Consider the following 106248-nt stretch of genomic DNA (forward strand, 5'->3'; position numbering starts at 1 on the left):
AGCATTTCATAAGCATTACAATGAACAAATCTATTCACCGGATCCAAATATTTATTAAGTGATTACAATCAGAAACAAAATTGAAATTAAGATCATTTACGAAAGAATATACCAATACACAAAGAAAGGAAGATTTGAGGAGACATAACTTAATATTGAAACTGTATCAGATACTTAAAGGTGATACATATTCAGTGTATCAGACAAGGGGAATTAAATTTCTAAAAATTGTAGGCTTAAAATTGCAACCAGGAAAATTTCAGCATGTGGATTATAAATATGAAAACTTGGTTTTGGAGATATCTTGACTTCTATTTACTGATCAAATTATATGTAATTAAGCCTGAATATAATTTGCATTTTATTTCTTGGTTTCTATCCTAGTCTGAAGGAAAATCCTATTTGCGCACAGATTTTAAAGCTATCATTGTGGCAATGTTGGACAAAAATCTGTGTTCAAAATAGCCAACAAAGATTTGTGCTCAATTTGGGATCTAGAGTGTGCGCAATCCAGTTGCTCCCTATTATTCTGATTGATGAAATCTAGAATTTGATTTTTTATTGATTTCCCATACTCAACGTTTGATAAAATACTCAAAGGAATACTCCACTTTCTTTGGGAGTCACCCTTACGCCTCCATTGCACTATATCCCATTGTACACTAACTGAATCTAAAATTAATAGACATTCTCTTTTATCTGACTTTGATCCGACGTTTTGCTCTTGAGTTATGGCTATTTTTACATTTTTCGACAAATTTTTGGGTGATCAAGGTGCCGAAAGGAGGCATTTTTACACGCAGCTTGGTTCATATCTTTCGTTTTCTTTCGGTGTCAGAAATCACCGCCCGAGGTTTGTTATAATAATTAAGTTATATTCTGTGCATATAGGCCTCCATTTTGTGTATTAAATTCACCCAATTTATTTAGTAACGTAAATAGCTAAACCGTGAAAACGTCTTTATTAGAGAAACATTATTATTTATTCTAATAAACTTTTGTCCAACAAAATGAAGCTAAATATATAGTAATAAATGAATGTAGTTATATTTTAGAAATACAGTAGGCACTGATTATTCGAACACTGCTCTAAAAACACCCAGGAACAATCAAATTTGTAAATAAAGAGCTTAAAATAAACTTGAATTCTTTAAACTGCGCTATATCTATTAGGCTTAACTTCTGAAACTTTTTTTTTGCCAATAAATGAGTAGCAGCACAAAAAAACTCCTACATTATCTTATCAAACAGACTTGCATGCTAATTGCTTTACTGGTTTTATACATAATTTGAAAAGTGATTGTACTCTTTACCTGTTCTTCCTCAATAACAACTGTAGGGCTATGTATGAATGCATAATACAAAACTAGTACACAGAAGAATTTTTTATTTAAATATTTGTAATATGATATTTCGTAGGACGTCTTTCATAAGGGCGAACTATACCCTTCGTAGGTTCTTTACCAACAGTCACTATAAGAATTTACTATACGGTACTGAAATGGTATGCTACAGAACAACTAAAGCCACTAATATATAGTGATATTTCGCAGGGGGCTCTGTGCGCAGGGCGCACTGTATCCTTCAAATGAGTCTTAATCAACAGTAAAAGTATGTATTCATTGTACAGAACTATGCCATACAGAAGAATAAATAAAACCTTTTATACTTGATGTGGTTTCGCAAGGGCGCCTCACATAAAGGGGACAGTGTACCCTTCACAGTTTCTTTACCAACAGTAGAAGTATGTATTCATTGTACAGAACTGTGCCATACAGAAGAATAAATAAAACCGTTTATCTTTGATGTGGTTTCGCAAGGGCGCCTTATATAAAGGGCGCAGTGTACTTACCACGGTTCTTTATCAATAGTAAAAGTATGTATTCATTGTATAGAACTGTGCCATACAGAAGAATAAATAAAACCGTTTATATTTGATGTGGTTTCGCAAGGGCGCCTTACATAAAGGGCGCAATGTACTTATCACAGGTTCTTTACCAATAACAACTGTAAGAATTTATTATACAAAAAAACTCCTACCTTTATTTATAATGTGATGGTTCGGAGGGCGCACCGGGACATGTCCCGGTGTCCCGGTGGGCAAGCACGGGCCTGCACGTACCATATAGTACTAGACGCATGTGTCGCTTGTAGCATACGCGAAAGTAATTCAATTGAAAAATATTTCATGTGCAGACGTTACTTATTTGTCAGTTACAAATTTTACTTGAAAGAAGTTTAATTTATAATCATATAGGTCTAATATGAAAAAAGCAACGAAATGCACAATGTAATGTAAAATGAGTCAAACGTAATAAATACGTCATTTTTGGTATGGCAAATAGCTGCCCCCCCCCGAAAATGTATCTGCCCCTCCTTTGGCCCCCTAAGAACTTAAAGCTGGCTTCGTCACTGTATAGATTCGACATTAATATCGGACATTTTCGATCATTTACATGTATCTTCTCCTCACCAACACCAACTTTCATTTCCCGGCGGGAGCTCATGTGGTTCGGATTCCACGTTAATCAGTAGGTCCACGTCTCATATAGCCTCGCTGCTGAACGGGACGTAAAACTCAAAATCAATCAATCAATCAACCAATTTTCATGGCTGGGTTTGGATGTAAACAGGATTGGGAGTGTCACTGTTCAACTCAGCGACCCCAGAAGCTACGGATTCGACACTAATAATGGCCATTTACATATATATCCCCTCCTCCCTTTCCCTCAGTTACAGGGCTGAATTTGGATGGTAATGATCATTTTGATTTTAACGTCCTTTTTCAGCAGCGAGGCTATATGAGACGGGAGCTACCGATTAACGGGGAATCCGAACCACATGAGTTCCCGCGCCTTCCACGCCAGAGGCACGCACGCTAACCGCTTAGCCACGAATGAGCTCAGGGCGGAATTTGGATTTAAAGAGCATAGGAGGTGTCACTGTTCTTCTCAGCGACCCAGAAAACTATAGATTCGACATTAACATCAGTCATTTTCAATCATTTTGAATATCTCGCCTGCTCCCCTCCCCTAAGTTGCACCGTCAAAGTGATATGATAAAAGTCATCAAAGGTCTGAACCTCATCTATGTTGAAAACTAGATCCAGATCGGGCGGGAGTTCAAGATTTATTAAGTCAAAAAAACAGTCACTTTCATTTTCACTTTTTATTATGTCTCCCCTCCTCCTTCCCAATGCCAATCAAAGTGAAATTATGAGAATCATCCCAGGCCTGCAGCTCATCCATGTTGAATGTTTGATCGAGATCGGTCAGATGGTTAAAGATTGATTAAGTTTTATTTATTTTTATATACCTCCCTCTCTCCTCCCCTTGTCCTAAGTTCTATTGTAAAAATGAAATGATAAAAAAACTTCCAGGCCGGAACCTAATCTATATTGAAAAATTAATTGAAATTGTTTGGGTGGTTCGAAAGTTATTAAGTTTTATTTATTTTTTATCTCCCTCTCCCCTTTCCTAAGTTTTACTGTCAGAGTAAATAAATAAAATCACTCTCAGGCCCGAATCTAATCTGAAAATTAGAACGAAATCGGTTGGGTAGTTCAAGAGATTAAGTGTAACAAACATAGTGTCTTCCAATTTTATATTATAGACTAGCCTTTGGCTGGATGGGGGCTTCATCCCCAGGCCCTGGTATTTGCTGGGCCTACGGCCTTGCATCTTTTATGTACCCAGCTTTTCCATAAAAAATGAATTTCGTGCATTTGTTCTTAATATTTCCTAAATTTGGCCTGTTGTCGGATTTACCTCCAAACCCCCACGTTTGTTCGACCTACGGCCTCGCACTTCTTAAACCCACAATTCTACTACACTTCAAGTTTTTTTTTTTTTTTTTTTTTTTGCCTATTTGGACTACCTTTTAATATACGATTTTGTATCCCAGAAAACGTCCTTTTAAGTAAGATGGGAATTTCTACATCCCCTGTTTAAACCCCTTAGAAACTAAAAATATTCACTTCAGGTAATTTTCCTGAAGGTTAGTCTCGGCAGGCTACAATCATACCCAATTTCATCATATAATGCTGTCGGAAGTGCCTCAACATGTTCGGGTGAAGTAGATGGTGCATGCAAAAATAACATAGGAGAGATTTTTCAGTTCCTCGTAAGACCACTCTAAATTTGGTAAATTTTATATTTGCTGATATAGTTCGGCAACGCTAACAAAAACGTACATACATACGAATTTCAATTTTTTATTCCAATTCCAAGTACCTACAATAGGAGATTATAGGTCCAAAATATTCCATTTAAATAACATGGAGAATTTCTTTATGCCCCTTTTAGAACACGTAAGGATTAAAAATATTTACTTTTGGCAATTTTTCTGTGGATTAGTCTTGATAAGCTACAATCATGTTAAATTTAATCATTGTAGCCCTCAGGACGTGCCCAATAATTTTGAGGTGTAAAAGATGTCCCATGTAAATAACACAGGGAAGAATTTTAATTACCCATAAAATTCCATTAAAGTTAGAATTTTTTATTTAGTTATTTTGTTAAATAATCCTATAGAAAACATATAAGCATACCGAATTTCAAGTTGTTATTGCAATTCGAAGTAACTAAAATATGAGATTATAAATCCAAATACAAAGGTCCATTTAAATAACATGGAGAATTTCTTCTTCTTCTATTTAGACCCGCTAAAAATTAAAAAAAAAATAATAAACTTTTGGCAATTTTCCTGTTGGTTAGTTTCGAAAAGCTACAATCAAGCCAAATTTCAGCTTTCCTTATTAACCGGAAGTAGCTGTTATTTTGTCAGTGAGTCAGTTCTAGTTATACATATTGATTATACAGTTTGTATTATTAATATTTTACCACTTTAGTAGCGAATAGTGTTCAAAATAGAACAAAAGAAAACCAGTTACCAGTCAAGTTTAGTTCAAGATCAAGAATTTATTTCTATAAGCTGTTTAGGTAAGACTTCTCCTTATACGAAGTGCAAATTTTCATTTTGCCTTCAACATTAGTTTCGGTTCCAACAACTGATAAAATAGCTACGGTTCCTTCAAACTCAAAGAGACAAGAGGATTTTCAGAACACTGAATCTCTTTATGCCGTGCAACAAATCGCATATTCCCTTCAGTTCACTGCGGTCTGGCTGTTGTCTCTTTCAATTTCTAAGCTCGCTCTTCACTTAGAGGAAAAGATTAAACAGCAATTGCATTTTCATCAATTTTATTTGCTGTTAGATGAATTCGTAATTTATAGTCGAAATACTTGGTCTTCCATTCAAGAATGGGGTTACGATGGCTCAGTAGTAGAATGCTTATCTCTTGTGCATTGGTTCCTTTGTTCGATCCCTGGCCAAGTATTTTGTGGTGGACAACATCGTCACTGTGGGTTTTCTTTGGATACTCCCGTTTCCTCCAACTGTCATTCCACCAATTCTTCCATAATCACTTCTCTTAATCATCGTCTCCCTTGGACTAAAGAGTGTAATCGTGGGGCGTGAAACTGCAATGTTTCATTTCAATTTTCCATTCAAGAAATCTCGCCAAGCTATACGACTTCAGATATACAGGAAAGCGAGTGGAGACTTTCGAACTAGTCGGTATTTTAAATATATATGCAGTCTATGCAGTCTAAAATGATGTAATCGTGGGGCGTGAAACTGCAATGCTTCATTTCATCTTAATTTTCCATTCAAGAAATCTCGCCAAGCTATACGACTTCAGATATACAGGAAAGCGAGTGAAGACTTTCGAACTAGTCGGTATTTTAAATATATATGCAGTCTATGCAGTCTAAAATGATGTAATCGTGGGGCGTGAAACTGCAATGCTTCATTTCATCTTAATTTTCCATTCAAGAAATCTCGCCAAGCTATACGACTTCAGATATACAGGAAAGCGAGTGGAGACTTTCGAACTAGTCGGTATTTTAAATATATATGCAGTCTATGCAGTCTAAAATGATGTAATCGTGGGGCGTGAAACTGCAATGCTTCATTTCATCTTAATTTTCCATTCAAGAAATCTCGCCAAGCTATACGACTTCAGATATACAGGAAAGCGAGTGGAGACTTTCGAACTAGTCGGTATTTTAAATATATATGCAGTCTATGCAGTCTAAAATGATGTAATCGTGGGGCGTGAAACTGCAATGCTTCATTTCATCTTAATTTTCCATTCAAGAAATCTCGCCAAGCTATACGACTTCAGATATACAGGAAAGCGAGTGAAGACTTTCGAACTAGTCGGTATTTTAAATATATATGCAGTCTATGCAGTCTAAAATGATGTAATCGTGGGGCGTGAAACTGCAATGCTTCATTTCATCTTAATTTTCCATTCAAGAAATCTCGCCAAGCTATACGACTTCAGATATACAGGAAAGCGAGTGGAGACTTTCGAACTAGTCGGTATTTTAAATATATATGCAGTCTATGCAGTCTAAAATGATGTAATCGTGGGGCGTGAAACTGCAATGCTTCATTTCATCTTAATTTTCCATTCAAGAAATCTCGCCAAGCTATACGACTTCAGATATACAGGAAAGCGAGTGAAGACTTTCGAACTAGTCGGTATTTTAAATATATATGCAGTCTATGCAGTCTAAAATGATGTAATCGTGGGGCGTGAAACTGCAATGCTTCATTTCATCTTAATTTTCCATTCAAGAAATCTCGCCAAGCTATACGACTTCAGATATACAGGAAAGCGAGTGGAGACTTTCGAACTAGTCGGTATTTTAAATATATATGCAGTCTATGCAGTCTAAAATGATGTAATCGTGGGGCGTGAAACTGCAATGCTTCATTTCATCTTAATTTTCCATTCAAGAAATCTCGCCAAGCTATACGACTTCAGATATACAGGAAAGCGAGTGGAGACTTTCGAACTAGTCGGTATTTTAAATATATATGCAGTCTATGCAGTCTAAAATGATGTAATCGTGGGGCGTGAAACTGCAATGCTTCATTTCATCTTAATTTTCCATTCAAGAAATCTCGCCAAGCTATACGACTTCAGATATACAGGAAAGCGAGTGAAGACTTTCGAACTAGTCGGTATTTTAAATATATATGCAGTCTATGCAGTCTAAAATGATGTAATCGTGGGGCGTGAAACTGCAATGCTTCATTTCATCTTAATTTTCCATTCAAGAAATCTCGCCAAGCTATACGACTTCAGATATACAGGAAAGCGAGTGGAGACTTTCGAACTAGTCGGTATTTTAAATATATATGCAGTCTATGCAGTCTAAAATGATGTAATCGTGGGGCGTGAAACTGCAATGCTTCATTTCATCTTAATTTTCCATTCAAGAAATCTCGCCATGCTATACGACTTCAGATATACAGGAAAGCGAGTGGAGACTTTCGAACTAGTCGGTATTTTAAATATATATGCAGTCTATGCAGTCTAAAATGATGTAATCGTGGGGCGTGAAACTGCAATGCTTCATTTCATCTTAATTTTCCATTCAAGAAATCTCGCCAAGCTATACGACTTCAGATATACAGGAAAGCGAGTGGAGACTTTCGAACTAGTCGGTATTTTAAATATACATGCAGTCTATGCAGTCTAAAATGATGTAATCGTGGGGCGTGAAACTGCAATGCTTCATTTCATCTTAATTTTCCATTCAAGAAATCTCGCCAAGCTATACGACTTCAGATATACAGGAAAGCGAGTGGAGACTTTCGAACTAGTCGGTATTTTAAATATATATGCAGTCTAAAATGATGTAATCGTGGGGCGTGAAACTGCAATGCTTCATTTCATCTTAATTTTCCATTCAAGAAATCTCGCCAAGCTATACGACTTCAGATATACAGGAAAGCGAGTGGAGACTTTCGAACTAGTCTGTATTTTAAATATATATGCAGTCTATGCAGTCTAAAATGATGTAATCGTGGGGCGTGAAACTGCAATGCTTCATTTCATCTTAATTTTCCATTCAAGAAATCTCGCCAAGCTATACGACTTCAGATATACAGGAAAGCGAGTGGAGACTTTCGAACTAGTCGGTATTTTAAATATATATGCAGTCTATGCAGTCTAAAATGATGTAATCGTGGGGCGTGAAAGTGCAATGCTTCATTTCATCTTAATTGTCCATTCAAGAAATCTCGCCAAGCTATACGACTTCAGATATACAGGAAAGCGAGTGGAGACTTTCGAACTAGTCGGTATTGAAAGAAAAACGTTGTCCGTTGCCATAGAAACCGCCGTTTCCAGGGCAACAGATCTTGTCACGGTTAGCCAATTGTAAGAAAACGGTAAAAATAAAAAAAAGTAGTAAACGAAGAAGAGCAATGTAGAGGAGTCGCTAAAATTAATTCTCTTTAACGAGGGCGATTACGGAAACAACACCTACTAATTGAAATCATGATTATTTTCCAATAAAGTAAATTTCAATAAACCTTCTTGTTATTGTTCGTCCCTCAATGCATACTCATCTCATTGTTAATTATCCCATATCGGACTCCCGAAGAAAACTCATCTAAACAACTTATTGACCGCGCCAATAGCGACTACTCTCAGTCAGGACTCCGTTTTCTTTCATTCAAAAATAGAAAAGAAAGAGAAGAAAGTAGAAGGGTAAAAGAAGGAGGTAGGAAAAGGGAAGGAAAAGAAAGAAAAAGAAACAAATAGAGTATTTTATTAAGAAACAGATTACTGGATAATTCCGGAAAAGATAGTAAGAAGTCGGGAAAGTCGTTGAAAGATGAATCATTCTAAGTGTTATTAACGACTACTCAATTTTGGAATGTTTCCGAATAGACACATGTTCCCTCATACCACCCAGACCTAGCTCCAGGCACTACGTTCGTGGGGTTGCCCAGATCTAGACCAGGAAACGAGAAAATCGAAATCATTTTTTTTAAATGTTATTCCAACCCGTAATTGATAACCATCCAGCATCTGACCTCTGTTCTCTAGGATCGACCACACATATGAATTAGCCAAGAAAGAAAAAAAAATCAAACTTATAAACTCAATATAAATTTATGTATCGTATCAATAAGAGTTTCAACTTCCTGGAAGAAAGATGTCGTATTTAGGCTCATCCTACTATTTTCGTTTCACTCCTAGAGCCGATTTAAACCGTTAGTAGCGGTCCTTCATGACCTAGGTTATTTACCTTAACACATATATTAAAACATGACACATATATTATAGATGTTAATATAACAAATGATATCACTAAAATTACTTAAATTAAATCTATCATGCATTCACACGCTCACTCACTCAGGACAGTGTATATATTTTTAAAGGAAACCAACTAACTACAGGGAAACAAATAGTTTATTACATTCATAGTGAAAAAAAAATAATTATAGAAAAATATTAAAAGCACAAGTTCTTGGTTATATATCAATAGAATACATAGGGTTATACTTTAGTAAGTCTTTATACATTTGATCATATTGACAAATGGAAAGAAAAAAAAATAATTACATGTATCATATCTTAGGCATGCTAAAGCAAAATTATGATTTGCGACATACGCAAAGGAGACACTTATTTCACTTAAAAAAAAATATGGACAAAGAGGAAAGAAAAGAAAAAACTTTTAGGTGTACTAGAACTTATGAGTCTCTACCTCACATTGAGAAATAAAATATTAATAATTCTGAGCGTTCAAATCACAAATCACGCACTACTCGTAGTGTCCAAAAACATTTCCCTTCATTTAACTTAGTTTGTGTATATATATATATATATATATTTGTTTATAAAACCATTCATCAACTATATTTAGTTTGTAACTAGCAGTTTATATCTGCACTCGCACACTGCGACGTTTATACCCATCTAGGGATTTTGAAAAATCACTTTCCGCCAGAGGATGTTTCTCCTCTTAGTCAGTCCATTTCCAAACTTATTAATTGGATAATTTCAAGTTATTTGTTCAACACTGGGACACGTCATGAGACCTTTCCTTTATCCAGGGTCACTTTCGTATATATGTATACATGGTTCGGATTTAAAACGATCTTCCACAGGTGTACGGAGTATGATGGTTTAAATTGAGGATAAAAAAAAAACACTGGTCAAGTCACAGGATACATATGCAGGTGAGAAGGATTAAAGATACACTTTCCACAATGGTTTTAGGTTGGTAGTTCAGGGATAATATTCATTATGATGTGGGTTACGTTTAGACCTGCCGTTACTTCTCAATACATGCCATTAAATAATTACATAGGTTATCATTTACATCTATTTAGAAGAAAAGAAAAATTACTTGAGTGCACGGCGGTATTCTTGACAAAATCTATATTCTTATATTCGTCGGAAAACTTACTGGTAAACTATAGCAACCAATACACGTTTGGGGGGACAGACACGAGCGCTCTTACATATATCCATATAATACATTTAATATCACACTTTTACTTTAAAATCATATTCACATACTAAGTACATGTACATTTCGACGTATTCATTTATCTCTCTCTATATATATTTATATTTAATAATCGCCCACACATTTTAAGTAATAACCCCAACAATAATTTTAGAAAAGGTTGCAAACATTGTACAAGAAAACAAATGACTTCCGACATTACATATAGAAAAGAATTGAATTTTTTATCTGATACCGCGCGTCTATAAGTTTTAACTTTCATATATTCAATTAGTGCTTAAATAATTTTAAAAAAAACTTTGTGAGGCAGGCACGTAACACAGAACATTCCTAAAGATATAACTAGATAACCTAAAATACAATTTCTGGGCCCAGGTTAACTACAAGATAAACGAAAACCAAAACAGAAAGGAAAGTGACCAATGGATTAAAAAAAACTTAAAGGGACGACGGTGAAAGAACGTAATTGAAGTGTCGTCAAATATGAAGTCGTTATTCATTTTGGCAATAGGTCAAAATGTGATGGAGGACCCAATCACTATCTACTTTATCCATGAATCGTGTCTTGCAACGTCTCAGCTGGTAATTTCAGATCAGAGTTGTACGTTAAATAAATCGTAAGCGACAAGTTCAAAATCGGGGGGGGGGGGAAGGTTGAAATTAAAAAAAAACTCTAGAGAAGTAGAAGAAGTATAGGTAAAAAGAGAGGAGACAGAACACTACAACTACGAAAGATAAGGGGTCGAATTTACGTATACAACATACTATAACCAAATATTCTCTTTTATGCCAAAAAGGGTTCGGCTTACCAAATAAATAGCCGATAAAAGATGTCTGCGAAGATGAGACAAGTCCGTGTCCCCGATGGGATTTTCGGAAAGACAAAGGCTTTAGGGAAATCCCACCACTCACCGTATCCGGTCAACACCCTTGCAGATCCCGGAATCCTCCGGAAGGTTAGAGACGGCGCTAATTTAGAATTTCAAAAAAAAAATCATCCAACCTCTCGGAAAGTAAAAGAATCCAGAATAGTAATGAAACTAGAGTAATAGCTAAGATATCCCTAATTAGTGATTTGCCAAAATAAAAAAAAAATTAAATAAACTGAATTTTGGATCGGTGATTTCTATTGCCAAACTTCACCGATAGCTCCCCTTCGCAGAATGCGCTAAATTCTAAGGCATCGATTAATTTCCATCACTATCTAGTTTAAAAAACTAAGAAAAGAAAACGAAAATATTCAAGGGGGGAGGGGTCGATGCCCGGGTACGGTAAAATAAATTTTTAATAACTAATTATTTTGATTCTGTAACCCTGTCAGAGCTGTCGCCTTCATGAATACTGTAAGCTAGCCCGAGTAGGTAACGTGAAGAAAAAAAAATCTCGGAGCAGGATATTCTATTTTAAAACCGACCAGAAAATATAACTCACTACAGCCCCGTTCTACAGCTACTATTGTCTTTTGCATAATTGATTATTAAATATGTCTAGTCAGCGATTATATGATGCTACCCATGCTATCAGATGGTATTACTATGGTTGATCATTACTATAACACATCAAACTACAAAGTATTACCATAGTCCGACTATATATCGCCCTCCGGTCCGCGTGATATTCCGGTGCAGGGGTCAGAACCTGAGATGCTTGTAGCTATACGTATCTATTCAATATATATATATATATATATATATATATATATATATATATATATATATATATATATATATATATATATATATTCTATTATATAAAAGAGAACGCACAAAATCCTTTGTTAGCTCATCACGCTAATACGGCTGAACCAATTTCTTTCATTTTTGGGGGTTATTAGGATTTGGACCCTAGATGGTTTTTATCATATCACTTTAATTTTTAATTACCAGTGTCTTGAGATAATTGACCATTCAGGTGTCCACAAATCCTTTGTTATTAGTTCATCATAGGTAAAAATAAACGTATTTATATGCAACCCGCATGACCGTGTCACTCGGCGGGTTAACATAAATGACAGGCGATATACAGCGGAAAATAGCTTGAATCTTCTGTTTAAAATTTTTTAATTGATTTGCTTATTTTTACAGACACTTTTACAATATGCCAGCACCGGGATGACCGCAGCGAAGCGGGGCGGGTTAACATAAATGACAGGCGATATAATGTTAAGATTTACTGCAATCTTCTATGGTTTTCATCATATCACTTGAAAGCGAAAAAGTAAAAATTATCTAAGTAACAAAGTTTATTGCGTTCCGGGGTGACCGCAGTGAAGCGGGGTGAACGCTGCTAGTATATATATATATATATACTAGCAGCGTTCACCCCGCTTCGCTGCGGTCACCCCGGAACGCAATAAACTTTGTTACTTAGATAATTTTTACTTTTTCGCTTTCAAGTGATATGATAAAAACCATAGAAGATTGCAGTAAATGTTAACATTATATCGCCTGTCATTTATGTTAACCCGCCCCGCTTCGCTGCGGTCACCCCCGAACGCAATAAACTTTGTTACTTAGATAATTTTTACTTTTTCGCTTTCAAGTGATATGATAAAAACCATTATAACGCCTGTCATTTATGTTAACCCGCCGAGTGACACGGTCATGCGGGTTGCATATACATACGTTTATTTTTATACCTATGATGAACTAACAAAGGATTTGTACGTAATGGACACCTGAATGGTCAATTATCTCAAGACACTGGTAATTGAAAATTAAAGTGATATGATAAAAACCATCTAGGGTCCAAATCCTAATAACCCCCCAAAAATAAAAGAAATTGGTTCAGCCGTATTAGCGTGATGAGCGGACAAAGGATTTGTACGTTCTCTTTTTTATATATATATATATATATATATATATATATATATATATATATATATATATATCAACACGTGGCGAAGTATTCACTGGGCTACTATATATATAACTATATGGGTGTCCTATCTTCTATATTCATCTACTACAATATTCATATACTTCATATTCATATTCATATTAATATTCATATAATATTCATATCATCATCTTTTTTCATTTACTACGACGCTATATTCTACAAACACCCTGTTTCCTCTATCTACGCCCAGCCTATATACACATTTCATCATAATACTTTAAAATCTATAGTCACTACAAACATTTCCCATTCCGATCACTGCACAACAACCTCACTCGAACTCAAGACTCTTTCACCACACACACAATACTATGTAATACCTGGTAGCTTTATTAAGAAAGAAAAAAAATCATACGTATGTTCACTGAAAATAGATTTATCTTCGATAATATTTAATGTTTATGAAATTCTGTCAACAATGAAATTGTTCTGCAGCCACAAAGAAAGAAATGAACATTTAATATAATTTCAAAGCGAAGAACTAGCATCATATCGCCCGACTTCTGTTAAGAAATTACGTATTGTTTATTTACTTAAATATTTCGATTTCTAGACTAAGCAGAATGTTGTAATTTTCAGAATATATTAATTTTGGGTCACTTAACCTAACTGTACATCCATATGGGCTGGGAATTATACCTTCTAGGTTTTATTTCGAAAAGAAAGGTCAATTCCATGGAAACTAAATCACTAAGAGCATCGACATAAGAATGACGGTTAGTACTGACTTTTGACACTAGGGCTAGCGACGATATGATCAACCCTTGAACCACTGAATGTGACCTTGTACACGGAATTATTGTACTATATTACGTTCACTTTCAAATATTGTTTATAAGTTCATTTAATGACGGAATAATAAAAAAAATTATCGCATAGTAAATACTACACTGTCCATATTTAATTATCTCACACACTCTTTCATCACTTAACTACCACAATTACTACTACTAGAAAATGTTTACTACATTACGAACACATACATGCCTCATCCATACTACACACTACATTAATACATGTTATACTAATAAATATACACAGACAACATTCAGATTTTACCATTTTAAATCGGCTTTATGAAAGGTAACGAAAGGAAAAGGAAAGAAAGGAACAGGGCCAACTGGCCCTTGTATTCACTAAATCACATTCTTAACTCAACCTGTTTAATCAATGCCCCCGAGGGGACATATCAAAGTGTTGACTAACAATAGGACCCCTGCCCTGAAGGGGCAGGAACCCGGAACAAACTACATGTTCAATTCATCCCGCTGGAAGCCGTACCCCCAATTTGGGAGTAGACAGGAGCCCTTTGAAACTTTACACGTGCATTATGATTACTATCCTAACTACAAAGAAATTAAATACCGCCATGTTACTAATAAATAAATACAAAAAGAAATCACATCCACTACATACACGAACACAAACGGCAGTGGGGCAGGCCTTACGTAACTCGAAAAGGAATAAATGTAAGGATAAAAATATTTTAAGGGAGAAACACTACTCTTCCGAAACTGTTTATAGATCCCTAAGAACAACTCGCAAACTGATGCACTTCGCAGAACCTGTCCATCACTATCTATATCTGCACAACATGGCGTCACCGAGTTATGCTTCCTATTTTAGTTCTTCAGTCCGGTTTTTTACTATGAAAATCTAGCAAATTATGGCTCCTTAGCTTCCTGGATGGTAGTTATTCAACTTTTATATTAATTTTACCTTTTACTGCAGCTTTTCTAGCTCCCTTTTACCTTTCTGAGCTGGAAGATCTAGGTTTGATGTCTTCAACACAATTTCAGGCATGGAATGGGAATAATCGCGCTCTAATATCATAGCGTGGGTGAATCCTCCAATCAAAACAAAGCATTTTTGGCGGTGGGGCTTTGAAACGAATAAAATTTGGTAAAATCTGGATTAAACTAGATTTCAGAAGGACCTAGGTATCTAAAAGAGAGGTGAAGGGTGGTCCTGAAAATTCTGTCGAAATTTAGATTGGTTATTTGATCTGAAAAGTTCCGTCCAATGGTGGAACTATATTTTCAGATAGCACTGACACCGTAAGAATTGTAATAATCCATTTACATATCCATATACAAGACTTATAACTAATTTAATGTATAAATAAAGATATTGATTCCCAAAACTATAATTCCTAATAAATTTTTTACAGTTTTCCATGTTAATTTGAAATAGAATAACAAACAATATTACGAATTATATGAACAGCCAGAAATTTTTTGTTACACGTAAAGTACAGTCGGTGCAAAAAATTTCGGGCACCCTCCTATTAAAAACATCATCACATTAGACTGTAATGGCATATTACAGTATTTTAAATATATATGCAGTCTATGCAGTCTAAAATGATGTAATCGTGGGGCGTGAAACTGCAATGCTTCATTTCATCTTAATTTTCCATTCAAGAAATTTCGCCAAGCTATACGACTTCAGCTATACAGGAAAGCGAGTGGAGACTTTCGAACTAGTCTGTATTTTAAATATATATACAGTCTATGCAGTTTAAAACGATGTATGCAGTCTAAAAATTATAAACTATGAGTGGCGGACTATGAGTGGATACGCACGGGACAAGACGAGCTAGAGAAAATGTCCCGTCTTCATACAAGACAAAAATAGTTCTAGGTAAATTACGTAATACTTATTTTATGGGAAATTTGCAACATTCTGATCAGGCACGTTACATGAATTTATTTGATAAGGGTCCAAAGCTTTTGGAGGAATCAAATTCATTATGAGGAAAAATTATTAAAATTTGTAAACTCACCCGTAAAGCAAACTAAATTTATAGAAAAGTTAGAATTTTGGAATGATCAGAACATCATGATTCCATTCACTGTTTAAGTCCCAGATTGTGATCAATACTTAGCGTCCCACAACTTGTTACGAAAGAACTGACCTACGAAAACTATAACGACGATGAATTCGACTAACGAGGCAATATTTTGCTGCCATTTTGGCCTGTTTGAATTTGAGATCATCTTCTTTCCTCTCTTTTATTTTATTGTAAAATTTTGTCTCTTAATTACTTTTTTAAGACTGACTATTTTGAATTGGAAATGTTTTTGAATCTTTCTATACTCCCTTATGGAGTCTACTCAGAGTTTTTTAAGATTCGTAAATTGTGGCCAGAGTTGGTTAAATTTAGGTATGTTTTAATTTATTTTATTTTATTATGAAATATGCATGTTTACAGAATTTAGATGTTTGGTCTTTCAATATATAGCACAACAGAAAATTAGTTTCTGTGGAGTTCGGTTTAACAAAATTCCGTTATACATGCACATTTTCCGGCCGTCCGGGAGATAAAAGTCTCAAGAACGAATTGATCAATAATCACCAAATTTGGTCAAACTTTAGAAGGTAAAAGTTAGGAAAGAAGTTTATTTTTCGAGCCGAAACTCAAGCCGGTAGCAGTACAAACTATTCTTCTCCGTTTTTCATATTGACCATTATAGGGTGAAAATGGTAACAGGTAAAGAGAAGCAGTTCCCTGCAAACGATTAAAAGTCTCAGAAGTTTATACCATGTCCATTGTAATATCTCTATTAAAACCGGAAGTAAAAAACAAAATACTTTCGGTTTTATCTTTGATAGTTATATAGTGAAAATAGTAATACATACCGACAAGACGTTTTCTGTAATTGATTAAGCGGTGCAGGAGCATATTCCACCTCCGCTGTATTCTCTCTATTAAAGAGAAGTGAGAGAAAATCATCCACCTTTAATTTTAACGGTGATTGCTATAGAGTAGAAAACGGTAATAGATAGAGAAAACCAGTTTTCTGTAATCAAATAAGCATCCAAAAGTATATTTCACTTCTATTTTTAAGTATCCACAAAAATCGGAAGTGGTAGAATCGCACAACGATTTCCGGTTTTAATATTCATCTTCATAGAGAAACGTTCTAAGAATAGGTTCTGTCTTCTCTCTGAAACTACTATTCAAACAGTAAGTTGTAATCGTCAACCTCTTTAGGTATAAAGTTAATCGTTATAGAGTTTAAACGGTAATGGATAGAGAGAAGTGTTTTTCTGCAATCAATTAAGCTTTCCAAGAATATATTCTATCTACACTCTAGTCTCTCTACTAAAACCAGAAGTGATACAAATCTACTACATCTTTCAGTCTCAGATTGGGGAAAATGGTGGCCAGCCCATTCTGTAGTTATTCGCATGCTCCAGAGTATCGTCAACGTTGGTGGTTTTGAGTTTACTTGTCCTGCTGTCCATGAACAACACGTCTGGCCCATTACAAAACGGAAAGCATGCACATCTCCTGTCAGAATGTCACGATATCATTCATTGGTGGCGGATTCTTCTGCAAAGATGTAGCGATGTTCATCTATTTTTCATGATACCCAAACATACCATAACATAAGATTGACCATACCTTACGAATGCTATGAAGGCATTTTGTGAATGCTATGGTATTCCTCGTTGTTGCAACACCAAATGATACCCGTATCTGTAATCACTGGATACACAGAAACGTTACTCACTTAAGAACATGACATTGGGCCAGTTCGCATCGTCCCAGTTATTGATTCGGGATACATTTTGAAAAAAGGACGAACGATATTGAACGTCTTTGCAGCCGGATCTGTTACCGGTGTTGTAGCGAGATCATAAGATGATACATGCGTCTTTTTCGTAGTACAGCGTGTCCCAGTGGCGTATTTTGTGGACTACCGGAGCTACCGGCGGTAGCCCTACAATATTACGAAATAAAAGTATTATAATAAAAAGAAATATATATTGATAATTTTATACTTTAGTATCTTCTTTCCATGATACCAGTTTCTGAGAACTATATGAATTTAGAAACATCCAGTAGTTTCTTTACACGGAGTGCGTCTCGCTTCTTAAATGATCTTCGACTTGGCAACACAGCAGAAACCTACCTTATCTTCCAATAATAATCGTGTAGTTATCAGCACATTCTTTGCTCCACCTCCAACCGCAGCTTACGAACGGGCTGCCAGGTAGCACCAGTTGCCTACAGAGAAATCGGTTTCTTAGGCGTGGGCGAAGGGTAAAGGGAAGTTATACGAGTAACGACAGCGCATTTTGTGGGTCGCTTCTAATTGTCTAGGACACTGTGAATTCGTTCCGTAGCGGTTTGCATCAAAGTAAACCAAATTTTGTTTTACAGTATTTTGCGATAGTGGGCCTGTTATAATACCTGTTGTTTATTTGCGCTACGATGCGAAGGCTTTTACATACTGAGGCTCCTGCTTCGTTGGCTAATCACCTTTTCAGCGCTCTTTTGCAAACTTTCATTTACTCTAATGGGTAGAGTTACAACTTATCCAAAGCAAAATATAGGAATACTTCACGCAGTACATGAAGCTAGAAATATACGATCCTTTTTCCGTAATAAGATAAAATAAGCTTTCTGTTATTTTCAAGACTGTATAATAACGTGGAAACTAAATAATAATAATAATAATAATAATAATAATAATAATAATAATAATAATAATAATAATAATAATAATAATAATAATAATAATAATAATAATAATAATAATAAGTATTATTAATGTACGGTTGTTACAAAGGTTAGTGGTAGCCCAAGCCATCAAACCAATATACGCCGACTTTGTGTTTATGGGCGAGAATCACAGAGCTGCCCAAATTGGAAAGCCCCCAAAATGTAGGAGAACCTACCAAATGGACTGGTAACCATATTACATGACCTGAATTATATTTAACATGTTCAGGATGTTCTTGGACAACGGTTGAACAGCGGAATTCTCCATCTTTGACACTTCAGGACCTGAAAACTGCCCTCAGCAGAGAATGGAACAACTTACTCCTCAAATTCACAAACTCTATAGTGAATACCATAGCAGCTATATGGAACATGCCTTACTGTTCCGCTCAGAACCAGTCGGTATTAATGACAACTAACATTTCATGTTTGTAGTCCATTTTTAAAGGTTGTGTCTTTCCACAATGACGAATTCTTACCATATTTGATTGATCAATAACACTAGGATAATATCGACACTCATATTTTGGCCACTTACTGTACCCCGACTGTGTTATGAAAATAGTTAAAAATGAATTTGATGCCCAGAAATTACCAACCAGTGTGTATTCCTACTCATACTTTGAAAAACAATCATAATAATAAGGAAGTTACATTTTTATGTATCTTTTCAGTAAAAGTATAAGTGTATATGTCCTTTTGTGTAGTTCAAGAATGCATATTATTACAGTTCAATTTCTCCTAGATATTGGGTGATCTGTGATTAGCACTTTAGCTCCCCTTACCAGTTCCCCAATTGTCTCACAATGCTTGATAAAACCGAAAAATCTAGCACAGGAAACAAAATCCGACAGTAATTACGCCAATAGGAACACATTTCTGCAACAAGAAGAGGTTATTTTAAATTTCCCATATAGATAAAGAATGCTTTTTAGTAGTAATTTAGTATAAACACTTTATAACACAATTAAAAATTGTCAAAGTGAAAATTGGATTCTATTGTTAGAATATAATGTCTGCACTTCGAAGGTCTGCACTTCTTTCACTTCGAAGGTACAACAAAAAATATAAAGTTGTTGGCGTGGCACAACAATAGATTTTTAACCATACAAACGAGAATTTCAGGAGAGCGATATGGTTGTGTAGTGTATGTATATACATGTAATTTACTCTGTTGCATAGCCGTGATATATATTTTATACTGTTCTTAAATCTTTTCTTCTTCTTTATAATTTTTGTGCAGGGTTATTATTTTCAATAAAGTGCGGATTCCTTACAGCTGAAATATTGCGGGTTCACATATGTTGAAAAGAATATTGTAATATAATGGTAGAGACGATACATGGGTTTGTTTTTTCCCTAATCTTTTTATTACAAAAGTTCTATACAAAGAATGTGATACAAACATGTAGTTTCCTCCATATAACAGTTCTTTTCTCTAAGCAGCGGCGTAGTCAAGTGAACGCCGGTATGCCCGGCATCCCCTGTTAATAAGAAAAAATACGTATTTCATTGTATATAAATTGTTTGCTTGTAATTATCACAATTATTTCCACTGCAATCTTCTGGATGTGCTCTCTCGCCTTACTTTGATAAGCGGAACCTACGTATGCGCGTTACTCAGATGCACATTTTCTATCTTTCCTCTTGTCGTATGCTATGTTCCTTGGGCATCCAGGCCTACTGCAAGAAACGGGGTTTTCGTCTGCTTTCTGTGGAGTGCGCATGCGCAACTACTTGCTTTCTTAACTCCCTTCACCCCTTGCAACTCTACATTTTGCTTTAGATATACGCTGGCATATCTTCAAGTATTTCCAACTCTATCTATTTTGAACTAAGCTATAGTTTCTGTACAGAACGTACGAGCGCTAACGTCAAGGAAAGACAACAAAACAGAAATGGCTAGTTCAATGCCTTTTTGAATCATGTCGGTTATGTAAATAATAGTATAAAAAATAGTTATACTTTAATCGTAATTAAATGCATCGTAATTGTAATCGTAATTAAAGGCAAACTATTAATCTTCATCATAAATACATAGTATGTCCAGTGGCGTGGCCAGAAATTCTTTGAGGGAGCTCACACCCACAAGCATAAATATAAAGCATTCTGTAGAATCACGGTCACCGATCTGGTAGACCAAGAGAGCTAGGATTCTCGCCCCTCGCAAAGATTGCTTGGGCCCTTCAGTCATTAGCACATATCCCGAGGAGATGAGGGGGACATGTCCCCTCCATCCGATTTGAAATTGTGATGATTTGTATCCGAATGCTACAAAGGAAAGTGGGATGAAATTGTTTCCCTTGACTTGTTTCATTTTAAAAAAAGAAGAATCGTGTTTTTTAATATTTCATTATCATTTATTATTGTTAGTCTATTTTCAACTATTTGTTTAATTCCTGTAACGATTCCTATAATGCTATTGTGATCATCTAATTTTGCTCAAATAAGACTATTGTTGCGCCATACATAGTTGATTTTCTTTCATAGTTTTGGGGAAGTCATTACAAAACAAGTGTCCTAAAATTTTAAAGTGGATCATTGTGGATGCGTAAATAGAAACATATCAATTATAAATATATGCATGTATTCAGATTTCAGAATGTGTTCACGACACTTGATACGTATCACAATTTTATCTACATCGCCTGGTATATAATATACAACAGGTTCACCTCAGAAATCAGATTCATCTACCGTAATATGAGTTTAATCACCCCTCCCACAGAGTAAGCCTCAAATATGCCCTCCTCCCTCAAATCTGCCTTCCTCCAAATGTTGAAGACAACTCTGATCCTCCACAGCATTGTTTTTCAACTTCATAAATATTTTGAACATCGCTTTAAAAAATGGGAACGGTCTTACCCGTTCCGCGAACGTTGAAGACAGATTTGCGCCCCTGCCTTCAGTATCTGCATATCTGAAAACGAAATACATACTCAGAAACAGGTCCCCAGAGCTGATTTAAGTCTTTTCTATTTACATTTTCAAATGATATACGTATACACTCAGGCCCATATTCACGAATGGGCGTCTGAGTTTCGGACTCAAGATGACAAATTTCTAGGAGTGACTTTTTAAAGAACGAGATTGAAGTATGGTATGCGGAGAAAGAAGCTGCCCACGAGAAAGAAATAAAGGGAACAATACTGGAAACAATGTTCATAAACAGCAGGGCCGAGTTTTCTTGTCACAGGGTAGTGGTAAGAAGAAGGTGAGACAATTGCTTATTGGCTTCTGACGTAATCCACGCATTTGCTTCTGTATGCCCCACTAAGCCCCCAATTACGAGGCCTCCCCCCCAAAATTTTTTACAACCCTATATTTCCCATCGGTATAGCTATGTATTGCTGATTTTAGTAGTATTGTATCGCACAAGTGACTAACTTTGGCATCCCCATTTCGGAATACCACGCTACGCTACTGTCTCTAAGAAGTTAGACTTCCTTCCCGAAGCAGCGTGAAGGTCGGTTGGTGTCTCCCGTCCACTGCAGCGGCGGAGATGCACCTCCTTCCCGAAGCAGCGTGGAGATCGGTTGGTGTCTCCTGCCCAGTGCAGCGCGGAGGTGGGTTGATGCCTCTTGTAGAGGTGTGGTTAGAGAGCCTTTCCTGCCCAGACCAGCGAGAAGAGAAAGGTAGGAGTGATCAGCTGGAGCTGATGATTACTGAAACAGAAACAGAAAAATTATAAATAAGGACGCCCCGCAGGAAAGCCCTCGTCCTGACAGAGAGTAAGGCATCAACCATCTGTCTACATGCCTCTCCTCACATGCAGTTAGTACACTAAAGCATGTGTCGGGGGAGTGTATATCGTGGATTCTATCTTATACGGAAGACATACGAGGATGGTTCAATAATTATTGTCCCTGACCTATAAGCAGTATTATTTTTCCAAAAAGTCTCCTTTCATATGTAAGGTAAAAAAATTCTTCTTATTACTATATTATTTATTACGACTATTAGATTATTATTATTTATTTATGATGATTAATGATTTATGTATGTTGATTATGCTCTCCTTCTGATCGCTACGGATCTGATCGCTTTATCTCAATTTGAAAATATGTTCCTAATCGATATTCTTTATCTCACCACTCTTACGAGTCTGCCATTTTTACCTTACAACAAAAAAGAAAGAAATTCCAAAGAAATAATTCGTCCGCTCGCTGTTGTCTAGGTAACAGGTTCAAAAATACGATTGAGTTAAAAATAACAAGTCAAAAGATTTACGGAGAATAACTAGATTTATTAAGCTTAATGTCTCTCTAATTTAGGTAAGGCGAGTGACTAGAAATCTGAGATTCAAAGGACGTTACTTCGCCCTTGTAAAATTAATCCTTAATATTTTGCTCGACTTCCCAAAAACTCATCATGAGAGCTCAAGGAGCACAAACTCTAATTTAAATATCACTAAAAACATAAAAATAAAAGACTTCTCTAATAATTCTTTGGGAACTGCGGTAATATGGAAACTAGTACTCTCTCTACTCTAGGTCCATATTCCTTACTTTCAAAGACTGCTTAACTTCACTTAGTAACAGTCCGGCCTAAACCTGGTTTGGACTCTCAATACTCTGAGAAATCCAGAAAAAGGAAAATAGCTAAAATCTTAAGGATAGGTAACTTAGGGAATTAGGAGAAGCAGCCGTCACTCATGGCCCAGCTATATTACGTCTTCCATTCAAGACTCTAGGTTAAGAGGTGAACACACACTCTAATACTTTCAAACACGAAAGTCGCAGTGTGAAAACAAAAAACACCAGCCAAGCCTCACTATTGCCTGACTGTACGGGGAAACGAAACCAAATCGCAACTTGGATTCTATTTTAATGGGAAAAACCTCCAGCACCTGGAGAGTTTCAAAACCTAAGTGCCCTGGGCTCACTCTCTCTCTAGGGTCACCTCAAGAGCAAATTACTTTTCACTCCTTCTAACCAGTAACTAGAGCCCAGTTTAGTCATTACTCTGACGTAGAGCTCAAAAATCCTACTTCATTCTTTAATTCCTATTCCTAACTCTGGAATTCACCTAAGTTACGGCCAGAGACCACTTTCTCTAGCGGGACTGGAAGCCGTGGACTAACATATCCACTGGACAACCAGTAACTAATCTAAAGGACAAACTCCCAGGAAAAAGCTCTCTTGCTAATTCCCTTCGGACTGAACAGCCACCAGCATAGCCCTCTGCTCTACAGGCCTCCTTAGCTAAAACAGCGAAAGCCATAAAAAAAATCCGCCTTTTTATATGTTTTGCCGGGGACAGAAAAAATGAAGAAAAAATTTAAGTATTAACGGTTCTAGAAGCTTCTACAGCAGTGGAAAATTATTGGAAAAGTATGAAAGAAAAGTGAAATCTTCAAAAACCTAGCCTCTCTACCAGGTCTATAATCAAATGGGAGCGAGAGTAATACTCGATCTAACTAACTGAATCTTAATCTTAAAAAAAATTTGGCTTATATAAATGATTTGGGATAATGCACTAATTGATATTTACATACATTTGCATATATTAAACATAGTAATTTTATATATTATGCTATACTTATTAAATAGATAAAACCAGATAAATGCATTAGATAAATACGTGTCAGGCCTGACTTATTAATTAATACACACAACTTAATTATGTATAGATAGATTTAATATTAAAATATATAACCTGAAATATCAAAGCAAGGTAACGAAGTGCCCCTTGCACATAGTAATGCTCTTCTTCCACCAATGCTGTAAAGACACTAACCAGTTTCAAAGGAAGTCTCTGGCTGAGCCGTGAGCCATTCCTCCACAGCTGCATTTGAGTGAAACTTCTTCTCCTTTAGGTGCTCCCTCAACTTTGGGAACAAATGAAAGGCACTAGGGGCGAGGTCGGGTGAGTAGGGAGAATGTTTCAGCACATCAAAACCAGCAGCATGGATTGCGGCACAAGTAAGATGGCTTTTGTGGGCCGGGCCATTATCTTGGTGGAACAGCACTGTTCGCTGCAACATCCCGCGCCGTTTTTCCTTGATTGCTTCGCGTAACTTAGGGATTAGGGCTGCATAATAGGCCCCCGTGATAGTGTGTCCAACCTCCAGGTAGTCAATAAGGAGCACGCCCTTCGCATCCCCAAAAATTGTGGCCATAACCTTGCGTGCTGATGCTTGTACCTTGAACTTGCGTGGGGAAGGCGAACTGTTGTGCCGTCACTCCATGCTCTGTTGTTTGGACTTGGGATCATAGTGGTGGAGCCACGTCTCATACACTGTCACAAATCTATCACAGAACTGTCAGGTCTGCCCCCATAACCTCCAAACCAGTCCTTGAACATGAAACTATGTCTTTCTGATTTTCATGAGATAACATTTTGGGTACCCATCACGCTGACACTTTTCTGAATCCCAAGTGTTCATGCACAATGGTTTCCACTGAGCCTACAGAGATGTGCATGATGTCTGCTAACTGTTGCACTGTGATTCGTCTGTCTGCTATAATAATATAATGCACAGCATCAATATTTTCTGATGTGCATGCTGTTGTTGGGGGACCAGCACCAGGGCCCTGTTGACAGTTTTCCCTGCCGCAACGGAAGTCGTGACACCAGTTCTTTACCACCTGGTAGAAAGGAGCCCCATCACCCAACACACTGTTCATTCCCTCATGAATCTCCTTTGGGCATAACCCCTTTTTGTGGAGGTACTTGAAGACAGCTCGTTGTTCGGTTTTCTCCATTTTTCAAGCTAGGTGCCACCTCTCACACTTGAAACGACAAAAAAGAATATTAATATAGCAGCTATGGTTCTGAAATTTAGCATATAGGTAGCTAAGACATTAGGCTACAATATCCCCCATCAGCTATCCCAGCTTAAGTATTTTAAATATGCCGGGGACAATAACTATTGAACTTCCCTCGTATACACGCGTATCTGTTTATTGTGTAAATAGACGAAAAGAAGGGTAAAATAGATTATAGGAATGCGCTAGAGAAGAGTTATTTTGATTTGAGAGAGTGCCAAAAAACCTGGAAGCCAGAAAAAACTATATCGGTCATGCTGCACATGGCAAGATCACACGGTGAAGGGGTGGCAGAAATCCATCTAAAATATCTGTTACTGTGTTATAAATAATTTATCTATAATATGTTAAAAAGTTAAAATGTCTGTAAATAGAAGTGTGTTTTGTAGCAAGGGACTCTTTATTTTTTAAACATGCACATGAAAATCTGTCCATCTTCTTGATCCTTAATCAGTGTTTGGGTCGTCATGTGGCTGCAGAATCTTTTTTTTTTTTTTTTTTTTTTTTTTTTTTAATTCTGCATTGGCTCTTCTGAGGCGTTGTAGGGAACAGAGGCCAAGACTTCTCAGTTAGCACCATCAAATGACCGGAACACAAATTTTGTATGGAAATTTGAAAACAAAACAAGGTGTTACATTACAAAGTAAATGATCTTTATAGAATCGCATAGTGTATTAATATGTGTGTACCATCAAGTAACATACGATTTAACAAAAATGTTAAAATTGTAGATAGTAAAAGATTCCTGTGGACTGTTTTTATTTTAAAATTCCAACTTATTCGAAGATTATTTGAGTGTAATATATTTGTAACGCCTAGAAAGTGAACGTAAATGAATAACTATAATACAAAGTATTTAATATTTAAAGGTATTTATAATTCCATCTCTCTGTCTCTCTCTTTCTCTCTTACACATACACACACACACACACACATTCCAACGAATACAAAAGCACCGAAAGAAACGAATCCAACAAGCTTATTAGCAAGTTGAACTTGATACTTCGTGACGTCATCGAGTTTGGTCAATAAGAGTTATACTTGAGCCATAGGAAGTTGAACTTGAAACTTCGTGACGTCATCAAGTTTGGCCAATAAGGGTTCTACTTGAGCCATGTATTGGACAAAACTCTTGGGATGGGCGAAAATGTGGCCGGTTCCAATGCTATTGCTAATACTGATGTTATCCATGTAATGATTCTATTGGTTAGAGTATGCATGGTGTCATCGATCCATTTTTGTAGCGTTTCCGCTGGAGATTTGTACAGCTTTTCTTCTTCTTCTTCTTTGGTGATTTTTCTTTTCTCTTCTTACTTGATCTGGTCCTTTGCAGGGGCATCATCAGTTTCTTCTTGATGTGATGCTGTTTCTTCTTCGTGAGTACGTTGCACGTTTGTGATTATTTTTGGAGTGATGAATCGAGTGTAACGTAGTCTTTTTGGGCAGTTACTAATTTCCTGTTCTGTGGCCTGTTTTTCTGCACGTAGCACAGAAGTTGCTGTTGATTGGTTTCTCCAGGGGTGCCCACAAAGGGGGGTTATGACGCAAACTGCGTCATTGAAATGTTTGGGGAAGTTAAAAATCTATATAAATATGTTTGAGGGGGTGTAAAAATTAATCGAAAATATTTTTTTCATGGAAGAACACCTACGGATAGACAATTGAGGGGGAGGTGCATCATGGACATGAGAGGGGTGGGCATCACTGGTTTCTCACACATGTCTTCGTGTTCCTTCCCACAACGATGGCACACTCTCTTGTTTTTGCACTGGAATTTCTGGTGTCCGTATTGGTAGCATCTGTAACAAGGCATAGGTCGTGGTGGAGCTCTGGAAGTTTCAACTTTATGATGTGCTTCTTCTATCGTGATTCCGTGTGCTATCAGTTTGCTCACTTGTGCAGGATCTTCTGAGAACAATCTAAGTAAGGGTGCAGGTTCTTTTTGCGTGTATATCCTCACTATGTTAGTAAAGTTTCTCGGAAGCTCTTTTATGGCCGTCCTTTGGTGGAAGAGCACATGGAGGGACTGTCGGAGTTCTTCGTGGTTCTCCGTGTCCTTCTTCGTATTTTTTCGTACTCCTTCGTAGGTGGCTTGTGTCGGCTGCTTGATTATCCTCGTGGAGAAGCACATGCTGTTGTTTATGAGGGAAAATTCCAATATCTACATAAATGTTCGAGACAAGTGTATTTAATTGTTTAATGGCAACGTGTAAGCAGTCTACTTTTATATTTTGTGCATACTGTTGTAATTCATAAATATGAGAAATACTCTTTCCTATTGGTAGACAGGTCGAAATTGCGAAGGTCTAGGTAGTACTTTTTTAAACTTTCATCTGGAAGGCTGTTTCCTGAGAAAAAGAATTTATATGTAAGGCATATATACAGCAGCATTCGCCAATACATAGACAAATAATATGAGCTTCATCGGCTGTATAGTAAGCGTACGTGTCTGTTGCGTGGAAGACTCTGGATTCCTGGTGGAAGATCATGTGGTTCGGATTCTATGTTAAGCTACAGCTCCACTTCATAGTTTCACTGATGAAAGACATACTAAGTTCAAAACGATCAACTAATCAACCAATAGACAAATAACATTACAACATAAAGAAGTCAAATCATATGTCTATTACTTTATTAAATGAAAGAAAAGTACATCAGGAAAATACATCATGTGCAAAAAAAAATCAGTTATCACCTTCCGTTGTAACAGATGTTATAAAGCGGAGTTAACATTTTCCAACACAAATCGAAGTTAGCTCATTTGATGATCAAATCTTGAGATTCGCTCCAACTGGGTGTTTAAAAAAAAAAAAAAAACTCACAGTATATGAACAAAACAAGTTACTTTCAGAAAATCAAAAGTAAACTAAGCTAATACTAATCACTAATCTAAAATTAGACAAACTGTTAGTTTAATTACAGCTAATTCTTTCAGTATATTTTCGCTCTCAATATACTGATTTCCATAGCATAATGAATTATTATCAAAACTTCTAAATTGTGTTCAGTAAATATAAGGGCTCATTTTCTTTCTTTTTTTTTAAAAAAGAAAAGTATTTTTCTTCGTGTCGTATGAATTATTATTGTTCGAAGAGACGAATAAGAATTTCATTAGCGGTGGTCTTCTTAAGAAAAAATTAAAATGTGCAGAATTTCATCGCTCTCAAAATCATACCGTTTCAGGTTTTTAATATACATATTTTAATTATTTAGTCAAAATTTGGTCAGAGGGAGAGGTTAAATGTAGAAGCTCCTGTTGCGTACGTCACTGCGAAAAGACAAAACAAGTGGGTTTTGATTTCACAATGTAAAACTACGGTCGACTTCCTAACTACCCGAATTCAATTCTCAAAGTTGTAGTAGTAGATCTACAATTATTGGTTGCAATGGGGTAATATCAAAGATAAAACCTTTCCCTCGGATGCTGAATCCGTAAAAACCATTAGATCTACTAGCAATCTTTTACTGTATTTCCTTATGGCAATAAACGTTGAAACCGAAAATCGTTAATTTGAACCATTCTCGGTTTGATTAGAGGGGAAAGGGAGGATATAGAGCCTAATCTTAGGACGCTGAATCAATTGCAAGAAACAGCTTCTGCATATCTCTTATAGTTTTGGTTCTATGGAAATCAATTTTAAACTGGAAGTAATAGAGTGTTAATGGTTACCATGAAGCATACTTTTCAGACACTGTATTGGTTGGAGAGAACCAATCTCGTTATCTATAATCGTTTCTGTTCTATGACGATAAATGTTCAAAAACAGAAATGGTCAATTTCAGTCATTTCCGAATTTTATAGAGGCTGTACATAAGGAATGAAACCTATTCTTGGGAAACGGAATTTACCTGTACTAAAAAAAAAAAAAAAAAAAACCTTGATCTCTTAAGTTTTCCTCCTATAGAAATCAGTATCGAAACCAGAAGTAATAGTTAAATTGAACAACATTCGGTTTTGAATGAATGTGCGGGTAATGATGGTATTTTGTGATGAGGCGCTAAACCGTTTGCAAGAAACAGCTCGCTCTCTCTCTTACCATTTTCGTTTTATGGCGATAAATGTTGAAACCGGAAATAGTTAACATTTTCGGTTTGTATAGAGAGTTAACAGAGAAGATGGACCCTATTTTGGGGAAGCTGAATCGATTGAAAAAAAAAAAAGTATCTCGATATCTCTGAGCTTTGGCTCTATCGAAATCAGTATTGAAACCGGATGTGGTAATAAATTTCAACCACTCACGGTTTCTGTAGAGATTTGTGGGTTGTGAATATACGCTTTCTTGAGACCAGAAACGATTGCAGAAAACTGCTTGAGACTTTTTATTGTAATTTTCGTTCTATGCAGGGGCAAAAGTGGATCTGAAAAGGTAGGGGATCGCATGACGGTACGTCGTCCCCCATGCCTATCTTTCCCCATTGTAATTCTTTTAGAAAGTGAGGGGACGCCACATATATTTTCTGGAAGTGGGGGACACTGTTCCTCCTCACGCTTACCCCCTAAATTTTATGATGATAAGAGTTGAAATTATTTTGAACCATTTCTGGTTTGAATAGAGTGCTAATGGAAGCGATGAAACCTATTGTTGGGACGCTGAATGGATTGCAAAAAACCACTCGATTTCCTTTACCGTGTCTCCTGATATCTCTCGACAGACGGACGAAGCTGTTCTAGAAGACTTCAGACACTTATGCATAGTATAGTTTGGAAGTTTAAAAAAAAAAAAAAAAAAACTTTATGGATCAGGATAAAAATTCTCAGGAATGAAAACACTCATTTAACTTATGTATCAGTTTAACTAAGAGCAAGGCTAAATAACAATAATATGTGCTCTTGTATGACGTAAGAGTTGAGTAACTTTCAAATGGAACCATGAAGAATATTCCAGAAACAATAAATTGTTCTTCATAACCCAATGTATCTCTTTAAATTTTAATTGTGGCATTGACGTTTTATTGTCTTAGACTTTGAATTTTGAGAATCCAGAAAATCCTTTCGCAGCTTCACTCATCTGCTAGTGATTTGATCATTAATGGTGAACGATTGTGAATTTTGTCCTATTCTACGTAGAATGTATTGATTACCAAGCAAGAGAACCAAAATGTTTGGGGTGCTACTACCCCGATCTCTGCATTAAATGTTGAGATTGTGTTATAGCTCGAAAGAAGAAATAATTTTAAAAAAAATCAAAAACTTTCCCCGCTAGTTGAATGATTAATATGCGTGTCATTGGTGAGCGAGGTCTCAGATTCGATTCTTGGTATGAGAGAATTGAATGCATTACGATGGTTTGAATTCTACCTTAAATTCTAGGTCCACGTTTTTTTATAGCCTTGGTGCTGAAAAGGAGGCTAAACTTTAAGAAAGAGACAAAATTAAGAGAGTGGCATGGCACTGGAATTAAAAAAAGAAAGAAAGTGGGAAGAAAGAAAGAAAGAAAAGAGGCTGAAGAAGGCGAATTAACAAAAATTGAAATTATTTGTAAGATGGCTTCCTATCTTTGGGAGCTGGGGCGGCGGTGGCTCAGTGGTAGAGCGTTCACGTCTATTGCGTGGGGTCCCTGGTTAGATTCCCCCTCACGCCAAGTGAACTTTATGGTGGACAAACACCGTGTGCGTGAGTTCTCCCGTTTTCTCCCACTTTCTTCATTTCACTCATTTCTCATCATCACCGTTTGTCTGCTTTAGCCTAGCCGACATATTTGTGGGACGTAAAACTTAATGATGTCATTTCATTTAATTTCGTTGGGAGCTGTTTTTGTCAACAACTAAAATGTTACAAGTATATTGACAAAGGAAATATCATTATTACAAAATACAACTCCTTTCCCGATTGTCCTGAATACAGTATCATTAATAGCCTGTAATTTGAAAAATGTTGAAATTTCTATTATATTTCCATGAGATGGCGGACGAAATATTTTTCGCTTTCAGTGAAGTTTCTCTTCTTTACAATGGATTCAAACATAGAAACTGCTTCTGTATTTGCAGAGAAAGAACCAGATGGTATTGTTTCTCTTTCAGAGATGGACAAGTTTTGACTTGTATCCACCTCTGCAATTTTATGACTTTCTTGTAGATTTTTGAGGTTGATTCTCTGAGAAAATCGTGGATGCTGTTTTTTTTTTTTTTTCGTTCTTCATTCGTTCTTCAGCGTATTCAGACAGATGTTTTCTTTTTGGCGAGGTTCTGAGGCGAACCTTATTAACTAACTGATCTTTTCAGCAATTCAACTTTGTATTGACTTAATATTAGTATTCACCATTTAAGAAACCGGAAAACACATTCGGACCTGCATTTCGAAAAAAATAATATTGAGTGTAATTTACGAGGGTCATCCAGATAATGAAGACGGTTTAGTTAAATATACATAATTAGGCCTGTACATAATGAAAAGCACAATCTTCATTGGAGGAAACTATCCTGTTACATACCTGAAGTTCCCTTCATTTATCTACGTAATCACCACTTTCATTTAAACATTTATCGCATTTGTTCACGAACTTCAAAATTTCTGTTATACGCTGTCCATGCCCACGAGAACCTTCAACATACATTTCATACGATAGACACAGATGCTTTAACGTTTATTCTTTACGTGCCTTATTATTGAACCTTTAGGGTGTCCCATAATTATGTATATTATAGACTATTTGACTGACTATAGTATTTGTAATTCTGGACAAAAAGTTTCGATATGGCAGCATTGCGAGCCTGAGAGTGGGAATAACGGTCACTGAACTTAGAACCGTTAGTGTATGCCAGACAGAATGGTGGAACGGATGAAACATTCTCGAACCGCTGGACCAGTCGACGTGGGACTGTGGAGTGGCCAGTTCGATCTTCCAAATTGGCGCCAACTGATGTTTTTCTTAACGGGTGTTTTAAAGGACAAAGTATATCAACATCACATACTCAATTTGGCTGAACTACAGGAACCTATCACAGAAGAGTTCCACAGATACCAGTACGGGTGTGTCAGTCAAGCTACTTATGACAACGTTGCTCCAGGTATGTATCGATTTGGATGGTGGACCATGCCATGGAGAACAGAGATTAAAATTCTTCTAAGGAAAATATGAGAGTAATGCGTTTATGTTTAATTTTATGTTCAAGTTACATTGCAAGTTTCTTTACCGCAGTCTTTGAAACGTCATATATGTAATTATGAGCTACCCTGTGCATTGAGTGCTGTGGTTCGTAATATGGCAATGCTAAACGAACAATGACTAGAATATATACTTCGATTGGGCTGATGTATTGAAATAACATATGTAAAATATGTATGTTGAGTTGCCGAAAAGATACGCAATACTACACTATACTTAATACTACACTATTGTACGAGGTAATATGGTAAGCTCTGGATGCTTTTACCACTCAATGCATTTTACAGAATTTGGTCTAACCCCTGGGTCGCATTTGGGCGAGAATGTGATGTCAGAGGAAAATGGACAGAGAAAAACAAACGAAGATATTTTAAAACGGATTGGAGAGATGATGATGCTTTTAGCTAGCATCCTTCGTAAAAAGGCCAATTGGATTGGACACATCTTGCCAAGGAATTGTCTTCTTCATACCACCATAGATGGAAAGATAGGATGAAAACAAGAAGTAGAAAGAAGAACAGCTTATTGGTGATTTGAAAAATAAAAGAAAATATTGGGAGTTAAAAGAGAAAACTGAAGATTGAGAAACGTGGAAGAAACATTACTTAGCCCAAACTTAGAATAAAAAACTAATTAATCCGAGGACAACCCAAAGGCAGAATACTTATTATTATTATTATTATTATTATTATTATTATTATTATTATTAATAATAATAATAATAATAATAATAATAATAATAATAATAATAATAATAATAATAATAATAAAACAGAACAGGTGATCCCTTCTCCACCGCGGAGATTAATGTGGAATACGAATATTTATAAGTTACCGATATTTTATTTAGACGGAAGCGTCATATAATTTTCCGCACTAGGACGATAAAATTGGAACCGTATACGCAATAGAACTTTGGTGTATATTATCCAAAATGCATCTCTCGGGATTCAACACAACGAAAGCGATGCTCGTATAGCTTGTCAAAACACCTCTCTCTGAACATTCTTGATGCCTTGATGTTGAAACTCTTTCAATATTTACAACAACATCAAACTTGGTTAATTTGAATTTCGTGAATGGAAGTACTGAAGAGAATAAAAGATCAGGAAATTATATATATGCTACTAATAGAATCAAAGATTGTGAGGAGCATCTTCTTGATGTGGGACTTTTGCAGGCGAACTTTCTCGGGTTTTGGAGGTTCTTGGCTCTTTCATACCGATTTCTGGCACTTCTTTAACGCTGAAAACACGATGTTTCGTCATGGGTCACAACAGCTTCTGGGTCATACTTCTTCTACTTCACTTCATTACCTACATTTCGATCTAGGTTGGTGTCGCTAATGTTACTGTAACTGCTATATTATCCTTTCCTAATATTAAAATTATTATGCAAGAGAGGGAAAACATGAGGGTAACTGGAAGAGTATTTTTTCAAAGCTTGCAGTAAGTACATGCACTACGACATCAGTTCTTAAAATCATGGGGCACATGGACAAACAAATAATACATCTATATTTAACGCATGCGAAAAATAAGTTTTACTTTTGATAAGCACAGAGATTGAGCGTCGTGATCCCGCTCTTAGACAAATCAATTTTAAAAATCATACATTTGGTCACTGTAGATTAGTGACTGAGAATGCAAGAAGAAGTCAAATAGGTATTTTGAGGTGTTGGAAATTTGCTTATGCGTGTTTGTGGGCAAATAAATGATCATGGAACTGACAGATACCTATGTCTCCCTAACACTTATGTATATATTTTGTTAACGTTGAATAAATATGTTGTGTTATCTAAATTAAGTGTCGTTCGTTGTCATCAGTGAAAACTTCTTGACTACTACATTAACCTTCTTCAAAGTGAAAACGAAAGAGAAAGACCAGGAGGAAAGTAAATAAATAAAAGAAAGGCAATGAAATGAAATCAAAGAAAGATGAAACAAGAGAAGATTTAAAAGACAAATAGACGAAGGGGAATGGAAGAAAAGAAAAGAAAAGGAAAGAAAAAAGAACGAAGGGAATTGAATGGAATTATAAAACTAAATTCCACGTTGAGCTTCGGAAACAATTCCTAGTAGTACTTTATACTCAAGAACATTATATGCAAGAACATTGTATGTCAGTTCTACAAGTTATTTTTCAAGTAATATATAAAAATACTAGAACAAAGTCCGTTTACCAAACATTGTTAGGATCATCAAGTCTAGAAGGCTCAGGTGGGCAGGTCATGTAGTCAGAATGGAAGAAAGTAGGAACGCTTTCAAACTTTCAACTGGAAATCAAATCGGGAAACGATTATTAGGAAGATCTAGGGGCAGATGGGAGGACAATATTAAGATGGATCTCACAAAAGTACGAAAATTAGAAACTGGATCAGGTTGGCTAAGGATAGAAGACAATAGAGAGCTTTTGTGAACGTGGCATTGAACCTCCCAAGTTCCATAGCCCATAGAGTTTATTAATTAGTTAGAACATGAGTCAATAAACCGAAAATAATCTTAAGACAGATACTTAAGCGTATGAATCGAACTAGCTACATGCTTACTTTCCTACTACGTATAATTGAAAAAAAATAAATGCAATAAATAAAACTGTCCAAATACATTGAGCAATCTGAATGTACTAAGCCAACCTTGGTCATTAACAAATTGTGGTTTCTCAGAGCTAATTTCTATGTTTTGTCTTTGGAGCCACTGATTTCAATAGTAGAGCGCGTACGTATAAGATGGCGAAGAGTTTCTGCTTTAAACCCAGGGGACGTTAGCTTGTAATAAATAACATTGTGTCCGTGGTTTCTCTTGGAATTCTTCAGACACTTCTCATTGTCTCCGCTTCACTTTTATTATCAACTTCTTTCATTAATCACCCATTTTTCTTAACCTAATGAGCATAATTCTGTAACTACAGACTGAAGACTCCATTCAATTTTACGCTATTACATCTAAAATCCTGAAGTAACTTCTAATGTTCTATACCCGTGAGTAAGAAAATATTCTTACCTTATCTTGCTTGCGTTTCGATTTACCATATCTAATATTTAATGTTACAAGACATTCTGTGTTTGGTGGTTTTCTGTAGCATGAACTTAAGAAGAACACCCTTAATTATCAGTATTATCTCATCCTGAGTAATGTTCTGAAAAAGGAAATTTATTTATAAATTACGATTATATATTAATTCATAGAAATCATATCTTAATAAATAAATAAATATTTTGACTGAAGTACAAGTGAACGAAGTAGCTGAAAGCATGTAATGCAATTTGAAAAATGCATGGATATTTTCAGGTGAGCCGAACGCATCTAGAATCGATCGAATCTCAAAATGTATATTAAAATATGCTGAAAAATTGTCATTTGTATGTGTATCTATTAGTTAGCAGATTATTTATAATAGGAACGAGACTTATAGCGATGGAATGGGCTGCAATAAAATTGCGCACACTTTTCCAGTTTTATCAGTTCTATCTGATAAGCCATTAACAAGCTGTCATTTTGTACAGGATTACGCACAGAAAAATTAAGCAATGTTATCAGACGGAAAATATTTTCTCTTCTGTTATATAAATCTATAAGAAAAGAGCAGGAGAATACCGAACCAAGGGCCGAATAAAATTACTAGAACTGAGCTAATTTAGAAAATACAGAGGAATTAACAAATAAGGATAGAGAAGCTATATACTGTATTCGAAGAAAAGCTTCACACCAGTTTGTCCGGGAAATATTACAGAAGCTGTTCAGTAAATGATTGAAAGAGAAGTTGAGTTCAGTTATGATGGAGAAACGTTTCTATTTATAAATGAAGAAACTAAGATTATCGTCCTAACTTGTGCGAGTAACATTAGGTACGAACAATGATAGCATTTACTGTACATAGTCACAGTGTATGTAATAAAACTATGTACTAAATGTCTGTACAAAATTTCAAGCATCTATCTTGAATCATAGGGGCGGGAAAAATATCAATAATCCCCACAATGCCCCCAGATTATCGTAAAAGACCCTGATCTCAGGTAGAAAATTTCCTGCGACATCCCTATTTATCCTAGGACCATAGTTCGTCCATCATTCTCTTCAGAATAGAACTGCCTTTCAAACGGTACCATTTACATATCTCCATCATGTATCTTATGAGTGTATCAGGGTTCGATCCTTGTACGTCCCTGTTCGGGAAGACATTCTATGACTGTATGTGGTTCGAGTCCTGCAGTGCCCTATGAGGGCTTAGGCGTTAATAATAGTTCGGGCTTCGATCCTCTATGTCCCAAACGGCTCCTTTAGGCTTTAATAGTGGTTCGGAGATTTTACCAAAGCCGATCATATAGCCACTGGACAGTACGGTCCAGAGTTCGGGTTGGAACATTTTGGGTAATTGACATAAAGACTGATTCTAATCGTATTCTCAATGCCGATACAATTTAATAATGCGAAAATTATTACGTTGTATGGGCATTAATTATTTATGCTGGAAAGAAAAATTTTACCGCTAATTTTAGAGTATTTCTGTAATATCTTCAAAACAAATAAAAAATATTCGAAAAGCAGAAACGTAGTGAACCAGACGATAGGATTTTTCATGTGATACCATTATCACTACTCATCTATCTGCTTTCGATTTGCAACTGTAGATAGATTTAGCATTTTTTGGGGGTTCTGTAAGTAGCGGAAGACCATAAGCAGGTAGGTGAATTGTGGTAAAGGTATCATATGGTATTGTCTAGTTCATTACGTTTCTGCTTTTCGAATATTTTTGTTTTGAAGATACTACAGAGAAACTCTAAAATTAGTGGTAGTTTAATTTCGCTGTAGTGAAGACCCTGAACAAAGTAAATCATCCAGCGTTGAAATATATTCACAGTTTGTGTAAATATCGTTTAACAATTCATTTTGAATAGACGATATGCAGATTTGAACCTGTGCTACATTTTACACTTGATAAGGTTTGAAGTTTTGAAAGATGATAAGGATAACGATCAATAAGGATAACGTCGACTTTTAGTTTCTCGTGTCAGGCTAATCTGATCTATCCTGACACTGATTTCTACTCTATCACTAGTTTGTTGTGTACTCCATATTGGAACTCCCGTAATATTTTATAGAGGCAATTTCTGCAGATTTACACACTATTCACCATCTTCTCGTGGAATGTCTTCCTCTTGCTCCTGAGCGAGCCTGCCTTGGAATGCCAGCTGATCTGCTTACTTTGTTTGGAAACGATGCCCAGATGATCCTCAAAGTTGTCTCGTTCCTGCAACATGCCCAAGTCCTGATTGCTTTGTGAGAACTTTGTTTTTCATTTTAATTAATTTATTTCTCATTTTATCTACTGCTTATCTGTGTTCTCATCCTTGTTTTATGCTTATCATAGTATTTCTTTTTCCCTTATTTCCTATCATGCACAGTCATAACTCTTTCAACCAATCTAAATTCTGCTGATATTCAAGTAACCATAAAAATGACGTTGACCCACGCACAGCCTAAATATTCTCCATAACCCCAGGAAACATTTTAAAAAAGAAATTTGTTCGATCTCTTCATATATAATGAAATGATTTCATTTCGAAAGTCTTAAGGAGTCAGAACACGAAACAAATTTACAACATACGTTAGTTACATGCATGCTACAAGTACTGTTACAAATTCTTAGGAATACAAGTATTTTTCCACCTTCTTTTAAATCTTTAACAAGAATAAAGAAGAAAAATGTAGATTGGATATAAAATCTGTGCTAAATGCCAAAATGAGACATATAGGCAAGCGCATTCTTCTGGGAATTATTCGACTTACTTCCACAGTAAGATAGCCAGTTTTTCACTGAGTAGTGTTAGACGCATAGACTTTATATTTACATTAAACCGAACTTTTCCAATTTGGCACGTAGCACGGATTTTATAGTCTACAAATAATAAACCAACTTTCACTCAAATATGAATTTCAATAATTGGCCTACCGAGGGAGGAAAAGTGAGGGGGAACGCGGAATGGCGCCGTTCCGATACTTCCAGAAATATCTATGGCGTCCTTCTACTTCCTAAAAATTACAATGGGCAAAGATAGGCACGGGGAACGGCGTAGTGTCATCCGTTCCCCTACATTTTTAGATCTACTTTTACCCTTGGGTCTACTGTACTATAAAATACCCTAAAAAGAAAGTATGAATATATAGTTATAGAGAAGGCGTAAGATTCTAAGGTCATTCTTATCTCCTTAACGCCAGATTTATGCAAATTCTACATTAATTAAGGTTACTAAAGTTGGATCAACTGAAAATATATAAAGTGCAGTATGCGCTAAAACATAATAATAGTACTGAAATGGAAAGATGAACAAAATTACATTATTGTCATTTGTGAGTTTCTTTCTTCTCAAAAGAAATTAACACACAAGTACATAAAAGTAGTCGCTGAGTACTTCAAATAATATGTCCGTAGTCAAACTCCCTCTATAAAAATTGTTGCGTGAGTACCGCAGGCTTTTGAAACTGGGATATTTGGATAGGGCACATATTAGTTCCTAAGTGAAGTCTTGACCCGACTACGGTAGGTCCCATAGTTTTGGAGCTATGGACCTTTAAAGTTCATTTTTTCCTGTTTTCGACAGCCTATAACTCAGAAAGGTAGGGCACCCAAGTTGGTCTATACTTTTAGTCTTATCTTGGTGTCAGGAATCACCTCCCGAACGTTGTCGGTGTTGTTCTGAAACACCATGTATATATTAACTGTCTCCCAGTAGAACAGAACATGAAACCAGCAAGAACGCGTTGTTCTGTTGCATCCAAAATCTTCACTTCACAGAACTACACAAAATCATCAACAATAAATGGCAGAGAAACCAAGCATGAATAGAGTGGATACGTCACGAATTCGTTGCAATCCATATCTGCGGCCACCGGCACCCAGAAATACGTATTAGCGCTGGTTGCGAATTTAAGAAAGTCGACCGAAAGATGTTGTATCGGGGGCATGACACTGCTTTTAATAAACATGTTCATAGGCGCCGACTTGAAGGAAATATTGGGGGGCCACTGTCGCAAATCTCGGGAGGATGAGAGGGACATGTTCCCCCAATCTTGGACCTGAGGGGACAGTTCCCCCAATAGTCTGACGTGAAAATGCTTTTTGGGATAAGTGTTATGATTTGTGTCCGTCTGCCATAAAGGAATGTGAGATGTAATTGATTTCTCTTGGCTTTTACCGGTACATTTATTTTTTATTTATTTATTTTTTTTAAGAAAGAATCGTATTCTGTAGTAGTTCAAACTGAACTTCGTGCTGTAGTGTAGGGATGCGCACGAGGCAAAATTTGGGGCTGTCTCGACTCGAAAATGTGCTGTAAAACCGATGTCTTAAATCGAAAAATGTATATTTTTCTATTAGAAGGGCTTTGTCTCGACTCGAATTTTGTCAGGAAAATTCTGTCTCGTCTCGTCTCGTGCGCATCCCTAGTGCTTTTAGTAGTTTCATCAATATGTATTAATTCCACATCCGCTACTTGGGCACAAAATTGTAATAAATGCCAGAGAAGAATATGCCCCTCTCATCATTCTGGAAAATTGTCTCAGCTGTAGGTACGGGCACAAATCCAGGGCAATTGGGAGACATGTCCCCCCAACATTGGAACTGGAGGCTTCCCCAATAATCCGATTTGAAAAGTGCTTTTAGCAGATAAGTGTGATTATTTGTGTCCGACTGTCTCAAAAGAAAGTGAGATGAAATTGATTTCTCTTGGTTTTTCCATTTTTAATGAAAATGAAGGTGTGCGACTATGCGTGACGTAACCTGATGTGAAATCTTATCTCCTCCTCTCTCCTAAGCCCTAGCACACGAAGAGTATATAGACTACCCAATGTCAGTAGAATTCATCTTTTCAGCATACGCGCATTTCATCTATTTGTAGTATCAGCCTAGGCATCTACTCATACTTCGTAAGCAAAGAAAAGAATTTAATTGCTGGAATATTTTTCTCCGTAAACTTAAGGTTACATCTGTAACCCTTAAGAACTCGCACGAGGTGTTCACAAACCCCCAACCAGGTAACTTTTGTGTTGCTAGCCGGAAGTCTTGATGAAAAAATATTTAAAAAAAAAAAATGTCTCAAAACGAGTTCAAAAAACCTAATTGCAGCAAATACTTTTAAAAACATGCCTAGGGTTACGCAAGAGTATATGAAATGCGTCAGATTTCTGTAACGATTCCTGTAATGCTATTGAGATTATCATCATTTTGCTCAAATAAGAGTATTGTTGCGTCATACATAATTTTCTTTCTTCATAGTTTTGGGGAAGTCATTATTTATTTTATTATAAAACAAGTGTCCAAAATTTTCACGTGGATCATTGTTGATGCCTACTTGGAAACATACCAATTATAAATATGCATGTATTCAGATTTCAGAATGTGTTCACGGCAGTGATTTGTAATACGGATATGTACTACTACTACTTTATCTACATCGCCTAATATATAATATACTCTACAACAGGTTCACCTCAGAAATCAGATTCATCTACTGTAATATGAAAATCTTTGAGTTTTATGTCCCACGGTTATGCTGGCTGGGCTAAAGGAGACTGTGATAATGAGAAATGAATGAAATGGTGGAACGAAGAAAGTGGGAGGAAACGGGAGAACCCCGAATAAACCCACGGACATGGTGTTTGTCCACTACAAAGCTCACTTCGCGGGAGCAGGGTTTGAACCCGGGACCCCATGCACCAGAGGTGAACACTCTACCACTGAGTCACTGCGGCCCCTTACCGCAATATGGGTTTCATCTCCCTTCCCTAGAGTAAGTCTCAAATCTGCCCACCTCGCAATGTTGAAGACGACCAGTGGCGCCTTTAGGATTTTGTTTCGAGGGGCTATGCCCAACACAGGAAAGGAAGTGGGCAATTGCCCACCTGAGTTTGAGAATTAAATGTATTTTAATTTATGCATAAATTAAAATTTTAATGGCAAGAATTGCAGACCGATGTATCCTATATGGTATAATACAAAAATTTACTTGTGAATCTCACCTTTTATTCTATCCATAGAAGAAAAAGGAAGTATAATCTTGGCCTACCTAATTTGCCGGGCTAATTATTCCCCCGTTTTGATTTTCTTTAATTCAAACATTTCCTTGTTTTTAAAATAACAAAACGATATAATTTTTCCTTTGCTATAATAACTAAAGCCCCGTTATGTTGATATCCGCGCAAGTTAGTGTGGAACATCAGTTTCGCTTATCAACTCCTCTTAGTTTTGGTGTTACTGATGACGGCCGACTTGAATTACAACTGACAACGGTCGAAAGTATGATAGGCGAAACGAAAGAAAGTAACATCAAGAAAAAAGAAAAGTAGAAAGGACGAAAGAAAGAAAAAGAGGATGCAATTCTTACATTATATGAAATTTGGCAAATACAGTATTATTTCTGAACAAAGGGCATAAGAAAATGGGAAGTCAATGAAATTCTTAGAAATGCTAAGAAGGATTATTGATTATTGTTCTAAGTGGAATGCGAAAACTAACAAATTTGTTATTACGGGGCGAGCTTGAGCCCGATAGCACCATATACGCCACTGAAGACAACTCTGCTCCCCTGATCCTCCAAAGCATTGTTTTTGAACTTCATAAATATTATGAACATCGGTTTTATATGAATATTTTGAACATCGGTTGAAGACAGATTTGCGCCGATGGGGGGGGGGGAAACAACGAATAAATATATCATCATATTCAGACGTTTTCTATTAAACTGCTTGATGAAAGCCCCTCCCCCACAGGATCTCGGTGCGCTCCATCCGCTCCGCTGCGAAATTCACGACCTAAATCAAATTTGCCTAAAACAAATTCAAGTTCAAAATTTGGGGACTTCACTGCAAGTTTGATCTTCCCTTGTCATATCAGTGCTGGGATAGTGTTGGTTGAAACTTCAGTGCTCTATTAAACACAACTTTAAAAGTGGCGTTTTCTATACAATAAGAAGGCTGTTCCTAATATTGCATTAAAGGTACGACAAAGTTTACGACATAAATTCTTACTCCTCTTTGTTAATTTTTCCTAAACTGGATTATATTGGGGGGGCGAGGACCCCACCTTTAAATATTGGGGGGCCAAAAGTGTCCTGCCCCCCCAAAGTCGGCGCCTATGAACATGTTAAATGAAATACGTACATTCAATTTAAGAGTGATAGATCCTTTGCTGATATGAAACAAACTAAAGCATAGGCACATGAGGAATAGTTCGATTAGTATTGAATTTTATTCGAAACCTAAAAATCGGGGAACAGTAAGGAAGAAAGTGAAACAATTCCAGAGCAATTCGGGGCAAATCACGCAAACAATTATTTTTTACTACATTTTTTTTTAGGAAGTTGAGGACTGGGATCACATTCCACACCAACCGCTTCAAAATTCCTCTTTCTTAACAACAATCGGAGTAGACGAGTACTCAGAGCAATTGTGGAGCAAATATGAATAAACGAGATATAGCCAACATCCACTCTCCTCTGCGATTATATAAGTCGGGAGGGTGGCTGAGATCACGTGTTTAAGTTCTGTTTACTCGAGAACGCTAGGGAAGCAACCCGAGCAACTGTGAAGCAAATCGAAGCTAAAGAAGTACAAAATAATGCCACCATCCGCTCCCCTATGTTATTGTTTATTTGAGTGGGATGCTCGGACAATTTTGTTCTAGTATCCACTTTAAAGTTTCATTTCCTCGGGAATGGTAAGTGAGTAAACGTAGCTACCGCGAAGCAAACTAAGTACAAACGAATGCCTCCATGCGTTTATCATTGGAATTATTTCAATTCGAGGTGCTGGGACTACGCTTTCCTGGACCACCAGTTTAATGTTCCATTTTCTCGGGAACGGCAGGGGAGCAAATTGAGAAACTGCGAAGAAAATTGAAACAAATGAAGTAGAAGCGAATACCACCATCCATTCCTCTCTACCATTGCGTAGGGGGCTAGGATCATGTTGTTCTGACTCCCCCAGTCTAAAATTCTATTTTCTTGCGAACGCCAGGGGAGCAACTGGACAAATTGCGGAGCAAATGAGAGCAAAGGAAGTACAAACGAATGCGACCATCTGTTCCTCTCTGTGACTGTTTTTAATTCGAGGGTCTGGGACCACCTTTTTCTGGCCCCTCATTTTAAATTTCTATTTTCTCGGGAACGGTAGGGGAGCAAATGTAGAAACTGCGGAGCGAATGGGAGCAAACGGTTTGGGTACAAAACCTCGCGGCCAGAACCTCGCGGACCAAAACCTCGCCTAGCCAAAACCTCGCCTCCCAAAACCTCGCGGCCCAAAATCTCGCCAGGCCGAAACCTCGCCTGGCCAAAACCTCGCCGCCCAAAACCTCGCGGGACAAAATCTCGCCGGGCCAAAACACCGCCTGGCCAAAACCTCGCCGCCCAAAACGTCGCGGGCCAAAATCTCGCGGGGCTAAAACCTCGCCTGGCCTAAACCTCGCCACCCAAAACCTCGCGGGCCAAAACCTCGCGCCCCAAAATATCGCCATACCCAAAATCTCGCATGACCAAAATGTAAATGTTCCAACAGATGATAAGGATGACGGTATAAAAGACGCTGTTTCAGAAGAAGTATCACGGGTATTTGACCAAGTCCCGCGATACCATATGAAAATTCTATTTCTGTATTAGAGGATTTCAATGTGAAGGTAGGGCGACAGGATGTTTTTAAACTGGTTATAGGGAAAGAAAGTCTGCATAAGGAAAGTAATGACAACTAACGAGGTTAGTTTCGTGAACTTTGGAACATCCAAAAACTTAAAATTTTAACAAAAATCTAATAATATTTATGAAAATATGAAACAATATATGAGTTTTTACGACGTCCCTTGATTATGTCCTATAGGTTAAAGGAGACGTAGATGACCAGGATGAAGGAAATGATCGAATAAAGAAAGTGGGAGGAAACGGGAATAACCCGAGAAAGCCCACGCACACGATGTTTTGTATATTATTATTATTATTATTATTATTATTATTATTATTATTATTATTATTATTATTATTATTATTATTATTATTATTATTATTATTATTATTATTATTATTTGTAATGTGGAATTGCATATTAGGAAACACATTGGGTAAATTTTAAAGAAAAGTTTCATTCGCGGCGAGGTTTTGGCACGGCGAGATTTTGGGCGGCGAGGTTTTGGCCCGGCGAGATTTTGTCCCGCGAGGTTTTGGCCGGCGAGATTTTGGGCGGCGATGTTTCGGCCGCGAGGTTTTGTCCGTATACCGGAGCAAACGAAGTACAAACAGATGTCACCATCCGTTTCTCTCTGTTATTGGTTGGGGGGGGGGAGCTGGGACCATGTTGTTCTGGCCCCCCACTTTAAATTTCTATTTTTTCGGGAACGGTAGGGGAGCAGACGCAGAAACTGCGGAGCAAATGGGAGCAAACGAAGTACAAACGAATGCCATCACCCGTTCCCCTCAGCGATTATTTTTAGTTGGTTGGGGGCTGGGACGACGTTGTTCTGATACCCCCACTTTAAGGTTCCATTTTCTCGGGAACGATAAGGGAGCAAACGGAGCTACTGCTGAGCAAATGGGAGCAAACGAAGTACAAACGATTGAAATTGTTTTCGAAGAATTGCGTGATGGTGGGCGGGCCAGGATTACGCACGCTAAAAGGAGTTATCTTCAAGTTATAAGATGAAAGGTAAACAGTTATTCGTGGTGGCATCTGGCAACAAAGCGTATAATCATGCTTCATGGAAAATCTGCTTAAATGCAGTTCTTCTTTATACAAAAATTAACAAACACTTTTACTAAATAAAAAGGAAAATGTTCCATTTGCATTAATGTAAGTCACACTTTAGCCAGTGCACGTTATTTGCAATATTTCAATAAAAATTAACCAGTTTCTCCATTTTAAATGAAACTATGAACAATTCAGTACATTTCGTGCCATCAGGCTAGAGATGCAGCTACGGAGGGGGGAATGAGCGGGCGGTTGCCCCGGGGCGCTCATAGCAAGAGTACGCCGAACGAACAAGAAGAAAGGAAAAGTGTTGGAAATGAGTAAATGACGCGTCACCCCAAAAAAGTATTGGCACCCTATTAAATCAATATTGTTGCCAGTTTGCAAAGAAATAGATTTGTTAAAAAAAAATTCCTTGCTTGCTTCGCTCGCAATCCGAATGTTTCAATAAGAGTCACAAGTTTTACTCTTACTTAAAGAAAATTATTATACATGATTTGTTAATGACGATGTGATATACAAGGTGCCGAGTAATGACTTATAGTGTACGCAGGAGCTTTTTCAAAATCAGTAACGTTCAAAGCGTGAAATACGTGATTAGTGTTTTGATGGTGATGGGTTTCTTTAGTTAATCACGCTTTTCTACCCAATCAGATTAATCAGGACGGTGAAAATGAAGGTATGAAAATGAGAGGTGTGTGTAGAGACACATACAAGCTGCTCTTTGCGAGGAAATATTAAAAATGAAGGTAAACAAAGGGAATAGTAACAATAAACTTCAAGCAGTTGTAGAATAGGGGCTTTAAGGGGTCAGAACTTATCCCAACGAATTTCGTCTTTTCCAAAGACTAATCACTACCATATATATTATTCCATTGACACATGAAATGCTTCCAATTTGAATGAATTTATTGGGATCAATTCTCCATCAACTACTTGTATCACTAGAACATTTTTTTACGCGTACACCTCTAGTAGTATGATATTTTTACATACAAAACTTATACACAATATATATATATATATATATATATATATATATGAGATCCCCACTGGGTGATACCCGGACAATCATTACTGCAATGTTTGTCTAGCTAGCTGCCTAGTGAAAGTTTTGCGTAATGAGTCATTGGAATCAGTGCACCGCGGCCCCACCCGGGAATAAAATGAAAGTTGGGTTGGGAAAGTAAAACCTAGTTGACACGTATAAAAGTATCCTGTACTTCCTACTCAGGGCCGGCGCAAGGGGGGGTCGAGCCGTGCCACCGCCCAGGGCGGCAAGCCTAATGGGCGGCAAAATTTGAAAAAGAAAATAATACTACCAAAATATAATGCTTCATAACAGGTCATATGGAAAAATATAATTGTGCTCACCAGAGAATATAATTGAACTTACTTTACTCATATTCAGGAAATTCAGAGCATTTCCCCTCATTTTCAATTATCAAACTACTAGCCACAGGTATCTCTTTCAATATTCTTCTTGCAGCAGCGTAGATAAGATTTTCAGCTATGGGACTCCACTTAGATAACAAATAGGGGAGGTTTATGATGCCTTACTTCAAATAAGTAACGACAAGAGTTGATTGTATAGCAAACCACCTGCATGACTTTACTTTAATTTGCTCACTCGTTATCTGGTATGACTTTTTAATCCACATAAACATAGTAAACAAAAGTCTCCAAAGCATTGATTCCTATGTGTTGGAAGCAGTCGGGTTTCTTGAAAATAAATCTGAGTACTTTGAGAGAAGCAGAAATGATGCGAAGTTTCAATTTTACTTAGTTGATGCGATGGAGTTGGCATCAGCATTAGATATGGATGATCCACGGATAGGTACTATAGTGCAGGCTCGAAGTCGAAAGAAGAAGAGACAGTTTCAGTACGAGACGGAGGATGAAGCTGTTGAAGATCCACAAACAAGATACAAGCAAGGGCGCCGATTCCAGGGAGACTGGGGGGACCGGGGCCCCCAATGCTCATGTGGACCCCAGCATTGTATTTATGAATATACAATATTTGGCATGATTTGAATGCATAATTTGTCAAAAAATCCTCATATATGCCTTCTGCATCTGAATGCCCTTCCCCCCCAAATTTACAGAGAAATCGGCGCCCTTGGATACAAGATCGGTTTTTATTACAAAGTTCTAGACATGATTGTGTTAGCTATAGGAGAAAGGTTTGAGCAACTTAGGGATCACAGCGAGTATTTTGATTTTCTTTGAGACATAAGTAATTCTAAGGATATGCCATCTGAATTTTTATCTCAAAAGTGTACTAAACTTGCCAGAATTTTAACACTCGAAAAATCGAAAGATATTAACCCCAGTGATTTAAAAGACGAACTGAATATGTTATCCGCTATAATTAAGCCTAAAACTTCATCAAAATATACTTTAATTAAGGAAAATGACTTTGTCCCTAATATCAGTGTTGCACTTAGGATTTTGTTAATCTTCAGCAACAATGGCAAGTGGAGAAAGAATATTTTCGAAACTTAAGCTTATTAAAAGCTATATGCATTCTTCTATGTCTGAAACACGCTTGAGTGGTCTAGCGATGATATCAATAGAACATGAATTGACTGAAACATTGAACTACGCTAATGTGATAAATGAATTTGCTCATATCAAAGCAAGAAAAGTTTCTTTCAATTAAGGTATGTTAAATGTATGTATCTCTATGTTTTAGTACATTATAAGGCTTAGGTTATAGTTTTGCCGTAATATCTGATTTACTATATTATCTCCATGCTCCATTACTCTATTGGAAACAACTTTTGATATAAAATAAGTTTAAAAATTAAAACTCTTATTAGTGACTAAAGAATATTTTTTAATTTTATTTTTGGTATGAGTTTCTGTATATCACAGATATACAACGAAATCGAGCATACTGAATATTGTGTCATGTACGGAGTCGTCCTAAATATTACGCTGGCATTCGAGAGAGGTAGTTCAATTTTTTGTTTACTTTTCCATTTCATTCATGTTTTTAAATGGGGTATCTTACTTTTTCATGACACTTGAACGTCTTCAGTCAAAATAAGGGGCGGAATAATTATAATTAAAGGGGCGGCATGTGATAGTACCACCCAGGGCGGCAAAACTGCTAGCGCCGGCCCTGTTCCTACTTATATTAAGAATTATAATCAATGATATCTTCTATTTTTAAAGTATAAAAGTAGCAGTTTGGATTAGGTACAGTAAATCATTTTTAATTTAATTTCCTATGAACATAATTAAGTATGTAGTGATAAACTAGGAAAAAATAAGTAAAAACTTTAGGTTTCTTAATAAAAATAACTTTGTATATACATATATGTGTGTTAGTGTATTTGTAATGTTTTAATTAACAATAAGTAACTGTAAATTCAGAACTTTCATTCATTAAGAAATTAATTAAATTCTATAATTTCAAACATATGTAGTAGCTAAACTATATTTTGGATTTTAAATACAAACATTAAACATATTCTTCACATCCATCGATCAATATTGAGAAATTCGCAAATAAGGCTCCTTATGAATTTTCTTTATATTTCACAAAATATTTTTTACCGTGAAAGAATCGAAATTAAAATGCTATTTGTATTGTCACACACATAATACAATTATTATTGGAAATTAATGCTGTTACCCATTTCGAACATTTTAAAAGCACATAGTTTCTACTGTATTGAAAATTCATTTCATATCGATAGTATGAAATGTAAATAGTTGTAAATTTCCATAACTGTTCTCCATGTGGATCTGTATACAACTAAACGTAGTTTTGTCAAATTTAACAAAAAGTCCAAGATAAGAATCTTGCAGAGAGCTATTATTTGTAAAAGAATACATAATGATTGCTTTTAACTGTTGCGATAGTCTGTCCAAATAGCTTGATAAAATTCAGCGTAGCGCAACAAAATAAATAATAATATTTTATTGTTTCTAGGACAATCGCTATTTATTAGTAACAATGGAAATAAAACTGGAAATGTATTTATATATATAAAACTATAATTGTTATATCGTAATATACTGCAGAAGAAGAAATAATAGGTAGGAATTAAAGATGACCTAAATCATAACTAGAAAGACCGCATACGTTCCGGTTAGATCAAAATCTTTTGAGTTTAAGGGTACTTTCAAACGGTTACTATGTTACAAATTAATTATGTATAAATTAATCTTACTTAAAACACCATTCTCAATACATCGACGTCATTCTGACCAGGGATGATATCGAAACTGCACCTTGAATTAAGATACATTCTATATATTTCCTGATAGGACTTCTCGAGCAAGTTCCAAAACAGGTGTTCTTTTCTTGCCCGGAACTGACCCCGCCTTTGTAGGGGCTAAAATATATAGAACATTTTGACCTATTTTCTATAGCAGGTGTACACAAAGTACGTTGCTATCCCTAAAAGTTGAAACCTATGCTAAAACGGCAAAACACCTGTTTCATCATTGTAAACGCATAATTTAACGAAGTGAAAATATTTGCCCCAAGGTCTCCGCAGGGTCCCAGGTGGGGTTCAACTCAAAATTAGCAATTGAAAAGAGGGGCAAGTAGCATATCGTTTGAAAGCTAGTGTTAAAAGAAAAACGATAACAGAAGTCTCACAGCTCTAATCAAACTCTGTGCGAAATGGCGGAAGATTCAAAATTTGAAAAAAAAAAAAAAATCTGCAGCTAATAGTGCATGGCCACCACTAGAATTCCAAAACAGTGAAACAGGTTTCAAAATTCTAAAACACGTGTTTCATTATTTGAAAAGTGCTATTTATCGAAATGATAATGTTTACCCCAGGGTCCCAGGTGGGGTCCAACTCAAATTGGCAATTGAAAAGAGGGGCACGTAGCATATCGTTTGAAAGCTATCCCGCTACAACTTACCGACAGCCCGTCTGGTAGAAGCGATCTAGAAACCTCTAGAACACGTGGCTGTTTTGTATTTACAAGTGTCGTTTTGATGTGAAGAACCACATAGTTCGTCATTTGTTTCAAAGCTTTAGGTGTAAGAGTTGGTTATGAACTTTAAGATTCAGCATGTAGACGTAGTGTAAACACCCCACCATTTTGCACAGGATTGGCGTAGAGACGAAAGATTGGTTCCATACGCTGTCTGTCTTGGGAAACTTTGAAAGAAAATACTACTCAACCCATTTGACAATGTGTAGTTTGACCCGCATATACGGACTCCAGGACATACGTTTTCATTTCTATACATTGAACGTTTGCAATGAAGAATTTAGAAAGCCGGCAACCCTGACTTATAGCCTGTGATTAGCTTGAATGAAAAGTTGTGTTAGTCAATTTGCAATAACCTTGACTTACATCTAGAAAATTGATTCTCTAGATTGCAAAGAAGGTTCACAAGCTCATCAAGTTTATGGTGACAAACTCTGTTATCCAGGGCATTACAATGACCATAGACGATTATGTTACGTTCGAAGATATTACTCAATTCCTGCCCTTGGACACGACATCAAGCCAACAAGGAACTGCTTCGGGTACCGAAGGCGATCCTGATTACGACTACCGGACCCAAATCCTTCTCAGGAAACCGCATTTTGGAGATCATGGAGTGAAACGAAATTGAGGGATACTGTAGCAGCTTACAACAACGCATCCAGTCGTCACAAACTAAAGGATGCGAAACGTGTAGCAAGAGTTGACATCTGTACAAGTGACATCATTCGGATGAAACTATTCCTGGACAAGGCATCCAAGCGAACCAAGCTAGCAGAACTCCGAGAATCTGTCAAAGCATGGCCCAAAAATCAACGCACTGCTCCGAATTTTTTCAGGATCACTGAAGAATGCATTGCCGTGGAAGCCTTGGAACAATCGTGGAAGCTAGGGGTTACTGGTTTCAAGCCATCCCGATTCTGGGTCCGCCCACTATTGAGAGAAATGAACTGGGGTTCCAGGAAAATCACACAAATCATGACAATGGCAGCCAGAATAAAAGCACTGGAACGTTCAAACGGATTCGACAGCTACATTCAACAAATCAGGCGGGAGATTGAAGAGGGTAACTACAACCTTGATCAAATTGTGAATCTTGATCAAAGTGGATTCAATTATGAATTACTTACTCAACGTGGAGTAAAAAATGTCGAAACTCAAGTAAGATACGAATCAAAAGTGACACAGTCTTACACAGTCCAGAAAGCGATTTCGGCATCAGGAAAGCTCGTGGGCCCGACTGTCATTGTGCTCCGCGAACCATCCGGGAAATTTGGATCAAGGGTCCAATGTAAAATCCCTCAGATCCCTGGAGTCATAATCAGAGTCAACAAGTCAGGAATAATGACAAAGGCAATATTCAAGGAATACCTGCCACATCTTGGAACTCCGTTCCTTTTGTTGAAGGACGACGCAGCCATCATGAGAGACCCGTACTTGTATCAAGAGTGTCCTGACTTACATCCAGGAACAATCACTCCAGGCTGTACTTTCTATGGACAGCCATTCGATGTGGGATACATTCTTTACAGAAAAATGATGAGGAAGCATGCCCACAAGCATATTCGGAATGGAGGACTTGGAGACAAGCTAGACATGACAAATCGGTATTCCAGTGCTCACTTGATTGGGGTAACACGAAATCAGTTGAAATCACCCAGATTCCAAGATATGATCAAGTACGCTTTCGGCAAATGTGGATACGTCGACCTTCCTGATGATTTTAGTTACCAGTCAGTGAGAGACTTGTCTTTCAGTTTCTACACAAAGGATGATCCAGCCTTCTCGACATGTTCGATTCCGGACGACGAACACTGCATGGAGAAGAGTTTTATCAGTGCAGTTGGTGTCTCCAACCACTGTGCTTTTATCACTTCTTCATGAACAATAGCATGGCCGCACCCCTCCACGAGGCACTCAAACCTCACTATCACGTCGTAGAGTGATCGTCACGCGTATGGCCTTCATACCTGCATAACAAAGATACAGTCCTGGCAGCTATCACGTTGCTACGACCGTGGCGTGTGACTTGTGTGGCTCTCACACATAAAAAAGAACAAAAGCCAAGCTTCAGCAAACAACAATCGACGGAGCCGTGTCTTCTAGACTGCTTCTACTAGACGGGTCGTCGGAAAGTTGAAGAACGATAGCTTATAAACGATATACTTTTTGAAGCCTTTCCAAATGAAAATTTCGAGGTAGACTCCTTGTGGGACCCTACGAGGGCCCTGGGGCAAACATTTTCATTTAGATAAATTGCACTTTTCAAATAATGAAACACGTGTTTTAGAATTTTGAAACCTATATTATAGTTTTCGAATTCTAATGGTGGCCATGCATTGTTAGCTGCAGACTGTTTTCAAATTTTGAATCATCCGCCATTTCGCACAGAGTTTGATTGGAGCTATGAGACTTCTGTTATCGTTTTTCTTTTAACACTAGCTTTCAAACGATATGCTACTTGCCCCTCTTTTCAATTGCTAATTTTGAGTTGGACCCCACCTAGGACCCTGCGGAGACCCTGGCGCAAATATTTTCACTTCGTTAAATTATGCGTTTACAATGATGAAACAGGTGTTTTGCCGTTTTAGCATAGGTTTCAACTTTTAGGGATAGCAACATACTTTATGTACACCTGCTATAGAAAATAGGTCAAAATGTTTTATATATTTTAGCCCCTGCAAAGGCGGGGTCAGTTTCGGGCAAGAAACGAACACTTGTTTTGGAACTTGCTCGAGAAGTCCTATCAGGAAATATATAGAACGTCTCCCAATTCAAGGTGCAGTTTCGATATCATCCCTGGTGAGAGAAGTAACTAATACGGTAGCCTTTGGAGATGCCATCAAGTACCGAAGAACCAATTAGCTTCTTATATAGCCCTCATCATACTAAGTATTAAGTCCATAAAAGCTAAACTCGAAACTCAAAAAGATATTCGAGAAAATCGATGTTGAACTTTCTGACATGAAGACAAAGTTAACTATTCTGAATATAAAATATAAATTAGCAATCAGTGAGTGCTTAATCGACTACCAAATTTGAGTTGATTTTCAGCAAACCACTTTAGGCAAAATCACCTCCAAACTTCCTTGCAAAATCACCATCTGCAATATCCACATAAAAAGTATGAGGTGTACGGTGTGGGCCAAAAGTCATATTATAGTCCTCCTAACACAGGAAAGAGTTCTAGGTTGGGATCCGTATTGGTCATAGGTAATGTTTTATGGATCTGGCAAGCTCAGAAACACAAGTGACCATTGTGGCCGCCATGTTGGAGGCTGTCATCTTAAATATCACATTATTATTTTAAATACGAAAGTTTCATACGACGCCATGTTTTATAATTAATATTTTCGAAGTACGACAATGTCGCTGACCGATTGCTCTTTGTTCACTCTGTTTCTTATGTGGGTTCCCCATAACATACGCTTGAAACAACCATCCTTTGCAACCATGATGTGTGCCATACGTCTCTTCCATTCCCCATGCATGGCGGCTAGCAATGTCTCTGGACTCACGGTAGTACATGCATCTTACATTCACAGTGCAAAATGCTGTAAATTCCTGATTTTGACTGTACATCATGGCTTTAAAGTAGATGGCCCTACAAGTAGAAGTCCAGTTGCGTGAGATTCTGAAAGCGTCGTGACCAGTTCCTCAGTGTTAAACTCCCGATCCACCTCCTAGGAAACTGATGATACATGTAATTCCGTGCACCATGTCCAAAATGGGGAGGGTATCCATCCTGTTAGAAGAACGATGGGTATGAGTCAGACAAAATTTACGGCATGTGCCGTGAGGAATGGACTAATTCAAAATTACTACGCTAGACCATCATAACCTTTTCGTCTATATCGTTCCCTTTCATGGGTAAAAAATTGCCAAAAAGTTACATTTCGTTACGATACTGTCAAAGATCTCAAAAGTAGCAAGAAATTCCTCTGTGGATAAAGAAGTGCTTCTGGAAACCATTCTGAGTGTTGATTGCGATTCAAAAAACTGTCCTGACTGTTTATGATAGAGGTACCAGATCCATTCTTAGCCAGAAGTGAAAATACGATACAGAGATCACTTCTGGTTATTCCGCAACACTCAGAGAATTGCATATCTCCAGACGACGGTGGTCATCTAGTTGGCCGGTGTCAAGTCATGTGGCAACTGAGTCAAACTTTTCATATTGCCAGTTAGACAAATCCGCCGAACGACACTAATCCTCCAGACGATGGTCCTCCAGTTGGCCGGTATCAAGTCATGTTACAACCTAGTCCAACTTTTGATATTGTTGGTTGCTCAATTCCGCCGACCAACACTTGTATGGTGCGCATTTCGTCTGCAGATAGATATGCAGAATATTCAATTTTAATCGAAATTTTTTTGAAAATTTTTTTGAAAATTTTTCGTTTGAAATTTTTGTTTGTATTTTTTTTTCAAAATTTTTGTTGGAAAATTTTTTGTTTGAAAATTTTTGTTTGAAATTTTTGTTTGTACAATTTTTTTGTTTAAAAATTTTTGATTTTTTTGTTTAAAAATTTTTGAATTTTTTCAAAATTTTGAAATTTTTTCGTTTGAAATTTGTGAAATATTTTTGGTTTTAATTTTTTTTTCGTTTCAAAACTGAAAATTTTTTATTTTAAATTTTAGTTTAAAATTTTTTTTCGAATTTTTTTCGTCTAAAAATTTTTGTTTCGAAATATTTGTTTGAAATTTTGGTTTCAAATTTTTAAGTTTGTGGAGTCATTGATAAAGAACCGGAACTGATTAGAAAAAAAGCCTCTGGTAACATTGTTTATCATGATGCAATGGTACACGTCAGAACATGGGGTTTTACTTGAAATGAAGAACACAAATCATTGAAATGGGTCATTTTATTACACTGCACTGATTAATCACATACATCCATATCAGATAAAGGATCTGGATATTGTCGATACAATGTATTTTGAGCTTCATGCACTAGTTTGTCTTTAGCATATATTTTTAATTCCAACTGAAGTCTTTTATGGTCTATTGCAATGTCAATAGGTGGAAACTCAATGTCCATTTGATCACAAATAAACTGTTTATCAATACAGGTATGCACCCACGAACGATGTTGACAACCATCACAACATCTAGATACATGTTGTACAATATGCATGACACATTTCTCAAAATAGTACTTTTACAGGAATATACTTGTTTTGTTGCACACTTCCACTGCATGTTTTATACACTGGAATACATTGATGAATTTGATCCATTCTGTTTGCGTTAGACACCATGTTGCGAAGGACATGCAATGTACTTTTTTTACGTAACAGCACCATCTTCTCTTCGAGAACTGTACGTAGCACCACTTCATGATTTGAACCTAATGATTTTACTATGGTCACATTTAGCTCATTATGAAAATAATCATTCATTTGATCGATTCGTGAACATAATGTTTTCCATTCCTCACAGGCCAGTTGTACACCAAATTGTTCTGCTTTGCCCAATCGAATCACAGGTTCAAATGTTGTATTACTGATACCAATCATCACATGTTTTGTTTGAAATATATTTATTGGATAATAGCTTGCGAAGAGGAATTCTTTATCGTTAGAAGTACACATCTTTCCTGCTGAAACGCACTTGCTGAAATGATTTCGTGGGCTGACACGGTATTTGCTGATTTCATAGAGCTACGGCTGACGTCATTGGAAAGGAATGTGCTGACGTTTGAATTCATGATTTCATCACATTTGCTGACGCCATGCTGACCAACCAAATTCATAGATCGCATCCTGTGATTAAAGATTTCAGCATACAGCTACGTCTGACGTCATTGAAAAGGAATGTGCTGACGTTAGAATACATGATTTCATCACATTTGCTGACGAAACCAAATTCACTGATCCGGCTGTGTACTAAATTCAAATTGATGACTTTGACCCAAGAATCCTTTGTAACATAAAGATACAAATCCAGTATTTAAGAAATGTAACAGTTCTTCTTGTTTTGATGCTTCCATGGATAAATATCTTGATGGTAAAATTATATTCTTATCATTTTCAAGCTTCACTACGATTCTTAATCCAAACTTTGTAGGGATAATTTGGCTAGCTAAAATTCTATAAGGTATATTCTGTTGTAAATCAGTAGTCTTGGTAAATGATTTCATCACATCACGTGTGTTTAGAAACTGCAGACAAGTAGCCATGATGACATTATCATGAATACTAACTCGAACGATGCAAAACTGATGAAGTTGCATTATCATGTTCTGACGTGTGCTATTGCATCATGATAAACAATGTTGCCAGAGGTTTTTGTTCTAAACAGTTCCGGTTCTTTATCAATGAGTCCACAAACTTAAAAATTTGAAACCAAAATTTTTTAAACCAAAATTTCAAACAAATATTTCGAAACAAAAATTTTTAAATGAAAAAATTCGAACAAAAATTTTTTAAAACTAGAATTTCAAATAAAAAATTTTGTTTTGAAACGAAAAAATTTAAAACCAAAAATATTTCACAAATTTCAAACGAAAAAATTTCAAATAAAATTTTTAAAGAAATCAAAAAATTTTAAACAAAAAATTTTAAAAAATTTTCAAACAAAAATTTTGAAACAAAAATTTGAAACAAAAAATTTTCAAACAAAAATTTCAAACAAAATTTTCAAAAATTTTTTTTAAAAAATTGAAAAAATTCAAACAAAAAGTTTCAAACCAAAAAAATTTCAAAACAAAAATTTCAACTAAATTAATTTCACGTTTCACGGTTAATCGTCAAACATTATCCGGTTTTTAACTATTCGATTAACAAATGAACGGTTTTGATCATATTTATCAGTAAGTACAACATGTTGAACAAAAGTGTTCAAACCAAGATTTTTAAATGTTAAACAAAACTTAAAACTGAATGCAGCAAAGATTTGAAAATTATCAGTCAATCAGATTGCATGAAAGATAGTGATCAACCAATCAGATTGCATGAAAGATAGTGATCAGCCAATCAAATTGCATCAACAATAACTTTGCCAGTGCCAAATTACATCACCTTGTGATTAAATTTCAGTCTTGTAGCATGTATTGCCTTTCGTCTATAAGTCATAAGATTCAATAAGGTACCTATCAGATTTCTGAAAACTCAAAATTAATTCAACCACCACCAATGATCTTAGACTATGAGCTTAACTAAAGTTCAAAGTATTGTTTCAAATTTCGCGCCTCATAATAAATTTTGTCTATCACAATTCCCAAATTTAAAGAATGGTCCTACGTACCTCTCTCGATTTACCTAAGTCTTAGAATTAATCATATAATTACATGTTGTAGTTAGATCTAAATTAGGTCAATTGTTTATCTTAGCAGAACCAACTGTTGTCTAGAAACGTGTTATTTTATAACTTCCACGAATTTTGAAAAGGAAATGAATCCCTGTACACTACCTCATCAAGGTCAATCACATGGTACATTGTGTTGCTTACGTTTATATTTGGCCCATAGGCGTGAATAATCAAAACCAATGACGTAATTTCATTTTGACAATTCTCAAATTATCCTACAAAGTTTAAATGTACCAATGTCCTGGACACCTAATCCCATCATAAGTCAATAACAGATCACGTGACCATACTCATATTTGACAATGATTTACCCAAAGAAAGAGATACCACCCAATTGTAAGAACAATTACCAATTATTAATTTAACAATAAGAAATGTACTCCTTCCCAAAATTTAAGATTGGTACATAAATACACCCGTGTCTTATGAAAAAGTAATAAATTCTGTACTCATTCAATAATAAAGCCGTATCAAAAAAGATAAAATAGGTCAATAATCTTTAAAATTTGAATAGCTGGCCATAAGAGGGAAACCCACATTTACAATGGGTCCTAGAAAACGTTTACCGAATTTTGGTATTTGATAATTCCCAAATTTGAAAGGGAACATAAACATATAAAGGTAATAAACCTCTGTACATACCCATATAACGTGCTAAATCTTTATCAAAGGGGGTCAATAACCTCCGAAATTTGATTTTTGATAGTTCTTTACCCATGAAAGGAACGATGTGGACCATCCAAATTTATAGTGGTACATATTGAAGTTCTGTACTATGATACCAAATGCTTATCATATATTAAACAATTTCTAAAACTGAGTGGATAAGCCAAGATACCCCTCCCAAATTTTTAAAGGGTGTATCAATGTACTCATGTCTTATGATAGAAAATAAACCCATATACATGATCATATAACCATATAAGGTAATAAAACCGCATCAAAGGGGGTAAATGGGGCAAACACCAAACACGTGGTACAACATATTGCTTATGTTTATATTTTGGCACTTTTTACCCATGAAAGAAAACAAAGTGGACCACCCAAATTTATCACGATACATATTAAGATCCTGTACTTTGATACCGAATCCTTAAATTGGAAAATTTCATATAACCATATAAGGTAATAAAACCGCATCAAAGGGGGTAATTGGGGCAAACACCAAACACGTGGTACAACATATTGCTTATGTTTATATTTTGGCATTTTTTTACCCATGAAAGAAAACAAGGTGGACCACCCAAATTTATCACGATACATATTAAGGTCCTGTACTTTGATACCGAATCCTTAAATTGGAAAATTTCCAAGTTTGAAGGGGTTGGCCATGGTACCCCTACCAAATATTTAAAGGGGTGCATCAATATACCTATGTTTTATGATAGGGAATGGACCCCTATACACAACCATATAACCATATAAGTTAATAGGACTTCATCCAAGGGGATAAATTGGGCCAAAACCAAACACGTGGTTGTACTAAAATTTGGCAATTTTGTACCCCTAATGGGAACAAGGTGGACCACCCAAATTTATAATGATCAATATTAGGGTTCTACACTATAATACCAAATGTTTAAAATGGGCAATTTTCAAATTTAAAGGGGTGCACAAATGTACCTATGTCTTATGATAGGGAATGGACCAATATACATGACCATATAACCATATAAGGTAATAGGACCTCATCCAAGGGGATAAATTAGGTCAAAAACCTCCGAAATTTAACTTTTTGGCAATTTTTACCCATAAAAGAGAACGATATAGACCCCCAATACTAATAGAGGTACACACCCTGGTCCTAGGCTATCATACCCAATTTTTAGATTTGGCAATTTCCAAAATTTAAGGGGAGTGGTCTAAGTACCCCTGCCAAAATTTAAGGAGTGGGCCAAGGTACCCCTGCCAAAATCTAGAGGGGGTGGTTCTAAGTACCCCTAGGTCATTGATCACGGGCCAAGGTCATTGAACTTTGACCTATGGCGTCACAAAGGTCGGGGTCAGAAGTCCAAAGTGAGACCAGGTGGGGCAAGTACTACTGAGAGGAATTTCAAGAAAATCGTAGACCTTTAAGTTGGTGGCCCGAGTACCCCTTCTAATTGTCACAGAGACATGAACTATATCTCGTTGTAAAGGTTATGGAACACAAATTTAACGAGCTAACTTTTGTGTCCCCCATGCCAAACCCGTAGAAGATTTTTTTGTAAAAAAATGAGATTTTTTGTTTTTGGAAATTTGTGAGAAGCTGGCAACACTGTTACTTGTCGTATGCAGGAAAAATCATTGAAAAAAGTGAAGGGCGAAAGTTCAATACCAAGTGAGAAAAAAATCCGAACGTGTTTCCTACGAGAATCACCCTGTACATATTTTTCGAAATATGTTGGTCTACCTTAACGCCTATAATCGTCACAGAGATATAAGCCATACCTCATTGGAAAGCGTATGGGACATAGATTTCAACGAGGTAACTTTTGTGCCCCCGTGCCCAACCCGTAAGAGAAGAAGAAGAAATTTAAAAAATAAATTTTCTTGAAGTTGGCAGCATTGTTATTTGTCGTGCGAAAGAATGGCTATACACATGACATCATTAGTTTGAATGTTTATTTATCTTTATTGGTACCACTTTTTATGCTTGTAGCTCCTTTGCGGGGAGAGTTTCCCTCCCCGAAATGCTGAAGGGGAGGGTGAACCAAAAACATACAACTTTTCCTCCTCCCCTTCCGCTGCTGTACCCTCGATGTGACAAAAGGCACACTGTTGGAAAGTTTCGTTCTTCCTGAAGAGATAGACACCTAAATCATCTCTCTAGGTTAATTAGGAGCGGAGCGATGGGTGTTTAACCCGGGATCAGTCGGTTGTTAGCAGTGTGCTCAATTTTGTTTTTATATCGTTTCTGTATGTACGTAAATTTGTCTATTGACCTATGCTGCCACCTAACTGCAGATTGGAATGTTGTGCGTGGCCAGGAAAATTTTCATCAATCTCTCACGTGCCCAGTTTGAAGCAGAATCGGCATAGTGACAGACGTGTTCTGTATGTGAGCGGGCCGCTAACAATCGACCGATTGCGTTGGTGTTTTTCCTTTTAATTTTTTTTCTTTTTAAAAATCCTGTTAGTGCGTTGATGTGATTTCGAGGTGAAATGGATTCTGAGGCTGCCCAGATAAGACAATGGTTAATGGAAGAAGAGAATGACACAGATATTGATAATAATATGCTGTCAGAATTTGAGGATTCTGCTGATTCTGACGCTGGTGAAGACATAAATACAGACCATGACAGCCATAGTGAAGAGTCTGCCGATGAGTGCAGTGACATTTCGCCTAGTTCTGGTGTTCATTATCTGAGCAAAGACAAATTGTATGTGTGGAATGCTCACCCACCACGACAAGCAACACGTAGAAGACGAAGAAATATTGTTCTTCACCTCCTGGTGTAAAGAATGAAGGTGCGAAAAATACTCACAGTGTTCGTGAAGCGTGGAAGTTATTTTTGACGGATGAAACACTAGAAGAAATAACAAAATTTACAAACGACCGTCTTCACAAACTGAGAAGCAGCTACACCAGGCACAACGACGTTGCTGACACAAACACGGATGAGATTTGCGCTCTCATAGGACTGCTGTATTTGGCCGGTGTTCTAAGATCTTCTCACCAAATAGTAGAAGATCTGTGGAATACAGATGGCACAGCGCCAGAATACTTTCGTCTCGTAATGAGCTACAAACGATTCTTGCTGTTGTTGAGAGCTATACGGTTCGATGATGCAAAAACAAGACAGGAGCGAAGAGCTTTGGACAAACTGGCCCCTATTTGAAAAGTATTTGATGAGTTTGTACAAAGATGAAAAGACTGTTACAGTGTCAGTGAATATGTAACTATTGACGAAATGTTAGAATCATTTCGCGGAAGATGTCCATTCAGACAATACATGGCTAAAAAAACCAGCCAAGTATGCGATAAAAGTGTTTGCCATGGTAGATGCCAGAATGTTCTACACATCAAATATGGAAGTGTACGTCGGTAAACAATCAGATGGGCCGTTCGTGTTGGATACCAGACCTGCAGCTGTTGTCAGGAGACTTGTGGAACCGATCCGTGGGTCAGGGAGAAACGTTACAATGGACAATTGGTTTTCTTCTGTGCCTTTAGTGAATCAGTTGGTTCGTGAGGAAAACTTGACAGTTGTAGCAACACTGAGGAAAAACAAGAAAGAGCTGCCACCGGAAATTGTCAACACAAAACAACGGCCTGTTAACAGTAGTCTCTTTGCCTTTTCAGAAGACTGTATGGTCGTTTCCTATGTTCCACACAGGAATAGGAATGTAATACTTATTTCAAGCATGCACGACTCAGATGAGATTGATGGAACAACTGGTGACTTGTTTAAACCGTCTGTCATAACATTTTACAATCTCACGAAAGGAGGAGTACATGTTGTAGATCAAATGAAGTCCACCTACAGTGTTGCCACAGTCTGTTGCCGTTGGCCTCTCAGAATTTTTTTCACACTACTGGACATTGGAGCCATTAATGCCCAAATTATACTTTTGTGCAACTCCAACCAGAAAATTACGCGCAGAAATTTCCTGAAGGATTTGGCTATGGATCTAACAAGAAATCACATGATCAGGAGACTTTCCATGTCAGGTGTTCGAAATGATGTGAAGATTCGTATTAGGAAATATCTCCAGCTTCCACCTGAAGAAACTGTCCTCGAGCCAACCCAGAGCAGGGAACGAGTGAGGTGTGCGTTTTGTCCCAAGAGAAAAAACCGGAAAACGAAGACAAGATGTGTCAGTTGTCAACTGCCCATCTGTGGAGAGCATGTCATCACAATCTGTCACAAGTGTAGAAGCCAGAAGACCAATGGCGATGATGACACAGAGGAAGACTAAAAGATTTTTGAGTGAGATGGTAGTGTTACAGCAGTGAATAAGGAGGTTTTCTGGAATAAATCTTATAAATTTTCTTCAAGTCTACTGTTTCAGTGAAAGTTTACAAGATTTTTAATTTTGTTTCAAATATACAGTGGTTTTAAGTGTTCAAATGTTACTCAGTGGCTTGCTGCAAGCCACTTGTGACCTTCGATTTCAGGACTCTTTCTTTAGCTTTTATTTATGCATCGAAGTTTTAAAAATTTGCACGGTGTTGTGTTTTGTATTTACTTTAACTTTTTCTAATAATTTTCACAGATGTTATTCCTGTATAACTTCCTGTAAAATGTTAAATAGCGAACACAAGTGTGATAATATGAATACAGATAATTCACTTTTTATATGTTTGAATAACATTTTTGAATAACATTTAATAATTGAATATTACAACAAGAAAACCTTGCATTGTGCAAACCATCAACAGACATTACTATTTTCCAATCATAATAATAAAGTTAATGCATATATTGTTCGTGTGAGCACGATGCTCCAAACCGACCGACCGCGTTACACAATATAACCGACCGATGCCATTCGTCCTGTAAAGGGTAATCCATCTACATTTTCACATTTCATTTTACCCATTCTTACCTGTCTTTCATCTAAACTTCATATCTGTCTCCTTTAACCTACAAAACCTAAGCATGTGACGTCAAACACTTTATTTTACTATTTTGTAGTTCCACATCTTACGAGATAATCTCTACGGGAAAACAAACATTATGTGAATAAAAACAGAATTCATCTTTCATGACGCTACACGTAAATTTTAATTCCAGAAATTCTATTTTAGAATTCCGTAAAATATTTTCCAGAAGAAAAGTTGTCTAGAGGCAAGGTAAATCCTTGCAAGCAGTTAAAAATACATGAAAATTGCATACATATTATATTACATATATACATATATTTTACACCGCCCCCCCCTTTAAAAATGTGATGGCTTAAAAATCACTAGACATAATCTTCTGATTTTCATTGGAAAACTGTAACATTTTGCAGGCTTTTTAAAATAACAATGTGCAACCACGAATACAAAATGTGTAAATATATAATCAACCCAACGCTGGAAAATGAAAAAAGCTTTTTTAATACTACGTATGACATAAGTTATCTGCCTAAGGAGAGTTTCTTATTTGAATGCTTGTTTGGAACGAAAAGTCAAAATAGCAATAAGTGATACTCTTTCAATAGTAAAGTTTTGATACGTGAAACCGAAAGTATCAGGTTCAAACTCATGCGCTCTTAGAATTTTCTGCCATAAACTAATACTTTGCGAGTAGTCTCATTACACCTAATAGAACATATCTTTCTTTAATGCTTCAGAAGATACGTTTATACTAAGGCTGTTAGAAACGAGAGTCGCCAGGATTTTACGTACAAGTTATTAAAATAACTAATATCAATTGGCCTGGTGGAATTGGAAGTCCGATTTTACGTATGGTGAGAAACTATTCTCTGTCATGATAACCAATAGATTAGATTAGGTTTCGTGTACTATGCCACAAACACCATACATGTTGCTAAAACAGGTTGGGTTGTCCAATCAGACAGGAGGAGCTTCAATATTGACTAGGGTCATGCAAAAATTATCCATGAATTTTACACAACTGCGAGTGATTAAAATGGAATATTCTGCATATCTATCTGCAGACGAAATACAAACCATACAAGTGTTGGTCGGCGAAATTGTGCAACCGACAATATGAAAAGTTGGACTCAGTTGTAACATGACTTGACACCGGCCAACTAGATGACCACCGTCGTCTGGAGATATGCAATTCTCTGAGTGTTGCGGAATAACCAGAAGTGATTCCTGTATCGTATTTTCACTTCTGGTTAAGAATGGATCTGCTACCACTATCATAAACAGTCAGGACAGTTTTTTGAATCGCAATCAACACTCAGAATGGTTTCCAAAAGCACTTCTTTATCCACAGAGAAGTTTCTTGCTACTTTTGAGATCTTTGACAGTATCGTGTATTTCTCCGTCGAGGCGAAACCATCATATTGAGGATCGTTACGATTTTGAATTCCGTCAAATGCACTGCCAACCTATCCGCAAGCATCCAGTAATGATGTTCAACACACTTGGTGTTCTAATGTTCAACACACTTTCAATGCACGCCCACGTATGCAATTTAGTGCATGCCCTAAAAAGACTGTGCAGACTGTTCATGATCTGCAGTATGAAACACTACCTTACCTGTCATATTCTCCTAACATCTCTCACCTCTTCTCCTGATGCGGAAGACTCAGGTTCGGTTCTCGGCGCGAGCTAATGTGGTTCCGATTCCATGTTAAGCTGCAGGTCTTCATCTCTCGTAGCCTTGATGCTAAAAGGGATTCTAAACTCTAATCCTACTAATCAAAATTTACTGATATCTTGATTAATTCCTGGCAGGTAAAAGCTTCCGTGATGTCCGGCCGGTGCAACGTGCGATTAACGACTGCTTTGCATCGCAGACTACAGGTTTCTTTCATCAGGAGCCTAATGGTTGGTTGAACGATGCCTAAAGTATGTCGCTTTAGCCCGAGACAACTATTTTTCACATTTGAAAGTGGTACATGTCATAGACATTTCATTTGCACCGACCTTATATTGCCATAGATACTTCGGCAACATTGTATTTTTCGTTTGAATGGTTAGTTGGAGTTGGTTCATTTAGCCTTTTTGTTTCTTTCTGATGACGTCATCTACACCTCAACGTTGGATCAAAATACATTAGCTTATGCCGGGAATCGGATTTGCGTTCATACAATTAACCGCTTGGCTACAACAAAGTGGCACATGAGATTTTCAGTTTCGATTTTCTTAGGAATATCGCGAGTAGGCGTAAGCTTTAAAGATATATTTGGTAGAAAACGAACCGACAAAGTTTGTAATGCGTAACTCAAGAAATTCAACGAAATATTGTTAATGGATATTCCCGCTAGAGAAAAGTTGCTTGCGCCATTTTGTTGCAGTCTTTTAATATCAATATTTCACTCTACTATCTATTTTAGAATAGTATAGTTCTGATTCATTTTTAAACTATCCTTTCCAAATGCTCGTGTTTCAAGCACCTAAACTTATAGAATTTATGTATTAAAAAATTAATTCTTCTCTCCCTAGCCCAACCTTTGGTTGTAGTCGCACTCCTTAGTATGCTTTCCCAAACGAAAAATATTTTTTAACATGCTTGTGGGTCTCTGTCACCACGGCATGGCGCGTCCTCAGGTTGCGGATCGAGGAGAAGGCTTCTAGATATAAAGGTTAGCTGCGAATATACTGAATAAGCAGTCTCGGACAGGCGACAAGGGGTGGTCCCTCAGCTTGGGAATTTGGCGTGAGTCTACCTCATCCTGTAAGAAAGGCACTTGCTCACAAACATTCACAGAAGCCTCGGACTAGGACTGATAACTTGGTCATCTGATGATTGAAGTAACGCCAGATATAAGGAAGGCATTAATAAACAAAGACAGAGTATACGTAGACTATGAGACACAAAGTCAAAGATTTCATCGTAATACCACAGTGCTACGTTTGCCACGAGTTTGACCATGTAATGAAGCACTGTGAAGCTAAGGATAGAACAGTGTGCAGATACTGTGGCTCAAAAAGACACAATAGTGATGAGTGTGAAGATAAGAAGAAAAACATATGTGTACCGTGCAGACTGAGACATAAGGAATGTCAAACACCTAACACGGAAAAATGTGTATGCAAGATGTAGGATATGCAGGATGGCCCGAGAACGGATAATAAGCAAGATAAATTATGGATAAAAGACCACAACTAAAAAATAAGAAACACAGTAAACCGCCCAGAATGAAAAAAGAGATAAACGAAGATTAGGAGATTTTTTAAACAGAAAGAGTAAACTAACTACTTCAACCAAGGACAAATTTACACAAACTGACATAAGGGAAGAAAAAGAATTAAAAGGGTCAATTAGGAAGACTAACATAGAAATGGAACCTGAAAGCACAATAAAGAACACAGACATCACACAAAGTGAGAAAGGAGATAGAAAGAAGGAAACATTAATCACATTTACACAGGGAGAACAGAAATATCTCTTTCCACCAAAAGAGGAACGGATACAAGACAACATGACAACATCTACTGAAGAAGAAGAGAAAACAATATTTAAAGAGCCCAAAATGTTGTACCCCAATATGAACCATCTTTACAGATTAGCCAAGCTTGAAGAGAAAAACATACTGAACGTAGCATTTAGACAACTAGTAAGAGACATCCACGAAAAAGGAAGAACGATTACATATCCGGTTTTAGAAGAAATAGATAGATTGGAATTAAGAACAAAGTAAAAATCATATACGGAGGCGAAGAACCCCAAGCAGCTATAGTAATAACAAACAGGAACATTGAAGCTTTAAAACTTTCACAATATTGTGACAATTGGATAATCTGTATAGAAATAACGAAAGGAACAGACAACTTTTGGATAGTTAATTCATATTTTCAGTATAACAAAGACATTTATAAATAAACTTCAACAAATCATCTGGCAGAACTCTGAAACGAAAATATTGTTTGTTTTGGACTCGAATGCCAAGGGCACTGCTTGGGAATCACCCTCTACAGATACTAGAGCAGAAATTATGGAAGACTGTATAGTCCAGAATTGATTAATAATCGTAAATACTGTAAATAAACCAACGTTTGTTGGCTCCCGAGGATAATCTTATATTGATATAACACTCCGTACCCCAAACTTAGCTGATAACATTACAAATTGGCATACATGGGACCGAGAAACAACAATCGATCACGAAATAATAACATTCAACGTGGAACTAAATGCTCCCAGTAAGAACAAAGAAAGGTTAAATATTAAAAGGATAAATGGAGAAAATTTTTAAAAAGAAGCTTATCTTACCACAATTGGACATAGATACAAGCAGTGACGAGTTGGTGCAAAAATTGAACAGGCTACTAAATTGGCAACAGAGGCATCCACTCCTAAAATCACACAGAGAGTGGGATACTGCGATTTTTGGTAATCTAGATTGGAAAGATTAAAAAAAATCGTGCAAGCAAAAAGAAAAAGTTACCAAGCCACAACAATTCCAAATTTGAAAGAGAAAAGATTCTTAGCCTATAGAAATTCCAAAGAAGAGTATGAGACAGAAATCACAGAAGCAAAGGAAAGAAAGTGGGAACTATTCCTAGCTTAGAACATAGAGCTTGATCAGTGGGGATTTCCATACAAACTAATAATGAGGAAAATAAACTCTTTAACACTTTGCACGTTAAGAAAAAAAATGATGGATCTTATACAGTAACTAGAAAGGAAACCATTGAACATTTAACACAAAAGTTTTTCCCGGAGGATATAATGGAAAATGAAACAGAAGATCAGAAACGGATAAGAAATAAATTCGAAGAGCCGACACAAGTAGAACAGGTAAATAATAAAGAAATGGCAACAAATTAAGAAATTGGAAACATCATTAGGAAACTAAAAACAGGAAAATCACCAGGATTGGATGAAATCCCAAATGTAGTCTACAAGAGAAATAGAGAAGTATGGACCCCGTACCTGACAAGACTTCGTAACATACTACTACAAAGGCAAGAGTTTCCTGACTCATGGAAAATGTCAAAATTAATAATTCTGCTAAAAAACGAAATGAAATTTTTGAGTTTTACGTCCCACGGTTATGCCGGTTAGGCTAAAGGAGACGGTGATTATGAAAGATGAATGAAATGGTGGAATGAAGAAAGTGGGAGGAAACGAGAGAACGCCGCGAAAACCCACGCACACGGTGTTTGTCCACCACAAAGTTCACTTGGCGGGAGCAGGGTTTGAACCCGGTACCCCATGCACCAGAGGTGAATGCTCTACCACTGAGCCACCGCGGCTCCTGCTAAAAACGAAGACAGGGACCCAACGGATGTAAGCTCATATCGCCCAATTTGCTTGCTAAAAACATAAGTAAAATATATGAGAAGATCATAGCAAATAGGATTAACAAGCACAGGAATATGAAAAGAGACACACTACAGTTTGGCTTCAGACCTGGCAGATCAACAGAAGACGCTCTAAACGCGTACATGGAACAAATACGAATGAATAATTCAGAAAGTAAATATGTCCTGTCGCTTTACGTAAACATAGAGGGAGTTTTTGACAACCTACGGGTCCAATCATTGGACAATAAACTAGTTAATCTAGAAGTGCCAACCTACCTTGATAAATATCATTAAACAGTACTTTCAGAATAGAAGGATCTCAGTACAAATACAGCAAGATGAGTAGGAAATTCGTAATGAAAAATCCTGCCCATAGGCTCAATATTAGTAGTACATTTTGTAGTACTAATGTAGTACATTTTGATACAACCCTGCCTGGAAAAATTAAATGCTAACAATTTAATAGATAGAATAATAGCCTTTGCAGATGATATTGCGATAATGCTATCAGCCAATTCAAGAAAAGAAATAGAAATGAAAATAAATGCAATAGTTGGAGCTAAACAATTGGTCAAGAAAATAAACTAAAATTATCGGTCAAAAAAAAAATGCTTTTCGGTAGAAAATTGAATAGAGGCCCACAAATAAAACTAGGCAATCATAAAATAGATACACTGAGAAAAATAAGTAGTAACCTAGTGGAGGTTAATGGACAATTTGGCTGCTAGAACCAGTTAATAATTTGCAATAACCCTTCTGAGACAAAAAGGTTAATTTTCCGAGGTCACCGGTAATTAATCGAAAAAGGTTACTGGAAATGCGTAGAAACAATCCAGTGTTTGGTTGTTATTAACCTATAAAGTAGGTTAGAAGAAGGTAACCAATTCAAGAAGTTTAATTTAATTTAAAACACTCTGTTGTTATCAACCAATTTTCACACAAGGTAAATTTAACCCTCCAGAACTTATTTACTGGTAACACTGCATTACTAGAAGCACAAACAGCAACGTTGCCATTTGCAATGAATTCAGTGATTACTTCAAATTATGTGCTCGTAGCCAAAATCCCTCTATAAAAATTGTTATGGAAGTACTTCAGGATTCTGAAACATGCAGTTTTGGATAGAGTACATATTAGTTCCTACGTGAAGTCTTGACCTGACTTCCGTACGTCCCATAGTTTTGAAGCTATGGACCTTTAAAGTTCATTTTTTCATGTTTTCGGCAGTCTATAACTCCGAGAGGAAGCATTTGTGCACCCAAGTTGGTCTATACTTTTTGTCTTATCTTGGTGTCAGGAATCAACTCCCAAACGTTGTCGGTGTTGTTTTGAAACACCCTGTATAACATTATATTCCTTGTATTTAGAAAGTTACTTGACAATGCAAAAATTCCCATTCTAGCTCTTGTTATTGCTGCGATACCCATGTAACTTTTACAATATAAAGCTAAATTATCAGGTTATCAAGAACATATTTTCTTTAGCATAGCACAAACATACTCTCTTTTCCAAAGCAAAATATAAAAAGTGTTCCTGGGGTGCACAACTTCCGCTACTTGGAAATTTTTATCGTTTACTCGGGTGCAGAATGACGTCGTGTTTGTCTTGCAATATTGTACCCCTTCCAACTTTCGACACCCTGCACAAAAATTTCTGGGTGCGCACCTGGTTACAGTTTATACCGTAAGAATGTTAAGTACAAACTTCAGTTCATACTTACTTTGAATGTTGCGAAAATCCGCAAAGGTTCCATAAAGTTTACAATAACACTTTGTTCGTTTTAATACTTCTACATTCGCTCTGTTAAAGTAACAATCTATTGCACAGATATATGTAGATTTAACAAAGGGAAAAACAATCACATTGTCTTTAAAGACTCCTGTTAGGGTTGGATAATAATAATAATAATAATAATAATAATAATAATAATAATAATAATAATAATAATAATAATAATAATAATAATAATAATAATATTTATAACAAGGAAAAGCAACAAACGATATTGAATAGAGACTTTTGAATGGGTAACAATCGCTTGAGTTTAGCAGTTGAAGAATTCGTCTTCTTCTTTCTTTCCTTTCTGTCTTTTTTTAGTCTAGGGTAGGGTGACCAAATCATCAACTAGAAAAAAAAGGGACAACATTTTACTTTTGGATAGGTTGCTCCCCTAAATATATATTTTGGCTCTCCCTTCTCTATTTCTTTCTCTATCTTTCTCTCTCTCTCTCTCTCTCTCTCTGTATTTCTCACAAAAAGGCAAACTTACACTTTTTCGTTTTAAAACCTATTGAAAAGGTTGTGGAATTAATTAAATAACAAGTAACTATCAGCAACTAACAAAAAATCAAATTTTGAAAACATTAGCTCTTCCAAGCGACAGAAAAGTTTTAAAATATCCATGTTGCCCACCAACCTATGGTTGAGGTGAACAAGAAGACTGAAAATATATGAAACATTCATCAATATGTCAACAACAAAATCTGTCACCGGCAGAATTTATAACGAACTACTCTCAACATCGGATTCCAACTCCCTTTATTTTCTTTTTCTTACTTTTAAACATTATTTCACTTAGAACTAGTTTTCTTTTTACTTTTAGTTTTATTGTTCTATACTTTGTTCCCCTTTCGTAAATGACAGTATATTACATCTTAGTTAAATCACGGAAAAACTGTACTGTTCTGATGACAGCGCCTCAGTCTTCCACCCCTCAAAACAGAGAGTAAAAACAGTTTGTTTTTCATAAGACTTTCAGCCCGTTGCACTGTCGTCTGCCCAGTGGGAGTCTTGAAGGGGGAGGCCTAGGAGGGAAAACAGTGCAACCACCACATCCAATATCGCAAACGTCGTAATGACGTTGCTCAGTAATTAGACATATTCCAATATAATTACATAGCTTAGAAAATAATAATATAAATTAGGAAAATTTAGATTGGAAAGTCTTTTATACCCAGTGTACGTAAATAGGGGACATTTTGGCGTCCCGAGAAAATTTTTCGGAACACCGGGAATGGTAGTGAAAAAACGGGACAATCCCGTTTTTACGGGACGGATGGTCACCCTAGTGTAGGGTAAACCATACAGTAATTGGCCAGATAGTAATTGGCACTTTCCCAGTTAATATTCAAATAATAAGAAAACAAATCAGTTTTTTGAATGTATTCACTAACGGATAGCAGCACTAGTCTTTGCTTCTATATTCTGTGAAGTTTCTTCCGGATATTTTGGTATTAGAGTGAAGTGGTTTATGGAATAGGTGGATATAGACCTACTTTCCTAAAATTAAATGTGGTCTTATTTCTTATGAATTTGTTAAGGATGTTTAAAGAATATTTATCGTCGTTCCGACTTATTAAATGTTACTTATGTTTTGGTTAATTGGCATTGCAGATTAGGAACTATCAAAATGTGTTCTCCCTTCAAGCAACCTTGTAATCCACCTCTCCATTGTTGAAAAAATAGGGGTGCTAATCACTGTATGAAGAACTATGTGCCTACATAGTAATTGACATACCCCTGTCAATAACTATCAAATTTATATTTTATATATGATTATGATATAAGGCTCTTAAAAGCTTGCAATTAGGGAAAATACAAATGTACTAAATTCTCGTGTTTTTACGTTAACTCTTTCTAGTTAATGGCACCCCTGCCAATTACTGTGTATTGTGGTGCCAATCACTGTAATTCAAAAGTAATCAAATTGAAAAAAAGTTGATCACTTGAGCTCTTAGTTTCGATCGCGTGAATCAGAAGTCATGGTGTATTAGTATAGTTTTATACAACACTGGACCAAGTGCCAGAAACTCATTATAAAATAGTAAAAACTAAAGTTTTTAAAGTAAATCGCATATAAGTAAAGTTGTGTTTAGTCTTTAAAACTATTTGTAGGCAAACGCAGCTAAGAATTGGTAGTGATTTTTATTTACATGACTTCCCAAATAGAGTGTGCCATAAAACAAAAATTCTAAGAAGTGGTACCTTGCCTATTGATGCAAAACACTGTCCGTTTTTGTTGCTTTTTCAATTCAATCATTGAGTTTAAAAACCTGTCATCCCCATCGAAACAAGTCTTTCCAGGATATGGCATGTTTTCAAACTAACTAAAAATTTCAAAGCTCAATATTTTCTACAACTAATGGGAGGATATGACTTGTTTTCAGCCTAAATGGTGTTCCCTCATCAGCTGAACTGGAAAGCGCAAGAATCTCAATTTTCTCAAAAAGTGGAGATGACTGGCCTTCGAACTCTTCGATTCAATTTATATTTATGGCGGCACGTTATTGTAATGTTAATTTTTATATCTTGTAATGGAGTAGTTTCTGTTGGTTAGAGACCTAGCCCAATATTTCAATATGCCAAGAATTCGAACTTAAATATACTATAAAGACTTGAGGATGCTCTCAAAGCAGTTTCGGAAGGCATGGGAATCAAAACATTTTCAAAGATGTACGGTGTACCAAGATCTACACTGTAATTACGTTAAAAAAGTTCTAGTTTTAGAGATGACTTCGTTCCTACTCCAATTTTGCAAAAGGAAGAACCTATATAAGTGAAAAGGATAGAGTGTGTTCTAGCTGAAAAGTGTACCAAAATGTGTATGAAGTTAATGCTAAAGATTCAATAATAGTAATGTAACGCTAACGGTGATACAACTCCACCAACGATAGTGTACTCTTATGTCCGTATTCCAAAAGATGTGGCAAAGTCTGTTCCAAAGCGATGGGGTGTTGGGCATAATAACGGTTGGATGAAAAGTAAGGTATTCTACGAATGCATTGCTAATGTGTTCTACAAACAACAAAATGTTAAATTTCCAATCGTTTACTTTGTTAATGAACATAAGACACACCTAACGTGCCAGTTGAGTCAGTTATGCTGTGAGTTACAAAAAGAACATATTGCTTTGTATCCAAATACTTCAAACAGCAAATGTTCCAGCATTTTGACCAATAAAGAAGGGGTGGAGAAAAGTGGTTCGGAATGGGAGATATAACTGTCCCGATGAAATGTGAATAAGCTGGATTTTGCTCCTCTTCTTAAAGAAGAAGTGGATAATTACATTTCCCCATCAACTATTAAGAATGGCTTTCCCTCCTTCGACTTGCTTCCCTTTGACCCAAATAGTATGGACTATAGTAAATACATTGGGAACACATCTACGTCCTTACCAATTTTTGCTCAACATTCTTGAGCGGAAACAAACGAAATTATTGTTTTAACAGCTGAGCAGTTCTCAGACATTGTAGGAGAATATGTATTGCATTAGTTGGAAAGCACTGAAGTGGGAAATAACTCGGAAAAGAATCGTAATGCGGAAATGTCAGCCTTATATTGTTTATGGAGACATTTCAAAACATCTACACAAAGCAGTAAGCCAGATTCAAAATTTAAAACAGGAACAAACTGTAAAGAGAAATTTATTCGGTACTCAAATGGATGTCAATAAGAACTCCAATAAATCATGTTGAAAATGTATACTACCGTTAAACGCTTACAACATGTTAACGCGTTCTTTGCGTGCGAATCATTTTCATTTATATTGCATTCCTAGAGATCACAAGATTCATATTCCAGAAGACCTGCAAGATGATGATTTTGTGTACCATATTTGCTACGTTCTGGACGATGACAGCAAAGATATAGATATACCAGATTATGGTGATAGTGAGTAATGTCATTCAGTCTCTGTAATACAAATCGTGCAACTCTTGTTTCTCGTCTCCTTCTTTCATATTCAAAGATTTATTAAGCTAGAGTCTAAGAAAAAAAACATTGGTCATTTTGCCTGAATTTAAATGTTATTATTTGTAGAACGTTATAAACAATTTGAATTGATTTCTTGTAATTATTGTTCAAAGAGAAACCTGATAGTATTATATTTCGGTACATAATATAAAACTATGTTGTCCTTTATAAATAAAAACAATTTGAGTTGCGGATTACTAACAGTGCCAATCACTATAGGAATAAGTGCCATGCCAATCACTATAGTTTTATACTTGTGTTCACTATAAGCTCTACAAACATTTTCTGCTTTTGAAATACGTACAAAATACACGGTCTTCGTAAATGAATACGAATTACTGTATATTTAGAGAAAAAATCAAGAGAATATATTTAAAAGGATAAAAGATGTAGACATTTATATTTTAAAAAATCCTTAAAGTGCCAATCACTGTATGGTTTACCCTACCTTAATTTGCTCTGAGAATCTTAACTATTCAAACAATATTATGTATAAATAAAATAATAACAATAAGACTGATTTATCATACTCCAATAAGTTAATTACCTGAAACAATAAAAAATAATTTACATTAATGAAGATATCAAATAAAAAAAATCGCATACAGCGAAAGTCGAGAGGTCGCTATGCTGTCCACTACCACATTAGTCCTGGGCTTTTATTACATCCAGGCACCAGATCATATTAAAAAAAATCGATGGGCGGACGAGTATAGACACTTATTAAATATGTCGAATGCAAGCATCGCTGAAATTGTTATGCATAAATTAAGGTAAATTAATACCGTAACATTATTTTTGTCCAGTAGAAAAACTCTGGAGAGGGCCAGCTTTGCTTTAGGGGGCGGCCCTCCCTGGCACCCCTCTAATTCCACCTATGGTACAAGACAAGGTTGAAGATATAAAATACAGTTTTTAAGAAGAAATGGAACGGGTATTTGGCCAATTCCCGCGATACCATATGAAAATTCTGTTAGGGGATTTCAATGCGAAGGTAGGACGAGAGGATATTTTCAAACCGATTATAGCAGGGATGCAAATAAGCAACAAAATTTTACTAGCTCAAGAAGAATAGCTATTAGCCCACATCCCACAATAGAAATCGTTTCCTTACCTTCGGAATGATATTAAATACTCGCCCGCACCGATGAACCACTTACCCCGGACGAGTGGTTATTTGCATCCCTGGATTATAGGGAATGACTGTCTGCATATGGAAAGTATTGACAACAGTGCACTTTGCAATTCGTGAACTTGGCAACATCTAAAAAGCTTATCGTGAAGAGTATAAAATTCCCACATCGCGACATTCATGAATACATACTTACTTGGACCTCACCAGATGGAAAAATACACAATCAAATCGATCACGTTTTAGTAGATAGAAGAAAACAGTCTAGTATAACTGATGTTCGGTAGTTTAGAGGAGCTGACTGTGACACTGATCACTACCTGGTTGCAGCGATAATAAGAGAGAAATTATCATTGAATAAAGAAAATATTCAATGTCTGAAAACGCAGAGGTTTAATTTAAAGAAACTAGAGGAGAGCCAGATGAGAGGATAATACCAGATTGATTCAAATAGATTCTCGTTATTAGAAAATGCGGAGTGGCCTAGAGTTGAGGATACGTGGATTGAAATCAGAGATAGCATTAACATTTCAGCAAAAGAAAAAAAAATGGGACAAGATGAAATATGTAGAAACAAACTATGATTCGACCAGGTACGCCCTAAACAAACAGAGAAGAGGAATCAAGCAAATTGCGTTGGCTACAAAATCCGAACCAAATAACTACACAAAATTTTGTAGACATCAGGCGGGAAACCTTCAAAGCTTTTAGAGCAAAGAAATGCGATTTTTTGAAAGCTAAAATTAAGGAACTTGAAGATAATAGTAAAAATAAAAACATTCGGAATATGTATAAGGGCATGAGCGAATTTAAGAAAGGCTATCAACCTCGAGCTTACATGTTAAAGAAATACGGCTGAACAGTTCTCACTGATACAGATAGCGTTTTAAATAGATGGAAATATTTCTTTGACATTTTGCTTAGCACGCAGCCGAAAACTAATGGTCGTGAAGAGAGGGAAATACACACATCAGAACCGTATATCCCAGAACCTAACCGAATAGGAGTAGAAATCGCTATAAGGAATATAAAGAAACACAAGTCCTCGGGTGTAGACGAAATCCTATATGAGTTAATTTTAGCTGGAGGGGAAAATCATGGAACAAGGTACACAAACTCATTCTCCTTATCTGGAACAAGGAGGAATTGTTTCAAGAATGGAAAGAGTCAATCATTGTTCCAATTCACAAGAAAGGCGACGAAACTGATTGTAATAATTATAGAGACATTTCTCTTCTGTCAACATCCTATAAAATCCTCTCAAACATTCTATTAGCAAGATTGACTCCATACGCAGATGGAATTGTTGGAGATTATCAATGCGGATTTAGACGAAATCGATCAACTATCAATCAGATATTTACTATCCGACAAATACTCGAAAAGAAATGGGAATACGATACCCCGATAAATCAATTATTTATTGATTTTAGAAAGGCTTACGACTTGGTTAGCAGAAAAACATTGTACAACATTCTTACAGAATTTGGCTAAAAAATCTAATTAGATTAATTAAGGTATGTTTAAATGCACTTGGCGAAAAATGTGTACAAAGTGAAGTCCGGGTAGGAAATTTCTGGCCCATCAGCTTTCACATCGAAAATGACCTGAAACAAGGAGATGCGTTGTCGCCATTATTATTCAACTTTGTCCTGGAATACGCTATAAGGAAAATTAAAGATAGCACTCAACTCCTAGAGCTGAATAGTATTCACCAGGTTATGGCGTATACTGATTATGTAAATTTAATAGGAGATGATACACTGAGAAAAAAAATGTAGGTGGCATACTTAAAAACGTAGGTTACATTCGTAATTCCTGTAGTTTCTGGACTTAACGTACAACCGTATAAAACATCCTGCAGCAAACGTATAGCTGAAAAAGTATGTATTATACGCACTGTCTGAATAAGTGCAATGACGTCATTCGTGTGACGTCATCTGCAGTAACAAATATATACGGAGGTGATATCTAGCTTTGTGACGTCAGGATCGTATGTAGCATGTGGGTTAATAATGACGACACACACTGACTATCAGGACGGAGCATAATTTCAAGAAGTATGCAATATACGTTCTTTACGTATGTTTCTTTCGTTCAACCCCAAGACAGCATCTATATTGTACTTGTGCCCCGTACGTACGACTAGATACAGTATACGTATTGTACGTATGTATTATACAGATTTTCCTTATGTCGCACACAGCTTGTCCAGATACAGCATACAGAATATCCATATGCACCATACAGAGTGCACATATGTAGCTTACAGACTGTATGCATGCAGCATATAGATTATACGTATGTCGCGTACAGGTTGGCCATATGTAATGTATGGATTGGATGTATATAGCTAATAGGTTGTCCATATGAAATATACGGATTTTACCTGTATCGCATACGTATTGCCTTCTTGTAATATATGGATTGGACATATGCAGGATCTAGATTGTACGTATAGTGCACCATTATTAAAGTGCTGCAACATACTGCAAAATGCATGATACATTCTTACTGTAATGTTGTCAAATATTGTTTTACTCTGTATGAAAACTAAATAGCTTAAAATATGTTTGATCTCCTTTGTGCCAATAATAATAAAATTAACAATCTTAGTTTGGAGCAGTGAAAGTGTCCAAAGAAATGTATTTACCTGCAGGGTGTCCTATAAGTTTGGATTTCCTGCTAATTCGTTGGGAAGCTACTGCAAAGCCAAGTGTTGAAAAGTGACACAAGCGTTAATTTTAAAATTATGGGCACAAAGGAGGTTAACCATATGTTAAACTATTTTCGTTTTCATACAGAGTAAATCAATATGTGATATATTACTGTAAGAATTTATCATATGCTTTGTTGTTAGTTAGTTCCAGCACTTTAATAATAATGCAAAATGCACAGCCATATACAATCCTATATTCAAACTCAAACAACTTCTCTGTACATTTTAATTAACAGGTATGTTTTTTTTTTATGTCGCAACAATTAAAAGTATGGTGTCAGCTGAAAACGTGTTCGCTCACAAGATGATTTCTACTCAGTACTCGCCATAAAAATGCAACACCAAGAAGGAGGCTGGGTAGCTGCGCCAAAGTTCCCAGGCCGATACCTAATAGTAAGTGCAGAATACTCTTAAACGTCCGCCGTATTCGCTGTGCGACAACGTGGTGACAGCGGAGGCGTTGTGCAGCCATCGACTAAACATATTTATCCTTCCCTGCTCTAGACATTCTGCAAATTTGGATTTTCGTGGGTGCATCCTTCTTAGTGCAACATTTTAAGCAACGAGCGGATTAACAGTCTCATACATTGCTTAAAGAAAGAGCAATGATTCTCAGAATTACTCGGAAGATATTATATATATATATATATACAATAATTTAAAACTGTTATTTCAAACTTTGCAATTCAGAGCACGAAAAGAACTATAGCTAAAGGAACACTGATTTTAGCCAGATAGTAACTAGTAAACTCAATCACACTCAGTACCATTAGTTCATGGTGTTATCCGTAAGTCAGAGATCATGGTATCTCATTTCGTGTAGACTTTTGCATTTGTTTAATGCTAAAAATGTATTTTATCGCTACTTGAACCCAGTACCATATATATATACCGACAGGACGTACCTTAGTCACAAGGTGACATGAGTGAAACACTAAACTATTCGATTGACACCTGCGGCCTTGTCAACACTAGAGAAAGTTACAAAGTGATTAAGTAAATACGGAACATAGTTCATACAAAGTATAGCGATGTATGAAGTCTCCGTTTCATACGACTTGGATAAAGGATACATCTGAAATTGCAACAAAAAATATATGATTTCTCTGGATAATTTGGATTAGTCCAGAATTCGAACACATATACGTTGGTAAGTCGAACTTTTTTTTTTTTTTTTACTTCTTTCTTCGGATTCCCAATAAAGTTGACTACTGAAAAGCTGAGTTACAGATTCTGTATTAAAACAACACCTTTGCTAGACATGTTCAGTATACACATTGTCTTACATACAGAACAATACATTAGTTATTAATGCATGTCTGAAATAATAGTGCTTCGTATAGAATTTTACTTCATTCAAACGTAATAGCACGAAGATAAAAAAATATTGCGAAAGATAATGTTCTTATTACAGAGAAAAAGAGTTGAAATGACTTAACAGTAACAAACATTTTCTTTAAACAGAGACAATATTTTATTCTAATTTATGGAAGAAAGAAATAATTTGTAGTACAGTATCTTTATTAGGGTTATATGTTCGTACAAAAGAATGTAAGTACAATTGGGTCTGTCTTCAGAAAGGACGTATTTTTAGCCACAACCTACACTGCTTCTTTTCACTGTCTTTCAAGCAGAATCCTGGTTTGATGCACGAAATACCTGAAACAAAAATCAGAAAACATTTAAAATGTTACATTCGGTGTGCTCAACTTGGTTGTACTTAACAATACAAAGTATCTTAACATTTTTGAGATTAAATGGACAAAATCTGTTCGGTCAGGTATGGACTTTTAGGTTGCACATAGAAAAATTACGAAGTGTTTATTGATGCTGAATAACAACTCAAAATGTATTACTATTCAAAAGTAAGTGGGTACCCCAATGGTGTTCGGGGTACCATGGGGTATCTAATGTCTGTATTTTTTTAGATATATGGAAATGTATGTCTCTAAAATGTAAGGAACTGACATCTGTTTACCGAAAACCTCAACTCGGTAAGCCTTATGGATATTGAGATATGGGAAAATAAAGAGCGACACCATAGAAGTGTGGGGTTTGAGTACTAGATGGTGCAGTTTCGGAAATGTAATTACGAGGGTTTACAACAACCTCAAAAGTAATTTCAATTAAATACACTACACACACGCCCTGATGGGGCTTTTCGGGTACCATGATATTCGCAGAACTCTCATTTCTAAATATTCTAAAATATGTCTTAATAACGTTTTAAAGAACGTTAGAGGTGTGTGTTTGCCGAAACTGCAAGTCGGTACGCCTAACAGTTACCAAAATATGGTGAAATAAAAAGCGACACCATAGGTACGTGGAGCTTGCATATTAGACAGTACAATTTAGAAAATTAATTAAAATATGACTATCAAGATATTGTCAAATAAAGGGAGGATCCATACAGTTATGGGATTTTCGTGTTAGGTGGTAAAGTTTCCGAAACCGGTCATGGAAAGTTAATAAGCATCAGTAGCAATTTCATCTTAAAGTAATTAGGTACTTCCATGGAGTTTAAGAACATCATGGGGTCTACCAAGGTTAAATTTTAAAAGCTTTGGAAAATATATTTTGACATTTGTAAAGAGTATTAGAAATATGTATTTACCTAAAATTTCCAGCTAGTACATCTAGCAGCTAGAGAGACACCATACAATAAAAGCGTATTAGATCTTGAAATTTCAGAAAACAATTATTGATCCTAACAAAAGTTAAATAAGATGGTACTTCTATGGGTTAAGTGACTACCTCAGACTTGTCAGTACAATTTCGATCGAAAGATTAATTCAGCTCTAAATTTTCTTTGGACAATTCCAAGCGTTCATCGGGCTCTGAAATAAGTGAACATTTTTTGTCAATATCTAATACAGCAAGCGAGATATAAGAAATTATTTTATGACGTCGTAAAAATAGAGACCCACATGGATTTGTACTTTTGAGTCTTTGCTGTAAGAAGAAATTTCAGAAAACAACCGTATATACCTTAATAGAAAATTAAATGGGCGGGAGCACGGTGGCTTAGTGGTAGAGTGCTTACCTCTGGTGTATTGGGTTCGTGGTTCGATCCGCGGCCGTCAGTTTGTAGTGGACATCGTATTCGTGGGTTTTCTAGGGGTACTACCTCTCCTCCCACCTTTGCATTCCATCAATTCTGTCAACAACATACACTTGCTTTAATCGTAATCTCCCTGAGACTAAAATGCATAATCGTGGGTCGCTACACTGAAATATTTCCTTTTATTTAATTTTAAAATGAAATAGGGAGTTAAGTATGATCGTATCTCTATGGGATAAGTGAAAACTCCAATAGTTTCTGCAAAAGAAGACTAGTTAAAAACCCTACCACTAAGCTACTGTATCCCCGTCCATTGAATTGTCTATTAAGGTATATACAGTAGTTTCCTGAATTTTTTTCTTATGGGAAAGACCCAAAAGTACAAATCCATAAAGATCTATTTTTACGTCATAAAATATATAATTCCTTATATCTTCTCGACTATCTTAGATATTGACAGCGACTTTTCATTCTTTTGCACAGCTCGATGAACCCTTGGAATTGCCTGAAGAAAACCTAGGACTGAACTAAATTTTCGATCGAAATTGTACTAAGGTACTCATTTAACCCATAGAAGTACCCATCTGATTTAATTTTGTTGCGACCAATAATTGTTTCCGAAATTTCAAGATCTCATACGCTTTTATTTCAGTGTTTCTCCAGATGTTAGATGTACTAGCTGGAAGTTTTGGGTAAACACATATTTCAAATATTGTTTACAAATGTCAGATTATATTTTCAAAAGCTTTTAAAATTTAATTTTGGTAGACTCCATGATGTTCTAACACCCCCTGAAGATATCTAATTACTTTAAGATGAAATTGCTACTGGTGTTTATTAACTTTCTATGACCGATTTCGGAAATTTTAGCATCTAACACTAAAACCCCTTAACTGTGTTGGTCCTCCCTTTATTTGACAACATCTTGATAGCCGTTAGTCATATTTTAATTCAATTTCCGAATTCTAGCGTCAAGTATGCAAGTCCCACATACCTATAGTATCGCTCTTTATTTTCCCATATCTCGGTATCCATAAGGCTTACCGAGTTGCAGTTTTCAGTTAAAAAAAAAAATCAGTTGTTTACATTTTAGAGACATGTATTTCCAAATATCTAAAATGCAGAAATTAGGTACCGCATTGGAACCCCATTGGAGTACTCACTTACTTTTGCATAGCAGGGTAAAAACGCCAATGGTTCTCACTTTAAGGTTGAAAACACTATTTTGTCTCTTCTCTGAGCATCGTGAATCTGTCGGAGCTGTACCATAGTTGGAAGGACTCACTGATCCTTCCTATAATGACCATATAGTCAGAATTCAAAAAGGAGTAGCCGTTGAAGGAAAAACAATATTTTAAAATCCTTGCACCAGTAGTCGTCACCTTAAAATCAAAATGTTCCAGTAGTAGTCAGGATTTTCTACCAGTATTCGTCACTCAAATAACTTGATATAATTTATTCAAAAACGCACTGTGTATCAGTTTAGGGTTAAGAATACAATATAAAGTAGTAAGCTTAATAACTTTGCATCACTTTTAGCACTCAAGAAAGAAAATAGAAACGTTTTTACATACTTTTTAAAGCAATTTCAGAAAGAAAAATGTTAACTGAATTCAAAAGTTAACTGTATATCACTTTCACGTTAAGAGTACAATATTAAATACTATGTTTAATAACTATACATCACTTTAAACACTCAAGAATGAAAATAAACGTTTGTACATTCATTTTAAAAACAATCTGAGAAATAAAATAAGTTAACTGAATTCAAAATTTAATTATACATCACCTTAAGCTTAAGAATACACTATAAAATACTGAGATTAATAAAAAATGCAATCTTTAACGTCCCACGGTTATGCTGGTTAGGCTAAAGGAGACGGTGATAATGAGAAATGACTGAAATGGTGGAATAAAGAAAGTGGCAGGAAATGGGAGAACCCCGAGAAAACCCACGAGCACGGTGTTTGTCCACCACAAAGTCCACACGGCGCGAGCTGGGATCGAACCAGGGACCCCCTGCACCGGAGGTGAACGCTCTACCACTGAGCCACCGAAGAGTAGACGACTGAAAGCGCAAGTAGCATACAAATTTATGATGCTGAAGGCGTTATTTTTCACAGCTATGGAGGAAAGAGATAGAAACAAAAAAAAAAAAAAATAACAGGAAATCTTTGTTTTACGTCCTACGAATATGCTATGTAGGTTGACGGTCAGAATTGAGTAATGAAAATTGGTGATCTTGGAATACGATTTGGCCGAATAACGAGGGAGAAAATAATCATTGATTAAATATTAAAAAGAAAAGAATTAAGAACCTGACGCTTAAATACTTATCTATCCGGCACCCATCTTGATCCCCATAAAATATCATGAAGTGCTTGATTGATTCTAAACCCAATAATAGTAATAGTAATTTAACAAGAAACACAGAATATATAATTTACGCACCTTGAAATGTAGAAATTAATGATTGTAATCCCCAGCTTTCCAATAGACCTTTGATTTCTTCAAATGAAGATTCGGATATCTTGTTTCTTCTCAAGCAATAATGGGTTACAATAATCAGTTGCAGTCCAAAGCCAAGTCACTAAGTGAAGCATGAATATAAAAGAATTCATTAGTTAGATGCATACAAAATCCTACGCATGTAAATCCGAATCTACTTATATTAAATTGTAAATTTAAACAAACTAAATTATACTACAGTTATAGTGACATAAAACATACATTAAATAAGGTATACAGGGTGTCTCAAAAGTCCCCTGACATAGGGTAACTCTGTTATTATCAGAGTTACAACAAAATGTAGGAGAGGAAAGCATCTCCAAATATGATGTTTTCAATCTAAAGTGAAGGAATTTTTAAAATCGGATGACTCGTTTGCGCTGTACACTCTTTATGCGCCTAATGTGAAGTGAAAATGCAACGTTCCCATTTACCTGGACCTACAACATAAGTGAATGAAGTTACTTTCTTTTGCGCTAACATTTCGATGGCCAGCCCCCGTTTCAAACAGGAACTTCATTCACTTATGTTGTGGGTCCAGGTAAATGACAACGTTGCATTTTCATTTAAATTTGGGTGCATAAAGAGTATACAGCACAAATATCTCGTCCGATTTTTTTTGAAAAAAAAAAAAAAAAGTGTTCACTTTAGATTGAAAACGTCATATTTCGATATGATTTTTCCTCTTACATTTTGCTGTAACTCTGATAATAACAGAGTTACCCTATGTCAGGGAACTTTTGAGACATACTGTATACATCATAAGAAGTTCCTTTCTAAATTCTACACGGATGTGGTTTCATTGAATGTGAGGTGGGTGATACACATTAGGCCTTTTGGGAGTACATCACACGGACGACCGTAATTTTGTGTTCAAAATTTTTATTATGAACTGGTGGGATATGTGATACATATGGCCACGGGCTAGAATTTTCTCAGTATGTCAAAAATGCAATCAGATTTCATGCAGCTTAATTTGGTGAAAAGCTATTGCCAATTGAACGTTACATTTACCTCTTTCTTGCAGATGTTAAACCATGCCGTTAGCACGTGAGGAATGGATCGAAATAATAAAACTGTGGGACTGGAGGAGTATATGTGCAGTGGTTGCCGATTGCAGAGTCATCCACAACGTGACTCTGTGTCACATGTTTCAGTGCTACAGTAATTAACTAAATTTGAGAAGACGAGCACATTCGTGAACATACATCGTAACGGTTCAAACTCGCGGGCCCTTTTTCCTTCCCCATTTTGATCCGGTACATGAAAATGGGTTTTTCTTCATGCTTGCCTGCGCCGATTTTGAAAATTCCCTCACTAGTCGATTTCTCTCGTTGAGTACTACAAGAATCAATTAAAATCTCGCGGGCCCTTTTTCCTTCCCCATTTTGAACAGGTACATGAAAATATGATTTTCTCCATATTTGCCTGCGCCGATTTTGAAAATTCTTTCAGTAATCGATTTCTGTCGTCGAGTACTACAAGAATCAGTTAAAATCTCGCGGGCTCTTTTTTCTTTCCCAACCCAATATTTTTATATATTTTGAATGTATTCAAGTATGGAACAAAAGTGTTTAATTAATTCCCTTAGTAGGCTTCTCAACTTAATATTTTTCAACTTAAATTTTATTTGTTTTGATTATTTATTTTCTTGTGACTCAATATTTAATTGCAATCGTTCATTGGGGAGAAGGGTGGCCATTCTCAAATATATAAATATAGTATTCTTAAAATGTATGTCTTCTCGTATTATTAGTTTCTTCCACTAGACCTGGAAATTGCAAAATTAATACCTGGAAAACCTGGAAAATTCAGGGAAATTGAGTTCCATATTTATGTATGAACCCTGCTATTTACAATTTTTTTCGAATAGGGAGAATTGTGCAAAAGGGTGTTTTGGGAATGGTATAACAGTAGGTTTCTGGGGGTGTTGTTCGAAATGAAATAAAATCTTTAAGTTTTACGTCCCACTATTATGCTTGCTAGGCTACAGATGACTTGGTGTTGTTCGGTGGGGGTCAATGTTGCCAATTTTGGGAAAAGTCACTAAATCAGGGGAATTCGACCTCAACGATAGCGTAGGGTGACCATAAAATTTTCAGTTAAAAACGGGATAGGTTCTGGCTTTTAGATCTACCTTTGTTCTTACCAGTGCCTTGGGGCCGCGGTGGCTCAGTGGTAGAGCGTTCACCTCTGGTGCTTGGGGTTCCGGGTTCAAACCCTGCTCCCGCCAAGTAAACTTTGTGGTGTACAAACACCGTGTGCGTGGGTTTTCTCGGGGTTCTCCCGTTTCCTCCCACTTTCTTCATTCCACCATTTCATTCATCTCTCATCATCACCGTCTCCTTTAGCCTAATCGGCATAACCGTGGGACGTAAAACTCAAAAATTTCATTTCATTTCATTTTATCAGTGCCTTGATATCAGAGTTCCCCCTCTCTCTCTCTTTGTTACTGAGCGGGTACTTATGAAAAAGGAAAGACACGTTGAAGTTTGTTCAACACACAACCAACTGCTAAATCTCTGCTGTCTTTCGAGCAGTACTACGAACTATAGAGTATGTTTAATATAGGGAATTTCAGTTCAATTTTTGCCTCTTTGTTGTTATTAATACTTTTAAAAGGAGTAAAGGTACTGGGTTTGTTATTTACTTCTTTCATTTACATAAAATGGGACGAATACTACTTTTTTCCATCTACTGACGGGAAGGCCGGGAAACGCCCCTAAAACGGGACTGTCCCGGTCAAAACGGGACGTATGGTCGCCCTACGAATAATTTTTCCGATTGGAGACTTTTATGGGTGATTTTTAAATGACGATTCAGCTACTTATACATTTAGCGACTTTTTGCTGCAAACAAAATTTTCATCTGTAGAGAAGCATTATTAGTTCAAAACAGTTTTTGAACTAATAATGCTTCTGTTTGTCCTTTTTTCTGTTTGTTTGTTTTAATCAGCGCAAGTGATGAAGAGTTTGGAAATACAGCGTACCCACTGGCCCACAATCCTGCATTGTTATGTTGCCCTTGTCCTCTAACGAAGAAGAACTACAAACTTGATGTCCTTTAGTTCGCAGTTTCCGTTGAGAGACACACGTAATACATCTTTACCGATAGCAAAAAGATTAGCTATAGATGCGTGAATAAAGGCGATGTGGATGTTTGTTATATTTGTTCTTTGGGGTCTTTTAATTATTCTGCAGTTTTTCTTTTACAAAAAATTGCTTAACGTAAGTACTGTAGTGTTAATTATTTCGGAACTATTTTGACTCCACAATATGAACAAAAGTACCCGAAACAATCTGAAATGATCCCTGAATTCAAGGATTGGTTGCGCCCTGTTTACAAAGATGTGAGTAGAACCAGCGGCGCAAATCTGTCTTCAACATTGGGGGGGAAGGGTAAGACCGTTACCATACTTTTTATTTTGCGATGTCCAAAATAGTTATGAAGTTGAAAAACAATGTTGTGGAGTATCAGAGTTGTCTTCAGCATTGGGAAGCTGCAGATTTGAGGCTTATTCTGGGAGACGTCTATTTTATCTCACGTTCCTTTGTAGCAATTGGACAAAAATCATCAAATTTCTCCCAAAAAACACATTTCAAATCGGATTATTGGGGAAAACTCCCCCTCAGTTCCAAGATTGGAGGGGACATGTATCCGTCATCCCCCCCCCGGGATTTGCGGCAGTGAGTAGAACATATTGTTTAGTTTACATCTACAACTTTAAAACAATGCTTATAGACAATGAATTTCTCGATTATTTTTTATAGCGACTTTTCACCCAAAATTCGAGTCGCCACCTCTCGTTTCGCAAACTTATTGTCAACAGTTTGGCAACACTGGTTGCGGGGAGAGCTACAATGGAAATGAAAATGAAATGAAATCTTTGAGTTTTATGTCTCACGGTTATGCCGGTTAGGCTAAAGGAGACGGTGATGATGAGCAATGAATGAAATGGTGGAATGAAGAAAGTGGGAGGAAACGGAAAATCCCGAGGAAACCCACGCATGCGGTGTTTGTTCACCACAAAGTTCATTTGGCGGGAGCTGGGATCGAACCCGGGACCCCAAGCACCAGAGGTGAACGCTCTACCATTGAGCCACCGCGGCCCTAAGAGATTGAGAGTCATAAACTTAGTCACTTTCAATTTTGTAATATATATATATACTGTATATATATATTACAGTATATATTACTGTATATATATATTACATCACTGACTGATAACTAAAATGCTTGGATTGTATATATAAAAGTCACCGTAAAAAGCCCGTAAAAAGCTTCATTCGAACTCGGAATCGAACAATTGCATCTGTAAAGCAGTGCTGAGTTGATTTTAACGTTCCTTTCAGCAGCAAGGCTGTATGAGACATGGACTTACAGATTAACGTGAAATCCGAACCACATAAGCTCCGGCCGGGAATCGAACCCGGGTGTCCCACGCCAAAGGCGTGTACACTAACCACTTAGCCACGAGGGAACCCATCTGGGTAATAGTTAAGAACAGCTACTTCTCATCTCCCGTGCACGAGGATACATCTTATTGTTGCACTACCTAAACACCCTAAGTACAAGGGCAAGAACTCAGTCTATTACCTGCTTTTTAACATCCTAGATCAGCGTTTCCTAACCTTTTTCAACTTGCGGCACACTACGGATGTAACTTGAATTCTCGCGGCGCACTCATAGATATTATTATTTGTAAATATAAAACTAGTATTTTTTCTGCGATTATTGATCTCCTTCTCACAGAGAAGAAAGCTCAATCACTGTTTTTTTCCCCGTGGTAAATTATTATGCTTATTTTTCATTCTAATTTAAAAATATAAAACAATTGCAATGAAATATTGGACTCAGGTTTTTAAAACTAAGCTTTCTTGTTCGAAAACTGTATCCAACCTTTCACTAAGAAGTAAGATCACTAAATAACGAACGAACAAACAAATCTTTTTTACTTTTAAAATACAAATGTATTTAATTTGTGGAAAGGATTGAATGTTATTTTAAATTTTCAAGTTACAAAATAGTCTGCAACAATAAAGAAGCAATAATAGTCACAACAATGATAACCAATATATATTTTCAACATTAAAAATGTAAAGAAAAGTAACACGGTATGAAACTTAAAGTTGTAGATTCATAGTAGAGGTTCATAGTAATGTGAAATAAAAATATACATTTTCCTTCGTCTTGCAATTTGATTGCTATAGAATTAATAATTTGCTTCGACTTCCTCGCGGCACACTAGCGGCCCATTCACGGCACACCAGTGTGCCGCGGCGCACCGGTTGGGAAACGCTGTCCTAGATAGTCAATGAATAATTCCTGAAAGTATGCCGTTTCTCGTCCTTCCCTAAATGGGAAGTACGGCTCCTTAACTATAACCCTCATCTGTAAGGCAGTGTAAGCAACAAAAAATTAAAAAAAAAAAACGCACACTGGATGTTTGCGCAACTGAGGATCAAAACATCCTCAATGGAGTATGAGAAATCGTAAACGTCAATCAAAGTGTGTTTTTGCTTATTCATTACTTCGTTAATAGTTAATTCCTTCTAGAAATAGTGAAACAATACTATGAAGAAACACTAATTAAACTAATAACTATTACGTTGTGTTTCTTACCATACCGTTTTTACCAGCCATAGAATTTGAACCTAGTACTATACTGCATTAGTCACGCCGGAACGAAGGGTGAAATTCAAACGCCTGGCACTCGTAGAGCTGTTGAAGCTGTGTTGTAGTTTCGCGGCCTGCGTTGGTACTCCTCAACATAAATACGTCACTGCCCAAAACCAGGAAACATCACAGACAGAAGACAGGGGCACAATCAGTGCCTGACACTTCACGAACTCAAACCCGCCAAGACTCAACTCAACATGACCTTCAATTACGTTCTACAGTAGAAACCAAACCAATGCTAAGGCACAAACTTACCAACTTCCTATATGAAAACACAAGAAAAAAAAATCAAACTTTTTGGTTCCAAAGTGATGCCATAACAATAATACTAAAAAGGTTTTAATTCTCAGTAACCCAAACATTAATTAACTAGGGAACATAACAAGCAAAAATAAATAAATAGAAATCAAATCAAATTAAATTTAAAAAATAAAAACCTGACAAGTAAGCTCTCCCTGACTACTTTTTTTTTAAATTTCAGTGAGGCTGTAAAATATATCAATATCTTCGTCAAATATATATATTTCAATGTAAACAAGTTCTTTAAACAAAAGAAAGCTCTGTAGTAGAGCGCTTACCTCTGACCTGTTAGGTCCCTGGTTCGATTCCTGCTCCCGACAAATAGCCTTTTGGTGAACACTGTAGGTGTGGTTATTCTTAAGACTTTCCAGTTTCCTTACATTTTCTTGATTCCACCATTATCATGTATCTCATCGTCACCTTCTCACTTACGTTTATGTACAATCATGGGGCGTTAAACTAAAAGTAAAAAAAAAAAAAAAAAAAAAAATGCAAATATCCTAATAAAAATGAGTTTTCTAGACTACACAAGTGGCCCCGCGTAGCGTAGTTGCTAACGCTCTCGCCTTCGGTGCGAACGGTCCCGGGTTCGATCCCGTTGGGGATCGATTTCCTCAGTCGAAAAAGTATCAAAAGATTTTAAGTCCAGCCATCCTGAATGAGATTTCCTTGGGTTTTCCTCATTCACAGCAGGAAAATGCCGGAGTGGTACCTAACATATAGGTCCCAGGCCGTTTTCTTCCTTCCCAAATCCTTTCTTCCCTTCCTTTACCCGGATAGTGTGCTCATCGAGGGACGTCATCCCTCATATGTGACGGGCTAACAAGGCCATTGATGCCGAAAGCCCAGAGACCTAAAGCCTAAATCTTCACTACACAAGGGAATTTTCGCGCTGAAAACGGTTTCTTAGCAATTATGTTAAGCAGTCCTGTAGTAACTCTGCACCACGTAATAAATCGTCACATATAAAACGGAATGAATAAACACATAACATTCATTTTGCTACCTTGTAACGTAAAATGTTTCAAAACATTAATATTCAAAGATTTCTCAAAATTCAGATTCACCCATTCCATTCTCCTCAATCATTAACGAGTTGTAGTCATAAACTATATTACTTACTTAGTACTATACTAAAGCAAGTTACACTAAAAGAATATATAATTAATGGAATATTTAACTAAAGTAATAGTTAACTAGTGCACTTACCCATGTTTTTGTTTCCTTCCTCTCTTCTTTTCCGATTGTAACAACCTCGTTTCGCAAGCAAAAGACGCTAGTTCAATGACGTCAGCCATGGCGAAAGAAAGAGTGTCTATAGGCGGTCTGGATCTCACGTACAGATGGACGTATATAACGTATAACTGAAGTACTTAACATACGTATATGTATGTAAAATACAGAAGATTGTTAGATGTCAGACATCCTGCAGCGAAATGATGTAATATCTAAGCGGGTAAAAGGCAGTACCTGTGTAGTATATGGATAAAGTACGCTCCGTACAGATTTCCTTAGTAAACATAACGAATCCTTGTATTTGTACAATATACCGCTGTCCGGATAATGGATTTTTCTCAGTGTAAATGTACACAACTATGGATGTGTATTAGACAAGCTATCCGAACATGTGCTTGTAATTGCTGTCACGGTGTCTATACAAAACTACGGTGTAAACTAAATAAATTTATGTCACTCCCTAAGTATGCTCTGACAATTTAAAAAATGTGATACTTACTTATTCCTTGACTTTTGATGAACACAAATCCTATTTCTTCTGAATGATGATGGCTTCTCTTTAACTGTGAAATATTGACGCCAATGGCATATTTCTTCGTTGTTAATCACGTGATGCGATATTTGTCATCCCGTGTCATCTGTCCGCCAGTTACCCTTCTCTTCTTCCTAAATTCTTCTCACTATTCATATCTTTGCCTCTATTTCACTTTCGTACTTCATGTCTCTACTAATAATACTACCCGAGTACTGAAAACTACATTAGGTAGTTACCTGTTTTACTTCTTCCCTTCCTCCCTAACCAACCATTCCGTTCCAGTCACTACTTTATCTAACGTTACGAAATGGGTAAAACTAGTTAGAAAACATGCAGTCTATTACTCATAAACAACCCCAGTCTTTTCTGTTGTAATAGTAATTTCCATTTCGAGCAAAAATTTTGATTTAGTAGCTCCAGTGTGTTCAGCTTGATTTCAGTATAGCATGTACTAACAATCTGAATATTTCGTTGTTATGAAGATAAAATATTCAAATAATGTCGAAGAATTAATTGTTTGCGCCACAGAAAGAGAAATGTCTTGTGAGGAGTGTGATGTCATAATGTTATATTTACAATGTTACACTGTCTGTTTGCTCTTCAAACAGCGTTATGTTTGTGTTTAAATTGGAGTTCTATAAATATGAAGGTTTGCCTAAATCTAGTGGATTTACAAAAAGAAGTTATTGAAATAATAGGATACTGAAGACAAATAGCCGCGTGATAATTATAGTATAATAAACTCATGTTTCTAGTTTAATGCACCATGTGCACCATGCACCATTAAATTTACTCTCATTTAAAATATTTTTAGATGTAAACAATATTACTTTGTTATTGTATAAGTATTAGACTAAGAACATAAGTATTCTACTGTGGAAGTAGCAATTCAGATGTTTAAAAATGTCACTCATGCACTTGGCGAAAAATGTGTACGTTGTTAGTTAAGAAAGATACAAATTATTAGAAAGGACTATCCGAAAGTAATGCCTAGTATTCGTTTTCTCTTTGTGGTTCAAAGTACCAGCGGCGCAAATCTGTCCTCAACATTGGGGGTGACGTGTAAGAACGTTCTCATTTTTTTTCTTTTTTTCTTTTTTTTCTTTTTTTTTTTTTTTTTAGCGATGTTCAAAATATTTATGAAGTTGTAAAACAGTGCTCAGTGCAAGATGAAGGGAGCACAGTTGTCGTCAACATTGGGAGACGGGTAGATTTGAGGCTTATTCTTGGGGGGTGGCGGATTGGAGGGAATGAGACTCATATTACAGTAGATGAATCTGATTTCTGAGTTGAACCTGTTGTGTTATATATCAGGCGATCTAGACGAAGTAATGGTTCATATCAGTGCTGTGAACACATTCTGAAATCTGAAATATGCATATTATATATATATATATATATATATATATATATATATATATATATATATATATATATATATATATATATATATATATATATATATATATATATATATATATATACTGGTCCACAAAACTTAAACAACCTGACAGAACGTGGGATAAGCAACGTATGAAGCCCACTGAACACTGGTAGAAGGCATGCACATACAAAGAGACGCACAGGCAATGTGAGAGCCAGCTATAGCGAGTGCGTACCACCGTCGCAACCGCGATGAACATATTTTGCCACGAAGCGCACAGAACAGCCTAGTTGTGTCCGAGGTTGCAAGAATGAGTTGTTGGTTCATGTGTGGGATATAAAGCATAGATACCTTGCAATGGCTGGCAGACGGCATTTGAGTGATGTTGACCGCGGGCGAATAATTGAGCGATTGATACTAAGTCGATCCCAAATGGACTGGGCGCAGAAATTAAATGTGAAGGAGTATTGTGTCAAAGCTGTAGAATCGCTTAGACTATGGACATACGTATATCGGCCACCGATAACCGGTTTTTCACAATTGCTGCCAGACGTGACCGTCACGCGTCATGCTTTCAACTGGCAAATGATTTGTTCCACACGTGGGGTCAACGGTTTAGTCTTGAAACTGTTCGTCGTCGGCTCAATACAGCAGGACTATATGCCAGGAAACCTGTGATATATGTGTCATTGAAACGGGAGCACAAACATGCGCGTTACACATGTTGTCAGGAACATGTCGCCAACATGGGAACACCAGTGGGCGCGCGTTATGTTTTCCGATGAATCTCGATCCAGTCCGTCGTCTGATTCTGGTTGGACATTAGTGAGGAGAGAGCCAGAAACACCCTATCACCCAAACTTCATTGCTGAACGGCCGTTCTTGGGCGGTGGTTCCTTCATGGTATGGAGTGAGGTCATGCTGAATGGAAAAACGGACCTCCATATTGCGGACCTTTGACGGCACAACGTTACTAGACAAGCTGTGTCTAAATTTCAAAGTCCTAATTTGTGACAATTTTTCCTGACAGTGACGAATCGAATTACTTCATCCGGCCCTACATATGGTTGGTTGGTTGGGTAGGACTGGCGAAGGAGCCCTAGATGCAGCCATCTCCATGTGGTGGGCTATGGGTCACTTGGCCAGGCTATATGGCCAGGTGAACGAGGAACTGCACAACCGCTTAACTGTACTGAATTTGCCCCTTTTCTGGCCCAAGAGGAGGCACCACTATCTCCCCCAAGGGCATATAACTGACATATATTTATTTGAATGTCAATTTTCATAGCAACTGACATGCATTTAACCAAAAATATGTTTAACACAACTAAAATTAATGAACAACTTTGGTATTTGTTGTAATTTTCAGTTCAATTTTGAAACTTAGAGGCAATAGTTCTCACAGAAGATATTATCCGATTTAAAAAACAATCTATACCTGTAATGTTCATGTGGGTGGACAACTTTTGTCAGGTATTACATTTCCTTCCGAAAAAAGTGATAAAACGCTGCACCCTAGTGTAGATCCGAGAATCCAGGTCGACGGGGGACCTATACAATGATCAAAATCTCAACTGGCTGTCTAAAACGAATCACAAGATACAATCATGATCATCATAGGATAAAATATGATCAAAAACGTAAAACAAATTTCTTCACTTGTTACATCCACCGTCTTAATTTAGAAAGTTCCATTAAGTATAGTATCACCTAATGCATTGCATGGTTGATGTAGAACTATACGCATTCCCTTATCTTTCCTACTATATTTTCACAGAAATGTATTAGGCGAAGTAAACAGGGGCCATATTTTTTTAGCCTCAGGCCACCAGATGGGTTAATCCAGCACTGGTTAAAGTGTTTTTACACACACACACACACACTTATAGAGGATGTTTCAAAACAATACCGACAACGTTTGGGACGTGATTCCTGACACCAAGATAAGACAAAAGGTATAGATCAACTTGGGTGCACAAATGCTTGCTTTCGGAGTTAAAGACTGCCGAAAACATGAAAAAATGAAGTTTAAAGATCAATAGCACCAAAACTATGGGACCTACTGTAGTCGGGTCAAGACTTCACTTAGAAAGTAGTATGTGCCATATCCAAATATCCAAGTTTCACAAACCTGCGGTACTTCGCAAACAAGTTTTACAGAGGTAGTTGTGAATACTTTAAATTATATACCTGTAGCCAAACTCCCTCTATAAAATTGTTACGTGAATATCTTAGGATTCTGAAACATGTATTTTTGGATAGTGCATATATTAGTTCCTAAGTGAAGTTCTGACCCGACTACGGTAGGTCCCATAATTTTGAAGCTATGGACCTTTAAAGTTTATTTTTTCATGTTTTCAACAGCCTATAACTCCGAAAGGAAGCATTTGTGCACCCAGGTTGGTCTATAGTTTTTGCCTTATCTTGGTGTGAGAAATCACCTCTCAAACGTTGTCGGTGTTGTTTTGAAACACCCTGTATATACTGTAACGTCCAATGTTTCTTCCAGACGTATTTGCGGAGACACTGTCTCCCCCTGGAGATCTGAGAGTGCCCTCCCGGAGGAGACCAAAAAGTACATCCATAATATAATAACAAATATAATAGTACCGTATGAAAGTAATATGTACCCTTCCGAATACTAACTGTATCCATCAGAACATTTTTCTGAAGGAAACATTGGTAACGTCAATAAGTGAATAATATTTCCTAACAGAATTTTAGGACTCAAATAATATTGACAACAAATCATATACTTATTACCGCCATAAAAATGAATTTTTCGCGATTTATTCGAAAACTATACATGGAAATTTAACCTTAAACATATATTTTTATTCAGCTTCATGTCATCCATTGACTGATATATATTCGAACTTCGAACATTATTTTTGTTAAGTAGAAATTATACAAGTTTAAGAGTCTGTGGTAATTTTGGGCTGTATCTCATTATCCATACTATATATTGTGAAAAAAATGAAATCTTTGAGTTTTACGTTCCACAGTTATGCCGGTTAGACTAAAGGAGACGATGAGTATGAGAAATGAATGAAATGATGGAATAAAGAAAGGGGGAGGAAACGGGAGAACCCCGAGAAAAGCCAGGAGCACGGTGTTTCTCACCACAAAGTCCACACGGCGACTATATATTGTGATCTTTGCAGTGTCATAATGGAGAATTTGATCATACTATACTTCATAGTATCAGTTTCATCTTAATAGGTACCATGGTTGTTGCACAGTATAAATTTTTAGGTTTGCATTTTCTCGAAAACTACGCATGAACTTTTACATTCACATAATTTTGTTCATCTTAATGAGTTCTTTCGATTGGTATATCTCTTACATTCGAACATTTTTCCTGTTAAAATCTAAGAATATTGTGGAGTTGCCAGGTTGGGACACAGTGGCTCAGTAGTAGGGTGCTCACTTTTGGTGCTTGGGATCTTTAGTTTGATCCAGGCTTGCGCTAAACGGGCCTTATGGTTCACAAACACCATGCTCGTGGGATTTCTTGAGGTTCTCCAGCTTTCTTCATCCCATCATCCCGTTCGTTATCATCAGTAGTTGAGACTGCATATATGTCCTAAATGTGTTGCCAACCCCTAAAATAAAATTATCTGTTTTTGTACTATTTTATTAAAATTTTACTAATTTTATCCTATTTTATGGTACAAATTATGGTGATTTTATACAATTTATGGTGATTTTATGATAATATTATACTGTTTTTGGTGATTTTTATCATATTTTTGCCATATTTATAGTGATTTTCAGTGTTGCCATACAACAAAAAATTATTGTAAAATATTTTTGATAATATACTTTGATATCTAAGTTGGTAACCCTTGATGGAAACACACAAATGGTTGAGAATACAAAGTTAACTTCCTCAGCCTCTAAAGAAACTTGTTCCTTCCCTTTTTTTGTCCTTCCCTCAAGCGATGAAGAGCAGGTGAATGAACGTAAAGAAACTACCTGGAAAGGGAGGGAGGAAGGAGACCCAGGTGCATGAAAGAATGCTAGGAATTCCTTTGTTCACGGAGTAGATAATTTTCGTAGATCGTGTCCTTTGTTATGCAAATTAGGGTAGGTTTGACAATAGGTCTTTTGTTAAGAGGAATGTGGTTTATCCTTGAGGGTTTACGTACGCAGGTGTGAACAATGGATGCCGCAGATGTGTGTATATGTAATAAATTAGAGTCATTGACATGTTGGCTATCTTTATCCTTTGTTGACAAAGAGGTGGTTGGAGTGCGTACGTGACTGAGTGCATGTACACAGGAGAAACTTGTTTAGAGAGCGCAGCTGTATGTTAATTTTTTTTATTTAGGACAGGAATGTCGTTGGAAGGACTACGTGACTAGATGCACGTACGCAAGGGTTGAATGTTTTGATAGATGAAATTTTTGATAATGGGTGGAAAAGTAAAATATTTCAATCATTGTAGGGAGGCCTCTTAACAGATAGTTGAAAGAACAAAGTGTCCTTGTTGTGTTGTAGTATTGGTTATTGATATTTTTATTGATAGGTAGATAAAATATTCATATTATGTCTAGAGACCATATTGATTGAATAGAGGATGAAAATCTAATCAAGTATGTTAATTTGTATTAATTTATGTTTAAATTTGCATGAATTATAAGCTGTTTTTGGTTCTTAGGAGATAGGAGAATATAGCCTGGTAAGAGGTAGTTCTTTCTGTTCTAACTTGTTTGAGCTTTGAGGCAGGAGGTGGAGCTTGTTAACTTGTATAGAAAGACTCCAGCAAATGAAAAACCAGACTTGGAGAATGGATTTACAACTTTTTATTCCAACCCAAAACTTGTAGAAACCAATAATAAAAGGAAAGAGGAGGGACTAGGTAAGAACGAAGAACGAATGATAATTTGACTCCCATTGCTTGAAGGAGGTCCTTTGCAGCTTAAAGATCCCTTTTCAATTGGCCTGTCCCCTGTCAACCAGCTTGTTTATGATCCTGCCACCCGAGGATAAGGAAGATCGTCCCTTCTTTACCTGAGTTTATTTTTATTGCAGGGTGCAATAAACCTGCTACCTGCCTCTAGGTTTATGAGGGGTACAATAAAATCTTTACCTGACCAGAGTCTTCTTTCCTTCTTTGCAACCAAACAAGATTTCTTTAAAATATTTTGCATAAATTAGATTAATGAATTAATTATTCATGAATATTAATTAGTTGGTAATGAAAGGGTTAGAAAGAATAATTTTTTCGTATTTAGCGTTTATTTAGCGGTATATTGATATGTATCGTATAGATTAGTATATATTGTACACACATACTCAGATATTGTGGGAGGAAACGAAGACAACTCTAAGAAAAGTATCTTATGCATTTATATGGTCTTTTTACTGAATGATATGGAATTTTATTGATCTTTTAATGATGTTTGGGTGTACGAAACACACTTGAATCACAAATGACGTATGTATATAAGTACTTTTTGGTAATGGTCGTATGTATACGTGTTTTGCCTGATATGTGGACAAGAATATATGTGGTTGCATATTATGTTTTGTACCCATGTAAGTGTTTTATAGTTACCTTTAACGTAATGTGTGACTGCATAACTTCTTCCTTGGTGACATGCTTGGTGAATGCAAACATCTGAAGTGTTTGTATTGTATTAATATTGATTTATATTGTAGACTTATATAGTGACTCTTTACGTATGTACGTGTTTTAATCTTACCTTTAACGTAATGTTGGGTTCTTTGGTGGTATGCTAGCTGAAGGCAACCACCTGAAGTGTTTGTATTGTATTAATATTGATTTATATTGTAGACTTATATAAGTGTTTTAATCTTACCTTTAACGTAATGTGGGGTTCCATAAGTTCTACTATTGGCATAATATTGCTTGCATAGCTTTTACCTTATCGGTTGTACTGTAGACATATATTTTGCCTTATTATACATGTAACCTTGCCTTGACTGAATTGTTAGGACCTCTTATGATGATTCTAATGATGGCTTGCATAACCTTATCCTTTGTTTGTTTTGTATGGTTATATATTGTGGTGCTTGACGTATGTAACTGATTTAACCATGTCTTAAATGTATTGCTGAGATATATTGTGACTTTTACGTATGTAAGTGCTTGTTAGACATATGTTGGTTGTTTTTAACCACATATATCATTTTTAATTTGCAAATAATTTATTTGTACGTCCTTGTAGAAGGCATTATAACGTCATCAGGGTTTGCAGTACATACTGATTTATTGTATGCTGTCCCATAAATAACCTTATATGAACCTTCTTTATCTTATATAGAATACCATATTTATTTATAAGATACCAATATTTTGTATAAAGGTTTGAACGTCACATAAAGTATTATTAAACCATGTAAAAGTGATCGGTAAATACTTGATATGACGCAGTATATGTATTCTTCCTTTAGCTTATATAGAATACACATACTTATTGATATGATACCAATTATTGGGTGTATAAAATAAAACATGGATTTGAAATTTGTTATTTTTTTATTAGCATTAATTATTGTTCTACAGTAGCAGACTGATATTGATTAGAGATATTATTTACATATATTTAGGTGATTGATATATTTATAAGTATTCAATATAATAAATAATTATGTATTTGCAATATTGATATTTTGAATTGCATATTTCAGTATTTACAATATTGATATTTTAATTGTATATTTTCAATATTGATGTTTTCATTTATATATTTGAATATTTACATATTTACAATATACTATTTACATATTTATAATATTTACAATATTTACATTATTTACAATATGCTATTTACATATTTATAATATTTATAATATTTACATATTTACATTATTTACAATAACAATATACTATTTACATATTAACATATATACATGTAGGGAAGTGTCAATTTACGAGTGGTGTGAAAATATTTATGAAATTTGTCTCTGTCCGAGATTATTATGATTATGTCACTATGTTAGGACATATTTAACATAACATATATACAAATATTTATCGAACACTTATACTAATAATGCTAATTATTCGACACACATATTACTTTGATACCCGTACGGTAATGTTCTAAACTCGGTCATACTGTGAGGATCAAGTCGACGTCTTTTATTTTCAACTTTTTGATGTGTTTTAGTTTCAGGCCTGGATACAATGACAAACCCCGGCTTTCGAACAATCCTCCCTGGATTGTTTAACTGTTTACTGTCAACTTTATTGTGAATTAGATTATAAAAATGATCAAAATTAATTTCCTGGCGCGTACGATGATTTAAAGTTATACCCCTAATTTTAAATACATAATCTACATTGTCCGTACCAACCTCTTTTAAACGGTACGTATAATTCTTTGGCCCTATTCCTATAAATGCATTAATTTCCCACCCTTCAGGAACTTCGTTAGTTAGTTCACCCAGGTAGGAACCCAAAGAAAGCGGAGGTGTTTCATTACGTGGCTGTACAAACATAATACTATCGGTGTCGCAGTACAACACACGGTCAGGCCCTACTGTTGTTAATAATTAATAAAGTTTTAGACGCGCCCACGAGGTGATGAACGCGGCAAGGACAACATTTGAGAACTTCCATGGTTTGTTTTTGTTCTCAATGTTTTTATACGTTACAATGAGATGCCGCTCTCCAATAGGTAATACAGTTTGCACCTCGTATTGTGGTGCCCACAGATAAGTCAAAAATTTTTCCGGAGTATCGACAATAACCGATTGCGATAAATCCGTTCGCTGTCCCCATTTTCCATATAGTGAATTGAGGAATATTTTAGAAATATACCTCAATCCCGGGTTCTTCCTTATATTATCATAATTTAATTTAATGCCTTCATGGGCATAATAGTCAGCAATATATTTTTGCTGGTCTTCTTCGGCTTTGCAAGAAGCAGGAAATCCTGAAGATTCTTGCTTCATTGAAGAAAGGAATTCACATAGTCTTCAAACAGACCATTTGAATTATCCTCCTCGCCACCAACCAGGTTAAATTCCCAGATTTCAATTACTTGCAGAATTTTGTATCCCAGCTGTAAAGCTACATGGAGTTCAGGGGTACAGTATGTGCCCGTTAAGGTTCGCTCGGAATCGCTATGCTCGCAATTGTCAATACTTTTTTCTATACACGTACGGCACAACCCAAACAAAAGACGCCCATTACATGCATATGGTAACACCGGAAAATACAAATTATTAGGGGGTAAAACAGTGCATTTTACTAACCCATGAATACTTTCCACGTTTGGAAAGTCTGGCCCCTTGTATATTTTTGGCTTACCTACAGGCATTGGTTTACGTGACATCACCCAAGGGTATAACGATGTTACATCATAATATGCCACGGTTTCCTCGCTGGTACATTCGTACAAAGCATTAAAGCATTCTGTACGACCACCATGGAAACTATCTTTGGGTATTAGATGATCAACAAGATCCTTACAATGAGTTTGAATAAACTCCTGCATAGACTTATCAGTCTTCACCCAATGATCCCATTCGCATTCCCACATTTGAACAACATTAAGATTTAATTTTTTCAGGAATGCTATTTTCGTGGTGGTTCTTTCATACCGGTCTTGTAAGGATGTACCTTGCTTAGAGGTGGAATCCAAAGACACGTGTCGAAGTGTAGGATAGCAGGTTAAACACCCGTGGAAGAAACATCCATGAAATTCGAAAACTGTATTCGTTCGAGGTTCAAACCCATCAACCTTATACCTCCCAAGTCGTTTTTCCAATCCATTCCCGGAATGTTGGATTTTATTACCTCTGGTACGTTCTAAATACCGTAACCAGTACATTGCCTTAAGGCTTTGTCGGTCACGATGGTCGAACCCATAGGGTGGAATAATTGGAATAATTTCTTTAGGCAAATATAAGGTACGATAGGTCAGTATGGCCAAACTAGCAATAGTAGGCGCAACGATAAAACATTGAATGCCATTCGTTTTTTCCTCAATTAAGTTTGAAAATTTAATTACAGCTTCTGCTAAAATTTTGACATCATTTCGACAATACTCCACCATCTCATTTTGGAGATCATACTCCTCGCCACTAGCAGCACGTTCTTGGTGCCAGGCGATTAGTTGCTGTCTTTCTTCCGTGCTTCGCGAGTCAGGATCAAAATATTCAATAGCGGGAACCGGACCTACATAATTTTGATTTTCCAAAGTGTTAAATAAATATGGGAAATCTCCCTTTTTCAAATTTCCAGATAGGCCTAACGTTTTCGGGAGTTTTGATAATTTAACTCCCATATACAAATATGTGTCACGGAAGTAAATCTTTTGTCCTAAACGCATTTCAACAATTTTTTGCCCTGACATTATTACTTCAGGTGTATGATGATGGCTCGTTATCAAAGTTTTAGCACAGAACTGCATATCATAATTACTCCCATTATGGGAAAGTACAATGATTTTTTTAAACATTGGTCGAGTTATTAATACATGATTAATAAATCCATCAATGTCTTGGAAATCAAACGAACGGATACCATTTTTATCTCCGCATACAAAGCAAAGATCATCCAGCTTTCCATCCTTACACTTGTAACAGGCATGAATACAATTTACGAAATTCACGTAATGTTCTTGTTCTCCCTGTTCATTTTTAGGAAGCAACATTGTTTCTACATCAAAGATGATGTATAAAAAGGTCTCTACATGTTGCAAAGTAGCAGCCTGAACAAAACAAATGTGGTCATCGTTCACATACGTATAACACGTTTTACAATAACGTTCACCGCATTCGTGTTCAGACTTACGACCTCGCATGTCAACCATATCACCACATAGGACACAAATTCTTTTTGTTTCGCATAAAGTCTTTCCGCAAACAATCACCGTTTTATGATTGGCAAAACATTCTTCTGAAGAAAACAGTCTGCGACAATCACTACATTCGCGTTTAATATCATTATTAGCATTAGAAACATCGTGATACTTCTCGCACATCCTACATTTAAAGTTACACTTATGATATTCTGTATGATAATATCCTTCCAAACAATACTGACAATACCCATTTTTGTTTAATAGAGTTCTAATGTTTGTAATTAATTCATAGTGTCCTTCAGTATACAAAATGAAAATTTTCTTTGATGCATGTATTCCAGGATAAATTACAGTGTAGTCTCGAGTCGATCGGTTCTTTTCGTAAATAACAATTTGGTAATGAGGCACTAGCTTATTTTGGAACTTTTTCGCATCATCAATAGTACATCCATCACGGATTTCAATGTCAACTTTAGCATTGACACACAAATCCTTTGCCTGATTTAACAATCGTTTAGGATGATTTTTTAACTTGTAAACTTGGATATGACGATGATCAGCCCTAGCCATCCCAAGAACAATGCTCTTGGGAAGACAATACACATCCCTTTCCATTGGGATAGTACACTGTTCCAGGTGTGTTACAAGACTGCTATATTTTGCTGAACCCATACTTCGGCCCCTACCTTTACGTGAATCAACAATATGAATTTTGAAAGTTACTTTGTCCCCAAATAAATAATTTTCATTACTATTTAAAACATTTTCAATACTCTGAAACAAAACCTCGTGACTTAATTCTGACTTTTGACGCCATGATATGTATATTGGCTTTTTGATCGTGGAAGCAGAACTTTCTATTGTCATGCCAACGTACATGTGTTCGTGGACCTCGTTTAACGTATGGTCCTTTACAAATTCAAATAATGAATGAATGTATTTTTCAGGGTCATAAATCCCATTAGTGCTCATACGTTCGATGGTAACTTCCTTTCCTGTTAGTCCAAAATAAGTATAATGTTTGGTTGTACTATTAACAATACGAAAATATTCATCCGTTCCAGCACCATACATTACAGGTTCTGGTGCAGAATTATTGCTACGCTCAGGAAGAATACCGAGGAACTCACTGGACTCATCTGCAATTAAACCGGATGTTTTCCCTGAAGACACAAGTTCCATAAACTTTTCACGAGCTAAATTCCTCGTATTATCTTGGCGAAAGAAGCCTACATGATATAAATCAATAATATCTTTTGCAGACTTACATTTCTCCAAAACAACATGAGGATTACAGCCAAAATGCATGAACAATGCTTGCAATAGCTTGGAATAAGCTTCATTGCTTACCCTTGCACCCGTAGCATGGCATTGCGTCAACACTTCCCATGTAAATAAAACATCGTTTGGATTTTCATATCCACGCGCTTCTTGTGCTGCCAGCATGGTACAAATCACATTATGGCCATCCATTGTATCACTGTTTAAGTAAAATACTCACGTTTTAGTTTTCAATTACTATTTGTTAGAGCACTATAATTACTTCTTATTTATCAAAGGTGCACTTAAAAGTTTTTTGAAATTACAATATCACCAACTCCTCTTGAAAATGATAATGTCCCACAACTTTTACAGTATAACGACGATTCAGCTGAAAGTTTATCGGCAATTGCACTAATACTTTCCGATAACTATAATAATAAAGCTCCCGTAACTTTTGCAGTTTACCGTAGATATTCTTCTAAGATTATTCGTAAATCCTTAACTACTTTCCAGTAATTCTAATTTATAATCTAGTGTATAAATATTCTTCAAGGTAATTGTTTCAAGTTACGTAAAACCAGGGAACGTCTTCAGCATACAACTTCTTCTTTTATACTAATTTGTGATGCCGCTGTTATATACATGCAGACTATTTGATATATTCCACTACGTTTTTTTTCTCGAAAATGACAAACTCTAGTACCTTTTTCAGTATAGAGATAATGCAGTTAAAAGTTTATTAACAAATCTTCCGATAACTGTAAATGTCAATGTCCCGTAATTTTTATCTAGCTGTTGTGTGTTTACAATTGCAACTCGTAGTGTTCAATCAGGAACGTCTTCACTGCAGCAGTACTTCTTCTAAAGTGAAACAGCGCTGATTTCGCACGCCTTATATAGATGCAAAACGTACTCTCGTCCCCAGACGCATTCAGTTTGTAATCTCGCACCCAGGTGCATTTTAGTTTGTAATCTCGTACCCAGGCTCATTTATTTTATAGTTTCGTACACATATACTTTAAAATGTACGTGATTTTTCTAAATTAGTATTAGTAATATTACGGACAGTGTTAATTATATTACATTATAACAAACACAAAATAATTTCATGATCATTACATAACATAAATATCTTGCAACACTGAATGAATCAACGTGTATTTTGACGGATCATTTGTATAGTATACATCTTAGAACAGCTAAGCTGTGAACTTGTAAATAATTCGCTTCATATTGAAACTCTGAACAATATTTGATTGTGATCTTATAAATGGTATTTTGACGGATCGCTTCATATCTTTTCCGCAACATTTCTAATAGAAACTCGTTAACTTTTGTTCGTTCAATTTCTGTTGGAATCTCATCAGAACAGCTACGCTGTGATCCTACAAATAATTTCGAAAATATTAACATGTATGATCCTACTAAAGAGTTGTTTGTTAAAAATAGTTCTGATCTGTTATCTTATTTCATTATATGAAACAATATTACGAATGTAAGTTTATAAAACTAAAAAATACAAAAAAGTAAAATATAAAAAATACAAGAAACACTAACGTAAAACTCAAAATGAAAATGCACAAAGAAAAAAATTAAAACACAATGTTGCAAACTAAAATACAAAAGTAAAATGTAAAAGCACAACTTAAAAAGTGCAAAACTAAAAATGAAAATACAAAAGAAAAAATTAAAACAGTGTTGCAACTGAAATACAGAAAGTAAATATGTAAAAGTACAAGTAAAGAAATAATAATGTAAAACGAAAAATGAAATTGCAAAAAGTAAAAATTTTAAAAAACATTGTTGCAAACTAAAATACAGAACGTAAAACATAAAAAGTGCAAATTAGAAAACAAATTGTAAAACTGAAAATGTAATTGCAGAAAGTAAAAATTTAAAATACATTGTTGCAAACTAAAATACAAAGAAAAATGTAAAAGTACAAATTAAACAAAAACGATGTGAAACTGAAAATGAAAATGGTGAAAAAATTAAAACAGTGTTGCAACTGAAATACAAAAGTAAAATGTAAGAGCATAAGTTAAGAAACAAATTCTAACACTGAAAATGCAAAATGGTGAAAGAAAAAATTAAAACATACTTGCAAACTAAAATACAAAAGTAAAATGTAAAAATACAAGTTAAGAAACAATAATGTAATACTGAAAATGAAAATGCAAAAAGTAAAAATTTAAAAAAACATTGTTGCAAACTAAAATACAAAAATGAAAAAGTACAAGTTAAGAAACAAATTGTAAAACTGAAAATGAAAATGCAAAAAGTAAAAAGTTTAAAAACAGTGTTGCAACTGAAATACAAAAATGTAAAAGTACAAATTAAACAAAAACGATGTGAAAAAACATTGTTGCAAACTAAAATACAAAAATGAAAA

The 106248-nt window shown here is 36.2% G+C and overlaps 1 long non-coding RNA gene across 1 annotated transcript; it reads right to left on the reverse strand.

Moving 5' to 3' along the window:
- Nucleotides 1-28145: 28145 nt before the first annotated feature.
- LOC145667720 (uncharacterized) lies at nt 28146-91870 on the reverse strand. The gene is made up of 3 exons (XR_014127908.1): nt 91389-91870; nt 35644-35779; nt 28146-28326 (listed from the first exon to the last, which is right to left on the reverse strand). It is a non-coding gene; the product is annotated as an uncharacterized LOC145667720 (long non-coding RNA).
- Between the last annotated feature and the right edge of the window lie 14378 nt (nt 91871-106248).

Source organism: Thermobia domestica, chromosome 1, assembly GCF_964235325.1.
Source record: "Thermobia domestica chromosome 1, izTheDome1.hap1.1, whole genome shotgun sequence".
In the NCBI taxonomy this organism is placed as follows: Eukaryota; Metazoa; Arthropoda; class Insecta; order Zygentoma; family Lepismatidae; genus Thermobia; species Thermobia domestica.